This window comes from Pistacia vera, unplaced genomic scaffold, assembly GCF_008641045.1.
Source record: "Pistacia vera cultivar Batoury unplaced genomic scaffold, PisVer_v2 Contig478, whole genome shotgun sequence".
NCBI classification, from domain to species: domain Eukaryota; kingdom Viridiplantae; phylum Streptophyta; class Magnoliopsida; order Sapindales; family Anacardiaceae; genus Pistacia; species Pistacia vera.
In genome coordinates, this window is record NW_022196310.1 from 569,400 (window position 1) to 713,578 (window position 144,179).

Sequence of the window (144,179 nt, forward strand, 5' to 3'; positions counted from 1 at the left end):
AATCCGGTCTTGTAGTATAAATATTGATCACTTCATTGTAAGCGTCAAGTTTTTGAAGTCACAAAAAGTCATTAGTTTTAGAAGTTGTAAAAAACTTTGAGAGAGAAAGTTTCCTCTCGTGTACAATTATCAAGCAATAAAAGTTGTAATTTTCTTCAATACATTCATTATTTTGAATCAGGTACATTCAATTAATTTAAATTGTTTTGATTTAATATTGGACTTGACTTGACTTTTCTTGCAATTACTTTGCTGTTACTTCATTCATTTACATTATTCAATTACTTTGTTTTTTAACGAAACGATCCTGCATATATGGTATCAGAGCAAGTAGTGTCAATCAAAGTTATGCTTAGGGAGTAAAAACCGCACAAAACAACACCCATAACGTAGTTTACTGTAGCTGATTACTGTTCACAGGGTATTACTGTTATCACTATTCACTATTACGGTCATGTACTGTAGCAGTTTACTGTAGATACTGTTCATCATATACTGTTCACAGCTTGATTGAATTAAGGGTTAGATAAAATCTAGAGCGTTTTAATCTAGACGGAATCTAGAATTGATCTAGGTTACGCTTGGTCAGCCTGGAGGGTGCGTTGGTCAACCGGTTTAGGTGGTCCGGACCTTGGTGGTCTGTGATCTAGGAGAGAAACTGGAACACTTTTTGGTTAAGAATTATTTTGAGATGTCTAATTTCTTAAGGAGATTAGGAAGTAGCAGTAAGCGAGATGATATATAGCAGTAACGCTATTAGATTAATAATCAACAACAAAACCTAATAATCAAGAATTAATGAAATCTATTAACATCAAGAGATTAATATGGCAAAAAATAGTCTCAACACTTACATAAGTGGAACATACCCACCAGTTAAAAAAAGACACAATATATCAAATATGTAGTTTTGAATTTATGTCAGATACTCTATAAAAACCACAGGGAGACAATAATGATAACCGAAAGAAAAGGTTGAACAAATTCACCTTCTTTCTGAAAGAAGCAATACACAGACATAGACAAAACAACTATAAATTTTTAAACATAGGATTAGTACAGTAGCAGTAAAACCATATTTAGATTAGGCACAAACACATTCCAATATTAATATATTAAGAGACGCAAGAAATTTAAACTCAATAACTCTGTATTATCAGTATTAATTTAATTTTAAAGTGGTCACGTTTATTTTGATTGTTACCTAAATTTACAGTAGGTTTACACTGATCCCACAATACTATCTCATGTTTAACTTTATTAAAAGGTATTTATATCAAGATAAAGCACAACCAGTAGCATTAATATATAGGATTATTACAAAGTTATGAATACCACAATAAGTTAAGAGAGTTAGGATGTCACCACAGGACACACAGTTATAATGGAAGCCGATAAAACAAAACATAAAACTTTTACACCAAAAAGATTGTGGAGTAGAGGTATTGAGGAGATTAATTATAAACAAATAGATTGGAAAATAGAAAAATTGTGCCCTCAAAACTTACATGATCAAAATGAATCTGAAATACAACCAATAAATCAAGAACCAGACGGTACAATAAGATTAAAATTAGAGAAACATCCTTAGAACAAAATCAAACCATAGTTACTAACCAAAATCATCACCAACCTAGGATTGAAGAAATTACAACACTAGCCCTTAGTCATAACTCAACAAGTAAATTAGTAGGAGTAAATTATTCCCCTAGTATCAAAACCTGCATACGAAAACACATCAAGTCACCAGTTCCACCAACACCATCAGAAGTATAGGAACCTATAGTAAATCAACAAAATAACAAAACCCTTTGAAATGTACAAAGAATTATTAAAACAAGAATTCTTACAAGATGATAATAAAGAAAAAAGACAAATATTCTTTACAAAATTTAGTCCAGAAGAACAAAATCCTAGACTGAATGGTACAATACACAAGAAAAATTAAACAAAATGTTTATTTCTTTAATTGGTTAGAAAATAGAAAAGTTATCAAGATTTAGTGAAAGAAAACTATGTTTTGTTGCCACTAATGCGACCAAAAATGGCAAAACACAACAATAAAACTATTACATCTGGTCCATCCACCTTTAGAAGAAAGAAATAGAAAAACAAGTAGAAAATGCATCACCATTGTAAGAAAATAATAGAATTGATGATGATCAAAAGCAACCAACTTTAAGAGACATTAAAATATTCAACATCAAAACAATTACTCTAATCAAATTTTCACACCATAGTCAACAAATGAATGAATAGAAGTAATACTACCCAATAATACAAAAATTTCAAAACCCCGGGAATGAGATAATAGAAAATTCAACAAATTCACCAACTTTAGAAAATTCAACACATAAACTTCAACACCACTTTATTCACAAAAATATTTAAACCATTTTTTGAACTTTGACATTCAAGAGAAGAAAATATTAAATTCAGTAATCACAATACATTTTAGAAAATATTAGTAAAAAACTTAGCGAATTATCATCTCTAAATCAAACATTCAATGTCCTTTCAAAAATCAACCCTATCAAATAACCCTACAAAGAACAAAGGTATAGGAAAAGAAAACTTCTTTTATAATAAAAAGAAAAGAATAAAAAAATGTAGGAAATGTAAACAAGAAGGACACGATGCTTTAAATGTCCACTAAAAAACAAAGTAAAAACTTAACATTAGAATGCCAAGTAATCTACACCCAAAGTACCCTTTGAAATACTACACACTCAACGATGCTTTACCCTCAATTAATAAGCCTAGTCAAGACAATTCTGACAAAACTTGACGCAAACTTCATAAATCTTTAGTAGGAATCCTCTGATATTAAGAGTCGGTCTTTACAAAAGGCAATAATAGTAACCAATGAAATCCTAAAATATGATATCAACATAGACCTAAGTCAATAAACGTTATCACCAAATCAAAAGAAGTTTTGTTAGATATTATTGACAAAATTCAGGATGAGACATTAAAAGAGAATATTTATAAAACTTAAAGAATTAATTGTTATCAGAAGGAAAACAAAATGATGTAGAGTTTATAACTTAAAAGCATAAAAAGATTTGACCAAACCCACACAAGTTACTCTAGTGAGTTACAAGAAGAAATCAATATCTGAAACAGTTAAAAAGATGCAAAACGATACTATGAAATTAAGACAGATATATTATGTTTAAAGCTCAAAGAAACTATAGGCAAGCATCAACCCTAAAGTAGAATTAAAAGAAACCGAAGAAGCATTTGTAATGAAATCTCAAGAATCAATTTAAAAAAGGGCAGTTTACATTAGGATAATATTAATCATGAATTAGATATTATTACACAAGGCTAGTGACACTGGAGCAGACAAAATTGTATAAGAGAAGATTAATTCCAACAAAATTAGAGAAAGACAAAAGAAAGATTATATGGAGCTAATAGTGAACAATTAAACATTTTAATAAAATATCTAATGTCATATTTGTATACAAAATTTTGTATTAAAAGTACTTTATTTTAGCAAAAGATCTTAATCAAGACGTTATATTAGTACACCTTTTATCACTCAAAATACCCTTTTAGTGAACCAATAACAGGAATTACAACAAATATTTTAGGACAAGAAGTAACATTTGAATTCGTAATCCTTACATAATAAAAGATATTAATAATTAAAAGACTATCAATATCAAAAATACATCTCTTAAATATAAGAAAAGACAATTCATTTCTTAAAAGAGAAGTGAAACCGAAAGGATAAAAAACAATTAGAAACTTCAAAAATTCAAGAAATTATTAAAAATTTAGAAAAGCGATTTTCACAAACATATGCTCAACAATTCCAAAGCGTTTGGGATAGAAAACAACATGTAGTCTGTCTTCCCTATATTAAAAACTTGATGAGAAAATACTACCCACAAAAGCTAGACCTATACATGAATAAGGAATTACATCAACACTGTCATAAAGAAATCAAAGATTACCAAATAAAAATTAATTACGACAAGTAAATTCTGAAGATGTTTTGCACTTCTATGTCTAATAATCACGGCAGAAAAAGAAGCGAGGAGTTCCAAGCTTAGTCATCAATATAAACCATTTAAACAAAGTATTCAATGGATTAGATCCCTCTCTCAACAAAAAGATTTAATTTTTAAAAAATAGATTGCTTAGTAATGCAACAATATTTTCCAAATTTGGATAATAGATTTTGGCAAGTTCAAATAGATGAAACTTAGATAGATCACAAAACAACATTTACATTTCCTTTTGGTCAATATGAATGGAACTTTATGGGCCTTTAGGATTAAAAAAATGCACCATCAGAATTTTACAAACATTATGAATGATATCTTTAATCCCTATATACACTTACAATAGTTATTGACGTGTTTAGTTTATTCAGCATCAATAGATCAACATTTAAAACAAATTTAAAAATATTTGATAGAAACTTATTTAAAAGAATGGATTTAATTGTTGTTTCAGCCCAACAAAAATGCAAATTATTTCACGCAAAATCCAGATTTTTAGGTCAGAAATGTTAAAGGAACTATTTAAACCCATTGATAGGACCAAGATTCGCAAATTAATTTCCTCCGATGAATTAAGAGATAAAACACAATTACAAAGATTTTTAGGATGTTTAATTATGTAGCAGAGTTTTTCCAGACCTTAGAAAATTATGTGAACGCTATACAAAGAACTTAGAAAAATCCTCGCTACATGGACGAAAACCCATACCCAAAAGTAGTAGAAATCAAATCCAAAATTAAATTCCTTCTTGTCTTAGTATATTGCGCTCCTGCACCTATCATCGCTATCATATACGAACTGATCTCTGAAAGGGTTATGGTGGAGATATGCGAAAACAAACAGTATGTAATACCAGAAAGTCTAGTTAGGTTCCATTCTCGGAGTCTGGCTCGGTGATCAAAAAAACATTTTCAAACCATCAAAAAAGAAGTTTTAATCATTGTTTTCATTACAAAATTTCAGAATATTTGATTAATAAAAAATTTTGATCCGAACAAATTCTCTTCATCAAAATTATTTTATCGAAAAGATTAAAAAATGTATAAGTTTCAAAACACGCCCTTATTCGCCAGATGGCAAGGCATACGTCTTGTTTTGAAGTTTGAATTGAACACATAAAGCAAACACATAATTCTTTACCTGATTAATATCTTTCCGTGATTCTTACAGGGAAAAGAAAAAGTTGGTATCAAGGAGAAGTGAGATATGACAGGAAAGTAATGAGTGAAAGCTGGGCCAACTCCCATCAAAGTCAATATCTCAAAGAGAAAACCCCTTCAACAATTTTCAAAAATACAAAAAAGTTTTTACTATTGTCACAAATCGTTCATCTTTCTCCAAAAGAAAAATCAATCCAGAAAATTGCAAAAAGATATGTTTTCAAATGATATTTGCAGAAGTAATTGCTCATTTTAAATGATTTTTTGGCATTATCTCAATATCTTAAAGAATCCAACACCATTCATAGCCGATAAGCCTTACCCATTTCTTAAAAGCCATGACAAAAATAATTCTGCAAACCGAAATTCGTGCAAAAAGGTCTCATGAAATATAGGCGCACATCCAAAGACTCTTTATTTGGGGGGCTTCTTCCTTTTTAATAAACCTTCAACTTCAACAAACCTCGAAAACCAATATTTATTCAACATATCACCAGCTGGAAGAGACAGCTGAATTGATCGAGGCGATACTATACGAAGGAAGAAATGATTTATAAAGCCACCAGTTCGAGACATCTTCTGCAACTACTCCGAAGCAAGTGATTTAGTAATTTTCTTTCAGTGCACGATCATTCGAATATTAAAATATTTTCAACGAATGGACTATGCAGCATTAGCTCATAAATCACTCATACAACACATGAAATCACGAAATAGCCAAAAATTTAGTCTCAAAGATTTTAAGGGAATGTAAAAAATTGGTGGAAATGATTTACTCAGAGATCACAGTAAAACATCATATAAGACACCAAAAAAGACTAGGAAAAGTCAAAATAGAAGGGTACTACGTCAAAGTAGAGATGGAACATGACAGAAGGAGACGTGTAGCCCAGTATATTTAGCAATAACACATAAAACTTGTAGGACGACCCAACAAGCTTTAGAAAAACACCAAGAAATATAGTCCAAACTTAAGATGTCCAACCATGGAAGAGTTTAGACTGGCTATACAGATATTTTACAAAAAAGTATCACAGAGAACAGATGTAGGAAACCCTATATTGGAGGGAGAATGGTTCTTAGAAAGGTATCTACCTTGATTATTTAGTCAAACTGTTCAAGAATGATATACAAAAAAATATGACTGGAAATATACCTTTCAGAGATTAACATATGGAGAATTTAATTAGGTTTTATAATAACAGACAGCTGTATATAATCACGATTTACAATTAAAAAGCTAAATTAAAAAGAGATGTAAAACATAAGAAACAAAAGAATGTAAGTGGATTTGTGCCATATGCGTTATGAAAAAATATTACTCCCTCGATTTACGAATACCAAAAAAAGATAAAAAAACAAAAAAAACAAGTATAGAAAATTATTACAAAGAAGAGATTATAAATACGACACAAAACCTTTATGATAAACTTGTAAAGAAAAAATCTCTCTAACAAGAAATATACAAAAAACCTCTCACATTTGAATAAAACAACAAGGTCATTAACCGCAAGTGTCCTATGAAAAAATTAAAATTAAAAAAAATTAGAAATAGGATCAGAATTAAAACAACAATTATAAAAAATGATATGCAACAGACTCTGAAAAAGAAGAATCTAGTTACAATTACGAGATACTGAAGGACCATGATTTATCAAATTCCAGAAAATCTTTACTGAATCAATGAGTGAGTTTCACAAAGACTCGGATGAGTGGATTGCATGGGGCCAAATGCTATGTGCAGTAAGAGTGAATCAATAAATATGATATCAAACATTTAGACCTAAGTCAAGTAAACTTATATCACCAACTATAAAAGAATTTTATTAATATTATTAGAAAAATTCAGGATTGAAGAACATTAAAAGAGAATTTATTAAAACCCAAAGAATTAATTTTTATCCTGAGAAGGAAACAAAAGAGTAGATTTGAATTATACTAAAAGAATATGAAAAAGATTTGACTAAACCCTACACAAGTTACTTTACAGTGAGTTAAGAATGATCTGAAAAAAATCAATTTTAAAATAAGGAAATTACAAGAAATGTATTGAATCAAGACAGTTTATATGTTTAAAATGCCTCAAAAGAAATGTAGGACACCATCAACCTGCAAAATCAAAGTATTACATATTAAAGAAAATTGAGAGAGAGAAGCATTTATTAATGAAATTCTCTGAATTCAATTTCAAAAAAAAAGCAGGTTACATCAGAATGCAATATTAATCCATGAGTTAGATATAGTTACATAAGTTGAGTAGAACTGGAGCAGACCAAAATTGATAAGAACAGGATATTAATTCCACAACCAAATATTAGAAAAAACCAAAAAGGAGATTATATGGGAGTAAAGGTCAACAATAATATTAATTTATAAAAGTATCTAATGACTATGTTGTATACAATTTATTGGTGCATTAAAAACACCTTTTATTCTAGTCAAAAGATTTAGATCAAGAGTTATATAGAGTGCTATTTTATCCACTAAATTTAGCCCTTTTAGGGTAACTAATAAAGGAAATTAACAACCATATTTTAGGACAAAATGTTACTTTGATTCGTCAATCATCATAATAAAGATATTCGGAATGTTAAAAAATATTCAATATCACATAGATAACCACTATTACCAAATTAAAAGTATAGAATGTTCCCTCCCCAAAGATGGGCGTGCGTTACCCACAAAAGTTTGGATGCTTGCATTACAAAAAACGTTGTTGAACTTTTGTGCGTAGATTTGGGCAAGGTTTCAAAATTTTATTTTCAATAGTATGAAACAATCAAAAAGTTTGTTCTCTAAATGTCTCATCTCATCACAAAACTTAGGAACAGAATTTTTGAGTAGGAACATGAGGAAAGATAGAAAGTGGCACTCCACATGCAAAACCCAATAAACAACTCCAAAATTCAAAAAGCATCGTATGCGATGTACCACCTAAACAACCTATTGCCCAAACAAAAACCCTCACAATCAAATCCTCAAACCAAATAAACAGAAAAACATTAACCCAACAAACTGCAGTTACTCTTCTTGATGAAGAATTAGCTTTCTGTATCTCCACCAAGAAACAACAAACTCGTTACAATATTCCACACCTATACCACCTCTCCATACAAGCTGTTAAATAATCCACTTTTCAATACATTGAGAAAGATTAGTCAAATCAATTTGGATATTGGAACCTGAATATGGGGACAAACTATGCAAGAGACTTTATCAAAAAATTTCCTTCTAGATTTGTATTTTATGTCTTGATGATTTATTAAAAACAAAAATTTATGAATTATTTCTAGTGGATAGATTAATAGAGATTACCACTAATCCCCTAGTAAAAATGATACCAAGAGAATTGCTTTTTCAAAATGCAAAATTAAAAAGTTTTAGACCAAGACTAGCGCAAATGGAATTTATCAAAAAACCCATTGTGTATCAAAACTTAATGCCCAAGAATTTTCTTATAAAGATGTATCAAAAAAGCTGTTGGTTCATCTTTCGTTTAAACCATACAACCACCTCTGGTTCTTTCTTTTGGACAAAACTTGTCCAAACGTTCCAAAATGGTTTCAACAATGGTTTAATTTTTTCGGTTTTAAATAAAAAAACTCCACACCTTGGTTCTTGGAAGGATATTCTACTGTTCACAAGAATTTCAACAATAGTGAAGACCCTTGACTAGATTTTCACAATTTCTTAATGCCTGGAAGAGTGGCAATTTCTACATACACATCCTCTCTCCCAAAAATTAGGGAATTACAAGAAATTTCTTATTAATGGTGACTAGTTTTCCAGTCCAAAATGATTAGTCCACCAGCTGTGCCAGATGTGGATCTCTCAACACCGCAGGTTATGTAGCTCCACAACAATCAACAATTGTGAGCAAAATCAAGACTTCTGTGCTGAGTGTTGGCTCAATGCCAAACGCAACCTAAGATTGTGTAGGATAACATATTATCTTTGATGTGCACAGTTGAGATCTTCAAATCCAAAAAGCAGACTCTAGTTACTGAGCACCAGAGGTCACAAGTGAATTGGTCAGAATGTTGAGGACGACTATTTGGTCATGTTCCAAAACCAGATTAATTATTTGAATTCAATAATAGAAAGTTGATCGCATGCACGATGTGTTGGTGTTGTATTCATATTAGACTGTTCGGCGGATCTAGATTTTCTAGGCCTCTAAAACACTTTCAAGAAGAGTTTCATACAAGACTTTTCATATGCTTGCATCACTTTTCACTGCTAGCAATAAATGTTCTTCAAGATATCTTTCAGATTTTGGATCTGCATATATTCTCAAGATTCAAAAGTTTCGGCCCGATGTTAAGGATTTTACTCCAACTGACCTTTATCAAATGGAGAAGCATCTCTACAAATATCAAGACTTCAAGGAATTGTAATTGTCAGAACCAAAAAAAAGCAATTGTCAAATTATCTATTCCAAAATCAAGACATCCATCAGACTTATCCTTTCCCAAGAGTTACAATTGTCAAGCTCCCCTGACAAAAGCAAGATTTTTATAAGCCTTATCGTTTGTCTGCCATTTTCAGAACGATCCTCAATAATTAACGACCACGTATTCCAAGACAGCTCATCACTTGGTCAGACAACTTTATCTTTTCTCTGTAATGTATTAATGTGTTAACGGATTCAAATCTTTTTGACATCCGGTCTGTGTAGTATTAAATATGATAACTTCTGTGGTAGCAATAAGTTTTGAAGCTCACAAAAAGTCAAAAAATTTCAGAAGTTTTTAAAACACTTTGAGAGAGGGAAAGGTTCCTATGTGGACATAATGATAAAGCAATAAAGTTGTAAGTTTCCTTCAATTACATTCAATTTATTTTAGACTCAGTTACAGGTCATAAATTTAATTGTTTCTTAAAATAGAAAAAAAAAAAAAATGAGAATAGTATACTGGTTTTTTTTTTCCCCTTATTATTTATAAATATATATATTGAAAATGAATTAATTAAAGGCTGAAAATCAATTACCTCCCTTTATCTTTGCTGCCAGCTATTCACATTTTTAATCAAACACCTCCAAAACTTTACAAAAATTCTTCAATAATTACTCCGAATCCTAACTCTGTTAGAATTATAATACTTTGACCAAAGCAAAGATTTTCACTTTAACTCAATTGACTAAAATAAAACCTAAATATCTCTCACCTATATTCGTTTTGAAATTTTATAAAAAATAATTAAAATTAACATAATTAATATATCACTTGAATCTGAAAACATTCATTCAATAACACTTAAAAGATCTTCTAATACAATTAAGTAATAATTAAAAAGATTTCATGAAATCATGTAGGAATGCTGAATTCTTTTATATATCATCCGTTAAGATTACCCTTATCTAGACGAAGATTCTATTGGGATTTTATAAAGATATAGATTTTTTTCGAGGGTAAAAATCATTCAAAAAACTTTATGATTATTGAAATTTATTAAATTTAATTAGGATTTTATTTAACCTTCTCTCTAATGTTTCAAAAATTAGTCAAGGTTTCCCTTATATGTTTCGATAATAAACTCAAAACAATTTACTTTACCCTTTAATTAAAATATCATATGAACAAACAATAAATTATAAAAAATAAATATTCAAGTCTATAATGTTCTCTTTAATTTATTTATTACAAGCTCTTTATATTTAATTATTTTAGTTTAATAAAAATTATATAATATTATTTTTGAAATACTTATTTTAATTTATGTTTTGATATTTTAATCATTGGTGATTTCAAATTATTAATTTTTCTTAATTTCTTCGCTACTATACTTTAACATGTTGGTAAGGTTTATTTCAGAGTAATTTCTGGAAATGTTATCATGTTAGGGAGAATTGATTAAAAAATCCCAAACTTACCGTCTCTTTACAATTTTCAAAACTGTAGGGGTAATTAAAATTTTTATCAATTTCATGTACCACCGCTTCGGTCGTAACATTATTCAAACTCTCTTCTGCGATTTCAGTGGGCAGGTCCAAATAATTAGACGGTCCATAAACAATTGGATACGTCTAACTTCCACCGAAGCAGCCCGGGCCGGCCCAAGAACCAGCCAGTAGCTTTTCATTTCGTTTAATTTTCTCCCGATTTTCAAATACAACACAACACGGCACGTATTCGTATTTCTTTCTCTCTCCAATTATTCGGTGCCTCTTATATACCTATTAAGATTCTCAATAAATTCCTGACTTCGATCCAAACCCTATCAAAACCAATTTAATAATGGAGCCTCACGGGATAAGAAATTTTGTTTTTTTGATTCGAAATCTTGAAAATTGATGGACAACGGGTCCAAACAGCCAACAATGGAAGCAACAACCACCTCGAAGAGAACAGGAAGAGAACCCTAACAATAACAATAACTTGACCGAACAAGTAGTTGCAGAAGAAGCGAACACAGGGTCCAACTTGAACCAAGATCAACAACAACAGACGCCGTCGAGAGCAAGAACTCCTTTCACTAACCTCAGTCAGGTCGATGCTGACCTGGCTCTTTTCCGATCCCGTCAAGAACAGGTCCTCTATTTAATTCTAGCAATTTATGATTTATCTCATTGACGATTGTTTTGATTGCTTGATCGATTGTTTGATTGATTGTGTGAGTAGGAAAGGGCATAGATGATGCTGTGGATGAATAATGATGGTAGTGATAATGGAAGCTGGAAGCTATTCGTACGATAAAGATGATGATTTTGATGGGCCAGATGATGAGACTGATGAAGAGGGAAATGAGAATCAGGAGTTTGATGGCACCGATGTTGAAGATGGTGAGGATGATGACGATGAAGATGCATTTGATGTGCATCATCATGATGAAGATGCCGAGGACGATAACAACCCTAGTGTCGAATATGATTCCGATGTTTTTTCAAGTGATGAGGCATACGTAAGAGCAATTCAGGTTGCTGAAGAAAGAGAGATGGCTGCTCGATTGTTAGCCCTTGCTGGAATAAATGATCGTAAGTGTGCTTAACAATTATTTTCCTTTGATATTCATTTCACTGCTTTTGCGGTTATCCAATTGCCAGAGTTTTAATTGTCCATTCATTGCAGGAGAAATTGAGGACCCAGAGAATCGTGCTGGTAACTCTCAGGTACTGATTTCTCTGTCTCCTCATACAGCTCTCTCTTCCCCTTCCTCTCCTTCTTTGGTGAGAATCTTATACTTAGAAGATATTATCTTGCTAATTGATTGTTATTAATCTATACATTGCTTTGTTCATGCGCTTGTGACTCAATGTGTGTGTTTACGGGGTCTTCTTTTGCTCACATGCCTTGAGAACCTATTTTAGCCTTTTATCAAATCATTTTAGGGTGTTGTAGTTGATTAAGATGATTGAAAGTTTTTGAAACTAGTGAATTGAACTTACAGCTTCGAAAACTACTTTAATTTATAATTGGAGTAATGGTGATGTGCATGCTAAAATTTTTGGTGCTTGAAATTAGCCACTCTTCTCATTAGGCCTTTGGCTGTTTCTTGAAACATTGCTTGAATTAATTTTTTCATTTTCTTTTTATTTAAAAATCATTTCATTTTTCCATTTTGTTTATGTTGAAGAATCCTATTTTTGCTGAGGAAATGAATGATCAAACAATAGATCTATATAAACTGTGCGGAACAAAATTTCCAGTTTCCAATTTAGCTTAATAAGCATTTAGAATATAAGATAGGCAGTCTTGGAGATGCTTTGGAGCAAAAGTCTTTGGATTTAGCAGTTTTCTTGATAAATCTTTGTGTGATTGACACTAAAAATATATTTATGAATCATTCTCTTCCTGACATCCAGGCTAAGTGTTTCTGGTCAATATCTTGTTATAGAGTAATAAACTTGATAAGGATTCTGTTTTTTGTCTAGCTCATATCTGCAGTTAATGCAAGATTGCTAGTCATGGGACTTTTGGCCTTTTTCGAGGCATCATACTGGATTTTTCTTTCTTGCTTTCAGCTGTTTTATTCTACTGATAATTCTTATTTGGTCCTTTTGGACTGATTTAGCTCCATTACCATTTATCTTTTAGGCAATTTTCCTTGATCTTTTATGCACCTTATTGGTGTTGGTAATGTGATTTTGATAATCTAGAAGTTAGACATTCATTAGCTATCCGCACCTCATGCATTATTATTTTCTGTGCTGGAATGAACTTTATACTAACTATGTTTGCCCTGTAAAAGCAAGTTTATATCAGCTTTATCTAAGGTTCACCTGGCATCCCTTTCTTTTTGCTGCCTTACTCAAATGAAAAAAGGAATAAAAAAAAAAAAATAATAATAATAATAAAAAAAATTGGAAATCACATTTCTCTATTCTAAAAATTTGTTAGTCCTAATAGATAAGTTTTTATGTGCCCCTTCATTTCTACCAGCCCATGATTAGCTTTTACATACTTTTAATGCTTAGATACTAACCATTTATGTAATTTGAACTATTAGGTTCGGTTCTTCCATATGGTTTTTGCAATTAAAGTTTTAAAATAGTTTTTTTTTTTTTTTTTTTTTAATTTTTATTGAAGAAAAGTCATTAATTTATGAATCGAATGACTTTGGACATCCGATTGATAGTAGGTTTGATATGTATAAATTTTGAAGAAGGTTTTGATCTACTTGTGGAATTGGTGAAGAATGGCTTCCATACGAAATTATGAAGAGTGTACAAGGAGGTAAGGGCGGATGCAAAGGCCCACCCTCAAATTAAAAAAAAATATTAATATGTTCTATATCTAACAAGATTTGGTTTGACCCAACCTTAATTTTTTTTAAATATTAATATATTTGATAAAATTCAGTCCACTTTTTAACTTCTATATTAAAAAATCTTGGCCCATCTTCAATTTTGTAACAAAACTTTCAAACCCTCACGTCTTCCTCTACAAACCCTCACGTCTTTGTCTGCCTAATCCTTTGGATTTCAACGAAATTCTATCAGTTATTTAACACTTTCACTTAGGGGCTTACTCGGCTTTTGTCATCGATTAGTTACATTTTTGTTTTTGGTAATGTTGTTCATTCGTTTGTGTGTATTAGCATCGAATTTTTTATTGAGAAAATTTTTAGGAAAAAAAGGGAAGTTTTTAGATTTCAATATTTTGTGATAGGTAAATGATTGTGGTCCCAAAATTTGGAAGAAAAATAATATATAGATAATAGAAATATAGAATCAAGGAGGCAACGATACTCAAATCCTGGGTTCACTTTGACCCCAATTTATTTGAGGATTGAGGTAATTAAATTTTTTAAATTTCTTTGATGACTTTAATTAGAATTGATGAATTTTTTAATTTGTTTTATGGTTTTAATTTGAATTGATGAATTTTGTAATAAAGTTGATACAATGCTAATGACCTGGGTAGCTAATAGAATTTTGTTGAAGTCTAAAGGATTATATAGAGGAAGACGTGAAGGGAAGACGTTACGTTTTGCAGGTTTTATTACAAAATTGAAGGCGGGCTAGAATTTTTTAATATAAAAGTTGAAAGTGAGCCGGATTTTATCAAATATATTAATACTTAAAAGAAAAAAATTAAGGGTGGGTCAAACCAAATCTTGTGAGATATAAAACATATTAATATTTTTTTTTTTAAATTACCTTCAACTTACACTGCATTCGCCCCTGCCTCCTTGATTTATATTTATGTATATACATATTGTGTGTGATATATATATATCACAAAAAGTGTATGTGAAGTTCATTATCTCATTCTCATTCTTCTGAATTCTTTGATTGAAAGTCTTGTCCCGTAGAAATGATTTTAACACCTTAGGTGGATGCTTGCTCGCTTTGATTTCAACCTTGGAGTAGCATATCTCTTTCGACCCCTCTTTCTAACCTGACAAGCACCACCAAACTGCATTTCTGTTTGGTGCTCTTGAGGAGGCTGATCTACTTCATCCGGTACCGGTATAGAGGAAGGAGACACCTCAATAGAGTTGCCTTTTGGGAAGATATGGGGAGAAGGCGAAAATGGCTCCTTTAATACCTATAGTGGACAGCTCACCATCACGAGTCTCCATTTCAGGTCGGCACATTGGAGAAGGCGACAGCTCCATTTCATCCTCTGCAATAGCAGGCAAGGGTAGACCATTGACACGTGTGGACCGCCTTTTGTTCCAATGTGTTACATATCCTTTGTAATAATTTTGTCAATCTCTATGCTCTCCTCTTCTGCACTTTGTTATCGTGCTAACATCCGGCTTTGGCAAGGGATTATCTGCAGAGAGGGAGACCCAATTGATCAACACAGTTCTCAAAACTATAATACCATATCCGATCTAAGCATATCAAATAGAAACGATCGTTGCGCAGCTTAGATTGTTCCAAGAAATTAGGATCTAAAATCAAGACTCGGTTGTGCTGAGTTATGTTTTGTGGATCACGTGGTTCGTGGTAAGTTTATTGAGTGATTCTCAACGGTTTGATAAACTTAGATATCATACCATGATGGTTGATCTTGATCAAACGGTTTGTAATCATCCAACATCGGAACTTTTCATGGTGTTTTCTTTGATAACAGACTCAACTACTTAAGGGCGATTGGTTGGGGGTTGTATAGGATTATTGACAGTGGTAGATCCAATCCAATGAATGACGAGTGAGGATTACAATCCCCACTCAAATTTTAAAAAATTGATTTTATATTTATTTAAATTTTGTCCTTAAGAACTTTTAGATTTTGGGAATGGAACAACCCCTAGGGTAAGTTTGGATTTTGTTTTTATATACTTTTGTTTTTAATCCTAATATATATATTATATATTTTTTTATTTTCAATTTTTATGCAAGGGTATCTATTAATTTTTAGAAGTTTAATTAGAAGTGAAAATGAAATGAATAAGAAGTGTTGGGTTGAAGGGAGAAATCTTGACATTTTTAGAACATGTGGTGGGTCATGGTGAGAATAAGAGAATTTTGGCTAAGAGCCATTAGGATGTGCCCACTAGGACACAGTTATAATGGAAGCCGATAAAACAAAATATAAAACTTTTACACCAAAAAGATTAGCTTGGGATGAAATTATTAAACAAACAGATTGGAAATTAGAAAAATTATGCCCTCCAAAACTTTTACATGATCAAAATGAATCTGAGATAAAACAAATAATACAAGAACCAGATGGTACAATAAGATTAAAATTTAGAGAAACACCCTTAGAACAAAATCAATCCATAGTTACTAACAAAAATCATCACAACCTTAGGATTGAAGAAATTATTACACCTAGACCTTCATCAGAAACTTCAACAAGTAAGTTAGTAGGAGTGAATTATTCCCCTCTTGTACCAAAACCTGCATACGAAAACACATCAAGTCAACCTAGTTCACCAACACAATCCGAAGTATCAAGAACTTATAGTCAAATTAATACAATAACAATGCTCAGTAAATAAATCCCTTAACTCTTCTCCTTCTTTGGTTCTTTTCTTCCTTAATTTTCTTCTTATTTCTTTCATCTTTAATTCTTTCTCTTTTCTTTCTCTGTTTCTAATTCTCACTGTTCTTTTATTTCTTTTGAATTCTCTCTGTTCTTTCTATCTTTCTGTTCTTTCTTTTTCTCTATTCTTTCTATTCTTTCCAACCATGATGAAATTCATGGAAATATGTAGAATGAAATGCATATGCAATATTGCAAAAATGTATTTTCTTTCTTCTTTCTATTTCTTTTTCCATTTTTTTTTTCCTATTCTTTTCTTTCTTGTTTTTTTTTCTTTTCTTCTTCTTTGTTTGTTCAAGCCTTCTTATTTTTTCTTATTCTTACTCTTTCTCTTTCTCATTCTCTCTTTTCTCATTCTTATTCATTCTTTTCTCATTCTTATTCATTCTTATTCTTATTCTTTCTTTTCTGATTCTTTATTTTCTTATTCTTTGCTGATCGGACTCGGTTGATACATGGATTTGGAACCTTGGCCGTGTAAGTGAGTACAATCCTCATCTACATGCACTCTTGCGGACCGTACAATATCTTCTTTCTTCTTAGGCCACTCAATTAAGGTGGCGTACATGTATGAATTTTTCTTGATACAACCCTCATCTACATACACTCTTACAGGTCGTACAATTCTTCTTCTTCATATGTCACTCAATTAAGGTGGCGTGTATGTGGGAATTTCTTCTTAACACTTACAGTTCTCCATCGCACAACCTATTCTTTTCTCTTTTTAACACTTTTCTTTCTTTAATTCTTTAATGGCTTTTCTTTATTTCTCTTTATTCTTAGAGTGTTTATTCTTAACATTCTTTATTCTTTATTCTTCATGCTTTATTCTTAAACAAAATTCTACACATATACAAATATATGCATATGGATGACTCATGCTTAAAATTCTTACTTAAATGCACTCATGAAATGCAAATATGCAATGTTGCATAAAATTAAAGTTTCTATCCAAACTCAATACTTCTCTTAGACATTTCATCAAACAAGAAATGTGCACATACAAACCCTAATTTAATTATCATTCTATTTGTTTCTCAAACCATTCAAAAAAAGAGAGAAAAGCTCTCTTATAGCATCACCATACCTACACGGTAAACACACTCCCAAAAATTTCTCCAATTCTTCCAATTTCAACCCATCATCAAACCATCACATACACTTTTCATATTCAAATATATCCAACAAGAAACATAATTTATCATCAATTTCATTTCAATTTCTCAATAATAATAACATATGCATACTTAAAAGAAATATCTACTCACTTGAATTCTTAAACTTTAACTTGAATTGGATTTTGAGTGGAATTTGCTTACCTTATGCTTGAGTAGTCTCTCCTAAGCTCTCTACTCTTGTTGGATTCAAATCTTCTCTTAACCCTAAGCATAAACTTTATAAGAACTCAACTTTTACACAAATAAATCATAGATAAAGAGCATAAATTCTTACCTTTTGAAGCCTAAAATAAAAACCTTATGAAAAACCACTCAAAAGCCCTCAAAATCATTGGAGGGTTGAATGAAAATTTGAGAGAAAATGGGGGAGGAGTGTGGCGGTGGAATGAAGAAAATAAGGGTTTCAAACCCTTAACACTTTAGTTTATAAACACACTTTTCCATTTTGCCCTTACTCTTTTTTAGAAATTTCATCTGTTCCTTAGTCAATTACCATAATGTCCTCATTTTCAATGCATTCTTTATGAAATTCTATCTCTTTTCAACTAATTTTGAGTGAAAAGATCATTTTACCATTAATGCAAGTTTAAGGTATTTTCTTTGCATTCTCTTAAAATCACTTTAACAAAAATTAACTAAGGGCTATAAAAACATAAATTAAATCATGTACCTCCATTTTGAGCGTTACAATTCTCCCCCTTAAAAGAATTATGACCCCGAAATTCAAACAAACAACTTCGGGTAACGGTTTTGTATGTCTTGCTCTGTCTCCCATGTAGCTTCTTAAATTTTATTATTTCTCCAAAGGACTTTCACTAAAGGGATACTCTTGTTCTGGAGCTCTTTAATCTTTCTGTCTAAAATCTGCACTGATTGCTCCTCATACACAAGATTCTTCTCGAAGTCTACGTCTTCTATGATCAGAATATGGGAGGGATCACTTATATACTTTTAAATGATCGAGACATGAAATACATTGTGAACTTTGTCCATACTGGGTGGTAGTGCTAATCTATAAGCCATCTTTCCTACTTGCTGTAACACCTCAAATGAACCAATGAATCTCGGTGCTAACTTTCCTTTATTACCGAACTGCATCACCCGTTTGTAGGGGAAAACTTTCAGAAAAACTTTATCACCCACTTAAAACTCAACTTCCTTTCTTTTCAGATCAGTATAACTTTTCTGCCTATCTTGGGCTTGTTTCATTCTGCTTCTGATCAGCTTTAGATCTTCTATCATTTTTTGAGTCATTTCTGGCTCAAGAGCTATACTCAACTCATCCCAATGCAGTGGAGATTTACATCGTCTACCATACAAAGTTTCATAAGGAGCCATCTTAATTGTAGAGTGGTAGTTGTTATTATAAGCAAACTCCACCAAGGGTAACATCTCATGTCAGGATACTTTATAATTCATACAACATGCTCTCAACATATCCTTAAGCACTTGATCTGTTCTCTCTGTCTGGCCATTTGTCTGAGGATATGATAGGCGGTACTAAAAGCCAATCTGGTGCCCAAGTTCCTCTGTAAATTCATCTGGAAAGCTGAAACCAATCTGGAATCTCTGTCTGATACTATTGTCTTGGGTACACCATGAAGTCTCACTATCTCTTTAATATACATCTGGGCCAATTGATTCGAAGTGGTACTCTCCTTTACTGGAAGAAAATGGGCTGACTTAGTTTGTCTAAAATCACCCATATAGCGATGTATCCTTTTTGCACTCTAGGGAGACCTGTAATAAAATCTATCGAAATACTCTTCCATTTCCATTCAGGAATACTAAGTGGCTGAAGCAACCCTGATGGCCTTTGGTGTTCTGCTTTAACTTGCTAACAAACCAGACATTTAGCTACAAACTCTGCAATATCTTTCTTCATACTTGGCCACCAATAGCATTTCCTTAAATCTTGATACATCTTGGATGAGCAGTGTACGGTGTGTCATGAGCCTTTGAAGGATTCTTTTTCTCAACTCATCATCCTGAGGAATACACAATCGTCTCCTAAAATAGAGAACATCATCCAACAATTGAAACTCTGATGTTTTGCCCTCATGTACTTGTTGAACTATTTTCTGACACCACTTATCGGTTACTTGCTTTTCTTTAATATCTTTCAGTAAGGTAGACTGAACCTCTAACCTGGCAATCCCTCCTGGTATGACCTTAATCTGCTCTTTACACAGCTGTTCTATTAATTCTTTCTGTCTTGTGAGGCGGGACAAATAAGCTTTTCTACTCAAAGCATCGACTACTACATTAGCTTTCCCCGACTGATATTTAATCTCACACTCATAATCTTTAACCAGCTCTAACCATCTTCTCTGTATCATATTCAACTCCTTCTGAGTAAAGAAATACTTTAAACCCTTATGGTCGGTGTAGATATTACTCTTGGCACCATAAAGGTAATGCCTCCAAATCGTCAAGGCAAAAACTACTGCTGCCAACTCTAAATCATGTGTAGGGTATCTTGTCTTGTACTCTTTCAATTGACGAGAAGCATAAGCTATAATCCTACCTAACTGCATCAATACGGCACCAAGTCCCTACAGTGAGGCATTTGTGTAAATGTCATAACCTACACCCTCTTGTGGTAACACTAACACTGGAGCTGTCGTTAATCTTTTCTTCAACTCTTGAAAACTCTCTTCACAGGCAACTGACCATATAAAAGGAACTCTCTGTTTGGTAAGAGCTGTTAATGGCTTCGCTAGCTGGGCAAACTCTACCACAAACCGGCGGTAGTAACCTGCTAGTCCTAAGAAACTCCTCACTTCTTTTATTGTTTTTGACCTTTGCCATTCGAGGATTGCCTTTACTAGGATCTACTGAAATTCCCTCACTAAAAATAGTATGACCCAGAAATATCACCTGATCAAGCCAGAACTCACATTTAGAAAACTTGGCATACATCATCTTTTCTTTCAATCGCTGTAGCACAAATCTTAAAGTGTTCCTCATGCTCTTCTCTTGACTTCGAATAAACTAGGATGTCATCAATAAAGACTACTTTAAACTGATCCAGATAATCATGGAATGCCCCGTTCATTAAGTCCATAAAGACTATTGGGGCATTAGTTAACCCAAAATGCATCACCACAAATTCATAATGCCCATATCTTGTTCGAAAGACAGTCTTAGCTACATCTTGTTCTGCCACTTTTACCTGATGATAACCAGACCTCAAATCAATCTTGGAAAATATTGCTGCACCCTTTAATTGATCAAAAAGGTCATCTATCTGAGGTAACGGGTATTTATTCTTCACTGTCACTTTATTCAACTCTCTGTAATCAATACACATCCGTAATGGCCTATCTTTCTTCTTTACAAACAAAATTGGAGCTCCCTAGGGAGAATGACTTGGTCAGATAAAACCTTTATTCAGGAGCTCTTGAAGTTGCTTCTTCAAATCCTGGAGCTCGGCTAGGGCCATTCGGTAAGGGGCTTTAGAAATCGGCGCTGTCCCTAGTGCCAGTTCAATACTAAACTCAACTTCTCTTTTTGGAGGCAAACTCGGTAAGTCTTCTGGAAATACTATGGAAATTCTCGGACTACTGGCACACTCTGCAATTCTGGTTGTGGGACATCTCTACTTTGCACCACATGGGCTACATATCTAGAACACCTTTTGCTTAGCATCTTTTTAGCCTTCATACTACAAATCAACATACTCAGCTGATGGCCTTCTCCGAAACTAAACTTATCTCCGCTATTAAGATTAAATCTCGTTTTCTTTTTCCGATAGTCAATTTCTACTCCATACCTCCTTAGGAAATTCATATCCAAAATCACATCAAAGTCGGGCATATCAAACACTATTAAATCAATTGCCAACTCTTGACCATGGATCACTACGGACTCTCCTGACAGCATCTCATGGGTCACAACACTAACCCTATCAGGTAATTCTATCTTAATGGGTTTGCTCGCTCTAGTAGGTTTCAAACCTAATCTTTCTATCATCCTGTAAGATATAAATGAATGAGTGGTTTTAGAATCAATTAAAGTATAAAGAGGAACTGCATGAAATAATAACTGACCCGTAACAGTTGATGGGCTGGCCTCTGCTTCACCTTGTGCTGTTGTAAATACCCTGACATTAGTGCCTTTGGAAGTCTGTCTTGTAGATGGAAGGGAAACTTTACAATCTTTCATCAGATGCCCTGCCTGCTGGCATCGATAACATACATTACGGCCCAACTCTCTCAAACACTCCCCTAGATGAGTCTTCCCACATTTAGGACATGGGGGAAACTCCGCTGTTCTCGGTCGTTTTTTCTGCAAATCTTTCTTGTTCTTCTTCGATTGAAACTTCTTATTCTTCACTTCCCTGTTTCTTGCACTTTCAAATCTCTCTCTATGGGGCAGGAGATGGTTCACTTGATCCTCCTATCGAGGGACCTGTTGGGGTGATTTTGTTCTCAAATATTTCCGTCCTCAATGCTCGCCTTAAGGCCTCACTATAGGTTTGAGGGGGATCGACACCCGTATAACACCCAACATGGAGGTACATGATTTAAATTATGTTGTATAACCCTTAGTTAAATTTTGTTAGAAGTATTTTAAGAGAATATGAAGAAAATGCCTTAAACTTGCATTAAGGGTAAAATATTCTTTTCACTTAAAACTAGTTGATTTTGTGGGAAGTGAAAAGAGAGAAAATCATAGAGAATACAATAAAAGTGAGGGCATTTTGGTAATTGATTAAAGGACAAAGATGAAATTTTTAAGAAAGAGTAAGGGCAAAATGGGAAAGTGAGTTTATAAACTAAAATGTTAAGGGTTTGAAACCCTTATTTCGTTCATTCCACCCCCACACGCCGCCTCCTTTTTCTCTCAAATTTTCATTCACTTCTCTAAGGAATTTGAGGGCTTTTGAGTAGATTTTCATAGGGTTTTGATTTAAGGCATCAAAATGTAAGGATTCATGTTCTTTATCTATGTTTTATTTGTGTAAAAGTTGAGTTCTTATGAAGTTTATGCTTAGGGTTAAGAGAAGATTTGAATCCAACAAGAGTAGAAAGCTTAGAAGAGACTACTCAAACATAAGGTAAGTAAATTCCACTCAAAATCCAACTCAAGTTAAAGTTTAAGAAAATCAAGTGAGTAGAGATTTCTTTTAATTATGCATGTGTTATGATTATTGAGAAATTGAGATGAGATTGATGATTATTTATGCTTGTTGTTGGATTTATTTGAATATGAGAAGTGTATGTGATGGTTTGATGATGGGTTGAAATTGAAAGAGTATTGTGGGAGTGTTTGTGCTATGGGGTTATGGTGATGATACAAGAGAGTTTTTCTCTCAGTTTGGATGGTTTAGGAAACAAATTGAATGATAATTAAATTAGGGTTTGTATAGGCACAATTATTGTTTGATGAAATGCCTAAGTGAAAACATGTTACCATGGTTGTCCTGTAACAGCTGTGACCTTCTGAGTGATTTTTGGACATCTTACCGATTGAACTGGGTTGAGACCTAAACATAAAAGTTGTAGTACTGTCTCTAAGCTTTAAAACGAGACCAAGATCGTAGCAATCTGATGTGTATAATTCGAGATATGCCTTCTTGAATATGACATGAGCAGAATGACTACCTTTTATGCAACATTGTATTTGTGCATTTCATAAGTGCATTAAGTAAGAAATTTTAAGCATGAGCCATCCATATGCATATAATTGGATATGTGTAGAAATTTAAGAAAGAATAAAGAATGGAGAATGGAGAATAAAGAATAAAGAAAGAAGGAATAAAACACTCTAAGAATAAAGAGAAAGGAAGAATAAGTATTAAAGAATTAAAGAGTGTTAAAAGAAAAGTAAAGAATAGGTTGATGTGATGGGGAACCATGAGTGTTAAGAAGAAATTTTCACATACACGTCACCGTAATTGAGTGGCATAAGAAGAAGAAAAATTGTACCCCCCCCTAAGAGTGTATCTGGATGAGGGTTGTACCAAGAAGAATTTCCTACATGCACGTCACCTTAATTGAGTGGCCTAAGAAGAAAGAAGAAAGAAGCTTTCGTACGGTTCGCAAGAGTGCATGTAGATAAGGACTGTACTCACTCACACGGCCAAAGTTCCAAATCCATACATTATCCGAGACCGATCGGCAATGAATAAGAAAAGAAAGAATAAGAAAACAAAAGAAAAGAAAAGAAAAGAAAAAATAGAACACGAAAATAGAAATAAGAAAGAAAAAGCATTTTGTGCATTATTGCATATGTATTTTATTCATGTATATTGCTATTTCATCACGGTCAGGAAGAATAGAAAGAATATGAAAGAAAGAATATATAGAAGTAGAAAGAAAGAAAAGAACGGTGAGAGTAAGAAACAGAGAAAGAAAAAAGAAAGAAAGAGTAGACTAAGGAAAGAATTAAAGAGTGATGCACGGAGATAGCGGAGTAGAGGATTTACTTACTGAGCATTTACTTACTGAGCATTTTTGTGTTCACCCTGTTGCTTTCTATGTTTTTGCAGGAAATAGGTGAGGATGCGGTTGGATGAACGTCGGCAAGCGGAGAGACATGGCTACACTATCCACCATTTTGATATTTTTTGTATATATTAAGTAAAGAAAAATTTGGGTTCAACTACTTTTTAGTCAATATATATGTATTTTTATTAAGTATATTTTATGAGCATATTAGTAGAAAGAAGTCATTACAACCCGTCATTATATCACGAGCTATCTCCGGCTTCAACCCATGGACAAACTTACCTCTTCTCAATTCTGGAGTACTGACTATTTCGGGTGCAAACTTGGTAAGAGAATTAAATTTCAATGAATACTCTTTCACTGTACTAGACCCCTACTGTAAACTAATAAATTCTTGGACTTTCTCATGAACTTGGTATTCCGTTCTATACTCAGCTTCAAATTCTCTTCTGAACACACCCCAGGTCATCACAGAAGCATCATGAGTATCTTCCATCAATTTCCATCAAATTCGGGCATCACCTCGAAACAAGAAACTGGCATACCGGATCTTCTCCCTGTTCGTCATGGGAAACAGTGCAGTCGTACGCTCAATGGACTTAAGCCATTCTTCTGCCACTAAAGGGTCCGTTGTACCTTTAAATTCTGACGGCTGATGTTGACTTGGAAGCCCATAAATCGGCTCAATCCGATTTTGTATTGTCTGAGGTACCGGCATTTTTCTTTCTTCTCTAGTAGGCGGTACTTGAATGGGGTTTTCAATTCTTTCTGGTTCGACTCTCCCCTGTCTTTCTCCTAAAAGTTGTTGTACAATCCCCTGAATTCTAGCTTCATCAAGGGTAGGGGGAGTAGGTTTTGGTGGGTTAGACGGTTCTCCCGTACTCATTGTTTTCTTACTACTTGCTCGCGTTTTGCGTCTCATCTACAAAACAACCAAATTTAATCAATTCAGACAACATTTTAAGTAAGGAAAGAATTTAACTTACAATAGTCGGCTATGGAACGTCGCGACGGTGAGAATGACACATTGTCAAATCCTAAAATCTTTGCTCTGATACCAAAATGTAATGACTTCTTTCTACTAGTATACTTTAGAATATATACAATAAAAACATACATAACATATGAAAATAGTTGAACCCAAATTTTTCTTTACTTATAAAATATAATTCTTTACATATATCAAAATACAAGTGCAAAAACTTAGCAACGGTGGACAGTAATGCCAATCCTCTTCGCTTGTCGACATTCTTTCGACCGTTGCTCACCTATTTCCTGCAAAAACATGGAAAAATAACGGGGTGAGCATAAAAATGCTCAGTAAGTAAATCTTTTAACTCTTCTCCTTATTTGGTTATTTCCTTACTTAATTCTCTTCTTCTTTCTTTAATCCTTAATTCTTTCTTTGTTTCTAATTCTCACTGTTCTTTTATTTCTTTTGAATTCTCTCTGTTCTTTCTGTTCTTTCTTTCTCTATTCTTTCTATTCTTTTCAACCATGATGAAATTTATGGTAATATGCATGAATGAAATGCATATGCAATAATGCAAAAATGTATTTTCTTTCTTCTTTCTATTTCTTTTTCCATTTTCTTTTCTATTCGTTCTTGTTTTCTTTTCTTTTCTTCTTCTTTGCTTGTTCAAGCTTTCTCATTCTTTCTTATTCTTACTTTCTCTTTCTCACTCTCTTTTCTCATTCTTATTCTCTTATTCTTATTCTTTCTTTTCTCATTCTTATTCTTATTCTTTCTTTTCTCATTCTTTATTTTCTTATTTTTTGCTGATCGGACTCGGTTGATGCATGGATTTGGAGCCTTGGCCGTGTGAGTGAGTACAGTCCCCATCTATATACACTCTTGCGGACTGTACAAATATCTTCTTTCTTCTTAGGCCACTCAATTTAGGTGGCGTGCATGTAGGATTTCTTCTTGGTACAACCCTCATCCACATACACTCTTACGGGTCATACAATTCTTCTTCTTCATATGTCACTCAATTAAGGTGGCATGTATGCGAGAATTTCTTCTTAACACTCACAGTTCCCCATCGCACAATCTATTCTTTTCTCTTTTTAACACTTTTTCTTTCTTTAATTCTTTAAGTATGCATATGTTACTCTTTCTTAGAAATTTCATCTATGTCCCTTAATCAATTACCATAATGCCCTCATTTTTAATGCATTCTCTATGAAATTCTCTCTCTTTTCACTCTCCATTTTTTCAACTAATTTTGAGTGAAAAGACCATTTTACCCTTAATACAAGTTTAAGGTATTTTCTTTACATTCTCTTAAAATCATTTTAACAAAAATTAACTAAGGGCTATAAAAACATAAATTAAATCATGTACCTCCATGTCGGGCGTTACACCGACCCAATAGAAGAATTAAATCAAAATTTTTAAAACTTATCTATTAATAAAATGAGAAATAACATGAAATACCCTAAAACTCAAAACTATTACCCAAGACCTTCTTTACCAGATACGCAATTTGAAGATGTAACACAAATAGCAAGATCTTCCTACACCGGAACAGGAATAGATGAATGGAATATAGACGGATTAGCTGAACACTAAATATTTTACAAGAAATGACTATGTCAGCATTAGCTCATAAATCACATGACAACACTGATAATCAAATAGCAAAAATATTAGTCTCAAGATTTACAGGAATGTTAAAAAATTGGTGGGATAATGATTTACTAGAATCACATAAATGTCACATATTATACGCAACAAAAAAGACTAGGAAAGTCAAAATAGAAGGTACTAGTCAAATAGAATATGAACATGAGGAAGGAGACGTTGTAGCCACATTAATTTACGCAATAACAAAAAACTTTATAGGAGACCCAACAAGCTTTCAGAAAATATCACAAAAAATATTATCAAACTTAAGATGTCCAACCATGGCAGATTTTAGATGGTATAAGGATATATTTTTACAAAAAGTATTCACAAGAACAGACTGTAGGAAACCCTATTGGAGAGAATGGTTCTTAGATGGTCTACCTAGATTATTTAGTCAAACTGTTAAGAATGCATTATACAAAAAATATGATGGAAATATACCTTATGAAGAATTAACATATGGAGATTTAATTAGTTTTATTAACAACGAAGCTTTAATAATTTGCACCGATTTAAAATTAAAAGCTAAATTAAAAAGTGAATTAAAACATAAGAAAACAGAATTAAATGGATTTTGTAGTCAATATGGTTATGAAAAAATATTACCTCCCTCTATTAGGTACAAAAACGATAAAAAACAAAAACAATATAGAAAACCTTATTACAAAAAGATTATAAATACGAACAAAAATCTTATGATAAACCTTGTAAAAAGAAAAAATCTTTTAATAAGAAAATATCCAAAAAACCTATCACATGTTAGAAACGTAAACAACAAGGTCATTATGCAACTAAGTGTCCTATGAAAAATTAAATTAAAAAATTAGAAATAGATTCAGAATTAAAACAACAATTATTAAAAATTATTCAAACAGACTCTGAAGAAGAATCTAGTTACAATACAGATAATGAAGACGTGATTTATCAAATTCAAGAAAATTCTTTTGAATCAATGAGTGAGTCTTCACAAGACTCTGATGATTGTGGTTGCATGGGGCCATGCTACTGTGCAATGAAATCAATAAATATGATATCAACATTTAGACCTAAGTCAATAAACGTTATCACCAAATTAAAAGAATTTTTATTAGATATTATTAACAAAATTCAGGATGAAGACATTAAAAGAGAATATTTAGTAAAACTCAAAGAATTAATTTTATCCGAGGAAAAACAAAAAGATGTAGATAATTATAACTTAAAAGACATATTAAAAAGATTTGACAAACCCATACAAGTTACTTTAAGTGATTTACAAAAAGAAATCAATATTTTGAAAAATCAAGTTGAAGAATTACAAAACGATAATATTGAAATCAAGACAGATTTATTATATTTAAAATCCTCAAAAGAAACTGTAGGACAACCATCAACCTCAAAATCAAAATTACATATTAAAGAAACTGAAGAAGCATTTATTAATGAAATCTCTAAAATTCAATTTCAAAAATAGCATGTTTACATTAGGATGAATATTAATCATGAATTAGATATTATTACATAAGCTTTAGTAGACACTGGAGCAGACCAAAATTGTATAAGAGACGGATTAATTCCAACAAAATATTATGAAAAAACAAAAGAAAGATTATATGGAGCTAACAGTCAACAATTAAATATTAATTATAAATTATCTAATGCTCATGTATGTATACACAATTTTTGCATTAAAAACACTTTTATTCTAGTAAAAGATTTAGATCAAGACGTTATATTAGGTGCTCATTTTATCACTCAAATTTACCCTTTTAGTGTAACTAATAAAGGAATTATAACCAATATTTTAGGACAAAATGTTACATTTGAATTCGTCAATCCACCATTAATAAAAGATATTAGTAAATTAAAAAATATTTCAATATCAAATATAAACACTATTACCAAATTAAAAAGTCTAGAAATTGTCCCTACCAAAGAATGGCTTGATTACCACAAAATTTTGGATGCTTGCATTACAAAAACTTGTTTTCAACTTTTTGCAATGAGATTTGGGAAGTTTCAAAATTTTGTTTTCAATAAAATGAAAAAGTCAAAAAGTTTTTCTATTAGTCTCTCTCATCACAACAACTTACAGGATACATAATTTTTTGAGAGAAAGTGAGGAAAAGATGGGCACTCCCATCAAATCCAAAAACAATCCAAAATCAAAAGCATCGTATGCGATGTTACCACCTCAACAACCTATTGCCCCACAAACAAAACTTTCTCAATCAAAATCCTCAAAACCCAATAAACAGAAAAACATTATCACCCAATCAAACCGGTTTACTCTTCTTGATGAAGAATCAGTTTCTTCATCTCCACCAAGAAATTACCAACAAGCTCTTACAATATCTCCATCCTATACACCTTACACATAAAAGCCTGTCAACATTAATCCCACATTTCAATACATTGAGAAAGATATCACTCAATCAATTTGTATTATTGAACCCGAATACTGGGGACAAACTATGCAAGAAACTTTATCAAAAAATTTTCCTCCAGATTTTTATTTTATTCCTGATGATTTATTAAAAACAAAAACATTCTATGAATTTATTTTAGTTGATACCGATTCTATAGAAATTACCCATAATCCCAATAGAAATGATCCCAATAGAATTGCTTTTTCAAAATGCAAAATCAAAAAAGTTTTGAGACCTCAAGACTAGCATACTGGAATTTATCAAAAACGCCCATTTTCTCAAACCTTCATTCCACAAGAATTTTCTTATAAAGATGATCAAAAAGCCTGGTTTCATGCTTTCCGTTTAACACATACAACACACTCTTGGTTCTTTATATTTGATAGAACTTGTCCCAAAATTTTACCAAAATAGTTTCAACAATGGTTTAATTTTTTCGGTTTAAATGAAAAAATCCTTCCACCTTCGGTCTTGGAAGGATATCTCTTATTTGCCAAGGGTTTCAGCAATAGTGAAGAGCCTTTGCTAGCATTCTCCAACAATTTCTTAATTGCCTGGATAATGAGTTGGCAATTTCATATCATAACACCTCGTCCTCCAAAATTTAGGGAATTAGAAAGAAAATTCCTCATTAAATGGTGACCTAGTTTTTCAGTCCAAAATGTTAGTCCACCAGCTGTGCAGATGTGGATTTCTCAACACCCTCAGTTATGTTAGCCTCAACAACAATCAACAATTGTGACACAAAAAATTAAGACTTCTGGCTGAGTTGGCTCAATGCCAAAGCCCTCAAGATATGGACAAAATTATTATGGCCATTGGATCTTCAACATCTCAAAAAGCAGACTCAGACAGCACCAAATCACCAAGTGATCAAGAAGAAGACGACTATTTTGTCATGTTCCAAAACCAGATTAATTATGACTTCAATAAAGGACAATGACTCAGCATCACCTGTATTCCATATTCAACACTTTCGGCGGATCCTCAAGATTTTTCTAGCTTCTCTACAACACTTTTCAAGAAGATTTTCCACGGAAGACTTTTATCATATGCTTGCATCACCTACCTGCAGCAACAAATGCTTTTCAAAATAGCATGGCATCTATCAAGACTTTTTCAAGATTTTCAAGCTTTCATCACGTGGCTTCTGCAACATTTATAAATCTCAAGATACAAATTGAAGATATTCAAAGACTTTTTCAAAGCAGTAATAAAGACTTTCCAGACTTATCAAAATGCAATCCTTTAATGAACATTATCACTTTGTCTGCCACTTTCAGAGCAGGTCCTCAATAATTCAAGACACGTATCCAAGACAACTCATCACCTTATCAACAACTTTATCTTTTAGTCTGTATTGTAATAATGTAATGGATTCAAATGTTTTTGAAATTCGGTTTGTTGTAGTATAAGTATGGATCACTTTTGTTGTAAGCATCAAGTTTTTAACACTTGAGAGTCCAAGACTTTAGATTAGAGAGAGAAAGTTTCTTCTCGTGTACAAAATATTATCAAGCAATAAAGCACTTGTAAGTTTTTCTTCAATGCATTCATCAATTGTTTTATGCATTACAAAATTTCAACTATCAAAAAAGAAGTTTTATCAATTGTTTTATGCATTACAAAATTTCAAGATGATTTAATTAATAATTTTTTTGATCCGAATAGATTCTTCTATATCAAAATTTATTTTTGACAAAGATGTTAAAAATTTAGTTTCAAAATAGATTTTCGCCCGATGGCAAGCAATATTTTCTTTTGGCTTTGAAATTGAATACATCAAAGGACATAATAATTCACTATGTGTCTATAAATTTATGCTTATATCTAAAGTTGATAATGTTCATTAAAGGATTGCATTTTGAAATTAAACCATTGTTGATAATGTTCATTAAAGGATTGCATTTTGATAAGTCTAAAAAGTCTTTATTGCTGCTTTGAAAAAGTCTTTGAATATCTTCAATTTGTGTCTTGAGATTTATAAATGCTGCAGAAGCCACGTGATGAAAGCTTGAAAATCTTGAAAAAGTCTTGATAGATGTCAGGCTATTTTGAAAAGCATTTGTTGTCGCAGGTAGGTGATGCAAGCATATGATAAAAGTCTTCGTGGAAAATCTTCTTGAAAAGTATTGTAGAGAAGCTAGAAAAATCTTGAGGATCCGCCGGAAGTGTTGAATATGGAATACAGGTGATGCTGAGTCATTGTCCTTTATTGAAGTCACAATGGATATGGCTGCGTTTGGTTCAAAATTTGGGGGTTTTGGGAAAGGTTTTTTGAAAAAAGTTAAAAAAAAGTTGAATTGGGCGGGTATTACGAGGTAAAATTTATAAATTAATAAAATCTCCTTTATGTTTGTTTTTTAACAAAATACCCCCATAATAAAACATTAAAAGTTAACAAAAATACCCCTAACCCACCCTCAAACACCCCCAGCCGGCGACCACCACCGGAGGTGGCCGGAGCAGCCGTATGGGCGCATGACCGGTTGGATCTTGCCGGTCATGCGTCGCTATGGCCTTTTCCGGCCAGATCCACGGTGGATCTGGCCGGAAAAGGCCAGATCTACGGTCAGATCTGGCCGTCAACGGCCAGATCTGGCCGTATTTGCTCTCAACGACGGCCAACAAACGGTCGTCGTTGATGGTCAACGACGACCGTTTGTTGGCCGTCGTGACCGAGTGTTACGGCCAAAGATCTGGCCGTCAACGGCCAGATCTTTGGCCTTAGATCTGGCCTTTTCCGGCCAGATCCACCATGGATCTGGCCGGAAAAGGCTAGATCGGCGCACTGCCAGCCAGATTCAGCCGGTAGTGCGCCATTCTACCAGATTCCGGCCATTTTCCGGTGGTGGTGGCCGGAATCTGGTAAATGTGGATTATTGGGGTGTTTTTGTAATTTAAAAAAAAATATTTAGGGGTATTTAATTAAATTATCAAATTTAAGGGGTTTAAAAAAAGTTGAATAATTTTGGGAGTAGTATTCCCAAAAATCTGAATTTTTGGGTATTTTACTGTTTAACTTTTTTGGGAATACTAAAAGTAGTATTCCCAAATGTTAAACAAACGCAGCCTATGGTTTTGAAACATGACAAAATAGTCGTCTTCTTCTTGATCACTTGATGATTTGGTGCTGTCCGAGTCTGCTTTTTGAGATGTTGAAGATCCAATGGCCATAATAATTTTGTCCATATCTTGAGGGATTTGGAATTGAGCCAACTCAACCAGAAGTCTTGATTTTTGTGTCAAAAATGTTGATTAAAGTTGATGTTGAATTTCCTAAAGTTGTTGAATTTTCTACTATCTCCTTCTCGGGGGCTTTTGAAATCTTGGTGATTATATGGGTGGTATTATCTTCTATCCTATTCATTTGTTGACTAATAGTGTGGAGAATTTGACTAGAGTAATTGTTTTGATGTTGAATATTTTTAATGTCTCTTAAAGTTGGTTGTTTTTTATCATCATCGATTCTATTAATTTTTTTTTTCAATGGTGATGCTATTATTTCTGCTTGTTGATGTTCGATTTTAATTTCTTCTAAAGGTGGATGGACAGATGTAATAGTTTTATTTGTTGATGTTTGCCAATTGTTTGTCGCATTAGTGGTAACAAAAATAGTTTTCTTTTTAGTTAAATCTTGATAACATTTTCTATTTTCTAACCAATTAAAGAAATAAATATTTTGTTTTAATTTTTCTTGTGTATTGTACCCTTCAGATCTAAGGGTAATTTGTTCTTCTGAATTAAATTTTATAAAGAATATTTGTCATTTTTCTTTATTATAATTTTGTATGAATTCTTGTTTTAATAATTCTTTGTTAATTTCAAAGGGTTTTGCTATTGTATTAATTTGACTATAAGTTCTTAATACTTCAAATTGTGTTGGTGAACTAGGTCGACTTGATGTGTTTTCGTATGCAGGTTTTGGTACAGGAGGGGAATAATTTACTCCTACTAATTTACTTGTTGAAGTTTCTGATGAAGGTCTAGGTGTAGTAATTTCTTCAATCCTAGGGTTGTGATGATTTTTGTTAGTAACTATGGGTTGATTTTGTTCTAAGTTTCTCTAAATTTTAATCTTATTGTATCGTCTGGTTCTTGTATTATTTGTTGTATCTCAGATTCATTTTGATCATTTAAAGGTTTTGGAGGGCATAATTTTTCTAATTTCCAATCTGTTTGTTTAATAATTTCATCTCAAGCTAATCTTTTTTGTGTAAATGTTTTATGTTTTGTTTTATCGGCTTCCATTATAACGTCTCCTGGTGGGGATATCCTAATGGCTCTTGGACTAATTGTTGTATTCATAACTTTGTAATAAATTCTATATATTAATGCTACTGGTTGGGTTTTATCTTGATAAGTAAGATTATAAGCTTTTAAATTAATAGTTAATGCAGATAGTATTATGGGATCATATAAACCTACTATAAAGTTTGGGTAACAATCAAAATATACTGAACCACTTTCTAAATTAAAATTTAATACTGCTAATAAAGAGTTATTGAAGTTTAAATTTCTTGCATATCTTAATATTACTAATATTGGAATGTTTTGTCCTCATCTAAATAATGGTTTTACTGCTACTTGTACTAATCCTATGTGTAAAAATTTATAGTTGTTTTCTCTATGTCTGTGTATTGCTTCTTCAGAAAGAAGTTGAATTTCTTCAACCTTTTCTTCGGTTATCATTATTGTGTCTTCTGTTGTTTTAATAGAGTAATCTGACATAAATTCAAAACTACCTATTTGATATATTATGTCTTTTTTAACTAGTGGTATGTTCCAGTTATGTAAGTGTTGATCTATTTTTGCCATATTAATTTCTTGAGTGTTAATAGATTTCATTAATTCTTAATTATTATTTGTGTTTTATTGTTGATTATTAATTCTAATAGCATTACTGCTACTACTATCATTTCGTTTACTGCTAATTTCTAATCTCCTTAAGAAATTAGACATCTCTAAAATAATTCTAACCTAAAAGTTCCAGTTTCTTTCCTAGATCACGGGACCACCAAGATACGAGACCACCTCCGGGACCACCTAACACGGTTGACCAACGGTTAACAGGCTGACCAACGCACCCTCCAGGCTGACCAAGCGCAACCTAGAATCAATTCTAGAGTTCTTCTAGATTAAAACTTTCTAGATTTATCTAACTCTTAATTCAATCTAGAAATGAACAGTGCATGGATGAGCAGTAAGCTACAGTAATGCTACAGTGCATAAACAGTTATAGTGAATAGTGCTAAACAGTAATTGTGAACAGTATTTTGCTACAGAGACACACGATTATTGGTGTTATTTTTTGCGGTTTTCAGGATATTCATAAGATATATTGCATAAATTATACGTATACATATCTAGAAGAATCTAGAATTAATTCTAGGTTGCGCTTGGTCAGACCGGGGGGTGCGTTGGTCAGCTTGTAACCGTTGGTCAACCGTGTTAGGTGGTCCTAGAGGTGGTCCCGTGATCTAGGAAAGAAACTGGAACTTTTAGGTTAGAATTATTTTAGAGATGTCTAATTTCTTAAGGAGGTTAGGAAGCAGCAGTAAGCGAGATGATAGTAGTAACAGTAACGCTATTAGAATTAATAATCAATAACTAAACACAAATAATAATCAAGAATTAATGAAATCTATTAACACTCAAGAAATTAATATGGCAAAAATAGATTAACACTTACATAACTGGAACATACCACCAGTTAAAGAAGACACAATATATCAAATATGTAGTTTTGAATTTATGTTAGATTGCTTTATTAAAACAACAGAAGACACAATAATGATAACCGAAGAAAGGGTTGAAGAAATTCAACTTCTTTCTGAAGAAGCAATATATAGACACAGACAAAACAACTATAAATTTTTACACATAGGATTAGTACAAGTAGCAGTAAAACCATTATTTAGATTAGGACAAAATATTCCAATATTAGTAACATTAAGAGATGCAAGAAATTTAAACTTTAATAACTCCTTATTAGCAGTATTAAATTCCAATTTAGAAAGCGGTCTAGTATATTTTGATTGTTATCCAAACTTTACAGTAGGTTTACATGATCCAACAATACTCTCTGCATTAACTATTAATTTAAAAGCTTCTAATCTCACTTATCAAGACAAAGCCCAACCAGTAGCATTAATATATAGGATTTATTACAAAGTTATGAATACTACAATAAGTCCAAGAGCCATTAGGATGTCCCCACCAGGACATACAATTACAATGGAAGCCGATAAAACAAAACATAAAACCTTTACACCAAAAAGATTAGCTTGTGATGAAATTATTAAACAAACAGATTGGAAATTAGAAAAATTATGCCTTCCAAAACCTTTACATGATCAAAATGAATCTGAGATACAACAAATAATACAAGAACCAAATGGTACAATAAGATTAAAATTTAGAGAAACACCTTTAGAACAAAATCAACCCATAGTTTCTAACAAAAATCATCACAACCCTAGGATTGAAGAAATTACTACACCTAGACCTTCATCAGAAACTTCAACAAGTAAATTAGTAGGAGTTAATTATTCCCCTCATGTACCAAAACCTGCAACAACACAATGTGAAGTATTAGGAACTTATAGTCAAATTAATACAATAACAAAACCCTTTGAAATTAACAAAGAATTATTAAAACAAGAATTCCTACAAAATTATAGCAAATAAAAACGACAAATATTCTTTACAAAATTTATTCAATAAGAACAAAAAACCCTTAGATCTGAATGGTACAATACACAAGAAAAATTAAAACAAAATATTTAATTCTTTAATTGGTTAGAAATAGAAAATGTTATCAAGATTTAACTGAAGAGAAAACTATTTTTGTTACCACTAATGCGACAAACAATTGGCAAACATCAACAAATAAAACTATTACATCTGTCCATACACCTTTAGAAGAAATTAAAATCGAACATCAACAAGCAGAAATAATAGCATCACCATTTAAAAAAATTAATAGAATTGATGATGATAAAAAACAACCAACTTTAAGAGACATTAAAAATACTAATTCAACATCAAAACAATTACTCTAATCAAATTCTCCACACCATTAGTCAACAAATGAATAGGACAGAAGATAATATTACAAACATCATTACCAAAGTTTCAAAAGCCCCCGGGAAGGAGATAGTAGAAAATTCAACAACTTTAGGAAATTCAACATCAACTTTAACATCCAATTCAACACCCCTTTATTCACAAAAATATGTTAAACCATTTTTTGAACCCTTTGACATTCCAAAAGAAGAAATTATTAAATTTAATAATCACAACACTATTTTAGTAAATATTAGTAAAAAACTTAGTGAATTATCATCCTTTAAATCAAACGTTAATGTCCTTTCAAAATCAACCCCAGTCAAAGAACAAAAGTATAGGAAAAGAAAACTTTCTTATTATAATAATAAAAATAAAAAAATGTTGGAAATGCAAACAAGAAGGACACGATCCTCTTAAATGTCCAGCTAGAGAACAAACTAAAAATTTAAAGCCTCAAAAGACGCCAAAAGCATCCTATGAAATGCAACCACCTCAACAGTCTATTACCCCACGCTTCTAAAGCTTTATTCAAGATAAACAACTTATTACCCCTCAATTATTAAGCCTAAGTCAAGACAATTCTGACAAAAACTTTGACAAAAATTTCTATAATTCTTTAGTAGAAAACCCTCTAGATATTAAGAGTAAGTCGTTACAAAATTGTAATAATGGTGACCCGTGTAAGCCTTGCTACTGTGCATTGAAATCAATAAATATGATATCAACATCTAGCCTATGTCAATAAACATTATCACCAAATCAAAAGAATTTTTATTAGATATTATTGACAAAATTCAGGATGAAGATATTAAAAGAGAATATTTATTAAAACTTAAAGAATTAATTTTATCTTAAGTAAAACAAAAATATGTAGATTCTTTTAATTTAAAAGACATATTAAAAAGATTTGACAAACCCACACAAGTTACTTTAAGTGATTTACAAGAAGAAATCAATATTTTAAAAAATCAAGTTAAAGAATTACAAAACGATAATATTGAAATCAAGACAGATTTATTATGTTTAAAAGCCTCCAAAGAAACTGTAGGACAACTATCAACCTAAAAATTAGAATTACAGATTAAAGAAACTAAAGAAGCATTTATTAATGAAATCTCTAGAATTCAATTTCAAAAATGACATGTTTACATTAGGATCAATATTAATTATGAAATAGATATTATTACACAAGCCTTAGTAGACACTAGAGCATATCAAAATTGTACAAGAGAAGGATTAATTCTAACAAAATATTATGAAAAAACAAAAGAAAGATTATATGGAGCAAATGGTCAATAATTGATAGATACAAAACAACATTTGATGTTCCTTTTGGTCAATATGAGTGGAACGTTATGCCTTTCGGATTAAAAAATGCACCATCAGAATTTCAAACAGTATGAATGATATCTTTAACCTCTATACATTTTACAATAGTATATATGTGAGTGTCTTAGTTTATCCGAATCATAGATCACATTTAAAACATTTAAAAATATTTGAAGAAATTATTAAAGAAATGGATTAGTTGTCAGCCACAAAAATGAATTATTTCAAACAAAAATCAGATTTTTAGGTCATGAAATTATAAAGGAACTATTAAACCAATTGATAGGGCAATAGAATTCGCAAATAATTTTCTGATAAATTAAGAGAAAAAACACAATTACAAAGATTTTTAGGATGTTTAAATTATGTAGCAGATTTTTTCCAAGGCTTAGGAAATTATGTGAACCGTATACAAAGACTTGAAAAAATCCTTTGCATGTTGACTCCATACCCAAATAGTTAGAGAAATTAAACCAAAATTAAATTCCTTCCTTGCCTTAGTATATTGGATCCATCAGCCTATCCTATATAGAAACGATGCCTCTGATATAGGTTATGGTGGGATATTAAAACAAAATTAGATAATAAAGAAAGTCTAGTTAAGTTCCATTCTGGAGTTTGCTCGGTGCTCAAAAAAATTATTCAACATCAAAAAGAAGTTTATCATGTTTTATGCATTACAAAATTTCAAGATGATTTAATTAATAATTTTTTTGATCCGAACAGTTCTTCTGCATTAAAATTTATTTTGAAAAGATGTTAAAAATTTAGTTTCAAAACAGATTTTCGCCAGATGGCAAGCAATAATTCTTGTTTTGACTTTGAAATTGACACATCAAAGGACAAATAATTCATTACCTGATTTCTTTCCCGTGAATTTTACAGGGAAAGAAAAAGTGAGTGATAAAAGAGAGTGTGAAGTGACAAAGAAAGAGAGTGATTGAGTGAAAGGGGCACCCCATAAAAACAATAATCTCATGAAAAGAAAACATCTAACCATTTTCAAAAATCAAAAAATGTTTTACTATTGTCCAAAATCTCATCTTTCTCAAAAGAAAAATAATCACAGAAAATTTCAAAAAAATATTTTTTCAAATGATATTTGGCAAAGAATTCTTATGATTCCCATATTATATTTTTTGGAATTATCTAATATCTTAAAAACCAACACCATTCAATTAGCCGAAGCCTTACCCCTTTCTCAAAAGCTATTACAAAAATATTCTTGAATGAAATCGCTGTAAACAAGTCTCATGAAATATAAGGAAAACATCACCAAAACATTTAGTAATTGGGTTCTTCTCTTTTAATAAACCTTCACATCAACATCTGAAAACAATATATATTCAGCAATTAGTCACAGCTGAAGAGGCCGTTGAATTAGTTGAAGCCGACGATTATGAAATGAAAATGAGTTATTAAATCTCAAGTTCGAGCACATCTCAAAACGCTGAAGATAGTGACTCAGATAATTTCTTTCGGGTGATCTCACAGATTTCAATTTGAAAATTAATAAAGACAATGACTCAGCACCCTTTACTGATTTTCAAAATTTGCAATCAATGCTCAAGACTTCAAAGTTTCCTGCAACTTTGAAGACCTTCAAGTTATTACTTTTTAAAATGGAAAATTTCAACGGCTGACATCCTTCAGAGTCCTTCAGACTTATCTTTTCGCAAAATGTCAGCTTTGACAAACAAGCAAGATTTTCAAGAATCCATTAATGAGCGTTATCACTATCTGCCATTTTCAGAGCAGGTCCTCAATATTCAAGACACGTATCCAAGATAGCTCATCACTTATCAACAACTTTATCTTTTAGTTTGTATGTAATCATGTAACGGATTCGAATGTTTAAATCCGTTATTGTTGTAGAAGTATGGATCACTTCGTTGTAAGTTTTTAAGTTTTTAACACTTGAGAGTCCAAGACTTTAGATTAGAGGAGAAAGTTTCTTCTCGTGTACAAATATTTCAAGCAATAAAGCACTTGTAAGTTTTTCTTCATTGCATTCATTATATTATTTGAATTAGTTTACTTAATTAATTACAATATTTTTTAATTTTAATATTGACTGACTTCAATTCTTTACTTTGATTTTATTCATTTCACATATTTTCTTTCAATACTTTGTGTTTTTTAAAGATCCTGCTTTATATGGTATCAGAGCATCACCGTTTAAAAAAAATAATAGATTGATGATGATAAAAAACAACCAACATTAGAGACATTAAAAATATGCAACATCAAAATAATTACTCTATACAAATCTCCACACTATAGTCAACAAATGAATAGGATAGAAGATAATACTCACAACATCATTACCAAAGTTTCAAAAGCCCCCGGGAAGGAGATAGTAGAAATCCAACAACTTTAGGAAATTCAACATCAACTTTAACATCCAATTCAAACACCCTTTATTCACAAAAAAGTTAAACCATTTTTTTGAACCCTTTGACCTTCCAAAAGAAGAAATTATTAAATTTAATAATCACACACTATTTTAGTAATATAGTAAAAAACTTAGTGAATTTCATCCTTTAAATCAAACATTAATGTTTTCAAAATCAACCCAATCAAAGAACAAAAGTATAGGAAAAGAAAACTTTCTTATTATATAATAAAAAAAAAAAATGTTGGAAATGCAAACAGAAGGACACGATGCTCTTAAATGTCTAGCTAGAGAACAAACTAAAATTTAAAGCCTCAAAGACGCCAAAAGCATCCTATGAAAGCAACCACCTCAACAGTCTATTACCCCACGTTCTAAAGCTTTATTCAAGATAAACGACTTATTACCCCTCAATTATTAAGCCTAAGTCAGACAATCTGACAAAAACTTTGAAAAAAAATTCTATAATTTTTAGTAGAAAACCCTCTAGATATTAAGAGGAAGTTGTTACAAAAATAATAATGGTGACCTGTGTAAGCCTTGCTACTGTGCAATGAAATCAATAAACATGATATCAACATCTAGACATAAGTCAATAAACGTTATCACCAAATCAAAAGAATTTTATTAGATATTAGTGACAAATTTAGGATGAAGATATTAAAAGAGAATATTTATTAAAACTTAAAGAATTAATTTTATCTGAAGAAAAACAAAAAGATGTAGATACTTATAACTTAAAAGACATATTAAAAAGATTTGACAAACCCACACAAGTCACTTTAAGTGATTTACAAGAAAGAAATCAATATTTTAAAAAATCAAGTTAAAGAATTACAAAACGATAATATTGAAATCAAGACAGATTTATTATGTTTAAAAGCCTTCAAAGAAACTATAGGACAACCATCAATCTCAAAATCAGGATTACAAATTAAAGAGACTGAAGAAGCATTTATTAATGAAATCTCTAGAATTCAATTTCAAAAATTGCATGTTTATATTAGGATCAATATTAATCATGAATTAGATATTATTACACAAGCCTTAGTAGACACTGGAGCAGATCAAAATTGTATAAGAGAAGGAGTAATTCCAACAAAATATTATGAAAAAACAAAAGAAATATTATATGGAGCAAATGGTCAACAATTAAATATTAATTATAAATTATCTAATGCACATGTATGTATACAAAATTTTTGTGTTGAAAAAACTTTTATTCTAGCAAAAGATTTAGATCAAGACGTGATATTAGGTACCATCTTTATTACTCAAATTTACCCTTTTACAGTAAATGATAACGGGATTACTACAAATATTTTAGGACAAGAAGTCACATTTGAATTTGTAAATTCTCCACTAATAAAAGATATTAATAACTTAAAAGACTTGTCAATATCAAAAATAAACCTTATTAATTATAAGAAAAGACAAATTAATTTCTTAAAAGAAGAATTAAAACATGAAAGCATAAAGCAACAATTAGAAACCCCAAAAATTCAAGAAATTATCAAAAATTTAGAAAAACGATTTTCACAAAATATATGCTCAACAATTCCAAATGCCTTTTGGGATAGAAAACAACACATAGTTTGTCTTCCCTATATTAAGAACTTTGATGAGAAAAATATACCAACAAAAGCTGGATCCATACAAATGAATAAGGAATTACTTGAACATTGTCATAAAGAAATCAAAGATTTACAAGATAAAAAATTAATTAGACCAAGTAAATCTCCATGGAGTTGTTTTGCCTTTTATGTCAATAATGCAGCAGAAAAAGAACAAGGAGTCCCAAGATAAGTCATCAATTATAAACCATTAAATAAAGTATTACAATGGATTAGATATCCAATTCCCAACAAAAAGGATTTAATTAATAGATTATATAATGCAACAATATTTTCAGAATTTCATATGAAATCAGGATTTTGGCAAGTTCAAATAGATGAATTAGATAGATACAAAACAACATTTAATGTTTCTTTTGGTCAATATGAGTGGAACGTTATGCCTTTCGGATTAAAAAATGCACCATTAGAATTTCAAAACATTATGAATGATATCTTTAATCCCTATATACATTTTACAATAGTATATATTGATGATGTCTTAGTCTATTCAGAATCAATAGATCAACATTTAAAACATTTAAAAATATTTGAAGAAATTATTAAACGAAATGGATTAGTTGTTTCAGCCACAAAAATGAAATTATTTCAAACAAAAATCAGATTTTTAGGTCATGAAATTTATAAAGGAACTATTAAACCAATTGATAGGACAATAGAATTCGCAAATAATTTTCCTGATGAATTAAGAGAAAAAACACAATTACAAAGATTTTTAGGATGTTTAAATTATGTAGCAGATTTTTTCCAAGACCTTAGAAAATTATGTGAACCGTTATACCAAAGACTTAGAAAAAATCCTCCTGCATGGTCTGAATCCCATACCCAAATAGTTAGAGAAATTAAACCCAAAATTAAATTCCTTCCTTGCCTTAGTATATTGGATCCATCAGCCTATCCTATTATAGAAACTGATGCCTCTAATGTAGGTTATGGTGGGATATTAAAACAAAAATTAGATAATAAAGAAAGTCTAGTTAGGTTCCATTCTGGAGTCTGGCTCGGTGCTCAAAAAAATTATTCAGCCATCAAAAAAGAAGTTTTATCAATTGTTTTATGCATTATAAAATTCAAGATGATTTAATTAATATATATTTTTTTTTATCTGAATAGATTCAGACATCAAAATTTATTTTTGAAAAAGATGTTGAAAATTTAGTTTCAAAACAGATTTTCGCCAGATGGCAAGCAATACTTTCTTGTTTTGACTTTGAAATTGAACACATCAAAGGACATAATAATTCATTACCTAATTTCCTTTCCTGTGAATTCTTATAGGGAAAGAAAAAGCTGAGTGATAAAGAGAGTGATTCTGTGAGAGTGACAAAGAATGAGAGTGATTGAGTGAAAGATGGGCACTCCCATAAAAAACAATAAATCTCATGAAGAAAACATCTTAACCAATTTTCAAAAATCAAAAAATGTTTTTACTATTGTCCAAAATCATCATCTTTCTCAAAAGAAAAATAATCATAGAAAATTTCAAAAAAAATATTTTTTCAAATGATATTTGGCAAAGAATTCTTTATGATTCCCATATTAATAATTTTCTGGAATTATCTAACTATCTTAAAAATCCAACACCAATTCAATTAGCCGAAGCCTTACCCCTTTCTTCAAAAGCTATCAACAAAATTATTCTTGAAACCGAAATTCATACCACAAAGGTTCTCATGAAATATAAGGATAAACATCCACAAGAACCATTTAGTAATTGGGCTTCTTCTCTTTTTAATAAACCTTCAACATCAACATCTGAAAACAATAATTAGCTTCAACAATTAGTCACAGCTGAAGAGGCCGTTGAATTAGTTGAAGCCGACGATTATGAAAGTGAAAATGAGTTATTAAATTCTCAATTTCGAGACGATTCTCAAAACTCTGAAGATAGTGACTCAGATAATTTTCTTTCAGGTGATTCTCAAGATTCTAAATTTGAAAATTAATAAAGGACAATGACTCAGCACCACCTTTACCTGATTTTCAAAATTTACAATCAATGCTCAAGACTTCTTAAAGTTTTCTTGCAACTTTGAAGACCTTCAAGTTATTACTTTTTAAAATGGAAAATTTTCAAACGGCCTGACATCCTTCAGAGTCCTTCAGACTTATCTTTTCGCAAAATTGTCAAGCTCCCTTGACAACAAGCAAGATTTTCAAGAATCCATTAATGAGCGTTATCACTTTATCTGCCATTTTCAGAGCAGGTCCTCAATAATTCAAGACACGTATCCAAGATAGCTCATCACTTATCAACAACTTTATCTTTTAGTTTGTATTGTAATCATGTAACGGATTCGAATGTTTTTTAAATCCGGTCTATTGTTGTAGAAGTATGGATCACTTCCGTTGTAAGTTTTTAAGTTTTTAACACTTGAGAGTCCAAGACTTTAGATTAGATAGAGGGAGTTTCTTCTCGTGTACAAAATATTATCAAGCAATAAAGCACTTGTAAGTTTTCTTCATTGCATTCATTATATTATTTGACTTAGTTTACATTCATTTGACTTGCTTCAATTCATTTAATTTGACTTCAATTCATTTCCTTTGCTTTTAGTTCAATTCATTTATTTTGCTTCTAATCTTTAAAATCAAAGTAATGGAATGAAAATATTGTAAATGAATGAATTAAAAGCTTTTTGTCATAATATTTTGTTGGAATTAATCCTTCTCTTATACAATTTTGGTCTGCTCCAGTGTCTACTAAGGCTTGTGTAATAATATCTAATTCATGATTAATATTGATCCTAATGTAAACATGCCATTTTTTAAAAACGGATTCTAGAGATTTCATTAATAAATGCTTCTTCAGTTTCTTTAATCTGTAATTCTGATTTTGAGGTTGATGGTTGTCCTATAGTTTCTTTGGAGGCTTTTAAACATAATAAATATGTCTTGATTTCAATATTATCGTTTTGTAATTCTTTAACTTGATTTTTCAAAATATTGATTTCTTCTTGTAAATCACTTAAAGTAACTTGTCTGGGTTTGTCAAATCTTTTTAATATGTCTTTTAAGTTATAAGTATCTACATCTTTTTGTTTTGTTTCAGATAAAATTAATTCTTTAAGTTTTAATAAATATTCTCTTTTAATATCTTCATCCTGAATTTTGTTAATAATATCTAATAAAAATTCTTTTGATTTGGTGATAACGTTTATTGACTTAGGTTTGGATGTTGATATCATATTTATTGATTTCATTGCACAGTAGCAAGGCCCTATGCAATCACAGTCATTAGAGTCTTGTGAAGACTCACTCATTGATTCAGAAGAATTTTCTTGAATTTGATAAATCATGTCTTCATTATCTGTATTGTAACTAGATTCTTCTTCAGAGTCTGTTTGAATAATTTTTAATAATTGTTGTTTTAATTCTGAATCTATTTCTAATTTTTTAATTTGATTTTTCATAGGACACTTAGTTGCGTAATGACCTTGTTGTTTACATTTCCAACAGGTGATAGGATTTTTTGATATTTTCTTGTTAGAAGATTTTTTCTTTTTATAAGGTTTATCATAAGATTTTTGTTCGTATTTGTAATCTCTTTTATAATAAGGTTTTCTATATTGTTTTTGTTTTTTATCTTTTTTGTACTTAATAGAGGGAGGTAATATTTTTTCATAACCGTATTGACTACAAAATCCACTTAATTCTGTTTTCTTATGTTTTAATTCATTTTTTAATTTAGCTTTTAATTTTAAATCAGTGCAAATTATTAAAGCTTCGTTGTTAATAAAACTAATTAAATCTCCGTAGGTTAAATCTTCATAAGGTATATTGCCATCGTGTTTTTTGTATAATGCATTCTTGACAGTTTGACTAAATAATCTAGGTAGACCATCTAGGAACCTTTCTTTCCAATAGGGTTTCCTACAGTCTGTTCTTGTGAATACTTTTTGTAAAAACATATCTTTATACCATCTAAAATCTGCCATAGTTGGACATCTTAAGTTAGCTAATATTTCTTGTGATTTTTTCTGAAAGCTTGTTGGGTCTCCTACAAAGTTTTTGGTTATTGCATAAATTAATGTGGCTACAGCATCTCCTTCTTCATGTTCATATTCTACTTGCCTAGTACCTTCTACTTTGACTTTCCTAGTCTTTTTTGTTGCGTGTAATATGTGATGTTTATGTGATTCGGGTAAATCATTATCCCACCAATTTTTTAACATTCCTGTAAATCCTGAGACTAATATTTTTGCTATTTGATGATCAGTGTTGTCATGTGATTTATGAGCTAATGCTGCCATAGTCATTTCTTGTAAAATATTTAATATTTGATGTTCAGCTAATCCGTCTATATTCCATTCATCTATTCCTGTTCCAGTGTAGGAAGATCTTGCTAGTTGTGATATATCTTCATATTGCATATCTGGCAAAGAAGGTCTTGGATAATAGTTTCGAGTTTTAGGATATCTCATATTATTTCTCATTTTATTAATAGATAAGTTTTGAAAATTTTGATTTAATTCTTCTATTGGGTCGGATTCGGTAAGGACATTAATGTTTGATTTAGAGGATGATAATTCACTAAGTTTTTTACTAATATTTTCTAAAATAGTATTGTGATTATTGAGTTTAATAATTTCTTCTCTTGGAATATCAAAGGGTTCAAAAAATGGTTTAACATATTTTTGTGAATAAAGGGGTGTTGAAGTTGATGTTAAAGTTGATGTTGATTTTCCTAAGTTGTTTAATTTTTACTATCTCCTTCCCTGGGGCTTTTGAAATCTTGGTTATTTATGGTAGTATTATCTTCTATCCTATTCATTTGTTGACTAATGGTGTGGAAAATTGATTAGAGTAATTGTTGATGTTGAATATTTTAATGTATATATATGTATACATATCTATCTATATAGATATGTATACATATATATATATATAATATATATATATATATATATATATATATATATATATATATATATATATAGATATATATATATATATAATAGCTAATATAATATCAATCTACTGTAACATGCCATTTGAATTCGTTACATTATTACAATATAGACTAAAAGATAAAATTGTTGATAAGGTGATGAGCTATCTTGAATACATGTCTTGAATTATTGAGGACTTGTTCTGATATTGGCCGACAAAAGGATAAAGTTCATAAATGAACTCTTGAAAAGTCTTGCTTGTTGTCAAGGGAGCTTGAAAGTTTGCATTTTGAAAAGATACAAGTCTTGATGTCTTCAATTCTTGCAGAGATAAATTTGACAAATTTGCTTTTTGCTTCTAACAAGTGATAAAGTGGAAAAGAGAAAGTCGAGTTTCTGATAAGAATCTTGAATAAAATCTTGTCATCTGCCGAAAGTCTTGAATATGGGATACAGGTGATTCTAAGTCATTGTCCTTAATTGAAGTCATAATTAATTTGATTTTGGAACATGGCAAAATAGTCTTCATCATCCTGATCACTTGGTGATTTGGTATTGTCCGAATCTGCTTTTTAAGATGTTGAAGATCCAATGGCTATAATAATTTTGTCCATATCTTGAGGAGTTTGGCATTGAGCCAACTCAGCCAAAAGTCTTGACTTTTGAGTCAGAAATGTTGATTGTTGTTGGGGCTGACATAGCTGAGGGTGTTGAGAAATCCATATCTACACAGCTAGTGGACTAACATTTTGGATGGAAAAACTAGGCCACCATTTAATGAGGAATTTTCTTTTTAATTCCCTGAATTTTGGAGGAGGAGGTGTTGTGATATAAAATTGCCAACTCATTATCCAGGCAATTAAGAAATTGATGGAAAAGGCTAGCAAAGGGTCTTCACTGTTGTTGAAATTTTTTGCAAACAAGTGACATCCTTCCCAAACTGAAGGCGGGAGAATTTTTTCATTTAAACCGAAAAAATTAAACCATTATTGAAACCATTTTGGAAAAATTTTGGGACAAGTTTTATGAAATATAAAAAACCAAGAGTGTGTTGTATGTGTTAGACAGAAAGCATGAAACCAAGCTTTTTGATAATCTTTATAAGAAAATTCTTGGGCAATAAAGGTTTGAGAAAATGGACGTTTTTGATAAATACCAATACGCCAATCTTGAGGTCTCAAGACCTTTTTGATTTTGCACTTTGAAAAAACCATTCTACTGGGATCATTTTTGTCTGGATTATGGGTAATCTCGATTGAGTCAGTATCAACTAAAATAAATTTATAAAATGTTCTTGTTTTTAATGAATCATCAGGAATAAAATAAAAGTCTGGAGGGAAATTTTTTGATAAAGTTTCTTGCATAGTTTGGGCCCAATATTAGGGTTCAACAATGCAAATTGATTGAGTTATATCTTTCTCAATGTATTGAAATGTGGGATTGATGTTGACAGGTTTTGATGGGGAAGGTGTATAGAATGGTGGTATTGTAAGGGCTTGTTGGTAATTTCTTGGTGGAGGTGAAGAAACAGATTCTTCATCAAGAAGAGTGAACTGGTTTGGTTGGGTGATAATGTTTTTCTGTTTATTGGGTTTTGAGGATTTTGATTGTGAAGGTTTTGTTTGTGGGGGAATAGGTTGTTGAGGTGGTAGCATCGCATACGATGCTTTTAATTTTGGATTGTTTTTAGGTTTGATGGGAGTGCCCATCTTTTCCTCTCTTCCTCTCAAAAAATCTGTGTCCTGAAAGTTGTTATGATGAGAGAGACTATTAGAAAAACTTTTTGACTCTTGCATTTTATTGAAAACAAAATTTTGAAACTTTTTAAAGCTTATTGCAATAAGTTGAAAACAAGTTTTTGTAATGCAAGCATCCAAAATTTTATGGTAATCGAGCCATTCTTTGGTTGGGACAATTTCTAGGCTCTCTAAGTTGGTAATAGTATTTATCTTAGATATTGAAACATTTTTTAAATTACTAATATCTTTTATTAATGGTGGATTGACGAATTCAAATGTAATATCTTGACCTAAAATATTGGTTGTAATTCCTTTATTGGTTATAGGAGAGAAACTGGAACTTTTAGGTTAGAATTATTTTAGAAATGTCTAATTTTTTAAGGAGATTAGGAAGTAGCAGTAGGCGAGATGATATTAGTAGCAGTAACGCTATTAGAATTAATAATCAACCACAAAACACTAACAACAATCAAGAATTAATGAAATCTATTAACAACTCAAGAAATTAATATGGCAAAAGTCGATCAATACTTACATAACTGGAACATATCACTAGTTCAAAAAGACACAATATATCAAATAGATAGTTTTGAATTTATGTCAGATTACTCTATTAAAACAACAGAAGACAATAATGATAACCGAAGAAAGGGTTGAAGAAATTCAACTTCTTTCTGAAGAAGCAATACACGGACACAGACAAAACAACTATAAATTTTTACACATAGGATTAGTACAAGTAGCAGTAAAACCATTATTTAGATTAGGAAAAAATATTCCCATATTAGTAATGTTAAGAGACGCAAGAAATTTAAACTTCAATAACTTTTTACTAGCAGTATTAAATTCTAATTTAGAAAGCGGTCCAGTATATTTTGATTGTTATCCAAACTTCAGTAGGTTTACATGATCCAACAATACTGTCTGTATTAACTATTAATTTAAAAGCTTCTAATCTTACTTATCAAGACAAAGCCCAACCAGTAGCATTAATATATAGGATTTATTACAAAGTTATGAATACAACAATTAGTCCAAGAGCCATTAGGATGTCCCCACCAGGACATACAGTTATTATGGAAGCCGATAAAACAAAACATAAAACTTTTACACCAAAAAGATTAGCTTGGGATGAAATTATTAAACAAACAAATTGGAAATTAGAAAAGCTATGCCCTTCAAAACCTTTAGATGATCAAAATGAATCTGAAATACAACAAATAATAGAAGAACCAGATGGTACAATAAGATTAAAATTTAGAGAAACTCCCTTAGAACAAAATCAATCTATCATTACAAACAAAAATCACCACAAACCTAGGATTGAAGAAATTATTACACCTAGCCCTTCGTCAACAACTTCAACAAGTAAATTAGTAGGAGTAAATTATTCCCCTCCTGTACCAAAACCTACATATGAAAACACATCAAGTCCACCTAGTTCACCAACACAATCAGAAGTATTAGGAAATTATAGTCAAATTAACACAATAACAAAATCTTTTGAAATTAACAAAGAATTATTAAAAAAAGAATTCTTACAAAATTATAATAAAGAAAAAAGACAAATATTCTTTACAAAATTTAATCTAGAAGAACAAAATACCCTTAGATCTAAATGGTACAATACACAAGAAAAATTAAAACAAAATATTTATTTCTTTAATTGGTTAGAAAATAGAAAATGTTTTCAAGATTTAACTGAAAAGGAAACTATTTTTGTAACCACTTATGCGACAAAAAATTGGCAAATGTCAACAAATAAAACTATTACATCAGTCCATCCACCTTTAGAAGAAATTAAAATAGAACATCAACAAACAGAAATAATAGCATCACCATTTAAAAAAATTAACCAAATAGATGATGATCAAAAGCAACCAACTTTAAAAGACATTAAAAACATTCAACATCAAAACAATTACTCTAATCAAATTCTCCACACCATTAGCCAACAAATGAATAGGATAGAAGATAATACAACCCATATAATCACAAAGATTTCAAAAGCCCCCGGGAAGGAGATAGTAGAAAATTCAACATATTCAACATCAACTTTAGGAAATTCATCAAATTCAACACCTCTTTATTCACAAAAATATGTTAAACCATTTTTTGAACCCTTTGACATTCCAAAAGAAGAAAATGTTAAATTTAATAATCACAACACTATTTTAGAAAATATTAGTAAAAAACTTAGTGAATTATCATCCTCTAAATCAAATATTAATGTTCTTACAGAATCCGACCCAATAGAAGAATTAAATCAAAATTTTCAAAACTTATCTATGAATAAAATGAGAAATAATATGAAATACCCTAAAAGTCGAAACAATTATCCAAGTCCTTCTTTACCGAATATGCAATTTGAAGATGCGACCCAAATAGCAAGATCTTCCTATGCTGGAATAGGAATAGATGAATGGAATATAGACGGATTAGTTGAACATCAATTATTAAATATTTTACAAGAAATGACTATGTCAGCATTATCTCATAAATCACATGACAACACTGATCATCAAATAGCAAAAATATTAGTCTTAGGATTTACGGGAATGTTAAAAAATTGGTGGGATAATGATTTACCAGAATCACATAAATATCATATATTACACGCAATAAAAAAGACTGGGAAAGTCAAAATAGAAGGTACTAGTCACATAGAATATGAACATGAGGAAGGAGACGTTGTAGCCACATTAATTTATGCAATAACCAAAAACTTTGTAGGAGACCCAACAAGCTTTCAGAAAAANCAAATAATATAATGAATGCAATGAAGAAAAACTTACAATTTTATTGCTTTGATAATTTGTACATGAGAGTTTTGCTCTCAAAGTTTTGTTTGAAACTTTAACTCTTAAAACTTCTCCTGATACAACTAAAGTAATACATATTTATACTACAACAAATCGGATTTCAAAAGCATTTGAATCCGTTACATTATTACAATATAGACTAAAAGATAAGGTTGTTGATAAGTGAAGAGCTGTCTTGGATACGTGTCTTGAATTATTGAGGACTTGCTCTGAAAATGGCAGACAAAGGATAATGCTGATTAATGGACTCTTGAAAAATCTTGTTTGTTGTCAGGGGAGCTTGACAATTGTAAACTTTGGAAAAAGATAAGTCTAATGGATGTCTTCAATTCTTGCAGAGATAATGTTGACAATTTTGCTTCTTACTTCTGACAAGTGATAAAGTCGGCTGGATAAAATTTGTCATTGCCAAAAGTCTTGAATATTAATCTGTAACTTTTGAAAATCGGAAAAAAGGCGGTGCTGAGTCATTGGGTGCTGAGTTATTGTCTTTTATTGAACTGATAATTGATCTGATTTTGGAACATGACAAAATAGTCATCCTCATCTTGATCACTTGCAGATTTGGTGTTGTATGAATCTGCCTTTTGAGAAGAGGAAGATCTGATAGCCATAATAATTTTGTCCATATCTTGTGGGGTCTGGCATTGAGCTAGCTCGGCCAGATGTTTTGATTCATATCTGAGGGTGTTGAGAAATCCATATTTGCACAGCCGGTTGACTAACATTTTGGATGGAAAAACTAGGCCATCATTTAATAAAGAATTGTCTTTGTAATTGTCTAAATTTTGGAGGAGGAGGTGTAGTGATATGAAATTGCTAACCCATTATCCTGGCAAGTAAGAAATTACTAGAAAATGCAAGTACAGGATCTTCACTGTTGTTGAAATTTTTGGCAAATAATTGATATCCTTCCCAAACTGAAGGTGGGAGGATTTGTTCATTTAAACCGAAAAAAATTAAACCATTGTTGGATCTATTTTGGAAATTTTTTTGGACAAGTTTTATCAAAGATAAAAAACCAAGAGTGTGTTGTATGTGTTAGACAGAAAGCATGAAACCAGGCTTTTTGATAATCTTTATAAGAGAATTCTTGGGGAATAAAGTTTTGAGAAAATGGAAGTTTTTAATAAATTCCAATGCACCAATCTTGAGGTCTCAAGACCTTTTTTATTTTGTATTTTGAAAAAACAATTCTATTTGGATTATTTCTATCTGGATTATGGGTAATTTCTACTGAATCAGTATCAACTAAAATAAATTCATAAAATGTTCTTGTTTTTGATAAATCATCAGAAATAATATAAAAATCTGGAGGGAAAATTTTTGATAAGGTTTCTTGCATAATTTGTCCCCAATATTCAGGTTCAACAATGCAAATTGATTGAGTTATATCTTTCTCAATGTATTGAAAAGTGGGATTAATGTTGGTAGGTTTTGACNGCATGTCCTGGTGGGGACATCCTAATGGCTCTTGGACTAATTGTTGTATTCATAACTTTGTAATAAATCCTATATATTAATGCCATCTTGATCACTTGGAGATTTGGTGTTGTCTGAATCTGCCTTTCGAGAAGAGGAAGATCCGATGGCCATAATAATTTTGTCCATATCTTGTGGGGTCTGGCATTGAGCTAGCTTGGCCAGAAGTTTTGATTTTTGTATTAGAAATGTTGATTGTTGTTGAGGCTGACACATCTGAGGGTGTTGAGAAATCCATGTCTGCACAGCTGGTGGACTAACATTTTGGATGGAAAAACTAGGCCACCATTTAATAAAGAATTTTCTTTGGAATTGTCTGAATTTTGGAGGAAGAGGTGTAGTGATATGAAATTGTCAACTCATTATCCAGGCAAGTAAGAAATTACTAAAAAATGCAAGTAAAGGATCTTCACTATTGTTGAAATTTTTGGCAAATAATTGATAGCCTTCCCAAACTGAAGGTGGGAGGATTGTTCATTTAAACCGAAAAAATTAAACCATTGTTGGAACCATTTTGGAAAAGTTTTTGGACAAGTTTTGTCAAAGATAAAAAACCAAAAGTGTGTTGTATGTGTTAGACAGAAAGCATGAAACCAGGCTTTTTGATAATCTTTATAAGAGAATTCTTGGGGAATAAAGTTTTGAGAAAATGGANTCTGTTTGAATGATTTTTAATAATTGTTGTTTTAATTCTGACTCTATTTGTAATTTTTTAATTTGATTTTTCATAGGACACTTAGTTGCATAATGGCCCTGTTGTTTACATTTCCAACATGTGATCGGTTTTTTGGATATTTTCTTGTTAGAGGATTTTTTTTTTCTTTTTATAAGGTTTATCATAAGATTTTTGTTTATATTTATAATCTCTTTTGTAATAAGGTTTTATATATTGTTTTTGTTTTTTTATCTTTTTTGTACTTAATAGAGGGAGGTAATATTTTTTCATAACCGTATTGACTACAAAATCCACTTAATTCTGTTTTCTTATGTTTTAAGTCATATTTTAATTTAGCTTTTAATTTTAAATCGGTACAAATTATTAAGGCTTCGTTGTTAATAAAACTAATTAAATCTCCATATCTTAATTCTTCATAAGGAATACTTCCATCATATTTTTTGTATAATACATTCTTAACAGTTTGACTAAATAATTCACAACGGGTTCCATATGGATCTTATTAATTAATTATGAGCTACCACATCGAAATTATAAAAGAAAGTTTATAAGAAATAGTTGTCAGTGTAATATCATTTTATATAGAATAGAAGATAAATTTTATTTAACTAGGGTGCGAAAAGACTTTTTGTGGGGGATTCAAGCAAAATCTAAAAGATTGTATGAGTGAGCCTGTCTAATCTGCCCAAAATTTCACTTATTTGCCCAAAATTTAAATGAAAAAATCCTCCCCCCTTCGGTTTGGGAAGGATATCACTTATTTGCCCAAAATTTCAACACCAGTGAAGATCCTTTACTTGCATTTTCTAGTAATTTCTTACTTGCCTGGATAATGAGTTGGCAATTCCATATCACTACACCTCATCCTCCAAAATTCAGGGAATTACAAAGAAAATTCCTCATTAAATGGTGGCCTAGTTTTTCCATCCAAAATGTTAGTCCACCAGTTGTGCAGATATGGATTTCTCAACACCCTCAGATATGTCAGCCCTAACAACAATCAACATTTTTAACACAAAGATCAAAACTTCTGGTTGAGTTGGCGCAATGTCAAATCTCTCAAGATATGGGTAAAATTATTATGACAATTGGATCTTTTTCTTTTTAAAAGGCAGATTCAGATAATACCGAATCACCCGGTGATCAAGATAAGGATGATTATTTTTTAATGTTCCAGAACCAAATCAATTATGAGTTACAACTATTCAAGACATCTTTACCTGATTTTCAAGTGCAATCAATGATCTAAGACTTTTTCAAAGTTTTGTCTTTTTCACTGTCAAGATTCCCTGCAACTTGAAAAATTTCAAAGTTGCAGGGAATATTGACAGCGAAAAAGACAAAACTTTGAAAAAGTCTTAGATCATTGATTGCACATTTTGAAAATCAGGTAAAGATGGTCTTGAATAATTGTCCTTTATTGAACTCATAATTGATTTGGTTCTGAAATATTAAAAAATAACCTTCCTCATCTTAATCACTCAGTAATTTGGTATTGTCTGAATCTGCCTTTTGAAAAGAGATTTCATTAATGAATGATTCTTTGGTTTCTTTAATTTGTAATTATGATTTTGAGGTTGATGGTTGTCTTATAATTTCTTTGAAGACTTTTAAGCATAATAAATTTATCTTAATTTCAATATTATCATTTTGTAATTCTTTAACTTGATTTTTCATAATATTGATTTCTTCTTGCAAGTCACTTATAGTAACTTATATGGGTTTGTTAAATCTTTTTAATATGTCTTTTAAATTATAAGAATCTACATCTTTTTGTTTTCCTTCAACTAAAATTAATTCTTTAAGTTTTAATAAATATTCTCTTTTAATATATTCATCCTCAATTTTGTCAATAATATCTAATAAAAATTCTTTTGATTTTGTGATAACATTTATTGGCTTAAGTCTAGATGTTAATATCATATTTATCAATTTTATTGCACAATAGCAAGACCCCATGCAATCACAATCATCAGAGTCTTGTGAAGACTCATTCATTGATTCAGAAGTATTTTCTTGAATTTGATAAATCATATCTTCATTATCTGTATTGTAACTAGATTCTTCTTCAAAATCTGTTTGAATGATTTTTAATAATTGTTGTTTTAATTCTGACTCTATTTGTAATTTTTTAATTTGATTTTTCATAGGACACTTAGTTGCATAATGGCCCTGTTGTTTACATTTCCAACATGTGATCGGTTTTTTGGATATTTTCTTGTTAGAGGATTTTTTTTTTCTTTTTATAAGGTTTATCATAAGATTTTTGTTTATATTTATAATCTCTTTTGTAATAAGGTTTTATATATTGTTTTTGTTTTTTTATCTTTTTTGTACTTAATAGAGGGAGGTAATATTTTTTCATAACCGTATTGACTACAAAATCCACTTAATTCTGTTTTCTTATGTTTTAAGTCATATTTTAATTTAGCTTTTAATTTTAAATCGGTACAAATTATTAAGGCTTCGTTGTTAATAAAACTAATTAAATCTCCATATCTTAATTCTTCATAAGGAATACTTCCATCATATTTTTTGTATAATACATTCTTAACAGTTTGACTAAATAATTCACAACGGGTTCCATATGGATCTTATTAATTAATTATGAGCTACCACATCGAAATTATAAAAGAAAGTTTATAAGAAATAGTTGTCAGTGTAATATCATTTTATATAGAATAGAAGATAAATTTTATTTAACTAGGGTGCGAAAAGACTTTTTGTGGGGGCTTCAAGCAAGATCTAAAAGGTTGTATGAGTGAGCCTGTCTAATCTGATAAAACAGAGGCCGAGATAAGCCCAAAAGCGTGGCCTGGGTTCACCCACTACACCTGTTTTAGAGCGCATACTTGCTTTTCACACAAGCACCAACTTTAAACCGACTTTTTCTTCCCAACAGCCGAAAGTGCATGTGCCAATTGCCATAACCAAAAATAACAAATCCCCTAACTTAATGTCCTCTTCTGTTTATCTCCAACACTGTTGCAACAACATAACCACCCACCTTAGGGTTATATTTTTGTCTGAATCTTACTACATACATAACATTTGATCGGAATCTGAAACCTAACATTATTTTTTCAAGAACAAATGGATTCATCACAAACCAAGAAATCGCAGAACACCCAGCAAGGAGACTCCCATCAATTTCTCCAAAACGTCGTCGTAATGAGACACGGAGACCGCGTCGACAACTTTGAACCGTTGTGGACAATGACAGCAGCTAGACCGTGGGACCCGCACCTAGTAGAGGAGGGTCGGGTTAGGGCATTCTGTACGGGTCGGAAGATCCGAAACGGTCTTGCGTTCCCAATCCACCGTGTCTTCGTTTCACCTTTTCTTCGTTGCATCCAGACGGCGCACGAGGTTGTATATGCTCTCTGCGCCGTTGATGATGATCCCAATAGTTTGTCCTCTAAAGACGTAGCCTCCATCGATCCCTCCAAGCTCAAGGTCACAAATCACATCACTTATTTACAATTTTACTCTTGAGTTATAGCCATATATTATTGATTATAGAGATCGAGTGATATGTATTTTTTTTTTTTTTTTTGGTTGTTTCTATTTGTATATGTATATTTCTTTTGGTTTAATGACTGTTTCATCTAGTAGGCACTCTATACTGTATGTTTAATGTTGCTATGCTTATTTGTATATTTTGCTGGGCAGATAAAGATGTAATTTATGTCTGGTTATTGGTTGACCACTAAGAGATGCTATAATTGAGATTTATAGTTAAGTGTATGAAGTTACATTCTTTTAGTTTGAACTTTGAATGGATGAATCACTTTTCGTTAGGTTATGCATACTTAAAATTTGAACAATTTCCTTATATTTGCAGGTCTCTATTGAGTATGGATTGTCCGAGATGTTGAACAGGCAAGCCATCAGAGCTAATTTAGCTCCTAAAGATGGGAACTTTGGTTTCAATGCCTCCGAGCTTCAAGCTATGCTCCCAGCCGGAACAGTTGATACTTCTGCTACACGAGTGTATGAAGAGGTAAACACATTACACTCATTCAGTTTGCTTCAAAATTAGGTATCTCTTAGCATTTTGTGTGTGGATGTTTGCAAGCACACAGTTATTTCACCTTACATGGGTTCTTTGCTTGAGAAAATTCTAGTTGCCAAAATGGGAAGAGACGGTGGGTGGTGCAAGGGATAGGTATGCTCAAATTATCAAGGCGCTAGCTGATAAGTATCCTTCTGAAAACTTGCTGCTAGTCACACATGGTAAGTTTCATTCTTGGCATGGTAAACAAAAACCAAATGATTTAATGTGTACTTGTGTTCATTATTATTCTTGTGCTATTGTTGGCCGTACCGTCCCTGATAACAAATAACCAGGATAAGTCTCCCTAGCACTTGAAATGACCAATTTGAACAGAAAGCAACAGGCCCTCTCTCTGCATTATTGCCTTCATGTAGTCTTGGAAAAACTACTCAATCTGTCATAATATGGTTGTTTCGGCTCATGTGATTATCAAACATTCTTCTAAAGTATGAACTGCAATTCTTGCAAATGCAGGGGAAGCAGTTGGGGTTGCAGTCTCTGCATTTGCAAAGGACAAAACTGTCTATGAAGTTGACTATTGTGCATATGTGGAACTAAAAAGACCAGTTGAGAGCAAAAATGATTCATGTTCTGCTGGAGATTTTGAGGTTTATACGGATCATGGTAAAACTGGTGTAAGTTATGTTGTGGGGGATGGTTCCTTGCTTGATCATGTATAACTTTTTGCATGTCAAACAGCTTTGGAAGCATGACTTGAGCCCTAATTTTAGTATGTTGGGCATTGACATAATCTCTCCTGTCAGCTTGATCGACATTACAAATCTATTAGACTACTGGTTTTACTTGATGAAGGAAAATTTTATTTCTTACATGGATTATTAGTTGATGGAATATTGAAATAATTGCATAAGCCTCTCAATGCCAACTTATCAAGTTATGGCTTTTTCTTTTAATATTTGAAATCTTAAGAGAATGATGGTAGGTTACTCCTAAACTTAACGCATGAGATGAGGACTGTATACGCACAAATGAAATTAACAAGCCTCATAGGCATCTCCAACTCTTTCAAAACTTAAAACGTGGTTCGATCAGTCATTTAAATTTAAGCGAAAATGGGTTATAATGGCACGCAGCAGGCACTTGGCATACCCAACACATTATCATTTACTGTAACACCTAAGTGACAAGCTATCATTTAATGTAGATCACAGAGTCTTAATACAAAGAATAAAAGTTACAAGAATTACCAGTTCACAAGGATTTGCATCAAATTTTGAAGCGCAAGAAACTAATCAAATGTTCATCATCAGCCCGGACATGACACCAGCCTTGTAGTCAATAAATCACCAGTCCGATGGGCTGGGAAGTGGCTCAATATGATCAAACATGTCGGTTGGGAAATCATCAAAGAAGGCATCTGGGTTCACTGGGTTGTCATATTCTTCCTTGACAATGACATCATTCCTAAAACTTCTCACTGGCTTTAAAAATGATTCTTCAACAGGAAGTTGTGCTCCATTAGTAAGTTGAGGAGCATCTACTGGTCCAAACACATCGAAAAAGTGAGGGTCCTCTAGCCCAGCCAACAGCTCTTGGCTATCTGGTGAAAATGTAAGGTCTTGTTGAGGTTGTAGAATGTTGGGAAATGGAATCTGTAATTGAGAATCAGTGCAAGGATAATTCTCATATGGGGCAAGCTCAAAATGGCCGTCGAAATGAAGCAACTTAGGATTAACCAAATCTGGCAGCGGAACCATCTTAATAGTTCCGGCCTTCTCCATGTTGGATGACGAGCATGACGGAGCCTTTGAGGATAACTCTTCCTCCATTGAGGAAGTGAATTTTGGAGCCTAAGAGTGAAAAACAAAACGCATGTATTATAAACACATAACAAAGATCACATAAATCAACCAGCATGATGCATATTTTTAATTTGTCCTTCATTACCGAAATTCTGTAACTAAACATGTCAGCGAATCATTGAGTCAAACTACTTACAGACCTTAGACAGGAAGTAATAAATTCATACATTAAGCACATATGTCTAACTAAAAGTTTGTCTAGACACTATAAAGACCCAATTTTGCAGATTCTGAACCTCTCGTCATATAAACGAGTGGAGATATCTTAAAAACTTAGGCATGTACTGGCTACCAGTATTTCAATAAAATTAAACCGATGAAATTGCTTACAAATATGCAAATGAAAATCCATAAAATTACTTGAAAAGAACAAAAAAATAAATGGATGCAAATAATTTACCTGTAAAGTGGGAACATCATGAAAAGTAGAAACTTCCCTACTAGTTTTGTGGGATTTGGAGTGGGAAGAGGAGGGTGTTGCTGAATTCTGCAAAATTCGGGCCAGCCTCTTTTGCCTACTACTCCAAAAATTCTTGACATCATTGTCAGTTCTCCCAGGCAAATACGTTGCTATTCTTGCCCATTTGTTCCCAAACTGTGCCTGTAATTCTATCACCACTCTCTCTTCCTCCAGTGAAAATTTACACCCACTAAACAGAACCGAATCAATAAACAAGTAAATTAATCACTTTCTCATGTAACTTAATGCATGGGCAAAAACTAAACCTAAAAAAGTAATATAACTTACTTCTTCAAGTTGGGTCTAAGTTTGTTGACCCAACGAAGACGACAAGACTTGCCAGTTCTGTGTAAAAGACCTTTGGATCGAATGGAGCTCCAGTCTCTTGGTCCGTACTTTTTCACATGGTTTATTAACACTTCATCTTCCTCTGCTTTCCATGGCCCTTTCCTTATTTCTTCTCTTTTTCCTTCCATTGTTGATTGAAAAACCAACATTCAGTACATTTTTTTGTGTTCAATTTTCCGACTTTTTTTGTCTTTCTTTGTTTCTGAAGTGACGGTTAAGGCGGTTAATGCCACTACCCATTCGCTATTACACCCCACATTCCCTAATTTTTCTCACATTCAAACTAGCTATTCAAATTACATATATGCCCCTGATTCTTTTCACTGATAAATCAAGTTTCTACAATGTTAGTAAGACCCGGACCGGGCCTTTACCAGGTCAAGAGGCCGGTCCAACCGGTGGACGATGATGCCAGTATGACATATTATTATTTGGATTTGGATTTTAAATTTATTTTATTTATCATTTTATCTTTAGATTTGGATTTTCGATTTATTTTATTTATGTTATATTGTTATTTGGATTTGGATGAAATTATTTTGGAAATTTATAATAATGTAAAATTTTATTATGTCATGCTGACATCATCAGTCTAGTTCTCTAACCCTACGGTTGAACCGACGATTCAACACTGTTCCACCGGTTCAACCTCAGGTCAATCCGGTCTAACTGTTATAACCAGATTTATGATATACCCAGACTGGATAAGGGTCCTTCTTGGTCAGACGATCGAACTGGGCAGTCCAGTTGCGGTTTTAAAATAATGCTTTCTACTCCTAATTTCTTAGTGATAATAATCTAATTTAATACTCCAAATTGTTACGTATTTAATTACATTGACTGATTTGGAAGAGTCTTTCTCTAATATATCATTCTATTTGCATTTGTTAAACTATTCCTTTATGCTGAAGACATGTTTAATTTCTTTATTGATGCTACTCTCAGCAGATTATTAGAGCAGACAGATGATGTTCACATGGTTCCGAGCTAATTTACGCGCACCCAACTAATATCTTGACACCCTAAAATTATTAATTGGATAAGAATTCTAATAACTACCTTTATTAGCAACTGATGAGGGATTCGAATTCAAAACCTCTTAAATAATACACCTAAGAGTCTATATGGAATCATTAGTTTAAATCTTAAATCTTAATTAAAAGTAATACTACACTTATAAAGAAATCTTATAAAGATCTCTATACAAAATGATGTGACAAAAAATAAATAGAAAAATAAATATAATGAGTTTAACTCATTATATTTATTTTTCTATTTATTTTTTACCACCTTACTTTATATATAAATCTTTGTAAGTATAGAATTATTGTCTAATTAAAGCCAGCATCACCAATTAGAAAGGTCAAGGCTAATTATTTTTATTATTCACAGATAACTTCTAACCAATTAATTAATATATAGATAGTCTTTTTTTAATCCTTATATCCGAATTTGTATAGCGATAAATAGTTGGCTAATTATCATGCAGAGATATCAAAACAAAATATTTGTTCTGTGGACTTCCTTGTTCAAGAAATCTGCAATGGCAAATGGTAAGTAACTTAAGACTTCTCATCTTTAAAAGCCCTTATAATGGGCATGAATTTTACGAGAATTTGAGCACTGTAGGTTTATATTTTGATTTCATCAGTTAAATTATTTATTACTACTGTAATTTGTTTCAGAAATTTCTCGAGTGGAAAGAGATCTTCCACCGGCGCACTACACACTAAAAATAGAGTCATTTCTCTTCTGGTGAAATCAGAGAAAGAAAAATATGAATCTGATACTTTTGAAGCCGGGAGCTACAAATGGTATGTTCCTATCAGCTCTATATATCCATTTATTCAGATGGATCCAGTTTACTAATTAGTTATTGTTCTGGTGGCATGGAATTATTGATTCAGGAGACTGGTTCTCTATCCAGATGGAAACAAGAAAAGGAATGGAAACTGCCATATTTCTCTCTACTTGGAAATAGATGGCGTCGAATCTTTTTCTGATAATTGGGAGGTTTTCGTAAACTTTAAATTGTTTGTATTCGATCAGATACATAACAAATACTTGACCATTCAAGGTAATTTTTACATTTTCGTGCCATTTTTCTTTTGACTTTTTAATTTTATATATAAAATATGTACATGTATTGTGGTGTAGATGTTGATGGAAAAGTAAGACGCTTCCACAAGATGAAGACTAAATGGGGTTTCGACCAACTGGTTTCTTTTGAAGATTTCTATAATTCATCAAAGGGATACCTTGTTAATGGTTGCTGTGCTTTTGGAGCTGAAGTTTTTGTTATAAAACCAACTCACAAAGGAGAAACTCTTTCCATGGTCAAGCTCAAGCCACCTACTGGTAAAGCAATTCTAACTTCGAAGATTGAAAATTTCTCAAAATCAGATAAAAAGGTCCACTATTCTAATGAGTATCCTGTTGGCGATAGAAAATGGTATGCTACTACAATTACAAACCTAGCTAGATTCATGCTTAAATAAGTGTCGTTTCTTCTTCTTAATAATTTATTCTGATTTCAGGAAAATAAAGATTTACCCCAAGGGATACGATTCTGCAGAAGGCGATTATTTATCTGTTTACTTAGTGTTAGATGCTTTGGAAAAAAAAATTCCACCTAAGGGGTCAGTTTATGCAGAATGCAAGCTGCGAGTACTGGATCAACGCCACGATACACTTTGTAAAAGAGGTTTCGGACATAAGAGGCAAATCGCAGGACTTCAGTTTTCGAAGTTCAACATGACCTCCAAACACTGGGGGCAGATCTTACGTGTGATTTTGCCGGAAGCTCGAAAGTCCCGTAAGCTCGCAGAGTTATAGTTCGACCCAAAATTAGCACGACCCAGCATAAGCTCGACCCAGCATAAGCTCATCACAACTAATATCTACCGTTGTTCGACAAGTCATAGGATAAGCCTTATTCCCTAATATCTTGAAAGAGATATTATCTGCACTGATATCAGCGTGATCTTAGCACGCAATCACTATAATCTTGAGATTGCATGTCAAATCTAATCGCAATCCCGAGTTAATCTCACTTTCCTTTGTAAATTTTATGTATAAATATCACTAAAACAATGAGAAAAAGGTTAGCAAATAATTACAGGCAAAATACACTTGTTTTGTAACTCTCGAAAGCAATAATATAACAGTGAATGTAGGCTTAAGTTTTAACTTGTCGAACCACTTTAAAAATTGGTTTGTGTTCTTGTTTTATTGCTTTCTTTTTGTTCATTGCTGTTTTTTTTTTTTTAAATCACGTACACATCCGTTCCAATCTCATCAAAGTCGATTAGATCACTTTAATTGGTGTAAATTTTCGTATCAACACCATACATGTTGATATAGCTATTTGAAGATAAATAGTTTGTAGTACCTGTTGAACACAAAGAAAAACACTAATGGAGGAGACGAAGACAGATTTCTCAAAATAATGGATATATTTGTGTTGCACAAAGTTCATTCTCCGCGGAAAATACAGTAAGGTGATCCTTATTTTCGGAAGCTCTAGCATTGGCACCATCGACCTGCTTCTTGCATATTCTGACCAGTCAAAGCGGAATTGTTATCAACTCAACCCCATTTAAATTGTTCTCTCTTTCCGTATTAGAATTCATAGTTAGTCTAAATAATCTTCTGTTTTTCACTTTTGATATTCTTTCAAGTAAAAAATATTAAATCAAATGACTCAAATCCATCTATCTTTTACAACTCTTTGCAAAATTTTCTTGCAAACCTAACTTTTTGCCTGAAGGGAAAAAGGAAAAGAATTTTTTGATTAATTTATGGCCACATTCTCTTACAGTCTCACTTTTCCGCGAATTCACATTCTCTTACTTTGTCCGCGAATTTTACAAAGCTTAGCTGTTAGAATACTAGGTTTACGAGAGTTGTCTTAATTGAATTAATAAGAGATTAATTAGATAATCAAACAACTCTGAGTAATATAAATATCTTGAATCATTCAATTAAGGCATGAAAATAAAAAAGAAAGAAAGAAAGCAAAAAAGAGTAAGACACAACAGATTTATAGTGGCCCGGCTAAATAGCCTACATCTATTCTTCAAAGCTCACAATAGGATGTTATTAATCATGATTTCAAGCAGTATAAAGAAGAATTGAAACAGAGAGTACAAGGAAAGAACACACCCGAAAATCAGACCCTAGATTTCTCTATGAGAGCTTCTCCTTTCCTTCACCAGCCCACCCCATTATTAACACAAACACTTCTCTCAAGATTGACCTCCACCTGTCTTGAATTTCTCCACAGCCGTGAGATGAACAAAGGGCTAGAATCTCTTTATATTCATGCTTCCAATGAGAATAAAATTGTTGCAAGAGAAACAGATCAAATGACACAAATTGAAAATTGATCCAAGGAGAAAAACGACGTCGCACAGGCCATTTTTTTATTTCTTTATAGAAAGGCTGACTCCACCTGGCAAATATAAGCCACATCACCACATTAGCTATCTAGCAATTTCATTAACACAAGACACGCACATCTTAATTAGTATGGTCTCTTATCCAAACAATCTGCTAGTTCATTAACACAATACACGCACATCTTAATTGGTTGCATTGAGTTTTTACTTAGTGCTCCTTCCGACCTTCATCAACCCAACAGGAATTGGCACTCAGCTTTTGCCAAATTTTACTGTTCCAGAGCTTTTCTATCTCTGGCCAAAACAAAAAATACTAGTAATAAAGTTTCCTGCTCCCCGTCTTTTACTGTTGTCAATGTTCCACTCGATAGTAATGATCAATACTTCAAGATTGATCCCACAAGCCTTACAGAGCTTGTGAAGAACAAAAATCTTGACAAATTTTATGAGTTTGATGGGATTTATGGCATAGCTTCTGCTCTTAAAACAGATATTGATGGAGGAATATGTAGCAGCGAAGAAGATATTGCTCGCCGACATGAGGCATTTGGTTCAAACACCTATAACAAGCCATCAAAAAGCTTCATTCATTTTGTTGTGGAAACATTCAAAGATCTTACAATGTTGAGTCTTTTAGGCTATGCAGTCCTTTCACTTGCTTTTGGCATAAAAGAGCATGGTCTGAAAGAAGGTTGGGATGACGGTGGAAACATTTTTGTTGCTGTCTTTCTTGTCAACGCTGTTTCAGCTGTAAGTAATTACAGACAAAACCGAAAATTCGACAAGCTATCAAAAGTGAGCAACGGTATCCAAATTGAAGTCGTTAGAAACGGTCTGCACCAACGAATTTCAATATTTGAAATTGTTGTTGGGGACATTATATGCTTAGAAATTGGAGACCAAGTTCCTGCTGATGGATTGATCTTGGATGGGCATTCCTTACTATTAGACGAATCAAGCATGACAGGGGAGAGTCATCATGTTTAAGTAAACAGCAGCCATAATCCATTCTTGTTTTCTGGCACCACGGTAGCTGACGGGTGTGCTCGTATGTTAGTCACATCAGTTGGCATGAACACACTGTGGGGCCAAATGATGAGTCAACTCAGTCTTGACGCCAGTGAACGGACACCTCTTCAAGCTCGACTTGACAAGCTAACTTCGTCAATCTGCAAAGTTGGATGGACGGTTTCTTTCATGGTTCTTTTTGTCTTGATGGTTCGCTACTTTACAGGAAATCCAACAGACGAGAATGGAAACCAAAAATTCATTGGAAGAAAAACAAAGGTTGACAACACTGTGACTGCTGTCATGGGGATTGTAGCTGCTGCAATTACAGTCGTCGATGTTGCAATTCCAGAAGGTCTTCCATCAGTTGTTACACTTACTCTTGCGTATTCGGTGAAGAGAATGATGGCTGATCAAGCTATGGTAAGAAAGCTCTCTGCCTGTGAAACAATGGGCTCTGCAACCGTCATTTGTACTGATAAAACAGGGACTCTCACGCTTAACCAGATGAAGGTGACAATGTTTTGGCTTGGCCAGGAACCTATCAAAGAGGGTTCTGCTTCTTCAATTTCTCCCTGGGTTGTTGAATTGATTCAACAAGGAGTTGCTCTGAATACAACTGGTTCTGTCTACAAGGCTACTTCAGGATCTGATTTTGAAATCTCAGGTAGTCCCACTGAAAAAGCAATTCTTTCTTGGGCTACCCAAGATCTCAACATAGATATGGAGAAAATAAAACAGAGCTGTACAATTCTCCAAGTTGAGGCCTTCGATTCAGAAAAGAAAAGGAGTGGCGTTATGATGAGGAAGAAGATAGACAACACAATCAACCTGCACTGGAAAGGAGCAGCTGAGATGATTCTAGCCAAGTGTTCGAGTTACTATGATGCTTCTGGAAACATGAAGAATCTGGATAATGGTGCAAGGGAAACGTTTGAGCACATTATTGAAGGTATGGCAGCCAGCAGCCTTCGATGCATTGCTTTTGCGCATAAACATGTTTCGGAAGAAGATGCAAATGACGCGAAAAAGTTAAATGAAGACAGCTTGAGCCTATAGGACTGGTGGGTATTAAGGACGCATGTCGTCCAAGGGTAAAGAAAGCTGTGGAAGACTGCCAAGGTGCTGGAGTTAACATCAAGATGATCACTGGTGACAATGTTTTCACTGCAAAATCCATAGCCACTGAACGTGGAATACTTACGCCAATTGGATTAGTTGTGGAAGGAGAAGAGTTCAGAAACTACACACAGGAGCAGAGATTGGAGAAAGTTGACAAAATATGTGTGATGGCAAGATTCTCTCCTTTTGATAAACTGCTCATGGTACAGTGCTTGAAACAGAAAGGTCACGTGGTTGCAGTCACCGGGGATGGCACATATGATGCACCAGCTCTGAAGGAAGCAGTAGCCACGGTTTTGAAATGGGGAAGATGTGTCTACACCAATATCCAGAAATTCATTCAGTTCCATCTTACAGTAAATGTTGCTGCTCTTGTGATAAACTTTGTAGCGGCAGTTTATGCGGATGAAGTACCTCTAACATCAATCCAATTGTTGTGGGTGAATTTGATCATCGACACATTAGGCGCCCTGGCTCTGGCTACAGAGCGACCAACGGGCGAGCTCGTGGACAAACCACCTGTGGGTCGTATCAAGCCGCTTATCACGAATGTTATGTGGAGAAATCTTCTAGCTCAAGCTTTGTATCAGACAAACATCCTCTTGACCTTACAGTTCAGAGGCCAATCGATCTTAGGTGTTGATGAGAAGGTAAAGGACACCTTGTTCTTCAACATATTTGTCCTTTGCCAAGTCTTCAATTTGTTCACCACAAGGAAGCTTGAAAAGAAGAACGTCTTTAAAGGGATACACAAGAACAAGTTATTTTTGGAAATTATCGCAATAACCATCATTCTTCAAGTATTGATGGTGGAGTTTCTGAAGAAGTTTGTAGATACAGAGAGACTGAATTGGGGTCAATGGGGTGCATGTATCAGTATCGTAGCTGCATCTTGGCCGATTGGTTGGCTTGTTAAATGCATACCTGTTTCAGAGAAACCATTTTTCAGGCTTTCAGCTATCTCAAGTGGAGAAGTAGATATTGAAAATCCAGACATAGCAACAATTATTTGATTTGTAAAAAGATCCTACATCGATTGGGTTCTTTAAGTTTTACCATGTTGTGTTTCGTCTTAAAGAAAAGGCTGATTATACACTGCTTAGTCTTTCATTAAATAGATTCAGCTATTCTACCATATTGACAGTGTGAAATTGTTCTGTTTTTCAACCTATAGAACCACAAAACCCCTCTTGGGCACCAAGATTTAATGTAATATCTAATTATTGTCAAAGTACTAAACCAAGAGAAAACAGTAGAGTTACCTTAATCTTTTTCAGGTTAGAAACATTTCTACGAAACTGAAATTTTCAAATTCAAATGCTTCTGGATTTGTGCTCAGAAAATTTCAGGTTCTCAAACCATTATGTCCTATCAATTAACTGAACCTAAGCAACAAGAAGAAAAATATAAGGGAACAGATCAGCGTCATAGGTGTAGCCAATCAATAAACATGGCTACAAAATATCAGTTTGTAATGTGGCCTTTCTGCAAATACAGTTCTGAATTCAGTCGAATAAGAACAAAATAACAAATAATTCATTATTTTTAGGCACTTTAATTTTGAATTAGTAAAAAAAAAAAAAAGACTGATTTAAAGACAAATAAGGTCCCTTTTGTTTTGGACTGCTCTTGCACAAGTGCGTATGAGAACATCAAAACCCAATCAAAACGGGCCCGTAAGATTGGGTTTATTGATTGAGCCCATCCAGTAATCTGCCGTACGTGTGTTTCTAATGGCACGTGTCTGCATAACCCCAACCGCTACTTCGAGTTTTCTCTCTATACCGTTTACCCACGCAGTCCTTTCTCCCTCTCTATACTCCTATTATTCGTGGGTTTTGAAATTTGTCATATTCACTATCAGGTCTTATTGTGTTATTTCGACTTTATGATAAACACTGGGAAAATTTTGGTTTATGCCATCGAAGAACCATTTGAGTTCAGTAGAGATGTACAATTTTAGAAGATCGGCAATATCATCACTTCGGAAAACATGGCCTTGGCTCGTTTTTCATCATCATCCAATGAGAAATCCACAGTGGAATATTTGACAAAAAGGGTAACGATAATTTTTCTTTTTTTTTACTCCGTGCTATTATTTTTTGTTATTAAGGTTTCTCCTATTTTTTGTTTAAAATTATTTGTAATTGCTAGATATTTGGGGTCTTTTGTCAGTGTTACAGCTTAGAGCATTTCTTTTTTGTTCTATACTTTATATTTTCATAGAAGATGAGATTATTGGAGACCACATAATCAATCTAATGAACTATTATTTGTTTTAGCCTTTGTTTTTAGTATATCACTTTATGTTACTTTCTTGGTGATCGTGCAATTTTACATGTTGGCCTATTCTGATTATTTCATCAATGTATTGTTTTCCATTACTTATATTTTTCTTCAGTATGTGGCTGCTGAGTAATTCCTTTGTTTTATTCTGCAGGATGTATTCGGAGCTAACGGTTAGTGACGACTACTCTGATATTCTTTTATTTTCTATTTTGGTTTACATTATTGTGATGATTATGCAGGTTTTGTACAAGAAAATGTTGTGATAGATTTGTGAGTTCGCTTAGATTCATGTCAGAACACCTTCGCCGGGGTGCTGGCATTGTTATGTTTCCTTTTGTATATGTTTGTTCTAAAATATTTGGGCTGCATTCTGGTCTCCTTTTTAATGGGCGTATGACTCCATTGGGAGCCAGTTCCTTTTCTGGTCTATAATTGATGACTTGTTTGGCAATCTCTATTCTGGTTAGAGGGCAATGTACTGGAGGATACATGGTGAATTTTCGCTCTCCTATAAACTAATCGAGAACATGTAGCAAATACCAGAACTCATTGTTCTGCTAGGTCCTTTGCGTCAAAAGCTTCAAAGCAACGGCAGAAACATCATCTGAGGTATTTTTTTTATTGAAGTTGTTTCCCTATTTGTTTGTGTTCAGCCTATTTATTTCATCGTTCACTTGTTAAGCAATTTTGCATAGCTTTTTTTTTTTTTTTTTTTTTTTTTTTCTCAAATAGTCTCCGACTTGATAACTGTTCTTGGTTCGAACTTTACTGTTAATGAATGAATGAGAAACTACTGGATTTTTAACTCTTTTCTGGTGATTTGTTATGTGACACACTTTTGTTGACAAGAGTCATAATTTCTCTTTTTTGTGAAAAATCAACACTCAAACATTGGAGATAAAGTGTTCCACCATATTTTTCCTTTCGATTATATGTTGACATCAGGTTCCTCTAATTCTGTTGACTTGTCCTCTAATGCCCTTACAGCCCAAAAAAGACATCTCTACTGTTGAGGATCCTTTTGATGCTCCTACATACAATATCCCAGAGAAGCCGTAACATTTACCGAGGGGGCCTCCTACAGTATATATATTCTGCAGGGCTTGGGTTGCTGCTGCTGCTGCATATGGTGTTTAAGGAACTCATATTTGAACCAAAAGATAAGAGATCCTTGTGAATTGTGTTTTTCGGTAAAGAATTGTGTATTCTTGTCACCTCCATGCTGATTTGGCACCATTTTTTGTTTTAGGTATAAAATTTTAACAAGCTCTGAAAAGAATTCAAGACGACGGTCAGGTTTGCCAAATTCATCGTGTTTTTTATCTTGTACCTTGAATTTTTTAGAAGTGGTAAGTACTATTGCTGCCATTGGGCTGGTCTGAGGAGGAGAGATAATTTAGTTGCTAGACATTTATAAATAGGTGAATACATTGTTGAGTTGGCAGAATTGCAGGTATAAAGTACGATACTAGACCATGACCGTAGCCTCTGTTCTATTATAAATTTTAGATATATTTATAAATAATGATGAATACACTTATATGTTCACTTTCTCTTCTAGCACTTTACCAGTAATATGAAAAATCAAATGCCTCTTAGTTTATGCAATAGTTGTGATGGTTCATATGATGTTGTACTGTTTAAACATTATACAAACTATTATCGCATTCTGACGAAGTTTCAAGTTATTAATTTAACTCATATGATTGTGCTTTGGATTCACCTGGATTGAAATTGCTTTATATCAGGTACGAGTGAGGATTGGATCGCCTATTACTGGCTATGGTCAGGAAAGTAGAAATCGTGCAGCCCGTCAACGTATTCCAACAGGGTATATACTGATGAATTTGGCATAGAGCATGTTGAGGTAAATGGTCAAATATTTTAAGTTAGTGTTATATTTGCACCGTTTTCCTTTGTCAGACGTGATTACCATGTTATTATGTGCAGCTCGGACTGAGTCGAAATTGATGCAAATAATGCTGGATGTTAATGAACTGATGTATTATCCATATAATTTATCAATACTCCTGTCATACGGCCACTCAACTATTTACAAAATATACTGACGTGTGGATTCCCACATGAATTATCTGAGCTTAATTTTTCCCGATCCTTTAATGAGGTTGAAACAAAAAACATATTTTCTTCATGAGTTGTGGACAGCATATTACTCTGGAATTTTGACTTAATCTAAAGGTGCTCTATTTCGTTTTATGCATGGATTGATTGGGTGTAGGTTAATTTCTACATCCGTGGACCTCACGGAGCCGGTAAGGTTTTGCTGAGATGTTCAAAGATCAAGAGGACAAGCAGTGGAAATTTACATACTTGATTGTTGAGATCATTTCACTTCTAACACAATTGACTGGAGTCTTACATGCCAGCACCAGCATCAGCGCCTGCCTAAAAGATTATATGAAGGGCTTCGTTGGCATTAAGGTTATGTGTGTACCAACTTGACATGGTCGTGAGTGTAGCCCAGAATGTCTGCGTAGAACTGTTTAAGGGAGTTCCAAGGACGCTGGAAAATTCTATTTTTTTTTCCATAGATTTGCTAGAAAAACGTCTGTAATTCTTTACTTTTAATTAAGCATATTGCTATAAAACAGCAGTTGGTTTTACATTTTCCTTCATGAATGTTTCTCGATCCAAAATTTTACCTTAATGGAAAATAAAATCAGAAACAAGTTGCTTTTGTTATGAAGTCTCACATCGTTAAGTGGAGTGTTTAAACAGGGTTAATAGGTTTATACTGAATAGAAGTTCATAACAATATCACAAAGCAATGTTACGGTTATCAAAAAAGTATATTAAATTTATACATCGGACAGACTTGGTATCATCTTTTTTTTTAAAAAACAAAATTTATAATTATTCGGTCATAATGGTGTCTAAACTATTAGTGCATGCTTTCGATTAGTGCATAATTTCAGTACCCTTTTTCGGTGAGTGTACATTTTCCATAACACAATCGCCTGTACTCAATAGATGCATACTACTAACTATATATGTTAAAGAAAAATACATAGTACTTCATAATCACCAAAATTACTAAGATTTATTATAACAAACCACTGAATTAAACAACAGATTGTGTTCATTAAAGAGCATCAACTATCAAAATTATGCCAACTGCTACAAACTCCAGTCTCTTCGCTTCTCACAGATCATCTGTCTTCCTAACCAGAGTAAATAGTTATCAATTTCTAATAGGAAACATATATTATAATTTCAACTGAAAAATAAATGATTCAACTTACTGGGCACTTGTTCTCGGCGACACCAAGTCCGTTCTTAATTTGCACCCACTTCCATTAGGTCTCCACTGGGATTTATTTTTTGTTCAAAATAAATAATAAATATTTAATACTCCGTAATTTGTACACCAACAAATCATGTACAGAGAATTGTTTGACACCTTGTGAATGCCAGAGGCCCGAAGAAAAGCGATGGAGGCGGGCGGCGGAACCGACAACAAGGCGGCGACACCGAACGCTTTAGGGCAGGAGACGAGAATGCCGCGCGTACCTTTTCTGAAAGATGATATACCCCATCCTAATTGGGCTGTGCTTGCTAGGGCCCACCACCAGTGAGTGCGGATTCCCTTAACTCCATTCCCACCACCACTCTCCTCCACCTCCGTTTCCATTGCCTACTCGCAATTTTGACTGATTGCCCCTCTTTAATTTTCGCCTTGCTCTTGACTCCGAGTATATGGGCGCTGTTCCTTTTTTGGGCTTTGATATTTTGTTTAGGCCGCCCGTAGCTTTCTTCACTGGCTAGTTACTCTCAGTCTAACAAACCTTATTTGTGTTCTTGTTCTTGTTCTTGTTTTTGTTCTTTTGCTCCCTAATACAGGTTCCAGGATATCAACCCAATATTTTTTTTTTTTTTTTTAATCAATTGAGGTGTAATTGGACGTGTTACAACTGATGAATACAATAAACTTATTGGTAAGCGATGTTTAAGGCCTCAGAATACACATTCTTAAATGTATATGAACAGCATGATTTATTAGGTAAGATAATGTATTGCAAATGTTGTAACATACTATCAGCATGGAAGAGAAACATTGTTATATGTGTGTGGTAAAGCGCGTAAACAAAGTCTGATTCTGTGCAGAGTGTTATGGTACAAGCTTAGTAGTAGTGAAAGGGATTGGCTAATAATACAAGTACTTGAAACACACAAAACTTCAATTATTTTGGACGCGTAAACAGTTCCGGATAGAATCTTTGGATGGTTTGTAACAGAGTGAGCAGCACGAGTATGGTTGCAGCAACAGTTCCAGTGCCTCTCCAAAGATTTTCAAAGTACACACTTATCAACGTTGCCTTGGTGCGATTCCACCATTTGCCGTGGTGCTTTTTCAGCCCGTCGCAAATGTGGTCGTAACAGGAAGTACTTGGCGTAACCTCAAGGCAGAGTCTGTTAAACATCTCTTTAATTGAATCGTGGTCGCCCACACAATTGGAGATGATTCCATTGTCAACAAGCAAATCCACATCTTTGCTCGTGTTGATCAGAGCATCCATTAGATCAATATAGTTGCAAATATGAGTTTCAAATGGATAATGGCACTGCTCCAAGGCCATCAAGTTTCGAAACAAACATTCCGTACCATCTCCAATTTTAAGGTGTGGAATCTTTAGCACATCTGCCCTAAGCCTCGGAATACATGAGTCCTCTCTCTTTCCAAATTCTATCTTAAGTAAACTTTTTTCTTTGTCTGGCTTACACTTCCTCCTCGACTCATCAGGCTTCACTGCATCTTTGTTTTTGACCGACTTAAACTTCACCCCGGACTCATGCAGCTTCACTGCACTTGGTAAATCTTCAATTTTTCCGCCTGGAGACTTTGGTAACTCTGGATCGATTTCGACTCCGACCAACATAGTATGTCTTCTCAAGTCGACAAAATGTTTAATTTTCTTCACTTCTTCATCTGGCTCCTTATACCCGAAAAACTTGCAAGAAAGAGTAAGGAAGGATTCTCCAGTGGAGCTGCCATAGGCTAACATGTATAACTTCTCCAGGACAAAGAATGGAAGCTGATTTTCAAGTAATTGCAAGTCCAGTTTTATGGCATTTGATAGCCACGGTTTACTTAGTAAAAAATCTCTTGTATCATCTTTATCACGGTGATACCTCAAGAAGAGTTCAATGATGAAGACAGCATCAACCAGAACCATCTCTATGAACTCATCTGAACCGAAATCAAATTTTGCTTCATAACAATCGCGGATACGTTGCTCCTCTTCTTTGACAAAGTCCTTGATTTTATCTTTCTCGCTATTATTCTTAAGAAACTCTTCCTGATATATCTTCTTTCGCTTTTGCATGTCATCCCATTTCCATTCTTTTTTGCTTTGCTTGTCATCCCATTTTTCTTGGTCATGGTGATAAGGACCAATTGAAACAACGTGAGGAGTGTAAGCATCATTATTTATGTTCCTAAGTTTCACAGGAACCTTATAAATACAACAACCGTCTTTGATATCAATAGCTACCTGGTATCCGTTTTGATGCCTATCTTCAGAGGAACTTCCTGACCCATTCATCTTAGCCTGAAATATTGCCTGACAGGATTTCCTTATTCCTCAGTGATTCACTCTTCGACAACTTCACACTCCTGGATGTAAACAGACAACTAATGATCACAATAAAAATATAATCAACTTTCATAACTAAATTAAATCTTTCATCTTCGCAATCGGATCAGATTTCTCAGAGTGGTTAATTTGAAACCAAGCTGGCAAATAATCACAAGTTATAAACAACATCTCATAAGTTTGATATGAAAGGATGAATGATTCGATGTGTGTGTGTGTATTATTTTCTAAGACTCTGTACATGTATATAAATGTTCAGAATGGTTCACTCAAGCTAGAGGAAAGAAATGAAAAATAGAAAATATTAAGTTCAAAACTACTTTTTTTCCAGCTGTATTATATAACTATACTTAAGAGTGTTAAATCTTCCAAATTCTGAAGAGTCTGCCCGGCTTTCTGCTATGTAACTTAGCTACGTAAAGGAAACAAATTACAGGAATTGAATGGGAAACTAAAGACGAATAATGAGATAACACCAAGTAAAATATATATAACAAAGACCAGAGAAAAGACCTGAAAATTTTCTCCGAAAATTAATCACCGAACTTCTTCGTCTTGAAACTTTCACATGTATCTGTTTCTCCAGGTATCTCTCTCTCTCTCTAATGGATGTCTCTGATAATAGTTTCTGCTTGCTTACGGGCCGGCCATATGAATAACCGATCTTCCTCACTCAGTCTCATTCTACTGATCTAGTGCTATTTAATTTTGACAGATGTCAATCTATAAAGTTTTTTTTTTCTTTTTTTCTAATAATGACTGTCGGTATGTATAGTTATCAACTCTTTACAATTGTACCGCATTAATTTACTTTATATTTGGTCCAATATGGGTTTTGAAACAATGTTTTCTACTATTAATTTCTTAGTGATAATAATCTAATTTAATACTCCTAGTTGTTACTTATTGACTAATTAATTTGAAAGAGTCTTTCTCTAATATATGATTCTATTCACATTTGTTAAACTATTCATTTATGCTGAAGACATGTTTAATTTCTTTATTAACGCCACACTCAGCGGATCATTAGATTAGATGATGTTCACACGGTTTCGGGTTGAATTAAAGTAATTAATGAAACATGTTGATTCATTATATTGAATAATTATGACTGCATTTACATTGACCAACTACTAGTCTTTCTTTAGTCTCTCCATTACTATTATTTATTGAGATAGGTAAGACACCTTAAATCTTAATCAAAGCCAGCCTCTCTAGTCAGAAATGTCAAGGCTAATTATTTTTATTGTTCACACTGTCTATCACACAGCCCAACCAATTAATTACTATATAGATAGTCTTTTTTTAATCCCTAAATCTGAACAATAAAGATTAGCTCACGATCTTACAAACTTTTTGTAACAATCTAAATGTGACAACCCATAATTAGGTAGACAAAACCCATTTGTGAGCTGTCACGTCGAGTTTGTTATAAAAAAAAAAAAAAAAACAAATTGTGATATTGGATTGTAAATATAGTATTACCCAAATCCAAATTTATATAGTTATAAATAGTTGGCTAATTATCATGCATAGACATCAAAACCCAAAGTCATAGTCTAATATTTGTTACGTGGACTTCCTTATTCAAGAAATCTGCAATGGCAAATGGTAAGTAACTTAATACTTTTCGTTAGGGGTGTTAAAAAAAATTGAGAAACTAATCCAAATCGAATCTCCAGTTATCGATTTGGATAATCTCCAGTTATCCAAATCGAATCTCCAGTTATCTGAAACTAATCCAAATCGAATCTCTCACCATGAAAAGAGCATCAACTATCAAAATCATGCCAAAGCTACAAACTCCAGTCTCTTCGCTTCTCACAGATCATCTGTCTTCCTAACCAAGAGTAAATAGTTATCGATTACTAATAGTAATAGGAAAGATGTATTATAATTTCAACTGAAAAATGAATGATTTAACTTACTGGGCACTTCTTCTACAACGGATTCCAAGTCCCGTTCTCATATTTGCACCCACTTCCATTAGGTCTTCCACCTGTAATTTTTTTTTTTTTTTTTTTTTTCCGTACCATCTTCAATTTTAAGGCGTGGAATCTTTAGCACCTGTCCTCTAAGCCACCAAATACACGAGTCTTCTCTTTCTCTCTTTTCAAATTCTATGTTAAGTAAACCTTTTTCTGGCTTACACTTCCTCCTCGACTCACCCGGCTTCACTGCATCTTTGCTTTTGACCGACTTAAACTTCACCCCGGACTCATGCAGCTTCACTGCACTTGGTAAATCTTCAATTTTTCCGCCTAGAGACTTTGGTATGTTTTGATCGACTCCGACCAACATAGTATGTCTTCTCAAGTCGACAAAATGTTTAATTTCCATATCCTGTTTGGCCCCTCCATCTGGCTCCTTATAACCGAAAAACTTGCAAGAAAGAGTAAGGAAGGAAGGTCTAGCGGAGCAGCCATAGGCTAACACGTATAACTCCTCCAGGACGAAGTATGGAAGCTGATTTTCAAGTAATTGCAAGTCCAGTTTTATAGCATTTGTTAGCCACGGTTTACTTAACAAAAAATCTCCTCTATCATCACGGTACTTCCTCAAGAAGAGTTCAATGATGAAGACAGCATCACGCACAATCATCTCTATGAAATCGAAACCCTGAAAATTTTCTCCATAACAAGCGCGGATACGTTGTTCCTCTTCTTTGACGAAGTTCTCGATTTTCTCCTTCTTTCTGAACTTTTCCAGATATCTCTCCTTGTGCTTTTGCATGTCATCCCATTTCCATTCCTTTTTGCTTTCTAGGTCATCCCATTTTTCTTTGCCATGGTGATATGGACCAATTGAAACTATGTGAGGAGTGTAAGCATCATTATTTATGTTCCTAAGTTTCTTAGGAACCCTATAAATACAACGCTCAATATTGTCTTTGATATCAATGATTACCTCGTCTTCGTTTTGATGCTTATCTTCAGAGGAACCTCCTGACCCATTCATCTTAGCCTGAAATGTTGTTTGACAGGGCTTCCTTATTCCTCAGTGATTCACGCTCAACTTCGACAACTTCTTACTCCTGGATGTAAACAGACACCTACTGATTACAATAAATATACATAATCAACTTTCAAAACTAAATTAAATCTTTCATCTTCGTAATCTGATTTCTCAGAGTGGTTAATTTGAAACATACGCCAGCTAGATAGCAGATAATTAAAACCAAGTTGGCAATTAATCAAAAATTATAAACATCTCATAAGTTCGAAATAAAAAGATGAATGATTCGATGCATATTATTCCTGCATTATTTTCTAAGACAACTGTACATGTACATAAATGTTCAGAATGGTTCACTCAAGCTAGAGGAAAGACATGAAAAATAGAAAATATTAAGTTCAAAACTACTTTTTCTCTAGGTATATTGTATAACTATACTTTGAGTGTTAAATCTTACAGAAGAGTCTGCCTGGGTTTCTGCTATGGAACTTGCTTCGTAAAGGAAACAAATTACGGGAATTATCATGCCATTAAATAATAATAAAATAAAAAAAATTCTTTCCTAAAAATCTCTAAAATTGAATGGGAAACTAAAAACAATTAATGAGATAACACCAAGTAAAATATATATTACAAAGACCAGAAGAAAAACCTGAAAATTTCTCCGAAAACTTATCACCGAACTTCTTTGTCTTGAAACTTTCACATGTACATGTTTCTCTCTCTCTCTCTCTCTCTCTCTCTCTAATGGACGTCTCTGGTAATCGTTTCCGCTTGCTTACAGCCATATAAATAAGTATTCTTCCTCAGTCAGAGTCTCAGTCTACTGACCTAGTGTTGTTTAACTTTGACACACGTGTCATTTTCAATAAATAATTAAATATAAAGTGTTTTCTCTTTCTAATAATGACTATCTGTATTATTAACTCTTTTATTTACAGTTGTACCGCACAAATTCACTTTATATCCGGTCCGGTCCACCCAACTCAAATAATTGTAGACTTTATAGACAAATGTTTTGACCATCAGCGCCGTGTAATAGGAACTGACATTTACTCCAAGAGAAAAAAACAAGCTCGTTACAAGTACGAATAGTTATTACGTGGGTCACCATACTGATTTAAACAACTCTGTATTTGTCTTTGTCTTGTCTAGGATCATCATGACGATCGACGGGTGACGTTTCATGGATTTTAATTGACCTTCGAAGAAGCAGCCCCCGAACTAATTACAGTTTTATGAGTTTAACAGCTTTTTTCCGCCCCAAGAATGGGTTAAAGACACTTTTCGCCCTCAATTTTTAAAATACCATTTCATTATTTAAACAGTAAATTTAATCTAAATTGTTAAGACTTTAAACAGCAAATTTAATCTAGTGATTTCATGTTTATTTCAAAAAAAAAAAACAAGATAGATGTAATGTAACTGTTGTGTGAGCACAACAAAAATCAAAATAAAAAAAATAAAAAATCAGAAGAAATTACTTTTGATCTAATCGATAAATTATTTATGGCAAGAAACATGAGGGTTTTAAAAAGTAGAAAACGACAACTCTGAGTCTGGTGGCTTCGATGCTCTCCCAAAGTTGAATGTGTGGTCTTCTCAGTTCTCTCCGTAAGGTTCACAAAACCCATCAAATATATTTGACATTAACATACGCATGTTCTACCAGATGAAAGATTTGTTGCAGAGCCATTATGGAGGGGAGGGACCTCCACATTTATATAATATAAGAATGGTAGATATAAGTCAGGCTGAGAATGAAGGGACTGGATTCACCTAAACTGACAAGAGTTATTAGTCATTACTCATTACCCACAGTCATAAATATAGATAAACTATCTTTCCAGATGTCCAATGTCCTTAAAAGTTTATAATATATTATAAAATACCAGAAAAACAATCATCATAAATAAATTTGTTGATGTCTGATTTTACAACTCACAACTCCTACCTGTAAAATATTAAATTATTCTTATATAAGAATGATTATAATTAGATATAAATATTGAATAATAAAAGAGAGTTGCTATTTTTTAAATGGTTGGGATGTATAAAATAAATCTTACGTTTATTATTTCTTTTATATATTAGAAATTATAAAAGTTCGTATATAACTAATAATGAATAGAGGTACAATAACTGATTATTTAAAGAGAATATTAAGTCAGTCTTTTTCTCATATATTATCTTTGCTTTAAAAATAAAGATTACAATTAGAGAACGGGTTTAGTATCAGAATCTCGAAAATGAGAGCAGAAGTCTTTTATTTATATTAGAGGAATTAAAGGTAATGATCACAAATCTGTACTGTGTAAGTCTTTCCTTATCTCCTATTGACTGATAACTTATGAAATATCCTCAAATTACCTAGAATTTGAACATGTGTGCAGCCTCAATCACTCATAGACAAAACCTGAAACTGTCAAAGTGATGACAACTATATTCTTTCTGTCATGAAGCGATGTAACAGCTTCTAGGCAACGTAAAGTCTTCCTAAACTCTAATTGATATTCGCTGACATTGGCTAATGTTGGCCGTAGTTTTTGTAGGCATAACAAAATTTGATATATATAACAAACCACTAAATTAGAAACAAATTGTATTCATTCATCAACTCTTTGCATTAAAAGGGTGAATTAAAGGATGACTCAAAATTTTACACTGGAGCCTGGTTGCTTCTTACAGTAAGAGACACAGATCAATCGTAATTTGATGTGAACTAGTTTATGTTTATCTTCATTCTTCAATGGAAGAAGTCTGTAAAAATCATATCAACAGAAGCCCCTTTCTGATGCTTATCCAGTAAATATCATCTTGCAAACAAAATTGATCTCTTACGAGTATGTAAACAATCTACAAATTAAAAGAAACTTTTTTCGATGAGTAGTTATTATCTTTCTTTTTTAATTATTTGAGTGGACTTATATATTAATTGATTTTGCCCGTGTCACTTTCTCACCCTATTTTCTGTTATTATTTGATTAAAAAGATGAAAATATTTTTAAATAGTTTATTTTTTAATTAGTTTATTATAAATTAAAATTTAGTTAAGTCAAAGTCTTTACTTGATCATTTATTAGTTTAAGTGTAAAGATAATTTTATTTATTTATTTAATTAATTAAGAATATTAATTTTCTATGTTAATTAGTAAAAATAAAAAAATATTATATTATGAAAAACATTATAAATTTAGTAGCTTATTAAATAATAGTGATGAGATATTGATGACATTATAAATAAATAAATATTAAGGTCAATTAATTTTTAGTTGGGACTAACTATTTTTTTTTTTTTAATATTTGACTTTTGGTTAATAAAAAATAATAAAATCAAATATTTTAGGGTATTTATCATCTTTTTAATAAAATATTAATAAAAAACATACCATAACCTAATAAAGGGTGGGACAATATCATTTTGAAACTTGAAGGATGAGAAAGGTCATTTTGCCAAATCCTGGGTGAAAAATGTCAATCTCCCTTAAATTTATTACTGCCTATAAATTTTTTTCAAAATAAATATGGTTTGGCCAAATGCAACCCTCCCTCTCTCTTTCTCGAAGTATACCCCTTTCTCCCCTCTCTCTTTCCCTCACCCTTCATCTCCTCCCTCTCTCTTTCTCGAAGTATACCTAGACCTGGCAAAACGGGTATGGACCCGCGGGTCGGTCCGTACCCGGGTAAAAAATATAGGGTATGGGTTCAATAAACTAAACCCATTTTTATTTGACCCGTACCCGGGCCAATAAATTACGGGTCATATGGGTGAACCCGCGGGCACCCGTATAACCCTTCTATTCTGTTTTGATTCTTTTGAAGAATCCCTAAAACTAAAAGTCCTTTATTCGAATCCATCTCAGTATCTCACGCCTCCCTCTCACGCCTGCCTCTCACGCCTCCCTCTCACGCCTGACGCGGTGACGCCTCCCTCTCACGGAGTCACAGTCATCACGAATCCATCTCATCTCTGATCTCTCGACTCTCAGTCTCAGATCGCGGCCGCATCGTCACTTCGTCATCACTCATCAGTCTCTCATCAGTCATCGCCTCATCAGTCTTCTTCGATTAATATTCATCACTTCGTCACTTCGGTAACGAAATAGAGGCTCAGTCGCTCAGAGAGAGATCAGAAGCGAAGTTCGGCAAAAACAGGTTTCTTCAAAAACAAATCATTTTCGATTATTTTTTTTTTAATTTTTTTGGGAAGCGAATGAATTTTTATTCGAATGAAGAGTTTTTAGGAAGAATTTTTTGAGTTTCTTTCATAGTTGCTTATGTTTGGTTTGGTACAGTTTGATGGACCCTTATGGTTTGGTATAGTTTTATGTTTCAGTTTGTGCTTGGTTTTAAATTTTGTTGTTTGGTTACTTAGAAAGTGGAGGAAAGTTATGGAAATGAATTGGAAAGAGTAGAATAGCAATGGATCTTGTTTATGTGTTCTCTTTATGGGTTTAAACCTTTAGGATTTAAAGGTGCATTTTCTACTGTGTTTAAAACGTGGTAAGTTGGAACCCAGAACAATAATTCATCATTCAATCAACTTACTGTTAATTAATAGTTGGGAAAAGCTACAGAGTTAACATAACTATAAACATGTAATTAATCATTTTGTAGTCTAAAAGAGGAATACAGGGAACATGATTGATAGAGGGAATTCAATAGATATTATTCAGCTATATTATTTATAAATACAAGTCAGATATATATCTTTACTGAGGAATATCTTTACTTGATCTGATCATAGAGGATACTTTAGGAATATCTTTACAAGATGCAGGAACATACATACTGTTATCTAACATTTATGCAAATTCGCAAAGATGGGACGACGTAGCAGAAGTTAGGAAGACCATGAGAGACAGGGGAGTGAGGAAAGAACCAGGGTGCAGCTGGATTGAAGTAAATAAGCAGATTCATGCTTTCATTTTTGGAGATAGCTCACATCCCAAGATAGATGAAATCAATAGGGAGCTCAACCAGTTAATTCACAAATTAGTAGCAGTGGGTTATGTGCCAGACACAAATTTTGTTTTGCACGATCTTGAAGGAGAGCAGAAAGAAGACTCAATTCGATACCACAGTGAAAAACTGGCAATTATTTTCGGTTTGATGAGCTTGTCAAGGGGTAAGACCATCAGGATCAGGAAAAATATCAGGATATGCGGCGACTGTCATATCTTTGCAAAACTCACAGCAAAGATGGAGCATCGAACTATTGTGATCAGAGACCCTATCCGGTATCATCATTTTCAAGATGGAATTTGCTCCTGTGGAGATTACTGGTAGCAGATGTTGAAGAAACGCTTGAAACCACACTGCTGCTATCTCAGTGTCGAACAGGAGGAAAAGTTGATAACCAACTTTAGCAGAACACACAAAGCTTCTGCTTTATTCAGAAAGTCATGTAGATTCAAGCCATTTTGAAGCTTAAAGCCAGAAACAATAGCTCGTAAGAATTACTTCTCAGTGATTGTTCAACTTAAGAGGGATCAATAAGGTTGATGGACATGATCGCTGCTCATAACAATTTGAATCTAAGTAGGCTATGAGCCACCAAAGAAGTTGACAGTGTGGCCAATAAATCACCTGTACTAAAGAAATGATAACTAATATGTAATTTTTTCATGAAGCTACCATTTTTGGGTCATCAGATGGATATTAAATGCAGTTGAAAACTATATGCAATTTGGGATGAGAAATGATATAACAAATATTTATAGTTTATTGACTTATTTGGTTTGTTTATGTGTAATTGTGTATTAGTGATTTTGTATTTGTTTGTTTTGGATGGTATTTGTAGTTTTGTATTATATGTTATTGTTTGTTTATGTGTTATTTGTTTTTTTTTTGTTCATATTTGTTTATATTCTTAATTGAATTGAATTTAGAGTAGTTGATTTAGGGGGTGTAAATGTAAAAAATTAAAACTGCAGGAATTTTGGGGGTGTAATTGTCACAATTGAAAACTGTTAGGGGTGAAACTGTCAAAACCGAAAGTTGGAGAGAGAAAAAACGGTCCACCCGCGGGTCCACCCGTACCCGTATAGGGTAGGGCACGGGTCCAAAATATTGGACCCGTATATATCCACCTGTATAAGACCCGTACCCGTTTTACCCGGCCCGTACCCGGCCCACCCACCCGTTTTGCCAGGTCTAGACTAGTGGGTATACCCCTTTCTCCCCTCTCTCTTTCCCTCACCCTTCATCTCCTCTCTTTCTCTTTCTCTTTCTCTTTCTCTTTAAAAGCCATTTATTTTCCATCCACGCACTTTCGGAGGAAGGAGCAAAGACAAAAAAATTTTACATTAAAAAATTAATTTATTAAAAAACATGCAATGACAGACTACTAGTATTTATGAAACCTCCTTGTGATAGTGATTTTATGTTTATTTCAAAAAACGAACAAGATAGGTGTAACTGTTGTCTGAGCGCAACAAAAATCAAAATAAAAAAAAGAGTAAACGACATATTCCCACCCAAGGTTTGACAAAATCCCAGATGAGTACCACAGGTTTCATTTATTCCAGATTTCCATCCTTAAAGTAACAGTATTATAAACTTTTAGGGTTTAGAACATACAATTACCATAATGCCCCTAACCCTAAATTAATAAATTATGTTTTAACCCCTAATTTATTAGAATTATAAAACTTACCATTTTATTTTCAAATTATATCAAAAACACCCCCGGTCATTGCACACCCTCATCGGAAACAGCTCGATCTGGGCTGTTTCCGACGACGTCGAACGTCCTGGTCACTCCATCACCTTCCCCGCATTCCATCGTCCAAAACCCCTCTAATTCCCGACTCATTTGCCCCTCCAATCGCTGGCACCGTTAGACTTAGGGTTTTGATGTTCATCACCGGATTTCGGTTGATTCCGGCGGTGAAAATCCAATTGGACACCACCAATGAAACCACCGTATCCAGATCTATAAAATCCCCATGTCCCCAGCAGCCATCTCGTCGTTAATCGCCGGCCGAGAGTTCGTGTTCTTCGGCCGTTTTTCAATGAAGCAGTGGACGGCAAACAGTGAGCTGTCGTGGCTGGAAACGTTAGGGGTTTTGTAGGGGAGGATTGGAGGAGTCAAATGGTGGTGACAAGGGTGATTTTGGGTGAAAAAATCGTCGGAAAAAGAGCGAAAAAGTTTACCGGCGGTGGTCTGTTAACGTGCGTCGGAGGACTGTTATAGGCAGTGGTCTGCTAACGTGTGCTGCCCATGTAAAATGACTAATTTACCACTTTATCATTATATCAAACATTTTTTCGTCACTTTAAGGATGAGAATCTAGAATAAATGAAACCTGTAGTACTCACTTGAGATTTCGTCAAACCTTGGGTGACAATATGTCGTTTACTCTAAAAAAAAAAGAAGAAATTACTTTTGATCTAATCGATAAACTATTTACGGCAAGAAAAATGAGTGTTTTTAAGAGTTAGAAAACGACAACTCTGAATCTGGTCACTTTGCGGCTTTCGATGCCCTCCCAAAGTTGAATGTGCGGCACACACCCCACCAAATATCTTGACATATGCATGTTCCTCGGATAAAAGATTTTGTTGCAGAGCCATTATCATACAGGGGAGGGGAGGGAGCTCCACATTTATAGAATATAAGAATGGTAGATATCTGTCAGGCTGAGAATGAATGGACTGGATTCACCTAAGCTGACAGAAGATGTAAACAATCTACAATTAAAAGAAACATTTTTTGATGAGTAGTTTATCATCTTTCTTTTCCAATTATTTGAGTGGACTTATATATTAATTGATTTTGCCCATGTGCCCCTTTCTATTTTTATAGATTTTCTGGTTCTATTCCATGTTTTTGGGCTGTTAGTATATGGGCTTTGATGAGTTGTTCTAAGTTTAGTCCGAGTAAAGAAAAACCCATGTAAGTAAAAAAATATGTTCCTCGATTTTAAACCAGATTTGGTTAATTCAATTGTTTTGTTGTATTTACTTAACGTTTGCTTGGTTACCAAGAAAATAATAATTTAACATTAGCTTTATCCAAGTTATTTATAACAGCTGTTCAAACGAAATCCACTCTAGTTTTTAGAGAGAACTTAAAGCTATCTCAAATGGTTGAATACATAAGGCTAAAATAATTTAGTAATTCCAATGATAAAAATTGCTAACATTTCAGTATTACAAAACAGACATAAAGATACAAGTACACAAAGTATTATATTAATGTAGTCGCACTATGATCTCATCATTCGTTGGTACTTTCAGTTTTCTGATAATGTAGTTGTTGAACATCGATTTCTTTTTAGTATGTTGATGTATGGTGATCAACAGAATTATTATATAACCCAACAAGCAATTCGCTGATAGAAAATTATAAGATCATAAATTCATTTCGAGGCGGCTAATAAGCAGTATTAATAATATCTAGAGTTATCTAGATCTAAGAAACAATTGGCACGAATTTCGCACAATTATAATTCTAGTCAAAATCGAACTTAGTGAAATCCATTGAACTAAACTTATTGGTAAGTGATATCTAAGGTCACTAAGAAAACACATTCTTAAACATATATGAAATTTTGCTTAATTTATGTACTTACAGGTGAAAAAGTGTTAACATTTTCTGTTCTTTTTGCCTAACCCTAATAGCAGTTTCATTCATTCGAAGTTGCATAGGTTGGATTAAAGCATCATTTATTAGGTAAGCTAAAGATATTGCAAATGGTTGAACAATTCATATGGCATGGGAGAGAATACATTATTATAAATGAAAGCTACAGATCCGAAGTTATTAGCAGCGTAGTAGTAGGAACTAGGAAGTAGTAGACGTTCTAATTATTCAAGTACTAAAAACACACACAAACTTAAATTATTTTGGATCCGTAAACAGGGCCGGATAGAATCGTTTGATGGTTTGTAACAGAGTGAGCAGTAAGAGTATGGTTGCAGCAATAGTTCCAGTCCCTCTCCACAGATTTTCAAAATACACACTTATCAACGTTGCCTTGGTGCGATTCCACCATCTCTCGTGGTGGTTTTTCAGCCTTTTGCAAATGTCTAGGTAACAGGAAGTACTTGGCGTAATCTCAAGGCAGAGTCTGTTAAACATCACTTTAATTGAATCATGGTCGCCCACACAATTGGAGATGATTCTATGGTCAACAAGCAAATCTACATCTTTTCTCGTGTTGATCAGAGCATCCATTAGATCAATATAGTTGCAAATATGAGTTTCAAATGGATAATGGCACTGCTCCAAGGCCATCAAGTTTCGAAACAAACATTCCGTACCATCTTCAATTTTAAGGCGTGGAATCTTTAGCACCTGTCCTCTAAGCCACCAAATACACGAGTCTTCTCTTGCTCTCTTTTCAAATTCTATGTTAAGTAAACCTTTTTCTGGCTTACACTTCCTCCTCGACTCACCCGGCTTCACTGCATCTTTGATTTCGACCGACTTAAACTTCACCCCGGACTCATGCAGCTTCACTGCACTTGGTAAATCTTCAATTTTTCCGCCCGGAGACTTTGGTAATTTTTCATCGATTTCGACTCCGACCAACATAGTATGTCTTCTCAAGTCGACAAAATGTTTAATTTCCATATCCTGTATGGCCTCTCCATCTGGCTCCTTATAACCGAAAAACTTGCTAGAAAGAGTAAGGAAGGAAGGTCTAGCAGAGCAGCCATAGGCTAACATGTATATCTCCTCCAGGACAAAGTATGGAAGCTGATTTTCAAGTAATTGCAAGTCCAGTTTTATAGCATTTGTTAGCCACGGTTTACTTACCAAAAAATCTCCTCTATCATCATGGTAATTCCTCAAGAAGAGTTCAATGATGAAGACAGCATCATCCAGGATCATCTCTTTGAACTTATCTGAATCGAAATCCTCAAACGTTGCTTCATAACAATCGCGGATACGTTGTTCCTCTTCTTTGACAAAGTTCTCGAGTTTGTCTTTCTTTCTGATATTCTTAAAAAACTTTACCTGATAGCCCTTTTTTAGATTTTGCATGTCTTCCCATTTCCATTCCTTTTTGCTTTCTAGGTCATCCCATTTTTCTTCGTCATGGTGATATGGACCAATTGAAACTATGTGAGGAGTGTATGCATCATTATTTATGTTCCTAAGTTTCTTAGGAACCTTATAAATACAACAATATAGACGCTCACAACAATATTGACGCTCAACATTTTCTTTGATATCAATAATTACCTCGTCTTCCTTTTGATGCTTATATTCAGAGGAACTTCCTGACCCATTCAACATTTTCTTACTCCTCAGTGATTCACTCTCTGCTTCGACAACTTCTTACTCCTGGATGTAGACAGGCAACTAATGATCACAATAAATATACAATCAACTTTCCAAACTAAATTAAATCTTTCATATCGTATCTGATTTCTCAGAGTGGTTGATTTAAAACATACGCCAGCTAGAGAGCAGATAATTAAAACCAAGCTGGCAAATAATCACAAATTATAAACAACATCTCATAAGTTTGATATGAAAAGATGAATGATTCGATGCATATTTATCCATAGATTATGATAAACATATATCTATATTATATTATTCCTGCGTTATTTTCTAAGACATCTGTACATGTAAACAAATGTTCAGAATGATTCACTCAAGCTAGAGGAAAGAAATGAAAATAGAAAATATTAAGTTCAAAACTACTCTTTTTTTCTAGTTATATTATATAACTATACTTTAAGTGTTAAATCTTCCAAATTCTGGAGAGTTTGCCCGGCTTTCTGCTATGTAACTTGCTACGTAAAGGAAACAAAAATTACAGGAATTATCATGCCATTAAATAATAATAACAAAAACAATCTTTCCTAAAAATCTCTAAAATTGAATGGGAAATTAAAAACGATTAATGACAAAACACCAAGTAAAGTAAAATATATATAACAAAGACCAATAGAAAGACCTGAAAATTTTCTCCGAAAATTAATTAATCACCGAACTTCTTCGTCTTGAAACTTTCACATGTATATGTTTCTCATCAAGGTATATATATATCTCTCTCTCTCTAATGGGTGTCTCTGGTAATCGTTTCCACTTGCTGATGCCCATATAAATAAGTGATCTTCCTCACTCAGTCTACTGACCCAGTGTTGTTTCATTTTGACACACGTCACTTTCAATAAATATAAAGCATTTTCTCTTTCTAATAGTGAAAATCAATATTTATCAACTCTTCACAGTTGTATATCTGGTCCACCCAACCCAATATTTGTAGACTTTTATGACAATTTTTTTGTCTAGTAATGAGCTCACATTTACTCCAAGAAGATTAAAAAAAGATCGTTACACCTACCAATAGTTATTATGTGGGTCACCAAACTAATTTTGACAACCCTGTCCAGTCTAGGATTATGCATGACGATCGCCGGGTGACGTTTCATGCATTTTAATTTCCCTTTGAAAAAGGGAAATTAATAAAAAAATAATGGTAAATATTTTGTGTTTATTTCAAAAACAAACAAGGTAGGTGTAGATGTAGCTGAAGCTGTTGTGTGAGCAGAACAAAAATAAAAATTACTTCTGATCTAATCGATAAACTTTGATGGCAAGAAATTTGAGTCTTTTTAACAGTAGAAAACGACAACTGTGAGTCTGATGGCTTCGATATGCTCTCCCAAAGTTGAATGTGTTGTCTTCTTTCCGACCCCATCAAATATCTTGACATATGCATGTTCTACCAGATAAATAATTTGATGCAGAACCATTATTATATAGGGAAGGGGAGGAGAGGGGAGGGGAGGGGACCTCCACGTTTATAGAATATAAGAATGGTAGAGATAAGTCAGGTTGAGAATGAATAGACTGGAGTCACCTAAGCTGACAAGAGTTATTAGTCATTACTCATTACCCACAGTAATAAATATAAGATAAAATGGTTTCACTGTACATGGGCTCATATTCCAGCTGTCCAATGTCCTATTGTCCTTGAAATTAGAAACAAATTGTGTTAATTCATCAACTCTCTGCATTAAAAGGGTGGATTGAAGGATGACTCAAAATTTTACTCGCAGACCGGAGCCTAATCGCTTCTTACAGTAACACACACAGATCATTTGTAATTTGATGGGAACTAGTTTATGCTTATCTTCATTCGTCAATAGAAGAAGTCCCTAAAAATCATATCATCAGAAGCCCTTTCTGATGCTTATCCAATAAATATCATCTTGCAAATACAATTGATCTCTTACGACTCATAAGAGTATGCAAACAACCTACAAATCATAAGAAACTTTTTTCCATGAGTAGTTTTCATCTTTCTTTTCTAATTATCTGAGTGGTTATGTTGTACTGACAGAAAATTGATTGATTTTGCCCATGTGGCCCCTTTCTATTTTTATAGTTTTTTTGGTTTTATTCCATGTTTTTGGACTGTTAGTATATGGGGTTTGATAAGTTGTTCTAAGTTTAGCCCGAGTAAAGAAAAGCCCATTTAAGTGTATCAATGTGTTCCTCTATTTTGCAAGATGGATCTCTTTTAGTATACTGATGAATAGTCATTCACACAATTGTTATATATCTAAAAAATAATTCATAGATTTTGCGAATAAGTTTATCCTTACAAAGAAGTTTACAAAACAGCTTACAAAGTAAAAAAAAAAAATAAAGAAAAAACGAAAAAGGAGAAAGAGAGAGAGAGAAATGATGACGATGAAGGGTGGAGGTTGTCTTTGTATAATTCCTTAAGTAAATAATTATCCAGATGTAAGAAACAACTGCCACCAGTTTGCACAAGTAGAAGTAAAATTCTATCAAAACCGAACTTAGACATTGACATCCATTGAATTAAAGTTGAGGGCATTATTGACAATTAAATTCAAATCCATTTACAAGAAAGTAAACATTAACTTCCCTTGAATGCAGCTTCACTTGTATAAATATTACAAGGTCATGATCAATTTTTTCTTTACAAGAAGCTCAGTAATGGCTTTAACTGTTTCTCTCTGATCACAACCTTTACCCAACTTATCTATGACTTTATCGCCGGTGAAAATTGCTTCTTCATCAGTCTCTCATTATCCTAAGGTGGTTGACACTTCAGAGAAGAAATCAACTGCTTTCAATGAAAAACCTAAACTTGAGATAAAATTCCGTGTGAAGAGCAACAATGGTACAGCTTCGAATGCAGTGGATCAAATCGTAGCCAACGCAAAAAGTGATGGAGAAGCTATAAAAGTTGAGACCTCGGGGAAAGAATCAACGGCGTCAGAAGGTGGACCAGAAATAAAGTCCGATCAGAAACAAATTTTAGCCGTCACAAGAACTAATAAAGATTTTGAAAAGGTTGAGACTTCGGAGAAGAAATCAAGGGTGAGCACCCGTGGTGAGAAAAACAAAAAGAAGAAAGTTGCGGACGTAGAGAACCAAACCCTGGCTGCACCCAGTGGAAATTCAAGAGGGAAAGAAAAGCGTAAATTCTGTATTTCGCTAACTGAAGAAGAAATTGAAGCGGATATAATGGCAATGGGTGGATCAAAGCGGCCACGAAGGATCAAGAAGAAACCAAGGAGTGTGCAGAATGTTCTGGACAATCTTTTTCCGGGTTTGCGTTTGAAATATATAACAGCTGATGATTATAAACTTCCTGATACGCCTTAATCGTTGGAGCTAGCGACATTATATATAATCTCATAATTACATATTATATATGTAAACTCTTGTATAGTTTTAACTACTGGGAACGCAAGTAAGGTTTACATGTAACAATCAATAGAGAAATTCTATCTTTCTATTATTAGTCTTATGAGCTTTCAAGTATTCTTTGTAGGATTTGTTGATTTTTTAAGCGTGATGAGCTTTCAAGTATTCTTTGTAGGATTTGTTGATTTTTTTAGCCTGATGGAGAAATCATGTCAAGGCACTGTATATGTATATATTTGACAGAGACTGAAAAATGATACTTCTTTATTTGCATTAGTCAATTGAATTTAATTACCTACAACATCAAGAATCTGCCTGTATGTGTTTTGTTTTTCTTCATTATTCCAAGAAATATTTAAGTTTGTCTATTACCATCATGACAAACTCAAATTTGCCAACACAAGAAATAATGTGGGTTGATTAATGTTGAAATGGGAATTATTTCCAAATTTCCCAAGATAAGCATTTTCATAGTGTGGTATTGAGACCTCGACAAGAAATCCACATCATTAGATCATATAGATTGTAACACTGCAATCTAATGCCATCAATTTTCAGAACAAGAACATAGATACATTAACTTTGGTGCTTTCAGGGACTCGTTCTTTTACTATTTATATATTACATTTTACCCAAAAAAAAAAAAAAAAAAAAAGAACATAACTTTGTGTTGATGCTTGATTTTGACACCAATGATTCGCATGTGCAAAGTGCTAAGCTGGCTTAGAAATTATACGTGAATGGAAAATGCCATGAAGAAAAATGGAAGATGGTTTTTAAAGTGGTTCGGATGCTTAAAACGAATCCTACGTCCACTGCCATTTTATATATTTATGAGGTTACAGGAGGTCGCATATAGCGAGTAGCGAGTAGAGGTACAAGTGACTGATTATTCAGAGAGAATATCATGTCAGTCTCTTTCTCATAAGTTATTTGAGTTTTGAGAGTAAAAAGTTACAATCAGAACGTGAGTTTCTTATCAGAATCCCCAAAATAAGAGAATGAGCCCTTTATTTATAGTAGAAGGTTTCAGGGTAATGACTACAGGTCTGCAACTGGGCAGGTGTAGTAAAATTCCTACCGCGCGTCTCATTGGCTGATTACACGGTAGATATCCTCAAATCAGGCAGGGTTTGGACAGGTGGGTGACTCCCATCCACTCGCAGATAAAGCCTGAGCCTATCAAGTTGATGACAACTATACTCTTTTTGTCTTCTGATGACGTGACAGCTTCTGGATGGCACGAAGTCTTCCTAAACTTTGATTGGCGCTGACTGACATAAGCTCGCATTAATCCTGATTTTTTAGGCATAACACTTTGTATCTCTTCCTCTTTGTATAGAGAAGAGAGATGTGAGATTGTTTCTCTTCCTAAGAAATAAAGAAGCGATTGTGCATGTTCATTAAAAAACGTTTCCTCTTCTTTTACACAGGTTCTTCTCAGTACAATTTTATTATGTAATTTGTTTTGTTTCAACACTCCTCCGATTTCTAACAGCTATTTTCTTCTTGCTTCTCCTGATTCCTGAATCGTTCCACCTGTTGCTAAAATTCTTTCCGTACTTGTGTTTCTAATGGCACATGTCTGCACAAAATTTTTAACAGGGCTCTGAAAAGAATTCAAGAGCACGGCCGGGTTTGCAAATTCATCATTTTTTTTTTTATCTTGTTACCTTGAATTTTTAGAAGTGGTAAATACTAATTGAGTATTGGGCTGGTCTGAGGAGGAGAGATAATTTAGTTGCTAGACATTTTATAAATAAGTGAATACAGTGTTGGTTTGGCAGAATTTGCAGGTATAAAGTACGATACTAGACCATGAACCGTAACCTCTATTCTATTATAAATTTTAGAGAGATATTTGTAAATAATGATGAATACACTTATATGTTCACTTACTCTTCTAGCAATTTACTAGTAATATGAAAAATCAAATGCTCTTTAGTTCATGCAAAATGTTGGTGATGGTTCATATGATGTACTGTTTAAACATTATAAAAACTATTATTGCATTCTGACTGAAGTTTCAAGTAATGAATTTAACTCGTATGATTATGCTTTGGATTCAGCAGGATTGAAATTGCTTTATATCAGGTCAGAGTGAGGATTGGATCCCCTATTACTGGCTATGGTCAGGAAAATAGAAATCGTGCAGCCCGTCAACGTATTCCCAATAGGGTATATACTGATGAATTTGGCATAGAGCATGTGGAGGTAAATGGTCAAATATTTTAAGTTGGTTATATTTGCACTCGTTTTCCTTTGTCAGACATTACCATGTTATTGTGTGCAACTCTGACTGAAGTCCAAAGCGAAATGCAAATAATGCTGGATGTTAATGAGCTGATGTATGATCACATATAATTTATCAATACTCTTGTCATGCAGCCTCTCACTCCTCACAAAATATATACAAGACGTGTGGATTCCCAGACGAATTATTTGAGCTTAATATGTTTCCCGATCCTTTAATGAGGTTGAAACAAAAAACATAGTTTCTTCCTGAATTGTGGACAGCATATTACTCTGGAATTTTGACTTCAATCTAAAGATGCTTATCTCTGTTTTATGCGTGGATTGATTGGTGTAGGTTAATTTCTACATCCGTGGACCTCATGGAGCCGGTAAGGTTTTTGTTGAGATGTTCAAAAATTATGCCAAAGCTACAAAACTCCAGTCTCTTCGCTTCTCACAGATCATCTGTCTTCCTAACCAAGGTAAATAGATTATTAATCGATTTCTAATAAGCAAGATATATTATAATTTCAACTGAAAAATAAATGATTTAACTTACTTCGCTTGGTAGTTAACTCTGAGTCTAACTAAACCTTATATATGTTCTTGTTATTGTTTTTGTTCTTTTGCTCTTGTAACATAGGATACCATAACCCAATAATTTTTTTTTTTTTTTTTTTTTTTTGTTTTTTTTTTTTTTTTAAATTAAGGTGTAATTTGATGTGTTACTAAACTCATGAATATAAATAAATTTATTGGTAAGTGATATCTAGGGTCAATCAGAATACACATTCTCAAACATATATGAAAGCATAATTTATTAGGTAAGCTAATAATATTGCAAATTGTTGATACAGAATTCTGCACCAACTAGCGTGATCTGATCGACCTTGCCAGGATCGAAACCGATGTATGCGTGATTAGTGAAAATCAGCGATGAACATGAATGAAATGAATTAAAAACAAAGAGATTTTTGAGGTGGTTCGGCCAGGTTAACAGCCTACGTCCATTGTGTTTTTGTATTCACTGTGAGAGCTTACAATGCGATTTTTATCTGAAATTCGTAACCCTCTCCTCATTGTCTGAGGGGGGTTTATATACAAGATTGGTACAAAGGAAAAAAAACAAAATTTGGGAGATTACAACTGATTCGAATCATAATTCTGATATCCTCGCGATTGGGTGCTAGGATTGCGTAGTGATCACCGTTGATCTAATCTTTCTTGCAATATTTGGGATTTGAAGTAATCTAGGGATTGATTGAATGATACCTTGAATTGTTCGCGACTAGCTTATGCTGGGTTGAGTTATAGCTCGACAAGCTTATGTTAGGTCGATCAATCATAGTTGTCGAGCTCATTCCGGGTCGAGCTATATCCTTGAGTTGGCCCAAGCTTGGTGGAAAAACCACACATAACACAACTGGTTAAACAATACATATGGCATGGGAGAGAATACATTATTATAAATGAAAGCTATAGATCCAAAGTTATTGCAAGTTTAGTTGTAGGAAGTAGACATTCTAATTATACAATTACTAAAAGCACACAAACTTTAATTATTCTGGATCCGTAAACAGGGCCTGATAGAATCCTCTGATTGTTTGTAACAGAGTGAGCAGTAAGAGTACGGCTGCAGCAATAGTTCCAGTGCCTTTCCAAAGATTTTCAAAATACACACTTATCAACGTTGCCTTGGTGCGATTCCACAATTTGTCGTGGTAACAGGAAGTACTTGGAGAGGCAAAGTCTGTTAAACATCTCTGTAAGAAGATGAAGGACATAAAAGCTTTGAAAGAAAACTCAATACTTTTTTTATTAGCTCTGTTCTCGATTACATCATACAAGACTTTTAACTAAAAGCTAACTATAGCTTACTAACCATAGTTACTTAACTACAATATTACAGCTCACTAACTTTTAGTTAATGTAACTAAACTAACTTCTCATAACTAACTATTTATCTCACTAGTTACAACAACTATGTTCAACTAATTACAACAAATAGCAGCAGCAACTAATTCTCCAATACCCCCCTCAAGTTGGTGGGTGGTAGATATCTAGAGCTCCCAACTTGCTTAATAAATGATGATGAACCTTGCTGCCAAGTGCTTTTGTCAACAGATCAACTAGTTGTTCATTTGTAGAAACATAAGCAGTCTTGATCAAGCCATCCTTGAGCTTGGCACGAATAATATGACAATCAATATGAATATGTTTGGTTCTCTCATGAAACATAGGATTGGAAGCAATGTGATTAGCAGACTGATTATCACAGTGCAAGGTAACAGGAGCCAATTTATCAAATCCAAGATCAGATAAAAGTTGAACAAGCCAAACTATTTTCACAAACAGTAGTAGCCATAGCCCTATATTATGCTTCAGAAGAGGATTTGGATACAGTAGCTTGTCTTTTGGATTTCCAGGACAAAAGAGCCTTTCCAAGAAAAATACAATAACCAGTGGTAGATTTTTTGGTCATAAGGCAAGATGCCCAATCTGAATCACTGTAGGCCAATAATTGCATAGAGTTTTAAGAAGGAAAAAATAATCCCATACCAGGTGCAGACTTCACATATTTGACTATCTTCAAGGCTGCATTCATGTGAGACTATTTTGGATGGTGCATGAACTGACTTAGGAGATTAACTGCATAACTAAGATTAGGTCTAGTCATGCAAAGATATAAAAGCTTCCCTATAAGTCTTTGGTAAGGAGTTGGATCAGATAAAGGCAGATCGTCTTCAATGTTGAACAACTTGTCATAGGCTTCAGAGGTAAACTTCATGTGTTGATCTAAGGGAATTACAGTTGGTATGGAAGCAGAGAGGCTAGAAGTTGAAATAAGTTCAAGAGCATAATTCCTTTGACAAATGCTAATACCCTTAGTAGATCGAGCTACTTCAAACCCCCCCAAAAAAGAAATATCATAAGAGCTCTAAGTCTTTCATCTTGAAATGAGAATGAAGCAACTCTTTAGTGCTAGAGATTAAAGCCAAGTCATTCTCGGTTATTACAATGTCATCGATATACACAAGCAAAATGACAATTTGGGAATTATTCCTCTTAATAAAGAGCGAGTGATTTGATTGAGATTGTTGTAAACCTCCAGAAATAAGAACTGAAGTTAGTTTATGATTCCAAGCTCTAGAAGCTTGTTTCAAACCATAAAGAGACTTATGAAGTTTGCAAACCAGATTTTGTCCTCCTTGTTTAGAAAAACCTTGTGGAAGAGTCATGTAAATATCCTCATTCAAATCACCTTGTAAGAAAGCATTATCTACGTCCATTTGATACAAAGGCCAATCATACATAGAGGCTAATGTTAAAATGGTTCTAACGGTAACCATCTTTACCACAAGAGAGAAAGTCTAATCATAATCTATTCCTACCTATTATGTGTAACCTTTTGCAACTAAGCATGCCTTATATCTTTCCAAAGAACCATCAACTTTATACTTCAACTTATAAACCCATTTACATCCAATTGGAACCTTGCCAAGAGGCAAAGGAACCAAAGACCAAGTGGCATTGAGTTCTAAAGCTTGAATCTCCTTTTTGATAGCATTAACCCAATTGGGATCTTTAGAGGCTTGGGCAAAAGTGGTAGGCTCAGTGAAAGAAGAAAATTTGGACAAAGAGGCTTGATAGGAAGAGGAAAGATGATTGTAAGATAAAGAATTAGAGATGGGATATTTAACTAATGTGGCTAAATTTTTATGTGTAATTGTGGGACAAATAAAGTCAGAGGTCCAGATAGGCGAGTTAGATGACCTGGTGGATTTTCTTAGGTGAGGAGAAGAAGGATTATTAGGTGTAGAAACTTGTTCTGAGGTTAAATCTATGATAGGTGAAACAATACCTAGTTCTATAATTGGAACAGATGATATTTCTCTAGTTAAATCAGTAGCAGATGTTAATGATGATGGTGATGAAAAAGAGTCTAGGTCCATAAATGCTTCAGGTAAAAAAGGTGGTTTAGTTGGCTGAGACCAAGTAAAGGGAAAAATATGTTCATAGAAAATAACATCTCTAGTGACATGAATGGAATGAGACTTTAAATCATACAAAGAGTAGCCTTTTTGAGTGAGAGAATATCCTATGAAAACATATGGAGAGGACCTTGGAGACAGTTTGTCTTTAGGAGATAAAATAGTAGAATAAGCCAAGGAACCAAATACTCTTAAATGATCTATCATAGGTTTCTTCCCAAAAAATCTTTCATATGGTGACAAACCTTTACGAACTACAGTTGGAAACCTATTGATTAAGTAGACTGCAGTTTGAATACAATAGCCCCAAAAAGTGTGCCCTGCCTACTTCTAAAACGTGTCTATACTTTCTCTCAACAATCCCATTCTATTGAGGTGAATATGCACATGTACTTTCATGAAGAATGCCCTTGTCATGCAGTAAATCATAACAATTTTTATTAAAAAATTCCAGACCATTGTCTGTTCTTATGCATTTAGGAGTTGTTTGAAATTGATTGTGAACCATTAAGAGAAAATGTTTAATGGTTTGAAATGCATCTGATTTGAACTGCATAAAGAACAACCAAGTGATTCTAGAGTAGACATCCACAATAGTAAGAAAGAACCTAGCATTCCCATGAGCTAGTATCTTATATGGACCCCAAACATCTATATGTAAAAGATCAAAATTATGTGCAGTGGTTGTGGTACTCAAAGGGAATGGTATTCTGGTCTATTGGCTAAAGGACAAACTTGACAATGAGGTGGATGTGATATATGTAGCTTGCTATGCATCAACTTTAACACAGAATATGGAACATGCCCTAATTTTCGATGCCAAATTTCAGAATTAAGAGACAAACAAGATGCAGAAGAAGAAAAGGAAACATAGTATTTATTCATTTATGAACCAGAGGTTACAGTATGATTGAAACAAGATGTCTTAGTAACAGTTTTATTTATTGTATGTAAACCTGAAACATTTGATTTTATTTTTGAAATAGGTACAAAGTAATACAGTCCTTGACTATGTCTACCAATTCCCTTCAACTTGACACTCCAAAGGTCATGGATTAAGCAAAAATGAGGGTAAAATGTGATGGAACAATTATTCGAAGTAGTCAATTTTGACATTGAAAAAAGGTTATATTTAAATTTAGGTAAATGTAGGACATTCTCTAGACCAACATCACTCTCCAAATGGACAGAACCAGTATGCTTGATATTAGTCTTTGTACCATTAGGGAGTCCTACAAGTGAATTTAGGGATGATCTAACAGCAATAGGAGATCTTAAGCTAAAGAAATCATGTGTCATGTGATCAGTGGCACTAGAATCTATGATCCAATTATCAATATTATGACATGAGTATAAGGAAGTGAAATTACCTGTAAGATTAGCTGTTGGAGCAACATTTTCCTTTCCTAGCAATTGCATAGTTGACTATATTGTTCTGCAGACAGAACTGATCCAAGATTTGTGCCAAAATTCAAATTTTCAGAGGTTGAATTTGAAGCTTGTGTTGGCACCTGTGGAGATTACACTTGATGAGCCTTAGCCTTTGTACCAGTCTTTCCTTTTGTGAGCTAAAAGTCAACAGGATAACCATGCAGCTTGTAGCAGGTGTCTCTTTTGTGTCTAGGCAAGTGATAGTAGTCACATTCAATATACGACTTCTTCCCCTTATACTTAGGATTTTGGTTTTAAACCTTTTGATTATTCTGTGCATAAAGAGCAGTCGTAACCTCAGAGTTGATATTGATTCCAGTTAGAACCTTTTGACTTTCATCTTGATTCACCACCGAATAGGCTTGCTTAACAGATGGTAATGGTGACATAAGAAGAATCTGACTATGCACCATAGAGTATGAATCGTTAAGTCCCATCAGAAATTGCAGCAATTTCTGTTGATTGAGATGATCAAGATATGCTTTTGCATAAGCACTATCTGGAGAAGGCAAACTAACCAAAGAATTCAATTCATCCCAAAGTGACTTGAGTTTGTAATAGTAAATTGCCACTGCATTTGTACCTTGAGTGAGATTTGCAATTTCTCAATGGATGCCATAAACTCTCGTTCCATTCACTTTATGATACTGCTCTAGTAAATCTTCCCACAATTGATAGGCGTTGGTTGAATAGACGATTCCAGTAAAAATCTCCTTCGATACTGTATTAAAAATCCAGGCTAATACCAGTGAATTGCATCACTCCCATTGTATATGCAAGGAAGAATTGAATGCTGATTTATTGCAAGTCCCATCGACGAACCCTAATTTGTTCTTGGCTCGCAAAGAAACTGTCATAGCCCGACTCCAAATTCCATAATTTTCAATTCCTATAAGTTATTCTGAGACCAAAACCGAACCTGGTGTATCTGAAGGGTGAATGTAGAGTGGAGAATTGGAATCAATTGTAGCTATGATTGGTTGCCCATTAATATTCGCCATGATTAAGGAAATAACTTGAGAATTGAAGATTTTGAGCTAAAGAAAGAATTTTTTTGGAAAAGTTGGTTCATATTATACCGAGAAGCTCAAAGTATTGATAGATCTAGAAGAAAAATCAAGAAGCGGAAGCACTTGTCTCTGATACCATGTAAGAAGATGAAGGACAGAGAAGCTTTGAAAGAAAACTCAATACTTTTTTTATTAGCTCTGTGCTGGATTACATCATACAAGGCTTTTAACTAAAAGCTAACTATTAGGGGTGTTCAAAAGTGGTTGATCGAACCGGTTAACCGCTTTTCTAAAACCGGAAAAATTTTTGAACCGAAACCGAACCGGTTTTAGGGAAAACCATTTTTTCGGTTAACCGTTTTAAAAAAAGGGTTAACTAGTTTTCCCTTTTTTTTTTTTTTTTAATTTTGTCCTAAATTAAATTGTAAATATAGACAATACATTGGGAACTAAGAAAAAAAATTTGGGTTGGGATTTTAGATTGAGTGAATTAGGGATTTATTTTAGTTTAGGTTATTATTTATTTATTTAATATATATATTTGAAAAACCGGTTTAGAAAACCGGTTTTTGATTAACCGTTTCTAATTTTTCCCAAACCGATAACCGAACCGAAAATTCAGTTTTTTGAATTTTTCGAACCGTAACCGAACCGTTTTTTCGGTTAACCGGTTTTTTGGTTCGGTTTGGTTTTTGCATTTTTTTTAACACCCCTACTAACTGTAGCTTACTAACCGTAGTTACTTAACTATAATATTACAGCTCACTAACTTTTGGTTAATGTAACTAAACTAACTTCTAATAACTAACTATTTAGCTCACTAGTTACAGTATCTATGTTCAACTAATTACAACAAATAGCAGCAGCAACTAATTCTCCAATAATCTCTTTAAGTGAACCATGTTCTTGTTATTGTTTTTGTTCTTTTGCTCCAGCGACACAGGATACCATAACCCAATTTTTTTTAATCAAAGTGAGGTATAATTTGATGTGTTACTGAACTGATGAATATAGATAAACTTATTAGTAAGCGATATCTAAGTTCACTCGGAATACACGTTCTTAAACTTATATGAAAGCATAATTTATTAGGTACGCTAATGATATTGCAAATTGTTGAACAATACATATAGCATGGAAGAGAATACATTATTATAAATGAAAGCTACAAAAGTTATTACAAGCTTAGTAGTAGGAAGTAGACATTCTAATTATACAAGGACTAGAAAAACACAAAAAATTAATTATTTTGGACGAGTAAACAGTTCCGGATAGAATCTTTGGGTGGTTTGTAACAGAGTGAGCAGCAAGAGTATAGTTGCAGCAACAGTTCCAGTGCCTCTCCAAAGATTTTCAAAGTACACACTTATCAAAGCTGCCTTGGTGCGATTCCACCATTTGTCGTGGTGCTTTTTCAGCTCGTCGCAAGTGCGTTGGTAACAAGAAGTACTTGGCGTAATCTCGAGGCAAAGTCTGTTAAACATCTCTTTAATTGAATCATGGTCGCCCACACAATTGGAGATGATTTTCTTGTCAACAAGCAGATCCACATCTTTTCTCGTGTTGATCAGAGCATCCATTAGATTAATATAGTTGCAAATACGAGTTTCAAATGGATAATGGCACTGCTCCAAGGCCATCAAGTTTCGAAACAAACATTCCGTACCATCTTCAATTTTAAGGCGTGGAATCTTTAGCACCTTTCCTCTAAGCCACCAAATACACGAGTCTTCTCTTTCTCTCTTTTCAAATTCTACGTTAAGTAAACCTTTTTCTGGCTTACACTTCCTCCTCGACTCACCCGGCTTCACTGCATCTTTGTTTTGGACCGACTTAAACTTCACCCCGGCCTCATGCAGCTTCACTGCACTTGGTAAATCTTCAATTTTTCCGCCTGGAGACTTTGGTAATTCTGGATCGATTTCGACTCCGAACAACATAGTATGTCTTCTCAAGTCGACGAAATGTTTAATTTCCATATTCCGTTTGGCTTCTCCATCTGGCTCCTTATAACCGAAAAACTTGCAAGAAAGAGTAAGGAAGAAAGGTCTAGCGGAGTAGCCATAGGCTAACCTGTATAACTCCTCCAGGACGAAGTATGGAAGCTGATTTTCAAGTAATTGCAAGTCCAGTTTTATAGCATTTGTTAGCCACGGTTTACTTAACAAAAAATCTCCTCTATCATCATGGTACTTCCTCAAGAAGAGTTCAATGATGAAGAAAGCATCACGCAGAATCATCTCTATGAAATCGAAACCCTTAAATTTTTCTTCATAACAAGCGCGGATATGTTGTTCCTCTTCTTTGACGAAGTTCTCGATTTTCTCTTTCTTTCTGAACTTTTCCAAATATCTCTCCTTGTGCTTTTGCATGTCATCCCATTTCCATTCCTTTTTGCTTTCTACGTCATCCCATTTTTCTTTGTCATGGTGATATGGACCAATTTAAACTATGTGAGGAGTGTAAGCATCATTATTTATGTTCCTAAGTTTCTTAGGAACCTTATAAATACAACTATATAGATGCTCACAACAATATTGACGCTCAAAATTTTCTTTGATATCAATAATTACCTCGTCTTCGTTTTGATGCTTATCTTCAGAGGGACTTCCTGACCCATTCATCTTAGCCTGAAATATTGTTTGACAGGATTTCCTTATTCCTCAGTGATTCACTCTCTGCTTCGACAACTTCTTACTCCTGGATGTAAACAGACAATTAATGATTACAATAAATACATAATCAACTTTCAAAACTAAATTAAATCTTTCATCGTCGTAATCGGGTCTGATTTCTCAGAGTGGTTAATTTGAAACATACGCTAGCAAAATAGCAGATAATTAAAACCAAGCTGGCAAATAATCACAAATTATAAACAAATCACAGGAACTATCATGCCATTAAATAATAGTAAATAAATTTAATTCTTTCCTAAAAATCTCGAAAATTGAATGGGAAACTTCAAACTAAAATATTTAATGAGATAACACCAAGTAAAATATATATAACAAGACCAGACGAAAGACCTGAAAAATTTCTCCGAAAATTAATCAACTACTTCTTCGTCGTGAAACTTTCACATGTATATGTTTTTCATCAAGGTATCTCTCTCTCTCTCTCTCTCTCTCTCTCTCTCTCTCTCTCCAACGGATGTCTCTGATAATCTTTTCCGCTTGCTTACGCCCATATAAATAAGTGATCTTCCCCGCTCAGTCTACTGACCCAGTGTTGTTTCATTTTGACACACGTCATTTTCAATAACTATAAAGTATTTTCTCTTTCTAATAATGAAAATCAGTATATATAATTATCAACTCTTCACAGTTGTATATCTGGTTAACCCAACCCAATATTTGTAGACTTTTATGACAATTAATGAGCTCACATTTACTCCGAGAAGGAAAATAAAAGATCGTTAGACTTACACCTACCAATAGTTATTATGTGGTTCACCAAACTAATTTTGACAATCCTGTATTTGTCTTTGTCCAGTCAAGGATTATGCATGACGATCGACGGGTGACGTCTCATGCATTTTAATTTCCCTTTGAAAAAGGGAAATCAATAAATAAATAATGGTAAATATTTTGTGTTTATTTCAAAAACAAACAAGATAGGTGTAGATGTAGCTGAAGCTGTTGTGTGAGCAGAAAAAAAAAAAAAAAAAAAAATTACTTCTGATCTAATCGATAAACTTTGATGGCAAGAAATCTGAGTGTTTTTAACAGTAGAAAACGACAACTGTGAGTCTGGTGGCTTCGATATGCTCTCCCAAAGATGAATATGTGGTCTTCTTTCCGTAACTGCGGGGTTCACACGGCACCCCATCAAATATCTTGACATATGCATGTTCTACCAGATAAAAGATTTGTTGCAGAGCCATTATCATATAGGGAAGGGGAGGCGTGAGGACCTCCACGATTATAGAGTATAAGAATGGTAGATATAACTTCCTTCATATAAGTCAGGTTGGGAATTGTTATGCCTCAAAAGTCGAGCTTATGTCAGCACAATTAATGTCTCTTTGTACCAGCTGCCAAGCCCATATCTCCAAAGTATTCTCACCAACTTTATCTCATTTCAAAGAGATGAATGGACGAGAGCCTTCCATGTGTCAAGGCAGCTTGCAAAACACTCATTGCATTGAGTGCAAATGTGAATAAATGAGCATTTCTCTTCCCGAAGAAGGGAGGCTGGTGGCTGGGCTGAGATTTAGCTTCAATTCTTTCTTTCTGTAAAAACACTGTATTTCTTCATCTTTGTATGCCTTACGGGCAAATTCATAGAAATAGTGAGAGATCAAATAAAATAACAGTGGATGTAGGAGTCGCTTGTTGCATCCGAACCACTATAAAAACCCCCCTTGCCAATCTTTTATTATTTCTCTGCAAAAATATATAATCTCAGCTCCATATTCAAATCTCATGGATCCATCAGTGTGTCTCCTGAGTCAGCTCAGCGTTTCCCACGTGCGAGTCGTTGGCGTCCAAAATCAAGGTCAACAGTTTGGTGGCCCATGCAGGTCCGATTCTCAACCTGCGTCCGAATTCCTTGATGGCGTGCTCAGGTCTCAAACCCGCGTCAGAGTTCTCCGATCGCGTGGCCAGATCGTAGATCGCACGCGTTAGAATTCTTCGATCGCGCATCAGAATTCTCCAATCGCGTGGCCAGATGCAGACGCACGCATCAGAGTTCTCCGATTGCGTGGCCAGATCACAGATCGCCCGCCCATGCCATCCTGATCCTCAGCTTTAGATCGCGGATCTTTAGCTTCAAATCGCGTGTTGATCGCTGATCACACGCTGAGATCGCTGATCTCTTGTGCTCTTAGGTCGAGCTCGTTATGATCTCTCAGGTCGAGCTCGTCATGACCTTTTCAGGTCGAGCTCGTTTTGACCTCTCAAATTGAGGTCGTTTTGCTTTTTGAGCTCGTTTTGACCTCTCAGGTTGAGGTCGTTTTGCCATTGAGCTCGTTTTGTCCTCTCAAGTTCAGGTCGTTTTGACCTCTCAAATTGAGGTCGTTTTGCTCATTGAGCTCGTTTTGACCTCTAAAATGAGGTCGTTTTGCTCGTTGAGCTTGTTTTGACCTCAAATTGAGGTCGTTTTGCTCATTGAGCTGTTTTGAACTCTAAAATGAGGTCGTTTTGCTCATTGAGCTCGTTTTGAACTCTAAAATTGAGGGGTTTTGCTCGTTGAGCTTGTTTTGACTCAAGTGAGGTCGTTTTTCTCAACGAGGTCGTTTTGACCTCTAGATTAAGCTCGTTTTGACCTTTAGGTCGAGCTCGTTGACCTCTAAATTGAGGTCGTTTTGCCATTTGAGCTCGTTTTGACCTCTCAAGTTGAGGTCGTTTTGCTCATTGAGCTCGTTTTGACTCTCAAGTTGAGGTGTTTAGCTCATTCAGGTCGTTTTGACCTCTCAAAGTGAGGTCATTTTGCTCATTGAGCTCGTTTTGACCTCTCAAGTTGAGGTGTTTTGCTCATTGAGCTCGTTTGACCTCCCAAATTGAGGTCGTTTTGCTTTTTGAGCTCGTTTTGACCTCTCAGGTGAGGTCGTTTTGCTCTTAAGTTGAGCTCGTTTTGCTCCGATTGAGCTCGTTATGACCTTTCAGGTCGTTCTCTTAACAGATTTCTGGTCGTTTTCTTAACAGATTTTGATCGCTCCTAACAGATTTCTGGTCGTTTTCTTAACAGATTTCTGGTCGCCCCTACAGATTCTGGTCGTTTTCCTAACAGATTTTGGTCGCCCCTAACAGATTTCTGGTCGTTTCTAACAGATTTCTGGTGCTCCTAACAGATTTCTGGTCGCTCCAACATATTTCAGGTCGTTTTCCTAACAGATTTCAGTTCGAGACCACAGCCAGTCAGATCAAAGACTTTAGTTTCTAAAGTGCAACGCACTTCAAAAACTAGGGGGCTTCTGTTATGCCTCAAAAGTCGAGCCTATGTCAGCACAATTAATGTCTTTGTACCAGCTGCCAGACCATATCTCCAAAGTATTCTCACCAACTTTATCTCATTTCAAAGAGATGAATGGACGAGAGCTCCATGTGTCAAGGCAGCTTGCAAAACACTCATTGCATTGAGTGCAAATTGAATAAATGAGCATTTCTCTTCCCGAAGAAGGGAGGCTGGTGCTGGGCTGAGATTAGCTTCAATTCTTTCTTTCTGTAAAAACACTGTATTTCTTCATCTTTGTATGCCTTACGGGCAAATTCATAGAAATAGTGAGAGATCAAATAAAATAACAGTGGATGTAGGAGTCGCTTGTTGCATCCGAACCACTATAAAAACCCCCCTTGCCAATCTTTTATTTATTTTCTCTGCAAAATATATAATCTCAGCTCCATATTCAAATCTCATGGATCCATCACGTGTGTCTCCTGAGTCAGCTCAGCGTTTCCCACGTGCGAGTCGTTGGCGTCCAAAATCAAGCGTCAACAGGAATGAATGGCCTGGCGTCACCTAAGCTGACAAGAGTGTGGGTGTGCAAAACCGGTTAACCCTTTTTTTGAATTGAACCAAACCAGTTTAAGAGAAAATCGATTTTTGGGTTAACGAAAAACCGGTTAACCAGTTAGTAAAAAACAGCTAACCGGTTTTACCCTTAAATTTATAATTTTTTTTCGCTTAAACAAGTACTTGTCGTAAAGCTGGACTGATCTGAAGTTGAAGAGTGACGAATCTGGCGAAGAATAAGAGTGACGAAACTGTTGCTGTCTTGCTGAGGTGAGAACGAAGAAAGACGAAGCTACTGCCGGAGGTGAGAAGGAAGAACGACGAAGTTGCTCTTTCTGCCGGAGGAGAGAACAAAGAACGACGAACTGACGTGACGAAGAGACTACAGAGGATGACTGGATGTGGAGGTGAGAATGACGCAAAGCTACTCTTGCTCGCCTATAATGGTGTAATAATGTGTACTGTGGATGACTGAATGTGGACTGTGGAGTGTGGTGTGGACTGGACAACAAAGAAGAGGAAATGAAAACTGAAAGTGAAAGGGGAGTTAGGTTTATGGAATTAGGGATTTTAATATTTTATATATTAAACCGGTTAGTAAAACCAGTAACGGTTAACCGAATCCTATGTTATCTTGAATAAGTAATCGAACCAAAAATAAATAAGTAAAACCAGTAACGGTTTTTTTATTTTTATAAACTGGAATCAAACCGATTTTTCGGTTAACAAAAAATTCGATTCAATTTTTATATTTTTTTTAACCCTAAACAAGAGTTATTAGCCATTACCCACAGTAATAAATATAGATAAAATATGTTTCACTGTACACGGGCTCATATTCCAGCTGTCCAATGTCCTATTGTCCTTGAAAGTTTTAAGTCACATAATATTCAACATTCTTAAAGGAAGTACATGTTTGAATGTCACATTCAAGAGCCAAACTTTTACGACGTTATCTTTTATATTAACACTTATTTTAATTTTGATTTCTTTTATTATTGATTAGTTTTATCATATAAATATAAAATTACATTCAAAATTAAATTCTAACATACTAATGACAACAATTTTAATAAAATCGATCGACGTCAAAACATTTTCACGATGAAACATAAATTGCATTGCAATATATTTTTGGCGTCGTTTTTTATATTTGCGTCGTTAAAAATGTTTTCTAACGAACTATTTTTTGCATAACCAAATGAATTTTGTGTCATTTTTTATATTTTCATCACCAAAAATGTGTTACGACGGGCCTTTTGTTACATACCTAAACATCGTTGGTGTCGTTTTCTATATTTTCATCACCAAGCACATATAATGGCACCGTGTAGTTGCGTTACTAAATACTTTTGGCTACGTTTTGTATTATTTTCGTCTCTAAAAAATATCCACGGCGATATATGGTTACGTCACGAAAACAACTTGGACGTCGCTTTTTGTATTTTTGTCGTCAAAAACATTATATGATGACTATGCCGTGGCTAAGTCCAGAATTAAAAGGGTGGATTAGAAACAAATTGTGTACATTCATCAATTAGTTTATGAATTAAAGAAATTTCATATAACAAACAACTAAATTAGAAACAAATTGTGTACATTCATCGACTCTTTGCATTAAAAGGGTGGATTGAAGGATGACTCAAAATTTTGCTAGCAGACTCGAGCCTTATCGCTTCTTACAGTAACAGACACAGATCATTTGTAATTTGATGTGAACTAGCTTATGCTTATCTTCATTCTTCAATGGAAGAAGTCCATAAAAATTATATCAACAGAAACCCCTTTCTGATGCTTATCCAGTAAATATCATCTTGCAAACACAATTGATCTCTTACGACTTATAAGAGTATGCAAACAAACTACAAATCATAAGAAACTTTTTTCCATGAGTAGTTTTCATCTTTCTTTTCTAATTATTGGAGTGGTTATGTTGTACCGAAAGAAAATTGATTGATTTTGCCCATGTGGCCCCTTTCTATTTTTATAGTTTTTTTGGGTTCTATTCCATGTTTTTGGACTTATAGTATATGGGGTTTAATAAGTTGTTCTAAGTTTAGCCCGAGTAAAGAAAAGCCCATTTAAGTGTATTAATGTGTTCCTCTATTTTGTAACATCAATCTTTTTTAGTATAGTGATGAATGGTAGTTCACACAATTGCTATATATCTCAAAAAGCAATTCACAAATTCATTTTCAGGCGACTACTAAGTGAATAATAAATAAAGTTATCCAGATGTGAGAAAGAACTGGCACCAGTTTACACAAGTAGAAGTAAAATTCTAGTCAAAACCCAACTTAGACACTGAAATCCATTGAATTAAAGTTGAGGGTATTATTGACAATTAAATTCAAATCCATTTACAAGAAAGTAAACATTAACTTCCCTTGAATACAGCTTCACTTGTATAAATATCACAAGGTCATCATCAAATTTTTCTTTACAAGAAACTCGGTAATGGCTTCAACTGTTTCTCTCTGATCACAACCTTTACCCAACTTCTCCATGACTGTGTCGCCCGTGAAAACTGCTTCTTCATCAGTCTCTCATTATCCTAAGGTGGTTGACACTTAGAGAAGAAATCAACTGCTTTCAATGAAAAACCTAAACTTGAGATAAAATTCCGTGTGAAGAGCAACAATGGTACAGCTTCGAATGCAGTGGATCAAATCGTAGCCAACGCAAAAAGTGATGGAGAAGCTATAAAAGTTGAGACCTCGGGGAAAGAATCAACGGCGTCAGAAGGTGGACCAGAAATAAAGTCCGATCAGAAACAAATTTTAGCCGTCACAAGAACTAATAAAGATTTTGAAAAGGTTGAGACTTCGGAGAAGAAATCAAGGGTGAGCACCCGTGGTGAGAAAAACAAAAAGAAGAAAGTTGCGGACGTAGAGAACCAAACCCTGGCTGCACCCAGTGGAAATTCAAGAGGGAAAGAAAAGCGTAAATTCTGTATTTCGCTAACTGAAGAAGAAATTGAAGCGGATATAATGGCAATGGGTGGATCAAAGCGGCCACGAAGGATCAAGAAGAAACCAAGGAGTGTGCAGAATGTTCTGTACAATCTTTTTCCGGGTTTGCGTTTGAAATATATAACAGCTGATGATTATAAACTTCCTGATACGCCTTAATCGTTGGAGCTAGCGACATTATATATAATCTCATAATTACATATTATATATGTAAACTCTTGTATAGTTTTAACTACTGGGAACGCAAGTAAGGTTTACATGTAACAATCAATAGAGAAATTCTATCTTTCTATTATTAGTCTTATGAGCTTTCAAGTATTCTTTGTAGGATTTGTTGATTTTTTAAGCGTGATGAGCTTTCAAGTATTCTTTGTAGGATTTGTTGATTTTTTTAGCCTGATGGAGAAATCATGTCAAGGCACTGTATATGTATATATTTGACAGAGACTGAAAAATGATACTTCTTTATTTGCATTAGTCAATTGAATTTAATTACCCACAACATCAAGAATCTGCCTGTATGTGTTTTGTTTTTCTTCATTATTCCAAGAAATGTTTAAGTTTGTCTATTACCATCATGACAAACTCAAATTTGCCAACACAAGAAATAATGAGGGTTGATTGTTGAAATGGGAATTTTTTCCAAATTTCCCAAGATAAGCATTTTCATAGTGTGGTATCGAGACCTCGACAAGAAATCCTCATCATTAGATAATATAGATTGTAACACTGCAATCTAATGCCATCAATTTGCAGAACAAGAACATAGCTTCATTCTTTGGTGCTTTCAGGGACTCATTCTTTTTTTCTTTATATATTACCTTTTACTCAAAAAAAAAAAAAAAAAAAAAAAAACATAACTTTGTATCTCTTCCTCATTGTATAGAGAAGAGAGATGTGAGATTGTTTCTCTTCCTAAGAAATAAAGAGGAGATTGCGAATGTTCATTAAAAAGCGTTTCCTCTTCTTTTACACAGCTTCTTCTCAGTGCAATTTTATTATGTAATTTGTTTTGTTTTGTTACGCTTGGAAAAGTAGGGCTAACGCAAAGCCCAGTCAACATAAATGGTTAGAGTCTAAGCAAGTCTTATAGCCGTTCAGGCACAGCCACGTCGCATGCTAGCATGAGCAGCATGCTCCTGCCAGTGTAGTGGGTGTGCGCCGAACTAACGAAAGGCTGAAGTACATCCACGTGTCCAATCCCTGCTCAAAATGAAGAAATCACTCGAGTAGGTGAGCAACGGAACGTAAAAAAGGATTAGCACGGTACTTGCACCCCTTTTTACGGATTCAATAATTATTACCCCAATGTATCCCACTACAAATAGAGAGCTCTTTTCCCATTTGTGGGATTCGCTCATTTTACTCTTGATTAGCTCATTTTCACTCTGTAATAGCTTATTCTTTTTCCCTCTCATTTGTGTTTTCAATACTCTAAAGTCAGCTCGCTAGCTGCGACCTGATCCTTTATATATAAATACAATATCAATGGACGTAGGATTCGCTTGTTCAAGCATCCGAACCACTTTAAACATTGTCTCTCCATTTTCATACACTCAATCCCACATTCACGTGTGTCTCCTGAGTCATCTCAGCGTTTCCCACGTGCGAGTCGTAGATTAGACTTTTAAAGTATCTCAAAAAGTGTAAAATAGACACCAAAAGAATAGTCATTGTAGGCTGTTATTAAGGGTGTAATTGGGCTTTTTGGGATAGTGTAAGGAGTTTGCAGTTTTTCTTTTCTAAAAATTACACAGTTGTAAGTTTTTGCTTAGTGGATAGAGGATGTAGGCTAAATTGATTGGACGAACCACTTTAAAATTCTTGTGTTTAGTTTGCTTTATTTTTAGTTACTTTCTTTAATTTTGCGTTTGAGTTGTGAGAATCTTTTTCAATAAGTGGTATCAAAGCCTACGGTTCGTGATCTAGGAGAAGGCAAACTCAAGAGGAGGTTGGATTTAAGAGTAGATTGGCGACTGTCATGCATCTCAAATTTTCTAGAGGTATGTCTAAGTTTGAAGTTCCTTTATTTAATGGAAAAATTAGTTTTATGTTATGACAAAGTACAATACAAGACATTTTGGTATAGCAAGGTCTTGATCAGGCATTAGAAAAGAGTAAGTCAGAGAAGATGACTGATAAAGAATGGAATAGAATTCAAAGGAAAGTTATAAATACAATAAGATTTACTTTAGCTCTAGAGATAAAGTACAGCGTGCTGACTAGTCTACACCAAAGGGTTTGTGGGAAAAATTGGAGGATATTTATGTGGCGAAATCGTTGACTAACAGACTGTGTTTGAAGATAGATCTATATTCTCTGAAGATAGATCATTTAAATGAATTTAATAGGCTAGTATCTCAATTGTTGGCTATTTCTGATAAGTTAAAGGATGAAGGAAAGGCATTGATATTGTTGTCATCTTTGCCTAAATATTATAGACCTTTAGTTCAAACTTTATTGGTAAGAAGATCTACTTTAAAACTAGATGATGTGACTGCCTTGTTGCGTGAAAATGAAAGGTTTATGAGATCAGAGAACTCATCACATAGAAGAGATCTACTAGTTGCAGAAGGTTCTAATCGAGGGAGGACTCAAGAGAGAGGTGATAAATCAAAAGTCAGAGATTATAGTAATAAAGAGTGTTATTATTGTGGAGAGAAGGGACATATCCAACCAAGCCACAAGAAATTAAGGCAAGATATGCTTGCTTTCAAGAAGGCTCAATAGATGAAGATTTCGATGGATGATGCTTGGGTTGCTAATAATGAAGGTGAATTTTTAGTAACATGTCAGGATGAAACTCAAACTTCAAAGGGTGAAAAAAGTTGAGTTTTAGATTCTACTGCATCTATGCATGTTTTTAATGATAAAGATTGTTTCATTAAATTGAAAGAAGATGGAATTTATGGAAATATTATTGTTGGTAATAACGAGAAAGTGAAGATTGAAGGCGTTGGTAGCGTTCATCTCAAGCTTCACAATGGTGTTGTCAAGAAGCTTCATCATGTGAGGTATGTACCGAGTTGTAGTCACAATTTGATTTCTTTAGGTGAGCTGGCTTCTCATGGATATAGCTACATTGGTCAAAAAGATGGATGTAAAGTGTATAAAGATGGTTTGATTTTGCAAGGCAAAAGGAATGAAAAACAACTATATTTCCTTGATGAAGGTGTGTGTCTTAAGAAATCAAGAGATAAAGTTGTTCCAATTTCCTATTGTGAAAGAAAAGAAGACTATCAAGCGAGTAAGATTTTCAGATGCTACTGTGATGTTTAGGGATTCAAGTCAAGGGAGGAATTGTTGGGATAGTGCCTTGAATCCCATATTGCCTGGGAATGGGAGTTGCAAGGGGACTCGCCCCTTTAAATAGACTAATAGATTGGGTTTTTAAAGCATCTCAAAAAGTTTAAAATAGATACCAAAAGAATAGTCATTAATGTGGGTTGTTATTAAGGGTGTAATTGGGCTTTTTAGGATAGTGTATACAGTTTACAATTTTTTTCTTCTAAAAATTGTACAGTTGTAAACTTTTGTTTAGTAGATTGCTTAAGTGGATAGTAGACATAGGCTAAATTAATTGGGCCAAACCACTTTAAAATTCTTGTGTTTGGTTTGCTTTATTTTTAGTTGCTTTCTTTAATTTTGCATTTGATTTGTGGGAATCTTTTTTAACAGTACTGTTTAAACATTATACAAACTATTATTGCATTCTGACAGAAGTTTCAAGTAATGAATTTAGCTCATATGATTGTGCTTTGGATTCACCAGGATTGAAATTGCTTTATATCAGGTCAGAGTGAGGATTGGATCCCCTATTACTGGCTATGGTCAGGAAAGCAGAAATCATGCAGCCTGTCAACGTATTCCCAACAGGGTATATACTGATGAATTTGGCATAGAGCATGTTGAGGTAAATGGTCAAATATTTTAAGTTAGTTATATTTGCACCCGTTTTCCTTTGTCAGACATTACCATGTTATTGTGTGCAATGCAACTCTGACTGAAGTCCAAAGCGAAATGCAAATAATGCTGGATGTTAATGAACTGATGTATTATCAAATACAATTTATCAATACTCCTGTCACGCAGCCTCTCACTCCTCACAAAATATATGCATGACGTGTGGATTCCCAGATGAATTATTTGAGCTTAATATGTTTCCCGATCCTTTAATAAGGTTGAAACAAAAAACATATTTCTTCATGAATTGTGGACAGCATAGTACTCTGGAATTTTGACTTCAATCTAAAGATGCTTATTTCTGTTTTATGCATGGATAGATTGGTGTAGGTTTACATCTGTGAACCTCATGGAGCCGGTAAGTTTTTTGCTGAGATGTTCAAAAATTATGCCAAAGCTACAAAACTCCAGACTCTTCGCTTCTCACAGATCATCTGTCTTCCTAACCAAGAGTAAATAGATGATTAATGGATTACTAATAAGAAAGATATATTATAATTTCAACTGAAAAATAAATGATTTAACTTCGCTTGGTAGTTAACTCTTAAGTCTAACTAAACCTTATATATGTTCTTGTTATTGTTTTTGTTCTTTTGCTCTTGTAACATAGGATACCATAACCCAATTTTTTTTTTTTTTTTTTTTTTTTCAAATTAAGATGTAATTTGATGTGTTACTAAACTCATGAACATAAATAAATTTATTGGTAAGTGATATCTAGGGTCAATCAGAATACACATTCTCAAACATATATTAAAGCATAATTTATTAGGTAAGCTAGTGATATTGTAAATGGTTAAATAATACATATGGCATGGGAGAGAATACATTATAATAAATGAAAGCTACAGATCCGAAGTTATTACAAGCTTAGTAGTAGGAAGTAGACATTCTAATTATACGAGTACTAAAAGTCTAAAAGCACACAAACTTAAATTATTGTGGATCCGTAAACAGGGCCGGATAGAATCGTTTGATTGTTTGTAACAGAGTGAGCAGTAAGAGTACGGCTGCAGCAACAGTTCCAGTGCCTCTCCAAAGATTTTCAAAATACACACTTATCAACGTTGCCTTGGTGCGATTCCACCATATCTCGTGGTGCTTTTTCAGCTCGCCGCAAGTGCGTTGGTAACAAGAAGTACTTGGCGTAATCTCGAGGCAAAGTCTGTTAAACATCTCTTTAATTGAATCATGGTCGCCCACACAATTGGAGATGATTTTCTTGTCAACAAGCAAATCCACATCTTTTCTCGTGTTGATCAGAGCATCCATTAGATCAATATAGTTGCAAATACGAGTTTCAAATGGATAATGGCACTGCTCCAAGGCCATCAAGTTTCGAAACAAACATTCCGTACCATCTTCAATCTTAAGGTGTGGAATCTTTAGCACCCTTCCTCTAAGCCACCAAATATATGAATCTTTTCTTGCTCTCTTTTCAAATTTTATGTTAAGCAAACCTTTTTCGTTTTCGTTTTCTTTGTCTTGCTTACACTTCCTCCTCGACTCACCTGGCTTCAGTGAATCTTTGTTTTCGACCCAAAACTTCACCCCTGACTCATTCAGCTTCACTGCACTTGGTAAATCTTCAATTTTTCCGCCTAGAGACATTTGTATATTAGGATCGATTTCGACTCCGACCAACATAGTGTGTCTTCTCAAGTCGACAAAATGCTTAATTTTCTTCGCTTCTCTATCTAGCTCCTTATAACCGAAAAACTCGCAAGAAAGAGTAAGGAAGGAAGGTCTAGTGGAGCAGCCATAGCCATAGGCTAACATGTATAACTCCTCCAGGACAAAGTATGGAAGCTGATTTTCAAGTAATTGCAAGTCCAGTTTTATAGCATTCGTTAGCCACGGTTTACTTACCAAAAAATCTCGTCTATCATCATGGTAATTCCTCAAGAAAAGTTCAATGATGAAGACAGCATCATCCAGAATCATCTCTTTGAAATCGAAACTCCCCTCAAATTTATCTTCATAACAAGCGCGGATATGTTGTTCCTCTTTTTTGACGAAGTCGTTGAGTTTCTCTTTCTTTGTGATATTCTCAAAAATCTCTTTCTGATAACTCTTCTTTAGGTTTTGCATGTCATCCCATTTCCATTCTTTTTTGCTTTGCATGTCAACCCGTTTCCATTCTTTTTTGCTTTGCACGTCATCCCATTTTTCTTGGTCATGGTGATAAGGACCGATCGACACAATGTGAGGACTGTAAGCATCATTATTTATGTTCCTAAGTTTCTTAGGAACCTTATAAATACAACAATGATCTGGACGCTCAACATTGTCTTTGAAATCAATAATTACCTTGACTTCGTTTTGATGCTTATTTTCAGAGGAACTTCCTGGCTTACTCATCTCAGCCTGAAATATTGTTTGACAGGATTTCCTTATTCCTCAGTGATTCACTCTTAACTTCGACAACTTCACACTCCTGAATATAACAAACAACTAATGATCACAATAAAAATATAATAAACTTTCAAAACTAAATTAAATCTTTCATCTTCGCAATCGAATCTGATTTCTCAAAGTGGTTAATTTGAAGCATACGCCAGCTAGATAACAGATAATTAAAACCAAGCTGGCAAATAATCACAAATTATAAACAACATCTCATAAGTTTGATATGAAAAGATGAATGATTCGATGCATATATATATATATATAAGTTCAGAATGATTCACTCAAGCTAGATGAAAGAAATGAAAAATAGAAAATATTAAGTACAAAACTACTTTTTTCTAGTTACATTATACAACTATACTTTTGAGTGTTAAATCTTCAAATTCCAAATTCTGGAGAGTCTACCTGGCTTTCTGCTATGTAACTTGCTACGTAAAGGAAACAAATTACAGGAATTATCATGCCATTACATTTTAAAAAAAAAAATCTAACCTAAAATTGAACGGGAAACTAAAAACAATTAATGAGATAACACCAAGTATATATAACAAAGACCAGAAGAAAGACCTGGAAAATTTCTCTGAAAATCAATCACCGAACTTCTTCGTCTTGAAACTTTCACGTGTATATGTTTCTCACTTCTCAGAGGTATATATCTCTCTCGCTCTAATGGATGTCTCCGATAATCGTTTCCGCTTGCTTACGGCCATATAAATAAGTGATCTGCCTCACTTGGTCGTCTCAGTCTACTGACCTGGTGTTGTTTAATTTGCCACACGTGTCATTATCAATAAATAAAAAATGTTTTCTCCTTCTAATGATAACTATCTGCGTAGATAATTAGCAGCTGGTTACAGTTGCATGACATTAATTTAGTGGGTATCTTATCAACTTACAATCCAATCTTATCAGTTTTTTCCCATAATTTTAATGTGCTAGTTCATCTTGTCTACTGATAATAAATTCCGTCTATTTAATTAGAAAATGACTGATTGTGAATTAACACATCCGAGTTCGTGAAATTTTTTTATAAAATTACGCCGTTATCAATCTTCGTTATAATTTAATTTATACCTGCTCTATCTAGCCAATAATTTTAGACTTTTATGACAAATTTTTTGCCCCGTGTCAAATGAGCTCATAAATACTCCAAAGATAGTTATTATGTGGGTCACCAAACGTACTAATAGTTATTTGTCGTCGTCTAGTCTTGGATCATGCATGACGATCGACGGGTGACGTTTCAAGGATTTTAATTGCCCTTTGAAGAAGCAGCGCCCACACTAATTACAGTTTCATCAATAAATAAATTTGAAGGCTGCCTATACAAATTTGTAAATAGTTAAACAAACATCTTATCAATAATGGTAAATAGTTTGTTCTTAGATACTATATTTTCTGAGTCCTGCAGTGCTTTCTTGACAGAAAAATTTTCCAGGCAATGTTTCTAATATAGAACCATCACGTTTGCATATGCAGCACCAAAAGGACAGATTAAATTTATCATAAGACTATTAGTATTTTTGAAACCTCCTTGTGATCTTGATTTCATGTTTATTTCAAAAAACAAACAAGATAGCTGTAGCTGTTGTGTGGGCACAACAAAAATCAAAATAAAAATACCAAAGGAAATTACTTTTGATCTAATCGATAACTATTGATGGCAAGAAATATGAGTGTTTTTAACAGTAGGAAATGACAACACTGAGTCTGGTGGCTTCGATGCTCTCCCAAAGTTGAATTTGTGGTCTTCTTCTAGTAACTGCGGGTTCACAACCCCTTAAAATATCTTGACATATGCATGTTCTACTAATTGGCACATGCATTTCTACGGAATTGCGATTAATGTACACAAATCTTGTTAATCTTTAAATTTATTCTGAATTTCTCTTAAGTATACCACCTAGTATGATTAGGGGACTTCATACTAGTTTGTTATTGTGATTAAACAGATTTTTATTTGTTAGTGACAGTGTGAATGCGATAAAAGGTTTGTTGCAGAGCCATTATCATATGGGTGAGGGGAGGGGACCTCCACATTTATAGAATTTATGAATGGTAGATATAAGTCAGGCTGAGAACGAATGGATTGGAGTCACCTAAGCTGACAAGAATTATTGGTTATTCCCACTGGAGTAAACGACATTTTCCCACCCAAGGTTTGGCGACCTCCACATTTATAGAATTTAAGAATGGTAGATATAAGTCAGGCTGAGAATGGATGGTTGCTGCTTTTATACTTGAACGAAACAAGTGAAGAAAGTGTGAAAAGGTTAAGAAAAGAGTAAAGTCGCAGCTGCTAACAAAACACGTTTGAGAAGAGGACTTTTACACATAAAGTAAAACGACATCGTTTATAAAACTATCGTCAGGTCCTCTCATTTTGTGAACTTGCAGTTAGCACCATGAATCTTTGGTCAACACTTCCCCTCAAGCTAAGCTGCTTCTCTTTTCCATTATCTTTAACATTTCCACGCAAACTCAACTGATTCAAAATTCTCCAAAAAACTACTCCATTACTTCTGATCTGCTGCATTATTTTTCTGCATTACCAAAATTGCACAAAATTTCTGATCTGCTGCATTATTTTTCTGCACCACCAAAACTGCATAAAATTTCTGATCTACTGCATTATTTTTCTGCACCACCAAAACTGCATAAAATTTCTGATCTGCTGCATTATTTTTCTGCACCACCAAAACTGCATAAAATCTGCTACATTACTTCTACATCATCAAAATTCGGCATCAATCCTATTGGTTTATAAGAGGGGGTAATCCTCCCATTCAACAAGGCCTTATTGGGTGAGGAGTCAGGCCCACCTCAAATTCTATCATGGTATCAGAGTCCAGATTCAGTTGAGTTGAGCGCTTGACCAGCGAGTGAGGAGTTAGAGCCAGCAACTACCTACATCAATAGGCATGACCCAACATATGGGCTTGATCGTGAGGGGAAGTGTTGGAGTAACACACCGACTAGGCACGCTCAAGCCTATTGGTTTATAAAAAGGGGTAATCCTCTCATTCAACAAAGCCTTATTGGGTGAGGAGTCAGGCCACCTCAAATTCTATCAGGATTGGAGTCACCTAAGCTAACAAGAATTATTGCTATGTAAACAATTTAAGAGTTAAATTGTTAATTATGATTAAATGTTAATCTAATGTTATTATTTAAATAAGTTTAATAACTTCATAATAATTATGGAATTATTTACTACTCCAAAACAATTATGGAACAATTATGGAATTGTTTAAGGAAGTCCAAAACAATTATTGAATTGTTTACAAGACTACGTAGATAAAGAAAATGATATATCAATTTTAGTGTAGAGATAAAAAATTTCTAAGAACCCTAAATATCTCTTTTAACATAATTCTTCTTTTACCTTAGCGTGAATACACTTTTGTTTAATTTCTCTTGAAATTAAAATTCTTCAATGTTATTAAAGACTTAACGTAACAAACTACACCTTATTTGTTTTCAATTTGATTGAAATTTTTTGCAAAATACTTATATATATTTTATAGTATTACATGCATCATTCTCCATGCACTCCTACCTTCACCTCCATCTGATCATACTTCACCAGAAAGTTCTCCAAAACCTCATATACCTGTTGCTGCTCCTCCACAATGGCGATCTACCCGTACTATTCGCCCACACATTTGGACAACAGATTATGATTGTCCTCCTATTCTAACCACATCAGGTACGACCTATCCAACTTCAAATTATATCAGTTATGATCATCTTTCACGTGCACATAGGATATGTATCACACAAATATCTGCGAACGAGAATCTTCCTGCTACACCAATGCTATCAAACACGATCATTGGAGGCAAGCTATGTTTGTTGAACTTAATGCTCTGAGAATCACACATCGGAATTAGTACAAAGGAAATTACTTTTGATCTAATTGATAACTATTGATGGCAAGAAATATGAGTGTTTTTAACAGTAGGAAATGACAACACTGAGTCTGGTGGCTTCGATGCTCTCCCAAAGTTGAATTTGTGGTTCTTTCCGCTTTCCTTCTAGTGAAAAAAAAACCCCTGCGGGTTCACAACCCCTTAAAATATCTTGACATATGCATGTTCACTAATTGCGCCATGCATTTCTACGGAATTGCGATTAATGTCCACAATCTTTAATCTTTGAATTTATTCTGAATTTCTCTTAAGTAAAACAACTAGTATGATTAGGGACTTCATACTAGTTTGTTAGTGTGATTAAACAGATTTTTATTGTTAGTGACAGTGTGAATGCGATAAAGGTTTGTTTGCAGAGCCATCATATGGGTGAGGGGGAGGGGACCTCCACATTTAAGAATTTATGAATGGTAGATATAAGTCACGCTGAGAACGAATGGATTGGAGTCCACCTAAGCTGACAAGATTATTAGTTTATCCCACGGAGTAAACGATCTTTTCCCACCCAAGGTTTGGCAGACTACAGTTCCCCCCTGGTTTCATAAATTACAGATTTCCACCATTTAATTAACACCGTACTTTTCCTTTAAATACCCCCAGAGGAGATCCACCAAGCCAAAAATCTAGCCTGATTCCGACACATTGGATATCCCCCGATGCCACCATCAGCATCCCATCCTCCTCACCAAAAGCCCTAAGTTTTCCACCCGATTGCACCTCGGCGAAATGCCAGATTTAGTTGAAAGGGCAACAAACGCGAAAACCTAAGGGAGAGATGCGGCGAGCGAGCATTGCAGTCGTGTTTGTTAGGGGTTTTGGTGGGGCGAAGTCGGCGATGCTATTAGTGGTCTTGGGGGTGGTTTTCATGTGTCGAGATCTGCCGAAATTTGGATAAACGTCAACTGACACAAAGCGGTGGTCGTCGATTAGGGGTTTCAATTAAGCGGGAAGTTAGGGGTTTTGATGTGAGGGTTAAAGGGATAGTAATGGTGGTTGTTGGGAGGGGTCAACTACACCCAGAAATAGGTCAGAAGTCCTGAAATCATGGTGGAGTGAATTTGAGAAGTGAAGGGTTATTTCAAAATTTCGATAGGGTGAATTAGAATGAAGGGTTATTTTAAATTTTTTATCTTTGAATAAGTATTTTACCCTTTAACTATTAGATTACAATAGTTTTCTGTTAATTAAGGAAAAATTTGTAATTTATGAAATCAGGGGCCGTAACTGGAGATTCTTCAACCTTGGGTGGAAAATGTCATTTACTCTTCCCACTGTAATAAAATAGACAGAATATCTCACTGTACATGGGCTCATATTCCAGGCTCCAATGAACTATTTTGTCCTTAAAAGTTTTAACAAATTATAAAATAAACAAACATGAAACAACCATCGTAAGAATTTGATATAACAAACACTAAATAAAACAACTGTGTACGTTCATCAACTCTTGCATCAAATTTAAAAGGCTGAACTGAAGGATGACTCAAAATTTCGCTCGCAGACTCAAGCCTTATCGTTTCTTACATTAACGGACACATATTAACAGAAGCCCCTTTTACATCATCACTTGCATTTTGCAAACGCCATTGATTTCTTACGACTTATAAGAGTATGTACAACCTACAATTAGAAGAAACTTTTTTCGATGAGTGGTTTTCATCTTTCTTTTCTAGTTATTTGAGTGGTTTTGTTGTACCGAAAGAAAATTGATTAATTAGGTCGTGTGGCCCTTTCTATTTTTGTTAGCTTTTCTGGTTCTATTCCATGTTTTTGGGCTTGTAGTTATGGGGTTTGATAAGTTGTTCTAAGCTATTTAAGTGTATCAATTTGTTCTTCTATTTTTGCACCCAATTTGGTAAATTCATTGTTTTGTTGCATTAACTTACATTAGCTTAATCCAAGTTATTTATAACAACTGTTCAAACGAAATTCACTCTAGTTTTAAAAGAGGACTTAAAGCTATGTCAAATGATGGAATATCCATTCCAATCAAGTATATATACACATATATACAAAAACATGATGAGAGAGAGAAGTTGAAATAATTAATAATTTAGATGATAAAAATCGTTAACATCTCAGTATTACAAAACAGACATTCAGATACAAAATAGTGTTGACATTCAAATTAATAACTTAAGTGAGTAGTAAGAAAATAGTATATATTGCAATATTAGTTATCTTATCCAATGCTCTGAGATTGTGTTGATAAACACAGTAGTGTTTAGTATTGTCATGCTTCGATCCCATCATTCATGGGTGCTTTTAGCTTATGATATTTATTTGTAACAAGAATTACTTGATTGTAATCTCTAGGCAAATTTTGTTAATATCCATCTCTATTTAGTATATTGATATATGACCGTCCACACAATCACATATATCTCAAGAAGCAATTCTCTAATCAATATCATTTTCAGTGGCTAATAAGTATTAATAATATATTTATTTATCCAAATATGAGAAACATCTGGCACTAATTTCGCAGAAGTATATTCTAGTCAAAATTGAACTCTGAGAGTGAAACCCACAAATAAAGTTGAGGGCATTGTCAGTAATTAAATTAAAATCCATTTACTTAGAAAGTAAACAGAACTTCCCTGGAATATTTTACACCCCTACGAATTGGCTTCACGCTTCACTTGTATAAATACAAGGTCATGATTAAATTTTCCGTCTGATCACACCTTTACCCAACTTCTCCGTGTGTCGCCGGTGAAAATCGCTTCTTCACAGTCCTTCGTTATCCTATGGTGTGACACTTCGAGAAGAAATCACCGGTTTTCAATGAAAACCTAAAACTTGAGATAAATCCATGTGAAGACGCACAATGGTACACTTCGAATGAATTGGATCAAATCGTACCACCAGCAAAAAGGATGGAGAACTCTAAAAGTTGAGACCTCGGGGAAAGAATGCGGCGGCTCAGAAGGTGGACCAAAAATAAAGTCCGATCAGAAACAATTTTAGCCGTCACAAGAACTATAAGATTTGAAAAGGTTGAGACTTCGGGGAAGAAATCAGGGTCAGCCGTGGTGAAGAACAAAAAGAAAAAGTGCGGACGTAGAGAACCAAACCCTGGCTGCACCCAGTGGAATTCAAGAGGGAAAGAAAGCGTAAATTCGTTATTTCGCTAACTGAAGAAGAAATGAAGCGGATATAATGGCAATGGGTGGATCAAAGCGGCCACGAAGGATCAAGAAGAACCAAGGAGTGTGCAGAATGTTCTGAACAATCTTTTTCCGGGTTTGCGTTTGAAATATATAACAGCTGATGATTATAAACTTCCTGATACGCCTTAATCGTTGAGCTAGCGACATTATATATAATCTCATAATTACATATTATAATTATATGTAAAACTCTTGTCAGTTAACGCAAGTAAGGTTTGTGCATTACAATCAATAGAAAATTCTTCTTTCTATTCTTATTCTTATGGTTTTCAAGTATTTTTTGTAGGATTTGTTGATGGAGAATCATGTCAAGGCAATATATAGTATCTTTGAGAGAGGACTGCAAAATGATACTCTTTATTTGCATTAGTCAACTAAAATTTAATTACCACATCATCAAAATCTGCCTGTATCTTTTTGTTTTTTCTTCATATTCCAAGAATTTTTTATAGTTTCTCTATACCATCATGGCATCGTTTGTGACATTTTATGTTATGTTGTTGGAAAATACATAACAGATACCCTAAATCCCCTGAGGGGGGACTTACCCCCTATAATTATGTAATCTTCCTTCCCCTTACATCTGACGGTTTGTGGCCTAGGTTAAACTTTAACCATCTGGGTGGGTTACCAGAGGTCTTGTTGTCCTATTGTCCTGGCTGAAGTTCTCCTCCAAGTTCAGCAAACGTGGGATATTAATCAATTGATCCAGACTTTCCAGTCTTTCTGAATGGTTAGGAGAGTTGGTTTCTTAAAAGTAACTACTTTGAAGCATCTTGGGTCCTGGCTGATAGTTTCTCTCCAAGTTCAACAAACAATCAACTTCGTTAATCATACTTAATGAATAAAGTAAAAGAACGAGACGTACACTCAATTATCAAGTGGAATAATTCATTCAAGAAATCAAGACTATCAATAATGTAGACCTGGTTAATTAGATTAAAATGGTGATGCGGGAAGTCAAGGTGGCGGCTCTCTTTACTTTACCCTACTATAGCTTCAACAAGAAGTATCCTGATGCTAAAATCTATAATTCTCTAATCATATTACACCACTTCTTGCAAAATCTAAATATTTTTGTTGCTGTTGATCAAGGCATCAGAAACTCTATAATCTTCTATCGTGATTGATTTCAAGCGCAATCCAGGAAGAGATTACAGTATTCTCTGCCCATACTTTGCTCTTTTCTTCTTGCTTCTCCTGAGTCGTTTCGATCCACCTGTTGCTAAAATACCGCTTCAATCTCCTCCCTACTGAGAGATATCGAGAATCTCCGCTTCGTGTTTATCTCGATGCAACGCTTTCCTTCCTTGCATCCTCTTTATCTGTTACAATGCTTTGTTTTTCTGCCTCCGAAAGCAAACTCATCTTCATCTCGACTTGGCCCACTGGTTCGATGCGGTTTGTTTCATCGCCGTTTTTCCCGTCAACTACGTCATCCTTCAAGTTGATTTTTTAAAGTACTCCCTCAACTTTAGATGCTGTTTCCATTGATTTTATTCGAGTTTGAACCTCTACCGTCGAATTGGTATTTCGGTCAGTAGGAGAGAGGAAATTTGATTTGCAAGAAGCTACAGTTCAACCAGAATTATGAACAAGTTTTAATGGCAAAGTGATTTCAGGAATTTTGTAGAGTTTGGATGGCATGGTTAGGTTTTTATCTAAACAAATATTTGATCAACGATTACTTCTCAATAAGTCATATTGAACGAGGAAGAAGACTCTTCTAGCCTTTTCAAGAGTTGTGAAAGCAGAGGAAGTTATGTTTTTGAAAGAGACCGTACAACTCGGGACTTCTGCGTTACAAACACCTAAATATAATATCCAATCTTTATTGCTTATTGAGTTATATATTTTTAATATTAATCCAAAGAGATATCGTATTAGACGTTAACCGAGTAATGGCCCACGCCCACCTTTAGTTGCTGAATTATACGAATCCTGTGGTTTCAGACAGGAGGCATTCAGCAACATTGAGTGCATTCCAAAGTTCCAAGCAACTTCCAACTTTCGAAACTTTCACTTCATGTAACACTAACACCCCTTTAGGCTGAGTATATAGCCCCACTCTTGTATAGCATATATCCTTTTTATAGCAGAACAAAATATCTAACTTCAGTTTCTTAATGTGCGACGTCTTTTAATTTAACTCAATGCACTGATACTAACACTTCCCTCAGAAAATATTCTTATTTGAAAACAAGATCACCATTTCTCAAAATTCAAATAACAGGAGAATCATCAAAACATTGACCCTTAATCTGAGAAAGGCCCTTGTGGCTTCACAAAGCAAGACTGATCAAGCTGTAATATAGGATGTATGGATTACAGCTAGGATATGAAATAACAAACTCCACTGAGTCAAAAGTATCTTTCAAACAAAACTTCTTGCTCGCATCTGCATTTGAAATGATAAAATGCTTAATCAATTTGCTTCATGCTGAATTATAGAAAGAAATCAGAACTAGTTCATCCAAATGATATCAGTCAGCGCTAAACTTTACTATTGATAGATCCAGATGCAACCGGATAAATAAGCCTGTTGCTAATACAAGTATAAACTATTATGAACACAACCACCACAGGACACAGTAGATGACAATAGATATCAGCTGAGAGACTTCTAAGCAATCATCTGATTAGCCAAATCACAACCAGAGAAAAATTAAATTTCTATCTATATCAGCAATATACTGGAAAGACCTTCGCCTTGGAAGTTTGAAAAGCCATTTATCCAGGCCTACAGTATGTCAAAATCAGCAGCCAATAACTCACAGCTTAGACACGCATTATCTACAAATCACTCTTTACATTCATTCCAGAATGCCTGCAACCAATAATGCACATGCCCAAATAGAACACATTGAAAATCATTAGAACATGATATGAAAATAATTCTGTTACTTTTTTGCTGTCCCTTGAGAATGAGACTTAAATACAATGATATCTACTCAAAACAAACTTGACATATGCACATATCCCTGCTTCAATACTCAAACATTTGAAGACAATAGATTATTTGCCTCACACTAACAATGCATACTCCCAGAGTGTGGAGCCATTACGAGACACATTGCTATTAATAGAACGTAACACTACGTGCATCCACATGGTCTTAAATAAGGAAATGAGCGAGACAAAACAACATCACTATGGAGAATGCAAGATCCTTAAATTTATCAAGATCTGGAACTAAGCATTCTTGTTTCGTCACATGCAATTCCAGAACCTAAAGATCAAAGCATATTGTCAATAGCCTGACTACAGCAATTTGCACGATATGTGTTGGAAAGCTCACATCTTGATAGAGACAGATGGAAACTCACATCTACTTCCCACGCTCCCTCATACAAGAAAGATAAGCATGACAAAACACTTAACCATTAAATAATGACACTTGCCTTACTGACCGCTCTGTAAAACACATTTAGAAACCATAACGACACAATGCTAAAAAAAAAACGTGTCAATCACCTAAGTACTTAAATTACACATCATTCATTTATCGAAGGTCAGTCAGACAGATCTTGCCCTAATACAAGGTGACTCATGTCTAGCTCACACTCTTCAAACAGGAGTATAAACCAGACAAAATTACTTGATTATTCACTAAAGACTGGCATGTTCATTGCTCCACTAGAAGTTGATAAACCAACCTTTTTTGCTCCTAAAAGTGCCATTCTTGAAAGAAAGAAAATAGAGAGTGATCACAAGTGTGTATCCTAACTATTAGGGTTGCCCAACACGTTTATATAATTCAGCCTATTCAATCAAACACAACTTGATTAACTGACAATTACTCGTACATTTATTTTGACTCCATGAAATTGACACTTCCCTCACATTATTCAGAAATCAGTATACTATCAATTTTTACTCCAAATTTGTTTTTATCACATCCGTGAAAAACAAGAATGCATCCGATCATTTGAGATACATGATATGTATTTGCTTTGATATTTCAACCTCTTCAACTAAAAGCAAAACAACCTCATGAACTCGCATGTAAGAAATTTCCATTTCATAGAATTGGAAAATGAAGAAGCTTTCATTCAACTGATGATTCATATGTACAACGGCAACTAGTCATGACACAGTTTATGATAAAACCCCTCTGCCGAACTCTGAGCTCCTCACACATTTACCAGACAAAAGGCACAACAACAACATACATATGTTAACCTTTCATCTTTACATTTATAAACTCATAATTCGCTATACCTTCAGCTGAGATCAAAAACTTCTAACTGCAGTCATTCACCTTCAATTTGCCCCAAAACTATAAAACATCAAAGTCCCATCTAACCCTGCAAACAACACATGATATAATCACATCTTTACCCCCGTAAAACTAGCATATAAAGTCAACAAATCAGACGGTCAGAACATAATACCTTGGCAGGACCATCATTAACCCGGTAGGAATCAGGCGTTATGGAGGCCAGCCACAAACCCGGAAAGACAAACTGAAGAAAACAACAAAAACACAGAATCAGCACAATTGAAAACCAAAAAAATGTTTTAACAAACGAATATATAGAACAGAGTCGTGGCTTACATCAAGTTGCCTCTGCACATTCTTCGCTCTCTTCTTAGGTCGCCTGGCGGGCTTGGACCCTGTCAGAATAAGAAAGTCATCTTCAATCTCTTCCTTGGCAAGCGAGATCGAGAACTTTTGCTTCTTTTCTTTCTCTTTCTCTTTCTTTTCTGGAACTTTCGCCTCGGTTGTTACAATATTCCGGTTACGAGTCAATTCAGGGCGAGTGGGTGGCTGAGCTTTGTTATCCGGCACCGCAGCTCCTCCGATCTTTGATGCACCTCCAATCGCATTATTATTAACCTTAGTGATCACTCTTCTCGGCCTTAAGTTCCACGTCTTCGGCACTGATTCTTCGGCGTCTTCAGCAACAGAGGTATGATCCCCTGTATCCGCAACCTCATCAGCAGTTTTACTGTTCTTGGTTCGAATTCTTATGAAAATCTTCGATCTACTACCATCAGATGAAACGGTTGGTTTCTTCTCTGAATTCTCAACCAAATCATCCGATGAAACAACCACCGCTAGTTTCTTCTTGTCCGACTTTTCAATTCCATCAACGATTTTCACACCTTCAAGAAGCTGCTTCGGAGACTCGGACTCACAATCGGCGTCGCTTCGAGGTGATTTATGAGAAGAATCAGAGAGTTTGCGAAAACGATGAGTGTTTGTTTGGTTCATGGCCCATTTTAAGTCAGGTAAAGAAAAGTTATGAAGAGGCTGAGATTTGACTGTTGTTGAAGAAGCCATAGCAACGTCAAGTGGCTGTTCTGGTGTTTCCTTCTTTTTAATGAGAGAATGAAACACCATTGAAGAGTTAAAGGAACTAATAAACTTTCATTAAAATCTTTCTTTTTCAATTGTTTGTTTGAGTTCAAAAACTTCAATGGGAGAAACCCAAAAGGGAAAAAAGGACAAGGAGAATTCAAGAGAGGAGAGAATCAAAACTGAAGAAAATTAGAGAGAGAGAGAGAGAGGTGTTTGTGTTTGTATGTATATGAGAAGAACAAGTCCTGAAACTGGAAAGGCAAACAATAGGTTCAGACATTTTTCCAATATTACCCTTAGATTTTTTATTTATTTCCTTTACGGTTTAAGTTGACGATGGTCGATGGGACTCAATTGTGTACGGGTTCTTTCTCTTACTGTTCTTTTAGGTTGTGTTTAATTAAACGTGGATTTTCTTTCCGCACCATTTTATTGAAGTGGAACACAAAATCTTGCACTCAAATATTATTTGCCATTGTCAATGAGAAGACGAGAATCTTCTATTTAATCTTCTATTTTGACTGAGGGTAGAACACTCTTTTTCTGTTACGCCTCCTGTTGGGTAAAATTGAGAGTTTGACACGTGTCCATCATGCATTATACCAGATATGAATGTAACCCAGGACTGGAGACTATGTGGCTCGCATTTATTATAGAGTAAACGACATGTTCCCACCCAAGGTTTTGGGCATCTACAAGTTCTCACCCCTTGTTTCATAAATTCTATATTTCTAACTCTTAAATCAACATTTTTAGACTAAAAGTTTTAGTGAATTTGGGTTCTGACACAATATAGAGAATGCTATTATCAAACTGCAACAAATAAATTAATAAATTACTTTTTAACTCCCACTTAGTAGAATTAAAAATAATTCATATTATTTTCAAATTTATTTCAATAACACCCTTAACACAATTTAGAGCGGATTCCAACCAGTATTCTCATCGGAAATGACTGGAATCACCACCCTTAGCCCATCCTCACAAGCCTCAAGCCGATTAATTGTCCATTTGACCGGAATTTGGTCTTTCCAGCAACCATTTCTAGGTCGTGCGCAAATTTTTTTCAGGCAGATTTGGCCGTTTTTCGGAGTCGGCAACCTTCCCCAACACCACCCATAGCACCTTTGTCCATCCACCACCAAAACCTCACCCTCTTCCCCCGCGAACTCACCCACCATTATCGATTTTCTTTCGCACGACGTGCGACTATCCCAAGTCGAATTCTGGCTTATTTCAACAGCCTTAACCCTTCCCACCACCATCCCTGGACTCACCAGCACCCTCTCTCCAAAACCCTTATCATCCCCGACCACAGTATCCCATCGTTCGCCGCTACACACTGGCGATTAATTTCGTTTGATTGTTTTGTTTTGGGTTTTTCTTTTGATTTGTTGATTGATTGTTTGGTTATGTGAGGAAATTTGATTGTTTGGTTGAGGGTGATAAATCTTGTCGATTTGGATGAGAAATCGAGCAAGGATCCACGGAATACAGCTGGCAATGGTGGTGAGTTGAGAGAGGGTGTTTGTGAGAGAAATTTGAGATGTGGAGAGTCATTTTGAAATTTTTATTTTTATTTCAAATTTAATCCAATACAGACCACTTTACCTTTTCGACGATATATCAAAAAAAATTCTATTAAATTAAGNCCATCATATGGGTGAGGGGAGGGGACCTCCACATTTATAGAATTTATGAATGGTAGATATAAGTCACGCTGAGAACGAATGGATTGGAGTCACCTAAGCTGACAAGAATTATTAGTTATTCCCACGGGAGTAAACGATCTTTTCCCACCCAAGGTTTGGCAGACTTACAAGTTCCCACCCCTGGTTTCATAAATTACAGATTTCCACCATTTAATTAACACCGTACTTTTCCTTTAAAATAACCCCCAGAGGAGATCCCGACCAAGCCAAAAATCTAGCCTGATTCCGACACCATTGGATATCCCCGATGCCACCATCAGCATCCCCTATCCTCCTCACCAAAAGCCCTAAGTTTTCCACCCGATTGCACCTCGGCGAAATGCCAGAATTTAGTTGGAAAGGGGCAACAGAACGCGAAAACCTAAGGGAGAGATGGCGGCGATCGACGAGCAATTGCAGTCGGTGTTGTTAGGGGTTTTGGTGGGGCGAAGTCGGCGATGCTATTAGTGGTCTTGGGGGTGGTTTTCAGTGTCGAGATCTGCCGAAATTTGGATGAAACGTCAACTGACACTAAAAGCGGTGGTCGTCGATTAGGGGGTTCAATTAAGCAGGGAAGTTAGGGGTTTTGATGTGAGGGTTAAAGGGATAGTAATGGTGGTGTTGGGAGGGGTCAACTACACCAGAAATAGGTCAGAATGGCCTGAAATCATTGGTGGAGTGAATTTGAGAAGTGAAGGGTTATTTCAAAAATTTCGATAGGGTGAATTAAGAAGTGAAGGGTTATTTTAAATTTTTTTATCTTTGAAATAAGTATTTTACCCTTTTAACTATTAGATTAAATAGTTTTCTGTTAATTTAAGGATAAGAATTTGTAATTTATGAAATCAGGGGCCGTAACTGGAGATTCTTCAAACCTTGGGTGGGAAAATGTCATTTACTCTTCCCACTGTAATAAATATAGACAGAATATCTCACTGTACATGGGCTCATATTCCAGGCTCCAATGAACTATTGTCCTTTAAAAGTTTATAACAAATTATAAAATATCAGAAGCAAACATGAAACAACCATCGTAAAGAAATTTGATATAACAAACAACTAAATTAAAAACAAACTGTGTACGTTCATCAACTCTTTGCATCAAAATTTAAAAGGCTGAACTGAAGGATGACTCAAAATTTCGCTCGCAGACTCAAGCCTTATCGTTTCTTACATTAACGGACACATATTAACAGAAGCCCCTTTTACATATCATCTTGCAAGTTGCAAACGCCATTGATTTCTTACGACTTATAAGAGTATGTAAACAACCTACAAATTAGAAGAAACTTTTTTCGATGAGTGGTTTTCATCTTTCTTTTCTAGTTATTTGAGTGGTTTTGTTGTACCGAAAGAAAATTGATTAATTTAGGTCGTGTGGCCCCTTTCTATTTTGTTAGCTTTTCTGGTTCTATTCCATGTTTTTGGGCTGTTAGTATATGGGGTTTGATAAGTTGTTCTAAGCTATTTAAGTGTATCAATTTGTTCTTCTATTTTTGCACCAGATTTGGTAAATTCAATTGTTTTGTTGCATTAACTTATCATTAGCTTAATCCAAGTTATTTATAACAACTGTTCAAACGAAATTCACTCTAGTTTTAAAAGAGGACTTAAAGCTATGTCAAATGATGGAATATACCATGATCACAAGTATATATAACAAAATATATACAAAAACATGATGAGAAGAGAGAAGTTGAAATAATTTAATAATTTAGATGATAAAAATCGTTAACATCTCAGTATTACAAAACAGACATTCAGATACAAAATAGTGTTGACATTCAAATTAATATACTTGGAGTGAGTAGTAAGAAAATAGTATATAGTTGCAATATTAGTTATCTTATTCCAATGCCTCTGAGATTGTGTTGATAAACACAAAGTAGTGTATTAGTATTGTCATGCTTCGATCCCATCATTCATGGGTGCTTTTAGCTTATTGATAATGTATTTGTAACAAGAATTACTTGATGTAATCTCTAGGCAAATTTTGTTAAATATCCATCTCTATTTAGTATATTGATATATGATCGTCCACACAATCACTATATATCTCAAGAAGCAATTCTCTAATACATATATTCATTTTCAGTGGCTAATAAGTATTAATAATATATTTATTTATCCAAATATGAGAAACATCTGGCACTAATTTCGCAGAAGTATAATTCTAGTCAAAATTGAACTCTGAGAGTGAAACCCACAAAATAAAGTTGAGGGCATTGTCAGTAATTAAATTAAAATCCATTTACTTAGAAAGTAAACAGAAACTTCCCTGGAATATTTTACACCCCTACGAATTGGCTTCACAGCTTCACTTGTATAAATACAAGGTCATGATTAAATTTTCTCTCTGATCACAACCTTTACCCAACTTCTCCGTGTGTCGCCGGTGAAAATCGCTTCTTCATCAGTCTCTCGTTATCCTATGGTGGTTGACACTTCGGAGAAGAAATCAACGGTTTTCAATGAAAAACCTAAACTTGAGATAAAATTCCATGTGAAGAGCAACAATGGTACAGCTTCGAATGAATTGGATCAAATCGTAGCCAACGCAAAAAGTGATGGAGAAGCTCTAAAAGTTGAGACCTCGGGGAAAGAATCGACGGCGTCAGAAGGTGGACCAAAAATAAAGTCCGATCAGAAACAAATTTTAGCCGTCACAAGAACTAATAAAGATTTTGAAAAGGTTGAGACTTCGGGGAAGAAATCAAGGGTGAGCAGCCGTGGTGAGAAGAACAAAAAGAAGAAAGTTGCGGACGTAGAGAACCAAACCCTGGCTGCACCCAGTGGAAATTCAAGAGGGAAAGAAAAGCGTAAATTCTGTATTTCGCTAACTGAAGAAGATTGAAGCGGCTATATAGGTCAATGGGTGGATCAAAGCGGCCACGAAGGATCAGAAGAAACCAAGGGTGTGCAGAATGTTTCTGAACAATCTTTTTCCGGGTTTGCGTTTTGAAATATATAACAGCTATGATTAAAACTTCCTGATACGCCTAATCGTTGGAGCTAGCGACATTAATATACTCATATTACATATTATATATTATATTGTAACTCTTGTGCAGTTAACGCAATTAGGTTTGCACTGTAACAATCAATAGAAAATTTTTTTTCTATATTTAGTCTTATATTTTTCAAGTATTTTTTGTAGGATTTGTTGATGGAGAAATCATGTCAGGCATATATATGAATCTTTGAGAGAGACTGCAAAATGATACTTCTTTATTGCATTAGTCAACTAAAATTTTTACCACATCATCAAGAATCTGCCTGTATGGTTTGTGTTTTTCTCATTATTCCAAGAATTTTTTATAAGTTTCTCTATACCATCATGGCATCGTTTTGACATTTTTATGTTTATGTTGTGGAAAATACTAACATTACCCTAATCCCGGAGGTGGGACTACCCCCATAATTATGTAATCTTCCTTCCTTAACTCTGACGGTTTGTGGCCTGATGTTAAAACTTTAACATCTGGGGGTTACCAGAGGTCTTGTTGTCCTATGTCTGCTGGATAGTTCTCTCCAAGTTCAGCAAACGGTGGGATATTAATCAATTTGATCCAGACTTTCCAGTCTTTCTGAATGGTTAAGGAGATGTGTTTCTTAAAATAACTACTTGAAGCACTTGGGTCCTGGCTGGATAGTTCTCTCCAAGTTCACAACACAATCAACTTCGTTAATCAATTACTTAATGAATAAAAGTAAAAGAGACGAGACGTACACTCAATTATTATCAATTGAAATTCAATTCAGAAATCAAGACTAATCAATAATGTAGACCTGGTTAATTAGATATACAAATGGTGATAGCGAGAAGGTCAAGGTGGCTGCTCTCTTTACTTTACCCTACTAATAGCTTCAACAGAAGTTATCCTATCTAAAATCTATAATTCTTAATCATATTAATCACCACTTCCTTGCAAAAATCTATAATATTTTTGTTGCGTGGATCAAGGCGAATCAGAAACTCTATAATCTTCTATCGTGATTGATTCAAGCGCAATCCAGGGAAGAGATTATCAAGTTCTCTGCACATACTTTGCTCTTTCTTCTGCTTCTCCTGAGTCGTTTCGATCCACCTGTTGCTAAAATATCCGCTTCAATCTCCTCCCTACTGAGAGATATCGAGATCTCCGCTTCTGTTTATCTGCTGATGCAACGCTTTCCTTCCTTGCATCCTCTTTACTGTTACAATGCTTTGATTTTCTGCCTCCGAAAGCAACTCATTCTTCATCTCGACTTTGGCTCCACTGTTCGATGCGGTTTGTTTCATCGCCGATTTTTCTCCGTCAACTACGTCATCCTTCAAGTTGATTTTTAAGTACCTCCCTCAACTTTAGATGCTTTTTCCATTGATTTATTATCGGAGTTTGAACCTCTACCGTCGAATGGTATTTCTTCAGTAGGAGAGAGGAACATTTGATTTGCAAGAAGCTCAGTTCAACCGAATTTATGAACAAGTTTTAATGGCAAAGTGATTTCAGGAATTTTTGTAGAGGTTTGATGGCATGGTTAGGTTTTATCTAAACAAATATTTGATCACGTATTACTTCTCAATAAGTCAATATTGAACGAGGAAGAAACTCTTCAGCCTTTTCAAGAGTTGTGAAAGCAGAGGAAGTTATGTTTTTGAAAGAGACCGTACAACTCGGGACTTCTGCGTTTACAACACTAAAATATAATATCCAATCTTATTGCTTATTGAGTATATATTTTTATATATTAAATCATAAAAGAGATATCGTATTAGACGTTAACCGAGTAATGGCCCACCGCCCACCTTTAGTTGCTGAATGATATACATCCTGTGATTTTCAAGACAGGATGCCCAGCAACATTGAGTGCATTTCAAGTTCCAAGAACTTCCAACTTTCGAAGACTTTCACTTCTTAGTAACAACCCCTTTAGGCTGAGTATACCCCCAACTCTTGTATAGCATTATGCTTTTATAGCAGAAAAAATATCTAACTTCAGTTTCTTAATGTGACGACGTCTTTGATTAATCAATGCACTGTATATGAACACTTCCCTCAGAAAATTAGTCTTATTTGAAACAACACAGAGTCACCATTTCTCAAATTCAAATAACAGGAGAATCATCAAAACATTGACCCGTAATGCTGAGAAATGCCCTTGTGGCAGTTCAGCAAAGCAAGACATGTATCAAGCGTAATATAGGATGTTATGGATTACAGCTAGGGGATATGAATAACAAACTCCACTGAGTCAAAGTTATCTTTCAAACAAAACTTCTTGCTCGCATCTGCATTTGAAATGATAAAAGCTTAATCATATTCTTCATGCTGAATTATAGAAAGAAATCAGAACTAGATTCATGCCAAAAATGAATATCATTCAGCGCTAAACTACTATTTGATAGATACCAGATGCAACCGGAAAATGAAGCCTGTTGCTAATACAAGAAGTAATACTATGAGAACACACCAGCCACGACACAGTAGATGACAATATGATCAGCTGAGAGACTTCATAATGCAATACATCTGAATAGCCAAATCACAAGCCAGGAGAAACATTAAAATTTCTACTATATCAGCAATATACTGGAAAGATCCTTCGCCTTGGAAGTTTGAAAAGCCATTTATTCCAGGCCTACAGTATTGTCAAAATCAGCAGCCAATAACTCACGCTTGACACGCATTATCTACCAAATACATCTTTCATCATTCCAGAATGCCTGCAAGCCAATAATGCCATGCCCAAAAGAACATTGAAAATCTATTAGAAACATGATACTGAAAATAAATTCGTTACTTTTTTGCTGTCCCTTGAGAATGAGACTTAAAAACAATGATATCTATCACAAACAAACTTGAGCAATTATCAATTCCCATGCTTCAATAACTCAAACATTTGAAGACAATAGATTATTTGCCTCACACTAACAATGCTACTCCCAGTGTACAGAGAGACACATTGCTATTAATAGACAGTAACACTACGTGCATCTCACATGGTCTAAATAAGGAAAGATGAGCAGACAAAAACAACATCATATGGAGAATGCCAGATTCCTTAAATTTATCAAGATCTGGAACTAAGCATTCTTGTTCTCACATGCAATTCCAGAACCTAAAGATGCAAAGCATATGTGTCAAACTACTACAGCAATTGCACGATATGTGTTGGAAAGCTCACATCTTGATAGAGACAGATGGAAACTCACATCTACTTCCCACGCTCCCTCATACAAGAAGATAAGCAAACAAAACTTAACCTAAATAATGACACTTGCCTTACTGACCGCTCTGTAAAACACTTTAAACCATAACGACACAATGCTAAAAAAAAAAAACGTTTCAATCACCTAAGTACTTAAATTACACATCATCTTATCGAAGGTCAGTCAGACAGATCTTGCCCTAATACAAGGTGACTCATGTTCTAGCTCACACTCTTCAAACAGGAGTAAAACCAGACAAAAACTTGATTATTCACTAAAGACTGGCATGTTCATTGCTCCACTAGAAGTTGATAAACCAACCTTTTTTGCTCCTAAAAGTGCCATTCTTGAAAGAAAGAAAATAGAGAGTGATCACAAGTGTGTATCCTAACTATTAGGGTTGCCCAACACGTTTATTAATTCAGCCTATTCAATCAAACACACTGATTAACTGACAATTACTCGTCATTTGTTTTGACTCCGGAAATGACACTTCCCTACATTATCGAAATCAGTATACTATCAATTTTACTCCAAATTTGTTTTATCACATCCGTGAAAACAAGAATGCATCCGATCATTGAGATACATGATATGTATTTGCTTTGATATTTCAACCTCTTCAACTAAAAGCAAACACCTCTGAACTCGCATGTAAGAAATTTCCATTTCATAGAATTGGAAAATGAAGAAGCTTTCATTCAACTGATGATTCATATGTACAACGGCAACTAGTCATGACACAGTTTATGTAAAACCCCTCTGCCGAACTGGAGTCCTCACCATTACAGACAAAAGGCACAAACAACATACATTGTTAACCTTTCATCTTTCATTTATAAACTCATAATTGCTATACCTTCAGCTGAGATCAAAAACTTCTAACTGCAGTCATTCACCTCAATTTGCCCCAAAACTATAAAACATCAAAGTCCCATCTAACCCTGCAAACAACATGATATAATCACATCTTTACCCCCGTAAAACTAGCATATAAGTCAACAAATCAGACGGTCAGAACATAATCCTTGGCAGGACCATCATTAACCCGGTAGGAATCAGGCGTTATGGAGGCACCACCACAACCCGGAAAAACAAACTGAAGAAAACAACAAAAACACAGAAGCACAATTGAAAACCAAAAAAATGTTTTAAAAAACGAATATATAGAACAGAGTCGTGGCTTACATCAAGTTGCCTCTGCACATTCTTCGCTCTCTTCTTAGGTCGCCTGGCGGGCTTGGACCCGTCAGAATAAGAAGTCATCTTCAATCTCTTCCTTGGAAGCGAGATCGAGAACTTTTGCTTCTTTTTTTCTCTTTCCTTTCTTTTCTGGAACTTTCGCCTCGGTTGTTACAATATTCCGGTTACGAGTCAATTCAGGCGAGTGGGTGGCTGAGCTTTGTTATCCGGCACCGCAGCTCCTCCGATCTTTGATGCACTCCAATCGCATTATTATTAACCTTAGTGATCACTCTTCTCGGCTTAAGTTCCACGTCTTCGGCCCCTGATTCTTCGGCGTCTTCAGCAACAGAGTATGATCCCCTGTATCCGCAACCTCACAGCATTTTTACTGTTCTTGGTTCGAATTCTTATGAAAATCTTCGATCTACTACCACAGATGAACGGTTGGTTTCTTCTCTGAATTCTCAACCAAATCATCCGATCGTATTCTTTTCCGACTTTTCAATTCCATCAACGATTTTCACACCTTCAAGAAGCTGCTTCGGAGACTCGGACTCACAACTCGGCGTCGCTTCGAGGTGATTTATGGAAAATCAGAGAGTTTGCGAAAACATGAGTGTTTGTTTGGTTCATGGCCCATTTTAAGTCAGGTAAAGAAAAGTTATGAAGAGGCTGAGATTTGACTGTTGTTGAAAAGCCATAGCAACGTCAAGTGGCTGTTCTGGTGTTCCTTCTTTTTAATGAGAGAATGAAACACCATTGAAGAGTTAAAGGAACTAATAAACTTTCATTAAAATCTTTCTTTTTAATTGTTTGTTGAGTTCAAAAACTTCAATGGGAGAAACCCAAAGGGAAAAAAAGACAAGGAGAATTCAAGAGAGGGAGAATCAAAACTGAAGAAAATTAGAGAGAGGAGAGAGAGGTTGTTGTGTTTGTATGTATATGAGAAGAACGGTCCTGAAACTGGAAGGCAAACAAATGGTCAACATTTTTCCAATATTACCCTTAGATTTTTTTATTTTTCCTTTACGGTTTAAGTTGACGATGGTCGATGGGACTCAATTTGGTACGGGTTCTTTCTCTTACTGTTCTTTTAGGTTGTGTTTAATTAACGTGGATTTTCTTTCCGCACCATTTTTGAAGGGAACACAAAATCTTGCACTCAAATATTATTCCATTGTCAATAGAGACGAGAATCTTCTATTTTGACTGAGGGTAGAACACTCTTTTTTCTGTACGCTCCTGTTGGTAAAATTGGAGAGTTGACACGTGTCCATCATGCATTATACCAGTATATGAATTAACCCAGGACTGGAGACTATGTCGCATTTATTAAGAGTAAACGACATGTTCCCACCCAAGGTTTTGGTTGTTCTCATTTTATAAATTCTATATTTCTAACTCTTAAATCAACATTTTTAGACTAAAGTTTTAGTGAATTTGGGTTCTGACACAATATAAGAATGTATTATCAAACTGCAACAATAAATTAATAAATTACTTTTAACCCCACTTAGTAGAATTAAAAATATTCATATATTTTCAAATTTATTTCAGTAACACCCTTACACAATTTAGAGGATTCCAACCAGTATCTCTCGGAAATGACTGGAATCACCACCCTTAGCCTATCCTCACAACCTCAAGCCGATTAATTGTCCATTTGACCGAATTTGGTCCTTTCCACAACCTTTTAGGTCGTGCGCAAATTTTTTTCAGGCAGATTTGGCCGTTTTCGGGATCGGCAACCTTCCCCAACACACCCAAGCACCTTTGTCCATCCACACCAAAACCTCACCCTTTCCCCCGCAACTCACCCACCATTATCGTTTCTTTCGACGACGTGTCGACTATCCCAAGTCGAATTCGGCTTATTCAACAGCCTTAACCCTTCCCACCACCACCCTGGACTCACCAGCACCCTCCTCCAAAACCCTTATCACCGACACGGTATCCCTCGTTCGCCGCTACACACGGCGATTAATTTCGTTTGTTGTTTTGTTTTGGGTTTTTCTTTGATTTGTTGATTGATTGTTTGGTTATGTGAGAATTTGATTTTTTGTTGGGTGAAAATCTTGTCGATTTGGATGAGAAATCGAGCAAGGATCCCGAATACAGCTGGCATGGTGGTGAGTTGAGAGAGGGTGTTTGTGAGAGAAATTGAGATGTGGAGATCATTTTGAAATTTTATTTTTTATTTCAAATTTAATCCAATACAAGACCACTTTACCTTTTCGACGATATTCAAAAAAATCTATTAAATTAAGGATGAAATCGGAATTTATAAAATCAGGGGAAAACTTTAGATTCACGAAACCTTGGGTGGAACGTGTCGTTTCCTTCATTATGACCAAATGCCTGAGACCAATTTTCTATAATGTTTTGGTCAGATGTTGTTTTAGCTAATTCCCATGACCCAATTTACTTTCTTCTAACATAAACAATTTGGCGGTGTCACCATCTATTATTTATAGGGGTTTTTTGTAAACTTTTGGAGTTCTTAATAATTTTACCAAATCTGGGAACCATAGAATTAATGAATATTTTAGGGATCTGACAACCCTTTCCTAAACCCTAACGCGATTGCTTGAAATCCTAAAACTCTTCTTCATCACAGACAGATATTTTCTTTATTTCATCTCGTTCCGGCAACGTCTTTTCACGTCACTGTCAGCGACTATATGTAAGCATTATTTCCGTTTCTTATTCTCATCTCTTATTCTTGTTATTTTGTTTTTATTCTCAAAGAAATATGACAGAAATTTCCGTTTTGATTTTGAGTGTTGATTGATTACCTGTCCTCGAGTGGATTTGTTTGAATGTTTTCAGAATTTGAGTATCATCTAGATTTGATTAGACATGGTTAAACTTGAAGTTGTGAAGGGATTAGTTGGTTCTAAACAGCTATTCATGGGAGAGGTTAAATATCTAAATACGAACAAGTTTATGAATACGATGATTATGTATATGGGCAAATGCTTTCTTTCTTTTCTTTTTCTGTACTGCGTTTGTAGTTTGATTTCCATGACTTAAAAGGGATGAAATGTTCCATGGATTTTGAAAAGCGCTATTGTGAATTATATTTCAATGTGCATTTATCAATTTTCTTCTGATCTCTTAATTACTGCCCAAACCTGCTTGCTTGTTGGTTGTGTTTAATTGGAGAAAAACATGCTTGAATAAGTTGGCATCGTTTGAAAGGACGTGTCCAGTAGAAGATGTCCACCAACAAGTTATTCTATCAATGTCATGACTTTGGGTTAGCTATTCATTCCATACGAAGAAAAAATGCGCTAACTGTTTTATATTTAGACATTTGTTTTTATACTTTTTTGAGTAACCAGGCTCTGAATCACATCTTGGGAAAATCTGCTGATGTATTGGCTTTCCAGGGCTACATCACAAGTATTCTGTTTGTCGTTCAGAATTTCTACAAATCAATGTTTATCCATTGAGATGACTGAGTTGATCTAAAATTGTGTTTGCAAATTTGCAAGGGTCTTCATCTGATATGCTACATTGTTGTAAATAATTTTTTCCCTAAAATAGCCCTAACTTCTCCAAATGTTTCTATCCTTGATCTTGTAGTGGTGCGGTGTTGAAAATCCGCTGAAAAAGAACTTCAAAACAAATAGTGGAGAGGATGAGTGGCAATATCTAAGAATGTGTTGGCGGCACTGTCATAACAGGGTGACTGGCTGGGCAAGATCTTTGGACATGTACTGAACCCAACAGGACAGAGATCTCCCCACAAGCTTTTACGTAAGAAGCTCATCGGCGAGAAGTTTCAAATGGTACCAACAGGACAAAAAATGGGATGACCCCTCTTATGGCCCAAAAGAACAAGAGCGCTTCCAAGTTCAAATGTTGAAGCGGCGTGGTAGGGACCACCGAAGAAGGCCAAGGAAAGCGTGCTGCCAAACGTAACAAGTAGAGATAGTCCCATCCCTTGCCATTGAATTTGGTTGTAGTTGATGTTTCGGATATCTTGCTTAATGTTGCATTCTCCAAACATTGTAAATTACAAATCTTGATTGGATTGTAGAACTTGGGAAAAGCAATAGTTCTGTATGAGCATCTTATGCACTTGTGAAAGGCTGTTTGTTGGTCATGATGCTTCTTTTCTTTGACTTTTTTATCCTGGTGAGTAGCATGTATGGTTCATTAATTGGTTGAAGGCTTTTAAAGTTATGTAATGCTCAATCTATTCATGATTTGCCTCCCGTCTGCATCTGATTGTATTAACCAACTATGCTCTTCTGAGTTTTTAACTGACCTTCGTTCTGGGTGAGGGTAAAAATAATAATTACAAAAAGAGTCATTGATAAGCTTCCAGTGCATCATGTCCAGGAAAAAACATAAGATACAGGGCTATTGGAGAGCGGAAGGATTTAAAAGTTATGTAACGCACCGTCTATTTATGTATTTGCCGCGGGGTTGCATCTGGATTCATATTACCCAGCTATTCTTCTGCGATTTGCTTACCTTCATTTGAAGAGGGTATAACTTAGATGATATAAAAATTTATAAAAACAGTCACTTTTATAAGCTTCCAGTACAATCATGTCCAGGAACAGCATAAAGAAGTTGCCAAGTCCTTTGAAACTACCCAAGGAAGATATGCGAAATGGTATATCGGGATATGCACTACATTGATTTCGTTTGTATTCTCATTTAAGAAAAGCCTGTTGGATAGGTTCTCACCTGAAATGAGCACTACAACTTGTATGGTAATTCTCAATCAGTTTGGCTGTAAGAGAAATATTGGATTATTGATGGGGTCTATTAGAAGTAGCCTAACAATCAAGACATTCACGTAATTGAAACAGGAAACCAAAAAGGGGAAAGGAAAAAAAAAAAAAAAAAAAAATTGCATTTCTTCATGAGGGCGCCAATCTTTTTCGCTTTTTCTTTTTCTTTTCTCAAACAAAAAGAATTCATCATAAACAATAGAACAGATACAGTATAAAATGCGGTAATTAGAGATTGTTCACTACATACAATGGACGCTCATCAAATTGCGCCATGATGTAACTGGCATTGGAATTTAATTAGGCGAAGCGAACTATCGTTTAAAACAGGATCTGCGAAAAATGGGTATCTATTGTCGCATGTCAGATACCAATTTACAGAACTTTCCAAGAAAAATTGAATAATAATTTCTGGATGATAAAATCTCCAGGAAACTGTAGAGTAACTCAGTCATATATGTACTTCATCATTGACAAAAATGCCTTCTACTTCTAGCAATTATACTGGGTCTTTTGCACAAGAAAGACTCCAACCAATTTTTTGGAGCAGCTGGGTGAATTCCATGAATGAAAGTCATGAAACTCTTGTCACTAGCAGAAAGGATGGTCGAAATGCAGTAACTTTTGGTACACAACCTTTCTCTGTAAGCCACATGTGGAATCTGTGCCTGGGCTTATCCTGTCCTCCAAGTCAAAACACAAATATCTTGGTACCTATCAAGGTAATCCAAAGAAGCACCCATGTCCTGGCAGGAAAGTTCACCTTCTGCTCTGTATTCTGAATCATGTCATAAACCTTGCATCCAATCTTCACATCCTACAGATCTTCGAGAATTCGATTCCACAAGGGAGAAGGCATCAAATCGCTCTTGCACTCACTACTGGTGCCATGCAAGGTAGCTAATACCTTCATAGTCAAAGCATTTTCCCCATACCCGATTCCATGCAAAATTAACTTCTCATTGTGTGAAAACACATTGAAGATCGGATCCTCTCCAAGAAATCCCTAAATTCTTGATTGAAATCTTCGTCAGGATTGCTTAAGGCATATTCCCTAACAGTTGATGATTTCCATTCCTGATCTTGTCAAAGAACCAATTTTGCAGATTTGCTGCCTTCATCCATGAGGCAAATTAGCCTTTTATTTCTTCCCAATATACGGGTACTTTTAGATATAGATTTCGTTTCCTTGGCACTCAATCCAAAATGTCTGAATAATCCCTCCACAGAAATCACTCGTGTCTCCAAATCAAAACTCAGGATCTCTGGGCACTTAAGGCAACAAGCTACTCCGTTCCTAACTCCAAATCTACAAGAAACTCCACCTTTTGAGCCAAAACCTCTTCTGAATAATCAACAATTTCTTTTATTCTCACCCCACCAATTCACCTAACGTCCCCTTCTCACACCCCAATCATAAACACGCGAATCTTCCTACAATTTCGTACCAAAAATCCACATATCCCTCTACGCAGCTCACTAAATCAAACCACAAAACCCTTTTCAAATCATCAAACAATTCCCATCCTCAACCAACAACACATGAGGAAAAGCGAAACCACACCAATCACAGTATCATTACTGACCCTAACATTTTTAAACCCACAAGCTTTGACGTTATTTCTTCGCAACTCTTACTAAAATCAAAACTTCTTCTTTATACAATCTCCCAACATATTCCAAGGAAACCCAAAATCCAGCGCACAAGCAGCATTCAATACTCTCATCCTCGAAAAAGAAAAACTTATTAGCAGGCAAAATTTCACTTACTTCACGTAATGTATCCCAATACTTTCAAAGAAAAACTCAAATTCGTTAATAGGGTGGTACTGAAGAACTAACCGATGGAATTAGAGAAATTAGAAGGTTTATAAGGAAAGCCGAGATTTAAAGAGATTGAATAGACTGTTAGAGAATTTCGGCTAATATTATCTGCGTAAGTGAAAGGTATGGACTTTGTGAGTGGAGATAGTCGTAACTGCTTTTTGCGCTTCTTGATGGCTCGTTGCTTGTTTTATTTGGATTCTTGGAAGCTTTGGTAGTGAACTCAAATGGCGGGAAAAGATTGTGTATACAGGCTTAGGATGCCCATTGATGTAACGAGGTTATGTTTGGCTTTCATTAGATTTTTGGGCTTTTCACACGGAGCGTGTTTCAGACAAGCCGTTTCTTTTTCAATTTTCGGAAATAAACAATTATCAATAAGTGCGTATGAATATATATCAACCTATTCAAGAGTAGTAAATGTAGTCTTGGTGAGACTTTACATTGTCATGCTATTTAAATTAAATTAAAATTTTATTTTCGACAGACGACAATTTCCCACCCAACGTTTGACCCAAGCTCTTTTTTCAAATTTTTTTCAGTTTTAGGAGGTTTGAATTTAGATTCAAATAAATATATTGAATAACCA

The 144,179-nt window shown here is 34.2% G+C and overlaps 7 protein-coding genes, 1 long non-coding RNA gene and 2 pseudogenes across 23 annotated transcripts; 5 read left to right on the forward strand and 5 right to left on the reverse strand.

The window, feature by feature from the left end:
* Nucleotides 1-11,469: 11,469 nt before the first annotated feature.
* Nucleotides 11,470-33,354, forward strand: LOC116146465 (E3 ubiquitin ligase BIG BROTHER-related-like). Of its 12 annotated transcripts, none has more exons than XM_031431865.1 (6): nucleotides 11,470-11,710; nucleotides 11,801-12,153; nucleotides 12,248-12,345; nucleotides 15,209-15,576; nucleotides 24,296-24,580; nucleotides 24,690-25,305. In XM_031431865.1, exons 2-4 carry the CDS (start codon nucleotides 11,832-11,834, stop codon nucleotides 15,254-15,256), a joined length of 468 nt encoding a protein of 155 aa, XP_031287725.1. In that variant the 5' UTR covers nucleotides 11,470-11,710; nucleotides 11,801-11,831; the 3' UTR covers nucleotides 15,257-15,576; nucleotides 24,296-24,580; nucleotides 24,690-25,305. The 12 variants fall into 12 exon arrangements, with proteins under 12 accessions (XP_031287725.1, XP_031287727.1, XP_031287734.1 ...); XM_031431867.1 differs by having other exon boundaries at nucleotides 24,719-25,305; XM_031431874.1 differs by having other exon boundaries at nucleotides 12,248-12,288.
* A 22,902-nt stretch (nucleotides 33,355-56,256) lies between these two features.
* On the forward strand, nucleotides 56,257-58,223 carry LOC116146488. The gene is made up of 4 exons (XM_031431903.1): nucleotides 56,257-56,790; nucleotides 57,179-57,337; nucleotides 57,462-57,570; nucleotides 57,866-58,223. The coding sequence occupies exons 1-4, from the start codon at nucleotides 56,428-56,430 to the stop codon at nucleotides 58,069-58,071; spliced, it is 837 nt and encodes a 278-aa protein (XP_031287763.1). The 5' UTR covers nucleotides 56,257-56,427; the 3' UTR covers nucleotides 58,072-58,223.
* Nucleotides 58,224-58,547: 324 nt separating this feature from the next.
* Nucleotides 58,548-60,150, reverse strand: LOC116146404 (transcription factor DUO1-like). Its single transcript, XM_031431808.1, has 3 exons — nucleotides 59,963-60,150; nucleotides 59,615-59,864; nucleotides 58,548-59,202 (listed from the first exon to the last, which is right to left on the reverse strand). The coding sequence occupies exons 1-3, from the start codon at nucleotides 60,148-60,150 to the stop codon at nucleotides 58,696-58,698; spliced, it is 945 nt and encodes a 314-aa protein (XP_031287668.1). The 3' UTR covers nucleotides 58,548-58,695.
* A 1,415-nt stretch (nucleotides 60,151-61,565) lies between these two features.
* On the forward strand, nucleotides 61,566-62,857 carry LOC116146419 (MATH domain and coiled-coil domain-containing protein At1g31390-like). The gene is given in 6 exon segments (XM_031431817.1): nucleotides 61,566-61,575; nucleotides 61,708-61,767; nucleotides 61,770-61,836; nucleotides 61,930-62,099; nucleotides 62,180-62,474; nucleotides 62,560-62,857. Coding segments are annotated over 6 exon segments (900 nt in total).
* Nucleotides 62,858-63,114: 257 nt separating this feature from the next.
* On the forward strand, nucleotides 63,115-67,537 carry LOC116146420 (annotated as a pseudogene).
* Nucleotides 67,538-68,545: 1,008 nt separating this feature from the next.
* On the forward strand, nucleotides 68,546-71,304 carry LOC116146421 (annotated as a pseudogene).
* Nucleotides 71,305-73,013: 1,709 nt separating this feature from the next.
* On the reverse strand, nucleotides 73,014-78,184 carry LOC116146457 (UPF0481 protein At3g47200-like). Of its 5 annotated transcripts, none has more exons than XM_031431852.1 (4): nucleotides 78,064-78,184; nucleotides 77,364-77,490; nucleotides 76,490-77,236; nucleotides 73,014-73,465 (listed from the first exon to the last, which is right to left on the reverse strand). In XM_031431852.1, the coding sequence occupies exons 3-4, from the start codon at nucleotides 77,187-77,189 to the stop codon at nucleotides 73,044-73,046; spliced, it is 1,122 nt and encodes a 373-aa protein (XP_031287712.1). In that variant the 5' UTR covers nucleotides 77,190-77,236; nucleotides 77,364-77,490; nucleotides 78,064-78,184; the 3' UTR covers nucleotides 73,014-73,043. The 5 variants fall into 5 exon arrangements, with proteins under 5 accessions (XP_031287712.1, XP_031287711.1, XP_031287708.1 ...); XM_031431851.1 differs by having other exon boundaries at nucleotides 76,490-77,266; XM_031431848.1 differs by having other exon boundaries at nucleotides 76,490-77,490.
* Nucleotides 78,185-86,259: 8,075 nt separating this feature from the next.
* Nucleotides 86,260-87,663, reverse strand: LOC116146422 (UPF0481 protein At3g47200-like). The gene has a single exon (XM_031431819.1). It carries the CDS (start codon nucleotides 87,661-87,663, stop codon nucleotides 86,260-86,262), a length of 1,404 nt encoding a protein of 467 aa, XP_031287679.1.
* A 26,290-nt stretch (nucleotides 87,664-113,953) lies between these two features.
* LOC116146501 (UPF0481 protein At3g47200-like) lies at nucleotides 113,954-116,206 on the reverse strand. The gene is made up of 2 exons (XM_031431916.1): nucleotides 116,104-116,206; nucleotides 113,954-115,564 (listed from the first exon to the last, which is right to left on the reverse strand). The coding sequence occupies exon 2, from the start codon at nucleotides 115,486-115,488 to the stop codon at nucleotides 114,064-114,066; it is 1,425 nt and encodes a 474-aa protein (XP_031287776.1). The 5' UTR covers nucleotides 115,489-115,564; nucleotides 116,104-116,206; the 3' UTR covers nucleotides 113,954-114,063.
* Nucleotides 116,207-126,116: 9,910 nt separating this feature from the next.
* On the reverse strand, nucleotides 126,117-127,683 carry LOC116146500. The gene is made up of 3 exons (XR_004130509.1): nucleotides 127,200-127,683; nucleotides 127,036-127,107; nucleotides 126,117-126,948 (listed from the first exon to the last, which is right to left on the reverse strand). It is a non-coding gene; the product is annotated as an uncharacterized LOC116146500 (long non-coding RNA).
* Nucleotides 127,684-144,179: the final 16,496 nt, after the last annotated feature.

Coding starts and splice junctions, on each gene's coding strand:
- LOC116146404 (XM_031431808.1), bottom strand. CDS start 60,150: ATGGAAGGAAAAAGAGAAGAAATAAGGAAAGGGCCATGGAAAGCAGAG. Junction 59,865..59,962: donor CTTAGACCCAACTTGAAGAA/GTAAGTTATATT, acceptor GGTTCTGTTTAG/TGGGTGTAAATTTTCACTGG. Junction 59,203..59,614: donor ATGATGTTCCCACTTTACAG/GTAAATTATTTG, acceptor TTTCACTCTTAG/GCTCCAAAATTCACTTCCTC.
- LOC116146422 (XM_031431819.1), bottom strand. CDS start 87,663: ATGTTGAATGGGTCAGGAAGTTCCTCTGAATATAAGCATCAAAAGGAA.
- LOC116146488 (XM_031431903.1), top strand. CDS start 56,428: ATGGATTCATCACAAACCAAGAAATCGCAGAACACCCAGCAAGGAGAC. Junction 57,338..57,461: donor CTACACGAGTGTATGAAGAG/GTAAACACATTA, acceptor AGAAAATTCTAG/TTGCCAAAATGGGAAGAGAC. Junction 57,571..57,865: donor CTTGCTGCTAGTCACACATG/GTAAGTTTCATT, acceptor TTGCAAATGCAG/GGGAAGCAGTTGGGGTTGCA.
- LOC116146457 (XM_031431848.1), bottom strand. CDS start 77,414: ATGAATGGGTCAGGAGGTTCCTCTGAAGATAAGCATCAAAACGAAGAC. Junction 73,466..76,489: donor ACGCCTTAAAATTGAAGATG/GTACGGAAAAAA, acceptor AAATTGGAGATG/GTACGGAATGTTTGTTTCGA.
- LOC116146465 (XM_031431864.1), top strand. CDS start 11,832: ATGATGGTAGTGATAATGGAAGCTGGAAGCTATTCGTACGATAAAGAT. Junction 12,154..12,247: donor CCTTGCTGGAATAAATGATC/GTAAGTGTGCTT, acceptor CATTCATTGCAG/GAGAAATTGAGGACCCAGAG.
- LOC116146501 (XM_031431916.1), bottom strand. CDS start 115,488: ATGAGTAAGCCAGGAAGTTCCTCTGAAAATAAGCATCAAAACGAAGTC.